Here is a 144179-nt window from a genome sequence, read left to right on the forward strand (position 1 = left end):
TAAAGCCTACATTCGTCGGTACAGGGGCATAGACGAGGAGAGGGTGGAGGCACACCAGGCTCGTCCCCCCACTTTTCTTGAAATTTATGTGTTGACCTTAATACAGGATTTCACGGAAACATCAACACAGAGAGAATCGGAAGCGTTTATGGGTGTTCAAATTGCTAATATCGAATATATCAAAAGGAAGGAAGGGAATTGTATTTTGGGTGTAGGGGATGTTGTAAATCTACTCGTATAATCGCACGTCTCTTATAAACGTTATCCATGTCTCCAAGGAACTTCAATGCATTTGTTTTATTCGCAGTGGAGAATTGTAGTCCAGGCTTCAGTAGATCTTTCCATAGCTCACATATCAGGTTCTTTTTGGTTATCGTTGCTACGAATATTATTTGCGCAGTAAATGTTGGCACTTCAGGGAGAGTGGACCTCATGTAGTTCTGCTTGGAGATGGAATGGACTTGATCATGCGTAAATTTCTGCCACATTGTATAGCTCACTTTATGGATATTTTTCGCCTTTACGTGGGCAGTTTGTTATCACCTTCGCTGCCAAAGTGCTCCATCATTTTATTTCTGGGGGCGGCAGATGCTTCGTAGCGGTATGGAACGCTGATTTCAAGGCTTTCATCGCTGACTTCGAGCCGGTTCACTCGCGTTGGCATTCAACTACGTCAATGTGCTTCGTTGCAGAAGAACATCACTCTTCCATGCTAAGGTCAGCTATGCCCGTCAGCGGCACTTCTAGTTAAAAGCCGTCCTAACTCCGTCTATGAGTTCATCGCTCTATGCTAATACTCTTCAGACTAACGACATCCAGGGTGCCCTAGGGCAAACAAAAGGTGTTTGACAAGCCAACTGAGAAATCAAAGATCAGGTGCACTGCATGCACTCTTTCTTGGAACTCAACGACTTGAGCTCAATGACCTGCGCTTCTATACCTCAATATTATTATGGGCTCAATAAAAGGCATCCTTTTTGCGAATCGTGATCTGAGCACTTTTTGCTTCTGATGTTACACCGATATTTTCCCAATCTGGCCCCATGATGAACAAGACCTTCGTTTTTTATCTATTTCTTTCTTTCTTATCACTGTTACTCAGGCGTCACAATCAACTTTGTTTGAGTCACAGTAACTATGTGCAACAATAAATTAACCACGAAACTTTAAAGCGAACCAAACTTTAGATATTACCATTTTAAATTCCGGAACAAATCACACAAATATTAGCATTTTACAAAGTCATGGAGTTCGATTTAGGCGCGTGTGATTTCACCATGGCGAATTCATTCATATTGACACGTTTACTTGTCTTTATCGGGCGACAGGTATCACCGCATAACAAATGTTATAACACAGCGCAGGTCGCGCTTGCATGTGCCGGAAATTTCTGGAATGTTATCGATGGCTCTATCCGCTGTCTGTTGTCGCCAAACCTTGTGTAATCTAATTACATGTATGCGTGACGCGAATGGCGTAGAACTTTGTGGAAGGCATGAGGGTCCCAGCGATTACTCTGGAACATTCGACGACTGATCCATAAAAGCCGACGCGCTTAACCCGCTGGTCAGATTTCGACGACCACCGATGGTGTTCGCCGCTACCATTGTTCTCTGAGTGTAGCCTGTTTTTGAGGGCACAAGTTCGCCCAATAAAACGCTCGTTTCGTTACTCACAGTTTTGCGGCCTTCTTAACCGTCACTACCACGTGGCAATATCTAGGAAGAACTTCAAAGCTCGCTTATCAGACAGAGATGCCCGGCGCAATTTATCGGTAACGCAGTTAAGGAGGCATACACGACCGTCGGGTTGTAATCGAAAATGAAAAGTGCTCAGCGACGTTGTAGCGCTGCTCATTTTATTCTCATGAAGAGTTAGAAAGCCTCTGTTTCCTGCGGGAATGTTATTAGGATAAATATTGCAACATCGTCAATCAAAGCGATCACCTTAAATCCTTAACTGTCAGGGGTGGTTTATCTCGTCATGACAAAAGTGGCTCTAGCTTGTTAAATTCGCACATATAAATATGACATCATGTTTTCTGATATTTTACTTGATAATACCTTCACTTACGCTATAAGTAATCTTGATGTGGTATTTCTATACAATAAGTGCAGAAGATGCACTTTACATCATTTTCCCGAAATTGCTCATGGCAGTTAAGGTGTTTAAAATGTATCGATTCGACCGTTTCGTTTATTGCCGTTCACACAGCCTGTGCAATATCTCAACATTACCAAAATATTATTGCGCAAATGTAGACAATGGTTGCCGTTTCTGCAATAAATACCGTTGCAAAGTTTGAGCTCGGATAACCGGATCACATAGCGAAGGCTATCGCCACCTTATTTCTTTAAAACCATCAGAGACCGTACATGTGAAAGTCCCAATGTAATTTAAGTTGCTTCTGTGCTCAACTTGTCGTAATGTGGTGAAAATAAAACATTTAGTTTGCCCCTTATTAACAGCCGCAGTTTAAATGCTATTAGCTTTCCATAGTTACTGATACTGGTCTATAGGTCATAATTAAAAATTTTGGTCTGTGGGTAAAAACTTGCAGCGTTTCTAGTGGCAGCCATCTTTTCAAGGGTCTGCGGGAAGTGGCGGAACGAACGGCTCTCATAGAACTCAGTATGTTACCGCAAGCTGGCCGTCAGTGTCCACTTGTCATGGTTTTTGTTGCCAGCTGCCCCGTCACCAAGCCGGAGTCTCTGCATGTCCCTGCGTGAGCCCCGCTGACAGATGGTGACTAGGTTCGAGTTTAAGTACGCTTGCTATAAACCAATTAGATTTGCTTTAAACATGGCTGCTTGACTTTAAAAAAATGACTCGTCATCGCGGCCCTGCGGAAGTGGATGTCCAGTGAAGCTGAGGAAAACCGCCACTGCAACTGCTGCGTTGTTTATAAATACGAAGTCATAATATAACAAACGAAGCGGGTAATCTGGCGCTAACATCCGATGGTACCAAATACATGTGACCAAGTGGCGGCATCATTTTTGATATGATGACGAAACTTGATTACATCATCCCCTCAAATGTCGCATGATGACGTTCTCGGACCAAAGTTCTCGTGGTGACATCATTACGTGAAACTTTACGTTGTGTGATAACGGCATCGCCACGTCACGTTATCGCCTCATGAAGTCGTGTGATGTCTCTTGGAGAAGTAGCACACTTCTCCAAGAGGAATCATAGACATCATCGCGGATCGGCGCATGATGACGTAACGTGATTGCATGGTCTCGTCAAACGACACGTGAAGTTATCATACCAAACGTCACGTGATGGCATGATCATGCCTAACGTTACGTTACCTGCAACGGCATTGTCACGTGAAGATATCGACTGATGAAGCGATCACGTCAAACGCTACGTCACATGGTTTAAGTCTTTGTCAAGTCATGTCACTTGAGTACTTCAGTGATGCCCCTTAGAGGAGGAGGCCACTGTGCGTATTCAGTTTCTTTTACTGTCATCGGGATCGGCTTACATTTTTATGTGAGCAAGGGTCGCGATTAAGCATTCGAATACTCGAATATATATTCTTACTGGATTTAATTAGGCAATTTCACTATTCCAAAACCCTATCCTCCCTAAATCTCCACAGCAAACAAGTGTAATTCAAAGTTTCAATGTTTATTTGTCAATACACATACACGTACATAAATTCTGACCTGCCGAAGCATGTTGTGCTTGTTGGCTGGCCCGGCAGCAGGCGGAAAATTTTCCAAAAGAAAAAATACCATCACATGCATGCATTTCATGTTATAGACGACATTGCCGATAAATATGACAGCACAAAACACATATAAAACAAGTAAAGCTATACACAAGGCAATAAATTTACGAACCAATCTCTGAAACCACTCATCATCTTTCTCTTGTTGCTTGCAATACATCGATCATCAGGAATTTTACTAAACATCGCTGGTACATAGTAATTGCACATCTTTGTACCATAGCATTATAGACTCGTGGTGTAGCAAAACATTCTGTTTTCCTCAACGTAACATCTTTTTTACAGGAGCTTTATATTCATTTGAACAATAATGCCACTTCAACAGAACAAAACATAGCAGCTCACGAATCTGAAGCATGCCTAACTGATCGTATTTCTCTTTCATGTCAATCGGTGCAATTTGCTACCGTAAGATATACTGTTCACGATTCGTTTCGGTATGACATTTAATGCTTGCTTCTTATATTCCGAGTAGTTTCCATATAATATAATACCGTACATTAAAACGGGTTCCACTAATGCTGTGTAGATTACTCGTCTAAGGTGGAGCGGAGATTTCCCCCGAAGGTGATACAACATGGCCGCAATGGGCGTAATTTTTATAGAGGCAAACGATGTGCTCGTTCCAAGTGAGATGTTGGTCGAAGTAGATAACCAGATATTGAACTGCTCGCTCTATTTCCGTAGCTTCGCAATCACCTGGGTAACAAGGGATGAGTTTAGGTAAAGTGCTTGGATTAAACCAATTATATTATGCGGGTTTTTAAAATATGTCAATTTTGTTTTGCGAAGGCATAAAAAAATAAATTTTGAGAACCAGTCAATTACTTCATTTATATCAGCCTGAAACGTTTTAACATCAGTGCAATATTCAGTTACTTCAAGTACGTGCGCTGTAACGTGAGCGTATTGAAAGATATTTTACTTAATCTGCAATAAACCCAAATCAGAGACATAAACGTTAAAAACCAGTGGGACGAGTGTACTTCCTTGAGGTACACCGAAAGTAACATTCTTCATATGTCCGTACGTATTATCAAGCTTTACACACTGCAACCTGTTTTTAAGATAACTGTCAGAAAGCTTTTTGTAATGATCGCGGAAACCAAGTGAGCTTAATTTTTTTAGTAGTAATGCATGGTTTATCGTGCCAAATGCCTTTGTTAAATCCAGGAATAGGGCTAACACAAAGTGGTTATCTTCTATTTCATTGTAAACATAATCATAAAATTCTTCAAGAAGTGTTGTCGTATTTGTATTCTTTGTAAAGCCAAATTGCGCATCATTATTCAAAGAGTATTTCTCACAGAATGATTTTATAACGTATGCAACATGCTTTCACATAATGTGTGCTATCGACGACAGTATTGCAATGGGCCTATTATTTATTAAGTCTTCTTTCTTGCCATGTTTGTCCAAAGGCCTGAGAATAGACATTTTAAGTTCGTCAGGTATATCACCAGTTTCCAATATAATGTTCAGTACGTTTAGAACACCGTCTTTTAAAACGCCAATGTTCCTATGCAAATCTCTAAGACGAATGCCATCATATCCTGGTGGCTTGAACAGTGTCATTCTGCAAATAATGCACCATAGATCATCTGCTGGTATGAGGAGCAGGTACGCTGTATGTGCACATGCTCATTTCGGTTGATGGGGTACAGGACTACTGACTATTACGGTTCGCAACTTTTATATTGTATTTAAGAACACATCATTAAATTTAGCACAGAGCACTTTCACGTTTTCCTTTGAAGAATTCTTCTTTACTGTTTCATCAAAGAAAGCCTTTTTCTGTGTACCCGTTAGCTCATTCGCTATATCCCACGTTTTCTTTCGGTCACATTTGTTCAGTGAAAACTGTCGCATGAAGAAGGATCTTTTCGCCATTTGCATTTTAATCGTTACTTGATTCCGCAATGCGCAATATTCATCTGCTAGCGCTTTATCTTTGTTTCCGACATTTCTCCCAGCCCTTATCTTTCGCGCCTCACAACACTGCTATTTCATAAGTTATCCATTTCTTATGCGGGCTTCTTATTTTCATATTAACAGATTTATTTGACTGTTCATAGACATTGCGAATGATTTCAACAGTTTTCTTGTATAAGCTTATATGATCCAACTGTGAAAGGGAACTCCAGTTAACATTATAAGTTAACTGGTCTACTTTTTTGTTATCTAAAACAGAACCTCTAATCATGCCTCCCGCAGTTCTATGATCGGTAGACATAATTGCAACCTTTACAAAGTAATGATCAGCTAGTTTTTGCTTGATAACTCCGAAAACGTATTGCTGGTTTTGCAAAATAACTATTATGGGGTCAATGCATGACTTCGTTATATTAGCACCTAAGTGTTCTTCTCTTGTACTTTCATTAATTATGCTAATAAGTCAAAATTCTGCCAGCAAATGGAGGTAATCAGCGGTAATACTTTTTGTCTCTTCCATAATGTCTAGGTTAAGATTCCCCCAAAAATGAAGTGCTTCTCATTCATGTACTTATAGAAAAATGCATACAGCTCTCTAGAAATGCATTGGCATTCATATTCGGTGGCCAATATATTGCGCATAAAGTGTGCTCTGTATTTTCCTTCGAAACAGACAGAGTGACCGACCCTGCATGAATAAAACTGACATGTATTCTATTTGTCATGCACACATTTTTTATGAACACCGTAACACCGCTTCCTATGAAATAAAATTAAAGGACTTACTCGCGAAGAGTCACCCTACCTGATCATGTTAGGAATAGCTTTGCCTACATTTTGGTTTCGTCGTTTAATACTGGATGAGTCGCTTTTAGCGCTTTGTGCCCTTTGTTGTTGATGTGAAGCACTTGGTCTGTTTATGCGTGGAGTTTGACGTGAAAAATAAGGCATTGCTTTACGACTGATAGGGCAAAGAACTTGCACATGCAAGTTTTCAAGACGTAGTGTTTCTCGATGGACTGCAAATAAGCAGTAAAGGAGCTCTGTCCCTGTTGGTTACCTTCGTTCGAGACACAGAACTGATCCACGTTTATTTGCACTCACTTTTCAAGAATGCATGAGATGATCAGCTTGAACAAATATCCCCTCAAGCATGACAGCCTGATTTCGTCTACTGCAACAATACCACTAAACCACCATCACCCAAGAAAGACGACTCAAAAAGTTGAACATGAATTTAACTGCCTTCGCCTCGAAATAGCCAGTTCCATTTGCGGGCTAAATGATCATCTGCTATCAAACGTACTCGATAATATATTAGAAGAAAAGACTACCACAACAAGAGAGAAAAAAATTGTATCTTGGGTTCTTGCATGAAGGTTGACATTTACTGTGCCTAACAGGTTCGTCGCTTGCAAGCATGGAAAAATTACCGCTTGTGAGTGACTTGTGGGTGATCTCAGAAAATGGACCTGCTATGCGTCCACAACTAACCTTTCGGGTGAGCTTAGAGAAAGTCAAAGCTCATTACAATAGTCACTGGTGATCAACGCGAGTGAGAGCGTAGGCATCAAACGGATTCACGCTGAAGCGGGAGCCATGGGTGCCGCCATGTTCGACAACGCTATTTTTAGCGACCGTAAACATTACCGACGTTAAACTCGCCAAATAACGTAGGTTATCACAGCGCGCGTAAACCGCAGAAAGCCAATAATGTTCCGAGCATGCTCACTGAGGATCGCGCTATTTCTTTACATATGTAATGCTCTTACGTTCGGTTGCAAACGCTAAACTAAAACTGTCTATTCCTTACGTGTCTTGCAGAAGGGGGCGTCTTTATTAGTACCTTAAGCTAGTAAGCGTTACGCAATGCAAGCTTGCGCGAAGTGTGCTGATCGTGCCGTGGTGTTCTCGGCAGTACCGTCTGCCGTACATGTCAGCGATAAAATTGCCGCTTTGGGTAGCGCTCTTTGCTACCCTGTGTGACGCTACGCCGATGGCGTGCTATTCCTGTACCATATTGCATGAGTTTAGATTTCTGCGGGGTGACGTCAGTGATCTATAGAGTGTTGACAGCCTTGAGATTACACTTGCTATCATCTAAAAGCTCCTTTAGTGAGCCATTGCTTTAAGGAGGTAACAGATTGGTCACTCTGTAGTGTACTTAGCATGGAGTTTGCCAGCCATGGAGTCTTAATGCGCAATACTTCTTTCTGTCTTTTTTGGGGACGGGCAACACGATTAATATGAAGGAAATAATGGTGCGATCATCAGCCTCACAGTCGCTGCACCCAAGACCTCCAATTCTTTCAATTACTCAATCTTCCATGAGCGAACTTCGTGGTTTACTAGGGAATTTCCCCAGGGCCAAAGTAATTACTGGGAAGGAGGTTCTGCCTTTACCTACGCTATGCGAAATGTTATTGGTGTTAGTAACAATAAAGGGACATTGCGCAATTTCTTGCAATATTTTCTTTTCGTATCAAGGTGTGTTTTATGTCAATGTTGAACAATTGACATGAACAACCAGAGGTTTCCGTGATGCCCTCACCTCATCACTTGCATACACGTTGTAGCGATTATTCGCGCTGCAGATCTCTTTAAACTCGAACCGCATGGCATACTGGAAGTGCCACTCTGGACGATGGCAAAGCCAACGGCGAGACTGTCAATACACGGAATAACGAAGAAGTCGAAAATGCCGCTTGCGGGGCTCAAGCATTTCGCGTTTTCTTACATTGCTAACATGTATGGAAATACCAAACATGTTTTTGCAGATGGTTCTGTGACAGACCTTTTCCGCGGCAGCTTACACGGCACCTAAAATGGGCATCGCACAACCGTTCAACATAGGACACAGAACGTAGTCTACTGCAGCTCAGTTGACCGGAGTGCGAGAAGCTGTCCGCAGCATACTGCAACAAATCCTAGAGAAATAGACAGTGTTCTGTGACTCAAAGCCAGCAGTGCAACTCATCAGGAATTATATGAATAACTGAACCGCATATAGTTTTCTGGTTTATGATATCATGTCCCTGCTTGCTGATGCGTCTTAATCCGGGTATACCATCGTACTACAGTGGATTGGTAGCCATTGTGGAATAGCTGCCAATGAACAGGCCGATGCGGAGGCAAAAAAGGCACACACTGACGGGAAGATTACAAAACCTAATTTTTCCCAGTATGACACCAAAACCTTGCTCCATAACTCTATCAAAACCTCTATGGCACGACAGTGGGACCACCCCGTACGTCGGCCAGATCGCCTCCATAGACTTGAAGCTAATTTGTGATTGCGGCTTCCACTTCGGCTGCGGAGAGGCCCGGAAGCATTCATCGATTACGGCTTGGTGTGGCGCACACTCACCGATACCTTCACAAGATTACACAAGAACGGGAGCCTCACTAGCGTCTGTCACACTCCCGAGACAATAGCTCACGTACATTGTCTGTGCCCTCAATATGCGACCGAGCAAAGAACACTTACGTCTTGTACTGAGTGCTCGGACTCCCGCCCCTTGTCAGAAGAAAAGATTTTAGGCGCGTGGAGTATAGTTGACCGTGCCCAACGCACCGTAATGTCACTCGAACTTTCTACGTAAGACTGGCTTAGACGATCGCCTCTAGATTCTGTGAGACGTGCAGACAGTGCGGAATGTGTTTGCGCGATAATGTTTTGCGTGGGCAAGATTTCTCCTGCGTGTATTGTGTCCACAGTGCGCATCCGCGAATGGGGCAACGTGTATATAGCAGCTCATTATACCATGGCCTAATCACCAGCCACGTACCCCTTCCCTGTATTTCCCAGTTCCCCTTTTTCCAGTGAAGAGTAGCAGGCTAGAGTAAAGCTCTCCAGGCCGACCTCTCCTCCTTTCTCTTCAGTAAAATCTACTCCCTGCTTTTTGGGAAGTACCTCGACTATTTCTGGATTCACTGTGCCAAATCAACGCATTGAAAACGAAAAAAAAGACGCATTGAAGACGACAAAAAGACAAAGACACCGACATGGGGATGAAGACAAAAAGACCGCGACAATTATGACGATAATGTTGGTACGAGGACGACCCTTTGTTGAATAATGTTTAAGATGAAAAGCCGTTTTGCGAAAGGAATGCTGCGAATGACTGTTGCATCGCGCACCAATTTTTAGAGGTGAGTGCGTTGTCTGCTGAGCCCTTCGAAGTACATTCGAAGACCTTCGAAGTTTAAGGCAACGATCTGACAGTCCCTTGAGTTTCGACATTCTCTACATCAGCAGTTTTGAAATTTCCCTGGAGTATGACGTGTTGGTGACCGACGCTCTGCCTCTGCGTTGAAATGCTACTGGTGAATCCTACGGGTGAATAACACCAAGAACGAGAAGAATGCACATAGCTCTAACGGTCTAACAAAGTATGACACAAGTGTTTTTTATGTGTTATCGCCGTTTCATGAATGAATTAGGAATAAATTAATGCATCTTATCTGGCGTACTCATTAAGTTATTAAGTTATTTACGTTTAAGTTATTGTAAGCAACAAGTACCTCATTTGTATCGTTTTATTTCATGCATGATCACCTAGGTCCACGTTGCATGTTTGTCAACAGTAGGCTTCAACTGGATGACCATGTGTGCTCAACTGGTTAAAATGTAGGACACCTGTTTACTTGAACTGGTCCACCTGTTGCGTACCATTTAGCTTCAACTGGATGACCAGTTCGTTCTAATTGGATAACCACGAATGTTCAACTGGTAGACCAGTTTGGCACCAGTTAGCTTTAATTGTATGACCACATGTGTTCAACTGGTCAACAAGATGGATACCAATCTACTTCAGCTGGTTGACCAGTTGGCCACCAATTAGCTTCAATTGGATAACCGCATATGTTCAACTGGTTAAATTGTGGCACACCCGTTTACTTCTACTGGTTGGCCAGTTGTGCACCATTTTACCTCAGTTGCATGAAGTCCGTGTTCATTATGTTAACCAGTTAGATACCAGCCTACTTCAGCTGGTTGACCAGTTGGGCACCATGTAGCTTCAATTGGGCGACAAGTTGAGCACCAGATAACTTCAATTCGATGACCATACGCGTTCAACTGCTGGATAAGTTGGATGCCGGTCTGCTTCAAGTTGTTGACCAGCTTCAATAGGTTTATCAATTGGTTTACCAATTAGACGTAATTGGTGCCCTCCAACTGGTGGCGAAATTATAATTGGTTGAAAACCAATTGCGATCATTGATTTATTTTTGACTGGGCGGTCACGGCAGTCGCATTTTGAGGGGCGAAATGCGAAAACAACCAGTGTACTGAGATTTAGGTGCATTCAGGAGCTCGAAATTATTCCTGGGCCCGCTACTGCATGGTTCCTAAGCATATTGTGATTTTCACACGTAATACGCGACAATATAAATGAAATGTTTGCTTATGTGGTACATGAAAAGTCATAAGGATAAAGGCATAGCGAGAATAAAACATAGAACAAAGATTTTCAAAAACAAAGTAAACAATGAACACGAAAAAGCGGATAGAAGCAAAGCCTGGGCATTCTCTTTAATGCTCTTTTCGACACTTCATGTTGGAAACTATAGTGATTGCACACATCCCTAAAAGAGGCTCTTGATTATTAATTTGTTGCAGGAAGATAAAGCTTAATGTTAAACATATGGGGAACAACAAGAAAAAGCATATGTAATGTTAAGCTTTCATATTCTGACATTGACACGAAATTGTAATCACAACGTACAATATAAATCCTATAATCGAGCTGTCATGCGCCATGCTTTAGGCTATCCGGGATAGGTTTCCTCCTTTTTTATGAAATAAAGTTAGAAAATATGCTTAAAATAAGAGGTAGTGCCAAAAAACGATGCCAGAAGAGTAAGAATGGGCGAAGGCCAGCAAAAGACAAAAACCTACATGTTATTGTGCAAAAGCAGCCGGGTATCGAGGCCCTCCCGCTTCACGCAGGTCCTCCTATCTAGGAGTACGCACCCAGCAAGCACTACAATTGCGCTGGCTTCTTACCGATTGCACCAAATATTGCGCCGCCTCACCTTCTTGGGGTGCAATCAGCTGCAATGTATAAACTATACAAGACCGAAATCTTTGTTGCTCCCATGAGAACATCAGTAATCTGGCTCATTGCCAGTGCGGTTATTTTTGCGCTAGTGCGCATGCTTTTACCGTGATCGTACGGTGTGACCCTAGGAGGTCCGCTAAAGGTATATATATATATATATATATATATATATATATATATATATATATATATATATATATATATATATGCGCTCGATCATTCCGCTGGGGCGACGCTCTGGAGTGCCCTCTTCGGTTATTATGGGATGCTTTGCAACTGGTGTTTGTCGAATCCTCGATCACACCGAGAAGCAGCCTTTGCGTTGTCGAAGGAGACTTTTGAGCTGTTCCTGCTTACTCATGGGGACACTTGGATTTATGTCGAAGTCTGGTTCGCAAACTATGTTTGTCGAGGTAGATGCGGCATAGTCCGAGAGGACAAACGCTTTGCTGGTTTCCACAATTTCCTCGGTGTATACGATCGTCATGCCCTTGTTGATGCGCTTGAACTCCTGGCTCAAGTCTGTCAGCATCGCTTTCGTCTTTCCTCCATGCAGTCGAGCAGTCCCTCTTGCGACGCAAATTTGACGGTCGATCAGTAGACGTCTGTCACTCTCGACCTCGCCATCTACGTCTCTGGGTGCTTTGGTGCCGACGGAAATGATAATGGTGGAGTTGGCGTGTTGCTGACTTGATCTTCAAGCTTGATTTTCGGATAGCGTTATCGCCTTCAGGTCGATGAATGCGCCTTGTTGGTTCAGGAAGTCCATGCCGAGAATGACGTCACATGGACACTGTTGGAGGATAATGAAGGTGGCAGGGTAGGTCCGGTCATGAACGGTAATTCCGACCGCGCAGATTCATGTCGGTGTTATCAGGTCTCCTCCAGCTGTCCGAATTTCGGGTCCTTCCCATGCAGTCTTAACTCTCTTCAACTGGGCGGCCAATGGGTCCACTCATGACAGAGTAGCCGTATCTCGTGCTGACTAAAGTACTAACTCCTTCGCCATCGAGAAGCACGTCGAGGTCGGTGGTTCTTTGTCTTGCGTTGCACCGAGGTCTTGGCGTCAGATCACGGCTGCGTCGCGTTGACCACTGGCTGGTGCGGCGCGTCTTCAAGTCTTATTTCTTCGGCGTATTCTTGTCTGCGAGTCTTCCTCGGGATGGGGGAATGTCATTGCTAAATTGTCGAGATAAACCTTGGAGCGTCGTAGTCGTTGGCATAGGATCTTCTGAATTTCGACGTACACCAGCCGCACTTCCGTCGGTTTCTCCTTGAAGTTTTCCGGATATGGGTTTGCGGAGCGACCACGGGCTGTGCCGGTGTATGGTCGGCGCTGCGGTGACAGGTACCGTCCTGGTGACGGCGAACGGGATGATCGTCGAGGGCTACACTCTGTAGCCGCGAGGTAGTCGGCGATGTCGGAAAGTCATCCGCCATGTTGTGCTCGCAGCTCGTTAACGACGGATCCTCGTGGTCCTTTTCGCGGTATATAGGCGCCGGCGGTAAACGTGGCCTGCTTCTTCTTAGTGGTAGCAGGAGCGTGCCAGACATCTGTCTTCCTTGGTTAGTTGAGCTGGGCGTCGGGTGGCCGAGCTGGCAGCCAGGGCGTCGGCGACGGCGGATGACGGAACTATGGCGTTACTCGGCCCTGGCGCGAGCGCTGAGGGGTACTTTGAGGGCGCGCGACGGTGGCCTAGTTCATCGCTTCAGGCTGGGCCGGTGGCAATTCCGGCTGGCCTTCGTAACCTCCCGATGACGGGTGGATTTTTTCACGGACGCCATAATAGGTCGAGGCAACGTGAGGCTGCGATCTTGCGAACATCATCTGAAGCTTATCTCGCACGATCACTCTATTGGTCTCGCACAGGTCGTCGGCGCCCACTGGTTGAATTTCGGCGTAGTTCGTAGGGAGCGTGTGGCGGTTGAACTGCCTGTTACGAATTTCGAGTCTTTTCTTTTTGTTGGTTGCCTCGTGAAGAAACTCTTCTATGGTCTTCGGTGGGTGTCGTATCCCTCCAGCGAAAAGTTCTTGCTTCACGCCACGCGTGAGGAGAGAAACTTGCTTTTCCTCGGACATTTCCGCGTTGGCGTGGCGGTAAAGACGGGTCATTTGTTCCGTAAAAATGGCGATGTTCTCGTTAGGTAGTTGCGCTATGCTTCCAGGAGAACTTCGGCCATGTGCTAATCGTGGCCATGTGGTTCCTGCAAACTTCCTAATCTCATCCACACGCAACTTTCTGCCACCCCTGCTACGCTTCTCTTCTCTTGGAATCAAGTCCGTAACCCTTAATGACCATCGGTTGTCTGCCCTCCTCAATACATGCCTTGCCCATGTCCATTTATTTTTCTTGATTTCAACAAAGATGTCATTAACTCGCGTTTGTTCCCTTGCACAATGTGCTCTTTTCTTATCCCTTAACGTTGCACCCATCATTCTTCTTTCGATAGCTCGTTGCGTCCTCCTCAATTTAAGTAGAACCCTTTTCGTAAGTCTACAGGTTTCTGCCCCGTAGGTGAGTACTTGTAAGACCTAGGGATAATGGCAACCTGCTGTTCAAGATCTGAGAATGCCTGCAAAACGAACCTGACCACATTCTTATTCTTATTCTGATTATTTCAGTCTCACGATCGCATCCGCGGTCACTACTTGTCAATACAGAAATTTCGTCCCTATCTCTATGGTCACCATTTTGCAATTGTGACAGACCACCATGCTCTCTGTTCGTTGTGCGCGAAAAACTTGTCTTGACGCCTTGGCCGTTGGGTACTGCGCGTGCACGAATATGACTTCACTCTCACGTATAGGTCCGGCAATCAACAGCAAAATCTCAATGCTTTATCGCGCTACTCGCCGCCACCAAATGCCCATGCTTCTCCTTCGGTCTGCACGTCACCATATAGCCAAATGTCCAAGCACGCGCCCAATAGCCCGGCGCCGTCGGTTGCCTTAGCTGACTTTCTTCCGTCTGCTGCCTTCGTCTCGCTCCAACGTAGTGATTCCATGCTGCCATACGCTGATCGATTGACTCACTGCCTTAGCACGACCCCCCAATAGTTGCTTAAGACGACAACTTTCATGTTTTAAACCTCAAGGTGAAGCGTTATTTCAATTAATTTACTATTCTTCTAGTACCCAATGGGTCCTAGTCATACTTCGCTCACGTGGACTTCAAGTTTTAAAGTATTTGACGACGACGCGATAGCTACCCACTTGGCGTTTCATGAGACCTACGACCGCGTCAAAACGCGCTATTTCCGGCCGGGCCTTTCTACCTCTGTCGTCAGATACGTTGGCTCCTTCCCGTCATTCCAAAAGAGAAAACGCTCGCCGTCCCTTCCAGCCGATCCTCTGCAGCCTCTACAATGCCTGTCTACCTCTTCGAATTTGTGGGTGTAAAGTTATACGGATCCCTCCTGCTGACGTCCGTTGGTCTTCCTGAGTGACCGTGGCAAGATGTTTCCTTCGCATGTGCTTCGTGAAGTCCTTCATGCCTCTCACACCGCCCATAAAACCACATTAGCGTACCATCCACAGGCAAATGGTCTTACAGAGCGTTTTGATCAGACTTTGTCCGACATCATGCCTACGTATGTTCGACCCGACAACACAAACTGGGGCACGATGTTACTTTTCGTCACGTTTGCTTATAATACTCCCATGCTACGAACAACTAATTACAGTACCTTCTTCCTCGTCTACGGTCACACACCGTCTTTTGTCTTGGACACTAGATCCCTTTGGTCACCTGCTGCTCCATCCACGTTCCTACGAGAAGAATTTGGTGCTCACACAGCCCGCTGCCGTGAAATTGCCCACGACAACACCGCTACCATTCAGGACAAAAGGAAAGTTCACTTTGGTGCTACGCGTTGCTTCGTTCCACCTATGCGAAGCAGTGTGTTTGTACGACTCATCATCTTTTGGCTCGTGTGGCTTCGGGTCTGCTTCGATCGGGTGTGTTCCGATATATATATATATATATATATATATATATATATATATATATATATATATATATATATAAATAAATGTAAGCAACCGAATTCACGAGCATGCAGCGTAAAAGAAGTGCACAGGAAAAAACAGACACCCCTTGCGTTAGCGCGAGAACAATGTCATAATATCGAGTTATGTAATAGTAAAATCGCAAAAGCAACAACAGGGAAATGGTTTGAAGAGCGTTTTTTTTGTATAACAGATATTTTCTTACGTGGCAACAATGTTAGTTCACGTGAAACAAGTGGAGAACTTCATCTGGTGTCTTGTTTTCTTTGCTAAAGTATACTAAGAGCCAGCCCTTTCTTTGCACGTGTCATTTCAGCTTCTCGCCGAATGCCTTGGGCCATGCAATGCATAACGTTTGCGTGTGATTGAAGGCCCAACTTAGGCCCTTTTAATGAAAGAGCCCGAGTCTGGACCAAGCTCGTAGCTTCAAGTCCGAGTCTGGCCTGGGACTGCGGTTTCAAGCCTGGGCGCCATCCGGGCCCGCTGAAAAACGCTTCGGACAGCCCGGGTCCGTGTAATGCGCTATGCTGCGGTTCCTGCACAGGGGACATATCCTGGTATCAGTTTCTGGTGGCATGTTAGCATAACAGACGCATAAAAATTTAAGCTTGTTCAACCAGAAAAAAAAGAAAAAAGATAGTTGATGAATGCAATTATATATATATATATATATATATATATATATATATATATATATATATATATATATATATATATATATATATATATATATATATATATATATATATCCGAAAAAAGAGATTCAATGAAAATTTTATACTTTTTCTGTAGCACTACTTTAGAGTTCCAGCATCCACATGGGCGGACCTTGATTTTCGCTTGAACTAAAAGCAACTAAATATATTGTTTCATAAAGGATATAACTAAGCCCATCCGATGAATTTAAGAGCGTTAAATCAATATTACTAACCTAGGACTTTGTCGGAACTAACGAATTGTAAAAAGTGCAAAGAATGCCTGAAAGGGGCACTCCGATGATAACATCCCACCATCAAGCAAACTCGTAAACACTAAACAATGCTTTACTTTCGCGTTTGAATACACGAAGCAAAACACTGCGAATAACTGCAGTCTTTAGCCATGACATTCATAACATAGCTCTCACTCCGGATGAAGGGAGAGATTTCTCCGGGTGACGTGACAGATTTAGAATGCCACCAAAATTAGAAGCAGTCTCAGAAATTGACGCGAAAACGGGAAAGAACAAACACTAATAAAACTACACCCTTTCGCACGAACAGCCACAACGCGCAAGCAGTAGATATTGCAAAAGTAGAAGTACCAGACGAAGCTGAAATCTCTATAAATTAAAGCTGTGTAATGTTGTAGATAGTTCAAAAAAGCATTACGCCTTTAAAGCAAATAGACAGAACTGAAATAATAAAAGATATTGAGAAAATAAGCATTCTTAGCTATGGCTAAAGCGTTTTTTCCGCGAACAGCCCATCAAATAAGTTCTACCTTCGCAAGAGCCTTATCGAACATTTCTCACGAATGCGCATTCTACAGAGGGACGAAACCACACAAAGCACAGTCCTCTTGGACTCCTGAACCAGAACAAGTTGTATAGCTTCACCCATCGGTTTAAATTTTCTCTAAAATAGTGGTGTCCCCATATAAAAGAGCTAAGACACCTAAAAACAACTGTCTCAGAGAGTCATATAATTTCGACCCTTACGGCTCACGAGGGCATTCTTATTAAGAAGGCAGAAAAGGGTTGAAGTACGTAGGGCTATTTGTTTATTAGACAATTGTAAGCACTAGACTTGCAGACAACAATACAACGCTGAAGACTACTGTAAGCTAGACAACGATCCACCAGTACCATGCACCCTGATAATCATCAACTTACTGAAATCCGTCTCAGCCGAAGGCTTCGTAACATGTACTCTGGGATTAAAAAAATGTTTAAAAAGAAACATTCTTTTTAAAAAAAGCAGATAAGGGTGCGAGTATAGTTATTAGGTCATTATAGAAGTTTATGATCGAGGCTTACAGACAACTAAACAGCTCTAAACACTACTGTAAGCCAGGCAAGGTCTAAGAGCACCATACGCCCGACAATTACCAACAGAACGAAATTTCCATTAGCCGATGAACTGATAATATACACTTTCAAATTAAAAAAAGGACTAAGCAGCCGAACTACGGGCGAGTTTACTTCCTGCTGAAAATTCATAAAATAGTATCCGCTGAATTATACAGCACCAAAATCTCAGGACGCCCAATAGTCCCAGATAACCACACCCTGACCGAGAGCCGCTCGACATATTTCTCGACTACTTCCTTGACGAGTACTCAAAACAGTCTCGCCGTTTATACAAGACACTGCACACCTACTGGAAATAATAGGGGACGTTATAGTGATGCCACACTACCCCAAAACATTATTCTCGCCTACACTACATTTCACAATCTTTTCAAATAACATTCCAATCGCCCACGGCATATCTTGGATAAATGAAGCACTGACATACAATGCGCAACATTTTATTCGTATACTTATCTCTTCTTAATTTGCCACTTACATATAACTGCTTTGAATTTTAAGACAATTGATACCTACCTGTATGCGGCATTAGTATGCGCGCACATTTTGCGCTAACTTCACGATCATGTACGTGGGGACTTAAAAACAGATTTCTTACCTCGCTGCACAGACAAGGCGTACACGTACTTACGATACATAGACGACATATTATGAAGACATGGTGAAGACAGTATAGATCAATTTGTAACGTTTCTAAACTCTTACCACCGAACAATAAAATTCACGCCCGGGTCTCCAACTGAGCGCATAAACATCCTGGGCCCAGCAATATATGTTGAGTATAGAGGGTACACTAAAGCCAAATACGTATAATGTCTTCTTACAGTACAGACAATGCTTACAATATATAATTCACCACCTCAGATATTGCAAACCACGTATCTTCAAAGGTCAAAGCCACAAGACTACGTCACATATGCGTAGAAAACCAAGGTTACATAAACCAACTTGATAACTTTAAAAAAACTATCGAACAGAAACCACCCGAATTCTTTCCTTCAGAAGGCCTATACAGAATAAACAAGCTTGACCCTGTCGCGGACCTGAAACCATACCCTTAGAACAGAAAGCCATTACACCTGTTCTCAATATCGGATTCTCAAACGAAAAACCAAACGTGAGCAACATTCAACGAAAATACTACCCAGTGGTCGCTAGTACCCTGTCACTTAAAGATAGTTCCCGCCCCGTTCATAGTAGCCTACCAACGCGCCACCAAATTCAAGGGCATTCTTGTACATAGCAATCTCAAGACAAAAACGAAGCCACCATTCGGTTCATGTGACCATCTCAGGTGTTTGACACGGAAACATATAGAGTCAGGTATTAGAGTAAAAGAAAAGTACCAGCTTACATTGGTGAGGTAACTTAATGTTTCACCTTCACATTAATGTCTGAAGTGTGCCTCATGTAGCAAACTGTACGTGGACAAGATTGGACAACAAATTCATAGAACACTCGGCAGCCATCGCGTAGATAGAAAGCACAACTGAGTTAAAGCAGTAGCCAGTTACATTAATGAACACGGTCGCAAGTTCGGCAAAGGGAGACTCAGTATAGTAGCAACAAATTTACGTTCATCCCCTCGAGAAGAAATAAATGAGGCCATTCCTCGTACAGAACTTTAAATACCTACGCCCACTGGGTCTTTTGCCTCCTTTCCCATATATTTCTTGCGCGGCGTCATTACTAGCGTGGTCATTATGTTCCGCATGATTTTGTTTGACTCACCGGCCTGGATAATAATTTTCTTGCCACGCTTCATCTCACTTAAATGGTCTAAATTTGAGAGCAATCTACACTTTTTTAAAGGCAAAAGGCAATGAGACTTAACGAACAGGCATAATCGTTGCTAATCTGAGCGATTCCCCTTGGACATGCGTGCGTGGCGTATGGTTGGAATGCTGCCGTTCGAAAAATTTTATTATATTTAATTATTTCAAACAGCAGGTTCTTTAATATGATCCCTTTGTAATGTCGCGATGCCGTTTAAAGCCAGAAGGAATGTCCATGCTTTATGATTCACATGCTGGCTGTATCGCGCTGCTTACAGATCCCGTAGACTTTAATGCCAATGTTCAATCATGTTACTGTCACAAAATAATTGTCAACAGTGGGTTCGGCACTTCCTAATCTTTATTGTCTTGACTTCACGATGTTTCAGCCAGCATACGGTCTCTTTTTATCGGAAAAGCTCAGTGAAAACAATGGATGACGCTCACAAGAGCGCGAGTGCGTCAAAGAGGACAAATGCCCAGGCTTGGAATGCGTGAAAAATAATTGCCCTTTCGGCTTTTCGAACGCGTGTGCTCGTACCTTGAGAGACTTGAAATGCCACTGACACTTATGAGCCCATAAACGCGACAAATTCTTATAGGTATTTTTATCAACATATAATGCACCTACATACATCGACTGTCACAGAACATTTACCACAGACGACTACAAATATCGGAACCTACTATGAAATTTAGGCTGCCACCCAAGGTTCAATGCAGCTGTGGCAGTCGCCTACAGCGACTTAGGCTGGGCGTGGTCTTTACGCGCGGGTACCTGCACCCCATGTGTCGTACCGAGTCACCATACTGTGAGATGTGCAATGTGAATGAGAATATACATAATTTGCTTTGTGACTGCCCTGAGTTCGCGGAAGAGGGTCAGAAGTTGTCCGCTGTCCGTGGGACGCTACTTTAGGGCCTCGGCCAGACAGTAAATCGAGATTGAAGAGGAAGCTGTGGCTCGGGGCTCTCTATCTAAATGAACGGAAAAGTAGAAATTGCTTTTCTTGTCAATCAGTGCACAAATTTTGATAAGGTTTATTGCATTAAATGGGCAAAGTAAAATCTAGTGTCTGTTGGTTGCGCATTATTCGCTTTGGGACGTCAACATTTTAATAAAGATTGACAAAAATCCCAAAAAACAAAACCATCAACTTTACAACTCTGTAACTCTGGAATAGGACATGATTCTGTAAGTTGCACGTGATAGTACATCCGAATCGATCAAAATTGATATAAAGAAACCTATTATTTGTGAGAAGTTTTGGGAACTGTGTAAACAATGTAACAATTTTACGTATGACATAAATTGACATATCAAATTTCTCCCCTTTGGATGCTTTAATGGATGAATTTTGCAGAACAGGGATATCTATTCTAGGTGCGGAGCTACAAATTTGTAAACTTCGCGCTTCTATATTTTTCCAATCTTACCAATATTTGAAAATTCCACTAAATTCATTCAGACAATAAGTCGAAATTCCGCTTCCAACAGTCATTAAAATCTATTTTCTCTCCCAAATGCAACACATTCACCTAAATTGGCCCGGTGGTTGTCTCCGAAACGCGTTTCTGCATTTTCCATGCATTTGAATAGGCGGCATCGTAGCTGTGTCCGAGCTAAAGCTTCCTCTTAAGGTCATCCAGGCCTTACTTGACTTTCTAATAAGTACAGGCGAGGCCTGTGGGCTTTGATTAGACCAAATAGCTTCTAATTACGTCCTCCTTCTCTGTTCATCGTCAACCATCACATGCCTCTTTCTTTCCCTCTTCCATTTCTCCCATCGCTGAGTAGCTGGCTGGAGGTATGCATTTCATATCATGAAACTTTTCTGTCTCTCTTACTGGAAGCTAACATGGGACTAGTGCTGTATGCGCGCTAGCGGTACGACGTTTCATGCTATACGAGAATTGTTTACATAATCTTGGCCGCTTCGACTTCGGGAAACATTTTAGTTCCATGTTAACCTGTCATTGTTATCTTCGATTTGCTGCATAGCAATGCTTGTCTGCATTTACCCTCTAATTTCTACTATCGTGTTGCTTCAGAACCATGCCAATAAATACAAGCGATTAAATTATCTTAAATAGCCACCGATGGTGACTGCCACTACACGAAAGTCATGCAGATATAGTGATGCGCATACTCAGACGTATCGGAACTTAGTAATTTTTGGATATTACATGAGAGAACAGAGTTGCAGTCGGCGTAAACGACTTCAATATTTCTAACAAACATGTGACTGATAACTAGCACGCAACACACTCGTGGATGAATTCACTTAGCTGCGCATTTTGTTGGGATCTTCATAGTTAAGAAAACAAATATATTATGCAGACTCAACTCCACTTGATACCTACGTAAATTGACGCATTCTTAGTGTGTTTGGCTCATGAATCATGCGTATGTGCATAGGAAGTGTTGTTCTGGAGTCATGAATAAAAGGAATCAAGAGCAACACGTCTGCGTATTACGCTTTTTCTGCCTTAGTGGGTTTAAATTTCACAGTCGTCTGTACTTTTCTTAATTCAGATGGGTATAAGGCTTGATGAACAGGCCTAATGGATGCTAGCTACAGCTGGAGCGACTGTCGAGGTAGCCAAATCAATAGGCGCCAAAACGCGCTGGCTTGCTCGCCAGAAAGGCTGTTTGCCAGTTTTCGACGCATGCGTCCATGACATAATGGTTTCAATATCCGTTTTGCGCGCTTGAGGCTTGTGTCCAAATCGTGCTGTCAGAGAATTTATTACGGTTTATTTAATTACTTCATCATCATCATAAGCATCATCATCATCATCATCATCATCATCCTGTTTTATTTCCACTGCGGGACGAAGGCCTCTCCCTGCGATCTCCTATTGCCCCAGTCCTGCGCCAACCGATTCCAAATAGCGCACGCGAATTTCCCAAATTTATCGCTCCACCTCGTATTTTGTCGTCCTCGGTTGCGTTTTCCTTCTCTTGGTACCCATTCTGTAACCCTAGTGGTACAACGGCGATGTAACCGCTGCAACACATGACCTGATCAGCTTCATTTCTTCCCCTTGATGTCAATTAGAGAATCGTCTATACCCGTTTGCTCTCTGATCCAATCCGCCCTCTTTCTGTCTCTTAACGTTATGCCTAGCAACCTTCGTTAGATCGCACTTTGCACTATCCTGAAGTTGTTCTCAAGTTTTTTTTCAGTCTGCAAGCCTCTGCCCCACATGTCAGCACTGGTAAAATGCACTGATTGTACACCTTCCTTTCCAATGATAATGGTAAGCCTCCAGTCAGAAGCCGGCAATGCGATCCAACCCATTTTAATTCTTTTGTGAATTTCCTTCGCATGGAGAGGGTTCCCTGTGACCAATTGACCTAGATAAACGTACTCCTTCACTGGCTTCAGAGGCCGACTGGCGATCCTGAACTCTTGTTCCTTTGCCCGGCTATTTATCATTATCTTTGTCTTCTGCATATCAATCTTCAACCCCACTCTTACACTCTCTCTCTGTTAAGGTCTTCAATCATTTGTTGTAACCCGTCTGCATTTTTGCTGAAAAGAACCATGTCATCGGCAAACCGAAGGTTGCTGAGATATTCGCCGTGGACCTTTACTCGTAAGCCTTCTCAGTTTAATAGCTTCAATAATTCTGAGAACGCAGTGAATAGCATTAGAGAGATTGTGTCTCTATGTTTGACCCCGTTCTTTATAGGTATCTTCCGGGCTTTCTTGTGTAGAATTAAGGTAGCTGTAGAACATCTGTAGATATTTTCCCAAGGTATTTACGTAAGTGTTCTGTACTCTTTGATTACCTAATGCCTCTATGGCTGCTGATATCTCTACTGAATCAAATATCTTTTTGTAATCTATGAAAGACATATAAAGAAGCTTATTGCATTCTGCGGATTTCTCAATTACCTGATTGATGACAAGGATGGGATCCATTGTAGAGTATCCCTTCCCGAAGCCAGCCAGTTCCCTTGGTAAACTAAAGTCCAGTGTTGCCCTTATTCTATTAGAGATTATTTTGGTAAATATTTTTTAAATACTGGAAGTAAGCTAATAGGCCCATAATTTTTCAATTTTTTTAATGTCTCCCTTTTTGTGGATTAGTATAATTTTGACATTCTTTCAATCTTCTGGGACCCCTGCAGTCGATAGACACTTCGTATAAAGAGCCGCTAGTTTTCCAAGCATTGTGTCTCTTCAATCTTTGATTAAATGAACTATTATTCCATCTTCTGCGGCCGCTTTTCCTCGTTTCATGTCTTGCAAGGCCCTTCTGACCTCATCGCTAGTTATAAAAGGTGTTCCTGTATCCTGTTCATTAATGTTTCTAATTGAGGTATCCTGACTCCTCGGGGTGCTGTACAGGTCAGTATAGAAATCTACCGCTGCTTTTACTATATCTTCGAGATTGCTGATGATATTACCATGCTTATCTTTCAGTGCATACATCTTGGTTTGTCCTATGCCTAGTTTCTTTCGCACCGATTTCAGGCAGCGTCCATTCTTTACAGCTTCTTCTGTCTTTCTCATGTTATAGTTTCCAATATCCCGTATTTTCGCCTTGTTTATCAGTTTTGACAGTTCCGTGAATTCTATGCTATCTCTTGAGTTGGGCACTTTCATTTTTTGTCGTTTCTTTACTCGGTCCTTTGTTATTTGAGAGAGCTTGCGTACTGGTTGCCTTGGTGCCTTGCCTCGCACTTCAATTATTTATAAGGCCGTAATGTTGCGTCTGCAAAGTAAACGAAGTCGTTCCAAGTCAGAAGCACTGGTTTAGCTAAATACATGTGCGTCTACGAAGCAACGATAATGCCTACATTCGTCGGTACAGGGGCTTCGTCGAGGAGAGGGTGGAGGCACACCATGCTCGTCCCCCCCCCCTTTTCTTGAAATTTGTGTGTTGACCTTATTACGGGATTTCACCGAAGCATCACAACAGAGAGAATCGGGAGCGTTTATGGGTGTTCACATTGCTAATATCGGATATATCAAAAGGGACGGGCCGGTTTTGAGAACAACAGTGATCGAGTGCTTTATAAAATGCATGAAGGGAACAGTATTTTCGGTGTAGGAGATGCTGCAAATCTACTCGTACAATCACACGTTTGTTATAAACGTTATTCATGTCTCCAAGGAACTTCAATGCGTTTGTTTTATTCGCAGTGCAGAATTGTAGTCCTGGCTTCAGTAGATCTTTCCATAGCTCACTTATTAGGTTCTTTTTGGTTATCTTGGCCATGAATATTATTTGCGCAGTAAATGTTGGCACTTCAGGGAGAGTGGACCTCATGTAGTTCTGCTTGGAGATGGTATGGACTTGATCATGCGTAAATTTATGCCACATTGTATAGCTGACTTCATGGATATTTTTCGCCTATACGTGGGCAGTTTGTTATCACTTTCGCAGCCAAAGTCCTCCATCATTTTATTTCTGGTGGCGACAGATGCTTCGTAGTGGTATACAACGCTGACTTTCAGGCTTTCATCGCCGACTTCGAGCCAGTCCACTCGCGTTGGCATTCAACTACGTCAGTGTGCTTCGTTGAAGTAGAATATCACTCTTCCACGCTAACGTCATCTATGCCCGTCAGCGGCCCTTGTAATTAAAATCTATCCCAACTACGTCAATGAGTTCATCGTTGTATGCTAACACTCTTCACGCTGACGACATCCAGGCTGTTCCAGAGAAAAGAGAATGCGTTTGAGGAATCAACTGACTGGTTCAGATCACGTGCACTGCATGCACTCTTTTGTGGAACTCAACGACTTCAGCTCAATGACCTGCAATTCTATACCTCAATATTAATGTGGGCGCAATGAAAGACACCCTTTTTTGCGAATCGTGATCTGAGGACCTTTGCTTCAGATGTTTCATCGGTATTTTTCCTATCTGGCACCACGATGAACAAGACCTTCTTTTCTTTATCTTTTTCTTTCTTCCTTATCACTGTTATTCAGGCGTCACTATCAACTTTCTTTGAGTCACAATAACTATGTGCAACAATAAATTAACCACAAAACTTTAATGCGAACCAAACTATAGATATTAGCATTTTAAATTCCGGAACAAATCACACAAATTTTAGCATTTTACAAAGTCGTGGAGTTCGATTTAGACGCGTGTGATTTGCCCATAGCGAATTCATTCATATTGACACGTTTAATTGTCTTTATCGGGCGACAGGTATCACCGCCTAACAAATGTTATTACACAGCGCAGGACGAACTTGCATGTGCATGAAGTTTCTGGAATGTTATCGATGGCTCCATCCGCTGTCTGTTGTCGCCGCACCTTGTGTAATCTTATTGCATGTATGCGTGACGCGAATGGCGTAGAACTTTGTGGAAGGCATGAGGGTCCAAGCGATTACTCTGGAACATTCGACGACTGATCTATAAAAGCCTACGCGCTTGACCCTCTGATCAGATTTCGATGACCGCCGATCGTGTTCACCGCTACCTTTGTTCTCTGAGTGCAGCCTGTTTTTGAGGGCCCAAGTTCGCCCAAAAAAACGCTCGTTTCGTTAATCACAGTTTTGTTGCCTTCTTAACCGTCACTACCACGTGGCAGTATCTAGGAAGAACTTCAAAGCGCGCTTATCAGACAGAAATACCCCGCGCAAATTCTCGGTAACGCAGTGAACGAGGCATACAGGACCGCCGGGTTGTAATCGAAAATGAAAAGTGCTCAGCGACGTTGTAGCGCTGCTCATTTTATTCTTATGAAGAGGTAGAAAGCCTCTGTTTCCTGCGAGAGTGTTATTAGGAAAAATATTGCAACATCTTTAATCAAAGCGATCACCTTAAATCCTTAACTGTCAAGGGTGGTTTAACTCGTCATGACAAAAGTGACACTACCTTGTAAAATTCGCACATATAGATATGACATCATGTTTTCTGGTATTTTATTTGATAATACATTCACTTACGCTATAAGTAATCCTGATGTGGTATTTCTATACAATAAGTGCGGACGATGCACTTTACATCACTTTTCCGAAATTTCTCATGGCAGTTAAGGTGTTTAAAATGTATCGATTGGACCGTTTCGTTTATTGCCGTTGACGCAGCCTGTGCAATATCTCAACGTTATCAAAAAAAATATTGCTCAAATGTACACAGTGGTTGCCGTTTCTGCAATAAATATCATTTCAAAGTTTGAGCTCGGGTAACCGGATCACATAGCGAAAGCTATCGCCACCTTATTTCTTTAAAACTATCAGAGACCGTACATGTGAAAGTCCCAATGTAATTTAACACGCTTCTGTGCTGAACTTGCCGTAAGATGGTGAAAACAAAACATTTCGTCTGCCGCGTTTTAACAGCCACAGTTCAAATGCTGTTAGCTTTCCATAGTTACTGATTCTGGTCTATAGGTCATAATCAAAAAATTCTGGTGTATGGGTAAAAACTTGGGCAGTGGCAGCCATCTTTTCAAGGGTCTGCGGGAAGAGGCTGAACGAACGGCTCTCATAGAACTCAGTATGTTACCGCGAGCTGGCCGTCAGTGTCCACTTGTCATGGTTTTTGTCGCCAGCTGTCCTGTCACCAAGCCGGAGTCTCTGCATGTCCATGCGTGAGCCGCGCTTACAGATGGTGACTATGTTTGAGTTTAAGTATGCTTGCTATAAACGAATTAGATTTGCTTTAAACATGGGTGCTTCACTTAAATAATGACTGGTCACCGCGGCCCTGAGGAAGTGCATGTCCAGTGAAGCTGAGGAAAACCGCCACTACAAGTGCTGCGTTGTTTATAAATACAAAGTCATAATATAACAAACGAAGCGGATAATCCAGCGCTAACAACCGATGGTACTTAAATACATTTGACCAAGTAGCGGCGCCATTTTTGATATAATGACGAAACCTGATTACATCATCCCCTCAAATGTCGCATGATGACGGTTTCAGACCAAAGTTCCCGTGGTGACATCATTAAGTGAAACTTTACGTTGTGTAATAACGGCATCGCCACGTCACGTTATCGCCTCGTGAAGTGGTGTGATGTCTCTTGGAGAAGTAGCACACTTCTCTAAGAGGCATCATGGACGTCTTCATGGATCGGAGCATCATGACGTAAGGTGATTGCATCACCACGTCAAACGACATGTGGTGAAGTTATCATACTAAACATCGCATGATGGCATGATCATGCCTAACGTTACGTTACCTGCAACGGCATTGTCACGTGAAGATATCGACTGATGAAGCGATCACGTCAAACGCTACGTCACATGGTTTAAGTCTTTGTCAAGTCATGTCACTTGAGTACTTCAGTGATGCCCCTTAGAGGAGGAGGCCACTGTGCGTATTGAGTTTCGTTCTACTGTTACCGGGATCGGCTTACATTTTTATGTGAGCAAGGGTCGCGATTAAGCATTCGAGTACTCGAATATGTATTCTTACTGGATTTAATTAGGAAGTTTCACTATTCCAACAACCTACCCTCCCTAAATTTCCGCAGCAAACTTGTGTGATTCAAAGTTTCAAAGTTTATTTGTCAATACACATACACTTACATAAATTCTGACCTGCCCAAGCATGTTGTGCTTGTTGGCTAGTCAGGTAACAGGCAGAGAATTTTCAAAAAAAAAATAACTTCACATGAATGCATTTCATGTTATACATGACACTGCCGATAAATATGACAACACAAAACACATATAAAACAAGTAAAGCTATACACAAGGCAATAAATTTACGCAACAATCTCTTAAACCACCCATCATCTTTTGCTTGTTGCTTGCAATACATAGATCATCAGGAATTTTGTTAAACATAGCTGGCACATAGTAATTGCGCATCTTTGTACCATAATACTATAGACCCGTGGTTTAACAAAACATCCTGTTTTCCTCAACGTAACATCTTTTTTTACAGGAGTTTTATATTCATTTGAACAATAATGCCACTTCAACAGAACAAAACATAGCAGCTCACGAATCTGAAGCATGCCTAACTGATCGTATTTCTCTTTCATGCCAACCGGTGTAATTTGCTACCGTAAGATATACTGTTCACGATTCATTTCAGTATGACATTTAATGCTTGCTTCTTATATTCCGAGCAGTTTCCATATAATGTAATACCGTATTTTAAAACAGGTTCCACTAATGCTGTGTAGATTACTCGTCTAAGGTGGAGCGGAGATTTCCCCCGAAGGTGATACAACATGGCCGCAATGGGCCACATTTTTCTAGAGAGGCAAACGATGTGCTCGTTCCAAGTGAGATGTTGGTCGAACTAGATAACCAGATATTGAACTGTTCGCTCTATTTCCGTAGCTTCGCAATCACATTGGTAACAAAGGATGAGTGTAAGTACAGCGCTTGGGTTAAACCAACTGTATTGTGCGGGTTTTTAAGACGTTAATTTTGTTTTGTGAAGGCATAAAAAATAAAATTTTGAGAGAACCAGTCAATTACTTCATTTATATCTGCCTGAAGCGTTTTAACATCAGTACAATAGTCAGTGACTTCAAGTGCGTGCGGTGTATCGTCAGCGTATTGCAAGATTTTTTACTTAATCTGCAATCAACCCAAATCAGAAACGTAAACGTTAAAACGCACTGGGACGAGTGTACTTTCTTGAGGTACACCGAAAGTAACATTCTTCAAATGTCCGTACGTATTATGAAGCTTTACACACTCCAATCTCTTTGCAAAAATAACTGTCAAAAAGCTTTTTGAAATGACCACGTAAACCAAGTGACCTTAATTTTTTTAACAGTAATGCATGTTCTATCGTGTCAAATGTCTTCGTTAAATCCAGGAATAGGGCTAACACAACGTGGTTATCTTCTATTTCATTGTAAACATAATCATAAAATTCTTCAAGAAGTGTTGTCATATCTCCATTCTTTGTAAAGCCAAATTGCGCATCATTATTCAAAGAGTATTTTTCACTGAATGATTTCATAACATATACAACATGCTTTCACACAATATGTGCTATCAACGACAGTATTGCAATGGGCCGGTAATATATTAAGTCTTCTGTCTTGCCATATTTGTAAACAGGGCTGACAACAGACATATTAAGTTCGTCAGGCATATCGCCAGTTTCTAATATACCGTTCAGTATGTTCGGAAGAACGTCTTTTAAAACGCCAAAGTCCCTCTGGAAATCTCTGAGACGAATGCCATCATATCCTGGTGGCTTCAGCTGTTTCATTCTGCAAATAATTCACCATAGATCATCTGCTGATATGAGGAGCAGATACGCTGTATGTGCACATGCTCGTTTCGGTTGATGGGGTACAAGACTAGTTACTGTTATGGTTCGCAACTTTTATGTTGTATTTAAGAACACATCATTAAATTTATCACATAGCACCTTTATGTTTTCCTTTGGAAAATTCTTCTTTACAGTTTCATCAAAGGAAGCATATTTCTGTGTACCCGTTAGTTCATTCGCAATCTCCCACGTTTTCTTTCTGTCACATTCTTGCAGTGAAAACTGTCGCATGAAGAAGGATCTTTTCGCCTGTCGCATTTTAATTGTTACTTGATTCGGCAATGCGCAGTATTCATCTCTTAGCGCTTTATCTTTGGTTCCTACATTTCTTCCATGCCTCATCTTTCGCGCGGCACAACTCTGCTATTTCATGAGTTATCCATTTCTTATGTGGGCTTCTTATGTTGATATTAACAGATTTAGTTGACTGTTTATAGACATTGCGAAGGATTTCAACAGTTTTCTAGTATAAGCTGATATGATCGAACTGTAGAAGGGAACTCCAGTTAACATTATACATTAACTGGTCTACTTTTTGTTATCTAAAATAGATCCTCTAATAAAGCCTCCATCAGTTCTATGATCGGTAGACATAATTGCAACCATTACAAAGTATCGATCAGCTAGTTTTGGCTTGATAACTCCGAAAACATATTGCTGGTTTTGCAAACGAATTACTATGTGGTCAATGCATGACTTTGTCATATTATCACCTAAGTGGTCTTCTCTTGCACTTTCATTAATTATGCTAACAAGTCCAAATTCTGCCAGCCAATTGAGGTAATCAGCGGTAATACTTCTTGTCTCCTTCGTAATGTCTAGGTTCAGATCCCCCCCAAAATGAAGTGCTTCTCATTCATGTACTTATAGTAAAAATATACAGCTCATCTGGAAATGCACTGGCATTCATATTCGGTGGCCAATATATTGCACATAAAGTGTACTCTGTATTTTCTTTCGAAACAGACAGAGTGACCGTCCCTGCATGAATGAAACTAACATCAATTCTATTTGTCATGCACACATTTTTATGAACACCATAACACCGCCTCCTTTGAAATAAAATTAAAGGACTTACTCGCGAAGAGTCACCCGACCTGATCGTGTTAGGAATAGCTTTGCCTACACTCTGGTTTCGTCATTTAATACTGGATGAATCGCTTTTAGCGCTTTGTGCCCTTTGTTATTGATGTCACTTGGTCTGTGTATGCGTGGAGTTTGACGTGAAAAATAAGGCATTGCTTTACGACTGAAAGGGCAAAGAACTTACACATGCAAGTCTTCAAGACGTAGTGTTTCTCGATGGAGTGCAAATAAGCAGCAGAGAAGCTCTGTCCCTGTTGGTTACCTTCCTTCGAGACACAGAACTGATCCACGTTTATTGACACTCACTTTTCAACAATGTATAGGATGATCAGCCAGAACAAATATCCCCTCAAGCATGACAGCCTGATCACGTCTACATCAACAATAGCACTAAACCACCATCGCCCAAGAAAGACGACCCAAAAAGCTGAACATGAATTTAACTGCCTTCACCTCGAAATAGCCAGTTCCATTTGTGCGCTAAATGATCATCTGCTATCAAACGGGCTCGATAATACATTAGAGGAAAAGACTACCACCACAAGAGAGTAAAATAATTGTATCTTGGGGTCATGCATGAAGGTCGACATTTACTGTGCCTAACAGGTTTGTCGCTTGCAAGCGTGGAAAAATTACCGATTTTGAATGACTTCTGAGTGAACTCAGAAAATGGACATGCTATGCGTCCACAACTAACCTTTCAGGTGAGTTTAGAGAAAGCGAAAGCTCATTACAATAGTCCCTGGCGATCAACGCGAGTGAGAGCGTAGCCATCAAACGGATTCACGCTGAAGCGGGAGCCATGGGTGCTGTCCCCCCCCCCCCCCCCTGTTCGAGAACGCTATTTCTTAGCCTCCGTAAACATTACGGAAGTTAAACTTGCCAAATAACGTACGTTATCATAGCGCGCGTATACCGCAGAAACCCAATAGCGTTCGGAGCATGCTCACTGAGGACGGCGCTATTTCTTTACGTACGTAATGCTTTTACGTTCGGTTGCAAACGCTAAACTAAATCTGTCTATTCTTTCCGTGTGTTGCAGAAGGGGGCGTCTTTATTAGTACCTTAAGCTAGTAAGCGTTACCTAACGCAAACTTGCGCGAAGTGTGCTGTTCGTGCCGTGCTGTTCTCGGCAGTACCTTCTGCTTTACATGTCAGCGATAACATTGCCGCCTTGGGTAGCGCTCTTCGCTACCCTGTGTGAAGCCACGCCGATGGTGCGCTATTACTGCACCATATTGCATGGGTTTAGATTCCTTCGGAAGGACATCAATGATCTATAGAGTGTTGACAGTCTTCAGATGCCACTTGCTATCATCCAAAAGCTCCTTTAGCGAGCCATTGCTTTACGGAGGTAACAGATTGGTCACTCTGTACAGGGTACTTAGCATGGGGTTTGCCAGCCATGCAGTTTTCATGCGCAATACTTTCTTTTGGTGGGGGGTACACGATTATTATGAAGGAAATAATGGTGCGATCATCAGCCTCACATTCGCTGCACCCAAGACCTCCAATTCTTTCAATTACTCTGTCTTCCTTGAGCGAACTTCGTGGTTAACTAGAAGATTTCCCCAGGGTCAAAGTAATTACTGGGGAGGAGGTTCTGGCTTTATCTACGCTATGCGATATGTTATTGGTGTTAGTAACAATAAAGGGAAATTGCGCAATTTCTTGCAATATTTTTTTTTCGTATTAAGGTGTGTTTTATGTTAATGTTGAACTATTGACATCAGCAACCAGAGGTTTCCATGATGCCCTCACCTCGTCACTTACACACACGTTGTAGCGATTATTCGCGCTACAGATCTCTTTAAATTCGAACCGCATGGCATACCGGAAGTTCCACTCTGGACGATGGCAAAGGCAGCGGTGAGACTCTCAATCCACGGAATAACGAAAAAGTAAAAAATGCCGCTTGCGGGACTCAAGCATTTCGCGTATCTTACATTGCTTACATCTATGGAAATACCGAACGTGTTTTTGCAGATGGTTCTGTGACACAGACCTTTTCCGCGGTAGCTTACACGGCACCTGAAATGGGCATCGCAAAACCATTCAAGATAGGACAAAGAACGTAGTCTACAGCAGTTCAGTTGACCGGAGTGCGAGAAGCAATCCGCTGCATACTGTAATAAAGCCTCGACAAATGGACAGTGTTCTGTGACTCAAAAGTCAGCACTGCAACTCATCAGGAATTATATGAATAACTGAGCCACATATAGTTTTCTGGTTTATGTGTGCCTGCTTGCTGAGGCGTCTTAATCCGGGTATACCATTGCGCTACAGTGGATTGCTAGTCATTGTGGAATAGCTGCCAATGAACAGGCGGATGCGGAGGCAAGAAAGGCACACGTTGACGGGAACATTAGAAAGCCTAATTTTCCCCAGTATGACATCAACACCTTGCTCCATTACTCCATCAAAACCTCTATGGCACGAGAATGGGACAACCCCGAACGTCGGGAAGAACGCCTCCATAGACTTGAATCTAGTTTGCGATTCCGGCTTCCTCTTCGGTTGCGGAGAGGCCCGGAAACATTCATCGACTTCGGCTTGGTTTTCCGCACGCTCACCGATACCTTCACAAGATTGCACAAGAACGGGAGTCTGACTAGCGTCTGTCACACTCCCGAGACAATAGCTCACGTACATTGTGTGTGCCCTCAATATGCGACCGAGCGAAGAACACTTACACCTTGTACTGAGTGCTCGGACTCCCGCCCCTTCTCAGAAGAAAAGATTTTAGGCGCGTGGAGTATAGTTGACCATGCCCAACGCACCGTAATGTCAATCTTGAACTTTCTACCTAAGAATGGCTTAGACGATCGCTTTAGAAGCTGTGAGACGTGCAGACAGTGCGAAATGTGTTTGTGCCCTAATGTTTTGCGTGGAGAAGATAACTTCTGCGTGTATTGTGTACACAGCGCACATCCGCGTATTGTACAACGTGTATATACTCATTTTACAACAACATAATCACCAGTCACCTACCCTTCCCTGTATCCCGCTTACCCCAGTGAGGCGTAGCAGGCTAGAGCCACGCTCTTCAGGCCGACGTCTCCTCTTTTCTCGTCAATAAAATCTACTCCTAGCTTCATGTTAAGTACCTGTAATTTTTCTGGGTTCCCCAAATCCCCGCAGGGAAAACGATAATAAGACAACGACACCGACATGGGGGGATGAGAACAAAAAGACCACGACAGTTATGACGATAATGGTGGTACGAGCACGACCCTTTCTTGACTAATGTTCAAGACGAAAAGCCGTCTTGCGAAAGGAATGCTGCGAACGACTGTTGCATCGCGCACCAGTTGTTACAGGTGAGTGCATTGTCTGCAGAGACCTCCGAAGTTCATGCATAGACGTCACCACTTGCACTCTGTCACTGACGTTAGTTTAGGCCAACGATCTGACCGTCCCTTGAGTTTTGATATTCTCGACATCAGCAGTTTGAATTTTCCCTGGAGTGTGACGTATTGGTGACCACCGCGCTACCTCTGCGCCGAAACGCTACACGTGAATTCTACAGGTGAATAACACCCAGAACCAGAACAATGCGCATAGCTCCAACTCTCTAACAAAATATGACACAAATGCTTTTTATGTGTTATAGCCGTTGCATGAATAAATTAGGAATAAATTAATGCATCTTATCTGGCGTACTTATTTGCCTTAGACTCTGAGTATAAAAGCAGTAGCGCATTTTCCCGATGCATACAAGCTCCCTACAAGCAGCACGCTACCTAGTGTACCGAAACGTACATCTAAATTGGTGAGTTATCCAGGTGTCTTAAATACAGATCTCGTAAATTTATTATCGCATCTTTGTACTTATAATTTTTCCTCATGTATGCATTTTTAATTATGACTATGCTAAATTGTGCTTCGTTGCATAGTATCCGCCTTTTAAGCCAACTAGTTGGCCGGCACTGTAAGCTGATTTACACTCTTAAAAGTGGTTTAGGTTTAAAACTGACGCCTTTCGCACCTTTATTGGTGCAAGGGCGTGAGTGATAGATTAATTCGCACTCTAAAACGTTTAGAGGCGTAAAACGACTTACGGTACGTGAGGTTGAGGAACAGTTTAGCGTTTTCTTTTTTGTCAAGTCTGCCGGATAAAACAAGCCCAATAATGCAAATACGAGCTTTTCCGAATGGCTCATTGATTTTAAAACTAAGGTAAAACCGACCGCGTCAGTATGGACTCAGCATATCTGTGCCTGCTTATTGGTAATGGTAAGTGCCAAGAGGCACAGATATTCCATTGCATAAAATTCACATCCTATCATTCTTCAAACAAATTGGTATAGGGAGGCACCACATTTGCGAGGTGCGAAGCACGATTGTTGCACTGGGCGTATCTCAACATGCCTTATTTGAAGAAGCTGAGGCGTCTTATTCGCTGATATAAGAACTGCCGTTCGTGACCCGTTTGTGGAACCCTCCACAATTGTGGCCGAATTTATTAGGAAGGCCATAGCCTTTAAGCAGACAGTCCAGCTACGTTTCCAGCCGTAAAACCACCTGGCTAGCGATACGCCTGCAGGAGAAGGAGTACTGGGCGGGACCAGGAAGAATTCGCTGTGCCAATTGAGCAGAGGCATATCACACGAGAGGATTGCGAAGAAAATGGTCATAAGCCATAACATGAGGCCACCACCATCATCGTCATCATCATCACCATCATCATCGTCTCCGCCCGCCACCTCCTCCTCGAGTCACACAAGTCGGCAGGATAAAGACCTGGCAGCCACCTCATCGGCCTCACATCATCATGCAAGTACTCAACACCATGGCGTGAACCCAGAGCGCACAGCTCCATTACCGACACCAACCAGCATCATGACCGTATCACCGCAAGCCTTGGACATACCCAAGTAAGTACACCGGATCTGCGGATAATGCGCCCGTGGAAGACTGGTTTCGCCTCCTCGAGCGTGACGCATCCGCTGAATCATGATTGGAAGAGGATATGGACGCCAACTTCTATGACTACCTCACCAGTGAGACATTTCGTTTCTGCCTAACGGACATATTTTATAACGACGAATAGTGGGAGAAAATCAAGGAAGAGATGATCAGTTCATTTAAAGTATACGCTGAAGACCCCCTCATTATCCAACTGAGACACTGCAACTGGGTCGCCGTAGTGACTCACAGTCTCCATGTAGCAATCATCATCAGTACGAAGCAAAGCCACGCATGACTAGATCGCCGACATTTCCATGTAGTGTTAGTTCCGAAAAGACGAAGCAGAAGCCCACACCTAACATGATTCCACCGCGCGCAGCGGACAAAATAATGTCTTCGTTCGCTGAGCGATATCCAAGTCGTTCTTGGTAGTCGCTCGTGGTAATAACCGGTAGAAGCAAACCTTCTACCAGGTTTTTTCACCATGCAGAAATACCCGTTATGCGCGTCTTCATCACGCCATCAGACAGCTGTCATCGTTGAAGCATCGAATGCATTCAGTACTTCTAGTACGTGCCGGCCGCCGCCTAATTTCAAGTCTCGCGATTCTTCTATGAAGCTCATTACTTCGTACTCGCATGAAAACTCGAACTTTGCTGAAATAGAACCATTACTGGGAGCATGTAATGAAGCTGCATCCGCTACGGCATTGTCTAGTGATCGATAATCTAGGATTCCAAGCCACATCAACTCATATTACGGTACCATTCACACCAGTCAAGGAAAGAACGCAGCTATTACTTCCAGCGCTGACATGAAGCGGACTGCCTTCCCGCGAAGACAACAGATTGAAACCACGAACAGTATGCGCTCTTCTTGCAAGGAAGACAATGCACTTTCAGCGGCTACGGATGAGCCATGTACATTTTGGAGACCAAACTGCTTCGCAACACACAAGCTTTCTTCCACGCACAGCACCATTAAGAACCGCTGCCATTGCAGAAACGTCGCAAGTCCTAAACGTAGCGCCCTGTCAAATGATAGTAGCACCGATTCGTTATGTCGCTGTAACAGACTCGGAAAAGTCTTCTCTGAAGCCTCGTGCAATACTTTTGTCACTAAACAAGCCTCCCAAAAGCGCGCAGTGTAGCTACCCACAGATCACCATGTCAAATTGCGAAACAATCAAACAGATATTCCGATGGAAATGCTACCTCAGCGGCTCTCGCAGCGACATCAGAAATATCAACAGAAACTCAATCAGCAGCTTCGCTTATCACGACGGCAACTTCAGCGCACGCGACGACGAAGAGCATCGCCAAAAACACGGATGCGACAAGGAACACGTGAAATCACTAGTCAAGCACCAGAAACGAGACGATTCACGCGCCAGCGGTACATCTCATGTCAGCGCAGTATCTTGAAGAAAACTCTCAACATACATCCTTTCGTCAGGGCTAGCTTCAAGAGTAACCACCGCTCCTGCTACTTCAAGCCGCTTGAACTGTACTCAATTGAGTTAAGAGCTGAACGTGTAGGACAGTCGGTGCTCGCGAGTTACGTCGCATCAAGACGTCGTCTGGATCGCAAAAGTCAGGCTCGTCCACTAGAGTTATGCTGGACATCACCGGACTGCGATAGCTTATTCTGAACTTTAATTAGTATACAGAGGTAAATCGCGACATTGCACCAGCGGCACCTTCGGATATTTTGTTATTTTGGGGTCTCCATCTGCTCCCTCTCGTGTTGCTTGATGCGCGTGCTCTTTTGGGGTCAGGGGGAATGTGTAATAGAGGACAGAAGGACGCTGCCCGAAAGGAGAGGAAGACGAAGAATAAAAGCAGGTTCGGCCGACCATGTTTGTCTCTGTCCGCAATCTCCTGCTCGCGGCACACCATCCCACCCACCCACACACCTACCCTCGCCCCCCATATATGCATACATACATACACATATTATACATATATATATATATATATATATATATATATATATATATATATATATATATATATATATATATATATATATATATATATATATATATATATATATATATATATATATATTGTGAAATTACTTCTACAATCAGTTAAATAGCCGGGGGATGCTTCTGTAAGTTTATATTAGTGAGACAGGGACCTGTTTATCAATCGCACATGGTGAAACATGGGAGCACACAAAATGATCTGCATTCCCATTTATCTCTATATATAAAATATCAAGATAATACCAGGACAGAAGGCAATGAGTTCCCCACAATGGTCCGCAATACCACCGCGTACCATCAGCACAGCGTCCATAATAAATTCGCGTTTGTTACGCAGAATTTCAATAATTCAACAAAGAATTGTATTTTCTGTTTAAGTCTACAGCATAAATGTATCAGGTTATTGTTAACAAGAAAATTGTGCGAGGCTTCCACAGCTTCTCTGTATATTAAAAAATAAGACCAAGGATAGAGCAAATTTTTGACATGTAAGGGACGCCTAATTAAAGACGTGAACACCTTCGCGAACTGTTTCCTGATGTTGATTAAATTGTGGGCACTCAGTGACGATGTGTTCTACAGAAGCTTCCGGTGGTGCCCCACTGTGCGCACTCTGAATAGAGTCTTTTCTGTACACGACATAGAAAATGCAGTATGGACGTTACTTCGACACGTAGACGATGTAAAAGTCTGTGAAAAGTCCATTCTGTCTTGAGGTCTGGCGAGAGGCGTGACAAATGGCCTATGCCGCACAAGCGACCATTTCTTTATCGCTCATCGAACTGCATGGCATTTGATAGCGTAAATCTGTCTCTGAATTGTTGTTTTAGCGTCGGATACAGCAGATGAAATTGCTATGACTTCATTCAAATATATGACGCAGCGATGATGTCCTGTATTCTATTTCCCTTGATTCCAACGTGACATGTAATCCGATGCAAATAAATTTGATGACCGGAACAAAAGAGAGGGGTCGATACTTTCATACTTATGTATCATAACGAAGAGTCGTGTTCATTAAAGCAGCAATGTATTACTGTGTCCAAAGGATCATTGAACTAAGAGTTGGTCAGCCGATTACGCGTTCAAGTACTTCACGCCATAAATGTCACCGCTTTTGAATGCCAAGCATTTCTGCCGACGAAGATGTGTCGTTAGACAGATGGGAACTTGCGCTTCTCATAACAGGACGTAAAACGCAGCCGTCGCACTGACAACTCGCGATGCACGTGTAAACAAAGACTCATTGTGCGTCGCTAGTGGGTGCAAATGGAAGAGCGTCAAATTATTTTTTTTGATGAAATGGATGAATTCAAGGAATGCTCAGCATCACTGAAGGCGTCGTTAGCTGCCGAGGAAGCTGATTGTTGTACGGCCGCATGTTATGGTATTCTCGTGCAAATGATCTCTGTGGTACTCTTTAAGCTCCATAGATACAGTCGCAGCTCTACATGAGCTTGTTCATTTGGGGATGGTTTTTGCGGGATTTTACTCCCACTTTCTTCATATGAACGATAACCGTCTGAGAGAACCGGGATAAATTATTTGTTCGCAAAATGCAGTCATAGAGCTCCGGATAGCTTACGTCCGTAATTTACTACAAATGTCATAATTAGTGTTTTTGAAGTTTACCTACATATTGCCCATAAGGAGCTCTTTATTTTCGCCAAATATAAAATAAAATGTCTTGTTTAGTTGTCCGAGAACATCGCTGAAACTAAGACGGAACGTGTTATGACGCCTGAAAAATGGGAAAAGGAAAACGACGGCTCATTAATTATTTTGCAACGCTTCTAACCGGAACAGGAACGCAAGAAATTTTGTCGCACATTGCAGATACCATGTCTCGTCTCCCCTTTCCACAAAACATAAACCTGTTGTAAATTTCAGCTATGTCGGGACACCGGGAAGCATAGCTGATAGCGGCCATGTCACATGCTCTAACACTTGAACAAGAAATGTTTTACAAAGGCTGTGTTTGATCCAACTGCATTTAACTTCGCACGAAGAATTTACATGGTGTAAAATCAATTTTCGCTAAATTTGGTCTTGGAGGCTTTCATATTTCTGCCAAGGTGGCGGGATCAATTCTTACCGCTAGTTAGACACGCTCAAACACTCTGGAGTGCTTGCATACGTAATTTATTGCGAACGCGCCGATCACCTGTCTCTTTTGAACTTCCCCTCCATATCACCCATTAACTTGTCCTCACAGTCACAAAACATAACGAAGCTGCCTCCTTTAGTTCAGGGAGGACACCAGGCAAAACTAATATATTACGCACGAAAAATTAAAAAGAAGACTTAGTGGTAACGCTTTTAAATAAGCCAGGAAAGGTAAAACTACGCGACACATTGTAGTTAAAATGCTGGCTACTCCTTGAAACTATAAAACATCTGAAATGCAAAGTTCTCTTGGGACATTCAGAAACCTGGCTAATAGCAGTTGCGGGATATTTTCGAACACTTGCTTCCAATTTTTAATGCTCTATTTGGTCAACACGTATTTACCATCGCTCATAATCTTGGCGTATTGTTCGCCTTATGTTCGCAAAATTTGACCTCAGTTGTAATTATGCAATTGCGGCTGTATAATTTTTCCCCCGCTCGTAAAATTGACTAACAACTCAATGGGCTACTTGCATACGTATTGTAAAATATGCATTTAACCCAACCACATGGAACATTGCCTACTCCATACTCATACCATGCTCTTACGTTTTCCTAGATATAAACAAGATGCATTGTTTAGCTCACCGAGGAAACCAGAGAAACAAACTAAGAATCTCATATCACCTTCATTCACGGCATATGCGTTTGCGAACGCGATTTATTTTTGCCATTACTGTACAGTGCTTGCAAGGAGTAGATAATGAACATTAAGCTTTGAGTAAATTGAACACTCCGCTTTCAGATAGTACACGCATTTCAATTCTGAGTGAAATGTATCGCTTCACACAATCGCTTTCATGAAGGCACTATCGTCTTTGACAGGGCGTTTGAAGTGGGTCGTTTCGGCAGTAATCGCGAAAGATTATTTCTTCGCTTGTTGTGATGCTTGCACCCAATAATTAACCTGTGCATGTAATTCGGGCGGATGTTTCGATATATTTAATGAAGGAACGTGGCATGACTGACTGTTCAATGAATGAATATTTAATTAGGATGTAATTATGATGCGCTTCTATAAATTGCACAGATTCATCTTCCCACCTTGACTTGCTTCCTATATTGTGTCTCCCGCACGTTCCGATAAAATTGTGTGTTTCACACATTTATCGACCTCGATCGTAACTCGTGACTGAAGGTATTTCACGAAAATACACGAGAAAACGAAGGTTTAGCAATTATCTGTGAAACTTGAATTTAAAACAGGAAAGGGAAATTTTCACAACGCATTGTGCCTAAAATATTCCCATTTTCATGGAAATTCACACCCGTATCTCGTGCGCTAGCTGTTTAGGAATCTACGAAATATCTAGATTACCGACAGTATCAGACCCTGGAAATCTTCAATGAGTAAATTTCTACAAAGGCTGTAATGAACCTAGACAGAGTAAAAGCCCGTAATTCGGAACATTGTTTCGTACGTCGAATAAATACAAACACCGTGCCCCGCATATTTTACCGAGGTTACCGGGGAGAACTACCAAATGCCATGTATAACGCATAAAAATTGGAATAAAGCGACCAGTCAGTTACTGTTTCCAGACTACATAAGCAACCTACACCATGCAAATTTTCGGTAGATGTTACCCAAGAGTGGCCCTCTTTTCTTTCAAAATACGATATATTTGTTGCGTTTGTTCGTTTCGGGAAAGAAGTAACAGTGTAGCTCTTATTTAGAAACAGCCTGAAAATGAAATCGTCAGTCAGAAGTGACACGTGTCTTTAGAAAAAATTCAAGTGTTTGTTCCATTGGTATTGAAATGGCTTTGCGGGTTCTACCAAGGTCATTTTCTCGACCATATCTACGACAACTCATGATTACACAATGAAGTTCAACAGTTATACCGGTAAAAGGTTTGATTAGATTTCTGATGGTGACAATATACTGAGACTGTAATGCTGCAGCGCACAGAGATTTAATGGTTTCAGCATCTGATAATCCAACGATTTCAGGCCGTAAGGTACACAAGTCGTTGAGCGCGCCAGACTATGATACTTTAGCCTTGACCATCAAAATCAAGAAAAAGAAATGGGCATGGGCAGGACATGTAATGAGGAGGGTAGATAACCGATGGTCATTAAGGGTTACGGACTGGATCCCAAGGGAAGGGAAGCGTAGCAGGGGGCGGCAGAAAGTTAGGTGGGCGGATGAGATTAAGAAGTTTGCACGGACGGCATGGCCACAATTAGTACATGACCGGGGTGGTTGGAGAAGTATGGGAGAGGCCTTTGCCCTGCAGTGGGCGTAACCAGGCTGATGGTGATGATGATGATGATCCCCTCAACAGAAGATGAAATGTAAGAAGCGGATTGTGTTGTAGAATACGCATATAGTGGTCCCGAAAACTGGTTGTGGTGCAATTTGCGCTAGCTGAACTATGTTAGGACGGGAACGGCCCAGTACCAAGCTTATGTCCGCAACATAAGCTTGTATGGTGAATCCCGTGGGTCGTCAACTACAGGGCGTCCCGAGAAAGCACCAAAGACAATCGTCGTTGTCCAAGCAGGCATATGCGTAGTACAGAAAAGCACCACTCTACTAAGGTCGCTCTACTAAGGAAGAAAATTTAGCTTCAGCGGTAGTTTTTTGGGACTTTCCAGCATGCAGCCAAAAGTGCCAGTGCCCGCTTTCAAAGGTTGAAGGGGGGGGGAAGTGCGCTCATTCCGGTAGATACGTCTATGATGCAAAGGCGTTAGCGTCAGATGTATCATTCTATATATATATATATATATATATATATATATATATATATATATATATATATATATATATATATATATATATATATATATCTGTGGGCGCAAGAGAGATAGAGCAACGCCTCTTGTGGCAGACAAAGTGCTTGCCAATATTACTCCGAATCGTTTTGCCCTAGAAGCAGTTACTGGCCAGGGCTCCCGCACGTTTACGGTGTAAGGTTGCCACGCGAATATAGTAATGGCCGGACATGGCGGCGTCCCGTCTCCTGGCTTCACAGCATATGCACGCGCTACCGCCTCTTGCCACCTTGAGAAAAAAGCGAATGTCGTAGTAGACTATCGCTTCCTTTCATCTCAGCTCGGCAGCAAAATTTGAACAGCTTCCAAGCGGCGTTGATATTTGTTTTCAATATCGAGTAACGAAAGTGTACAGGCACCAACGTGTATTCGTCGTTCGCGTAACCCCCCCCCCCCCCCGTGGTTCGCCACTTTTTTTTTTTTTGCTCGAGATGACGTGACTTCTGACTGCTAGCTTACGCATTTGCGCGAGCTAACCTTTCTTTCTAACCTTTCAGGCTTCTCATTCACGCGACCTTGCACCATGATAAAAATGAAATATTATTAATTGTCGCAAGCGTACATCCGCCGTATAACGCTTCTAGTCATTTTTCTTGACTTATAAAGCATCTTCACATGTAGGGTTTTGCAGGAAATTTATTAAGACGGTAATTGCGTACTTGTGAGTGTAAGCACTCCGCCAGTACGACGCTTCATCTTTGCGCACGCGTCGACACGCGCAAATCTCGGAGGCCAAGGTCGCTCTGTGAATGGTAGAAACGTTCGAAAAGGAGGCTGTGTTTGAGTTTCCTTCTAACAGAACTATGTTTTCTCGTATTTCGAAATTACAATAACACGATGTCATGTCTGTAGGTTGTGTGTAAGTCGTACTTCATGCTTTTTCTGGAGTATTTTACCTTGAGAAATTGAAATAGTTCAGTGACTTCCTTTGTCTACATTGAGGGACTGCGTGGTTGGGTACGCGTGGTTCTAAATGATTTTTACCGAAATGGCGGTCCATGCCGGACGCGGTACGACGAATTTTCTGCGACACGGTGCGCTTAATGCTATCCCGTTAACGAAGTGCTGCACGAGCGCAGTTTTGTCCGCGGCGGCTACTCTGAACTGTGCTCGCGCGTCTCCCGTGCGCTGTCTCTCATGTTCTCCGCATTAGCGATGCAGTCGCGCCACACTTCGCTAGTCTGGGACGTGCCGCACGAGGCAGATTGTCCGCGACAGCCAGTATATCGCGAAATGATAACACGTATACAGCTGAGCTGAAATTTCCAATTACGAAGTATCGTCATCGTCGGGGAATTTCTTATGCTTTTCGCGAACGTTGTCACGCTTGTCGCCTTTGTAGGACACGCCCGGAAACGGAAGACGAAAGGGGAGAACAGTGCCCGGTGGTCATAGCGTATACTCGGCTACAGGCGCCTGATGCGCTATCATGACAAATGGTGGTTTCGCAGCTAGGCTTCTTTCTTGTCGTTTAATTAGAGCGTTGGTTCGTTTCTTGCCCTCACACGACGCTTCAAACTAACTGTATCGCCTTTTATTTTAGCATAAGAATATCTACATATTAAATTGCGTGCTAAAGGCACAGCTTAGCAGATTCCGCCCCTGTTGTGTTGAGTACTTGACAATGACCCGTCTGCTCAAAACAATGGAGTGGTTAAGTTAAAAGCCACTTTATTCTCTTGAATAATATTGAATATAAACGAGATAGGCGACGTCCTAGTGTGTATATTGCGATACCTGCACAAGGCTGAGGCCGGTAAAGTCGCCATATGTGTCTATTTTACATATCGCCGTAGACTGTTATTTGTATAGCTCTGATATTTGTATAGATTACTACAGCATGTTAGAACAAGAAACCAAGGTATTGCTCTACACCGTACAGGGAAATATTAAGCAAATAATAATCGTGAAAGATGAAACCTTGTTGTGGCAGCGTCAATCAGAAGAAAGACAGCGCATCTTCTCTCTAAATTCCTTTCATGGCTGTATGAGTTGCTGCACCATGGGTCATTCTCTTCGCTCATCTGAACACTCGTGGTGATTTTCTAAATACCTCATTCACAGATTTCCACGCATCGTCATCATCAGTGGTCGGCGGCTGGTCTCCTGATGCCCTAGGCGTGTCATGCTTGGACACCTACCATTTAGTAATGGCGAATGGCAAGCTACCGTGAACGAGAATTCGTGTCGGTAACAGCGGCGTGTGTGCCATGCAGAGATTGTAATGCGGCGTTGGCTAGCCATATCACCGGAAGGACTGCATTGCGCCAACTCCATCTCTCAAATTCCGTGCAATCCAGTGTGCAGGAAAAGGTATTAGTCGCTGCAGCTAACTAATAAAGATAATCAAAAGATGGACTCCTGCGTCGGCCCTCCGCGATCGCCCTCTTCGTGATGGCGACAGAACAAAACTGTTATAGAAGATGTCAAAGCAAATAATGGGTGAGCCTTCCTGCTGTCTGAGAAACGCACAGCCTCCTTTCTCGCTGACTGACTGATACGAGAAACAGTCTTCGATGCACTGCGTCCATTTATTCAGATTGTTGTTCATTACCTGTGACAGTATAAGAAGTTTAGCTACTCAAGAATTAGCTGTTCAAAAATCATAGCTACACACATAGACATATTAAAGACAATATCGGAAGCGAATGTGTAAATGAAAGAGAAATATTTTTTTTAAAATTATGGTGTTTTACGTGCCAAAACCGCTTTCTGATTATTAGGCACGTCGTAGTGGGGGACTCCGGAAATTTCGACCACCTGGGCTTCTTTAACGTGCACCTAAATCTAACTACACGGGTGTTTTCACATTTCGCCCCCATCAATGAAAGAGAAATAAATTCGAGGTTTAACAAGCGCTTAAAGTGACAAGTTTTCCTCATACAGTGTTCAAATGTACAGAGCAATCGATGGCGCGTTGCTAGTTTTTACAAATCATGCGTAATGCACAGAAAAATAGCGTGAATTGCTTAAAAGAAAGCTGCATAAGAAGTTACTAAAGCAGGAAAGTTATCATGACAATAATTTGAAACGGGAAAACAGACCAGAACAAAAAATGGCGATGGCCTAGACAAGGTCTAAATGACCGTTAGTGCAAGACAAGAAATACTTCATTCAAAAAGCACCTTTCGCACGAAACTAATCAGGTAATTTTAACAAGAAAATCCTAAGCGGCTTTCACAGCTTCTCTGAATATAAAAATACCAAGAACGGAGCAATATATTTACAGATAAAGGACGCCTGTTCATCATGCCGATATTCATCATGCCGATGTTCATCATGCCGATGTTCATCAAATTGTGGACACTCAGTGATGATGTGTTCTACGGAAGCTTCCGTGGTGCCACAATGCGGGCACTCGGAAGGGGGTCTTTTCTGTACACAACATAGAAAATGGGATTTGTACGTCACTTCGACACGTAGACGATATAAGAGTGTGTGAAAAATCCAATCTGTCTTCAGGTTTGGCGAGAAGCGTAAAAATGGCCTATGCTGCACAAGAGACGATTTTTTTCGTTCATCGGACTGCATCTGTTGGACAGTTTGAATCTCAGTCTCTGAATTGTTGCTTTAGTGTCGGATGCAGCAAATTACACTGCTATGAGTTCATTCAAAGTATGTGACGCAGCAGTCCCCATGTCGAGTATTTTATTTCTCTTGATTCCAAAGTGACTTGTAATCCAATGTAAATGAATCTGATGACCGGAACAAAGGAGAAGACTCAGTATTTCTGTAAGTGTCTAGCATAACGAAGAAATGTCTTCGTTAAACAGCATTGTATTACTGTGTCCAAAGGATCATTGGACTAAAAGTAGATTACTCGATTCAGAGTTCAAGCTCTTCAGGCCATAAGTGTTGACGCTTTCGATTACCAAGCAGTTCTGCCGATGAAGATGTTTTGTTAGACAGATGGTAACCTTTGCTTATTTCTCACACCAGGACGTAAAACGCAAGCGTTAAACTGTCAACTGTCGATGCACCTGCAAAGAAAACGCATTGGGCTTCAGTAGCCTGCTCCCATGCAAGTGTCAATTTTTTTTTATTTTCGCAATGGATTAGTTGAAGACATTTTGTTTATGCCAGGCAATGTTCCACATTATTGAAGGAGTCGTTAGCTGTAAAGGAAGATGATTTATATGTGAACGTATGTTATGGTATTCTCGTGCTAATGAACTCTTTGATGCTGGTTAAGCATCACAGACGCTCTGCCGCATCCACGTGAGCTTGTTGTTTAGCGGATGATTTGGTTGGCCCGATGACAAATGGAGAAAATGGCGATCCTTTCCTTGTGCTTGATGAGCCTGGATAGATTGCTTGCCTACTTCAGCTATAACGAGAGCACGAAGTGTTGAACTAGGCACTCTAAGTAATATAGTCAGACTTCTCGTTAATATATCTGTTAATCGACACCCATTATATAAAATAGATCATGCGATAACAGGTAAGATGTAGGCAATAGTTAGATAAATGAGCGCAACATGTAGTCTCATTGGAGATTAAGACATACCTTACTATTTGATGTCGATGCCGCATCTAAGCACATTCAAGCTGTGGTTAACACGCTCCTTGAGTAAGGATATCTGAGCATTCCGAAAAAGTGCTCTATCCTGTATTATTTCCAAAAAAATGATAGTTTCTGCCAACCGATATGCAACATAGAGGCGCCTTCGATGACCGTCGTGCAATTTACTAGATAACTTTCCTGGATTTCGCCGCGCTTGATGTCGCACGATGTCGGGTAACAAGAATCGATGCCCGTCATGGTGGTATCTTGACGCAAGGCGAACGTCGAAAGAAAGAATGGGCAAAAACACTCGTTCCTCCTTTCGGCATATCATTGCCTACCCTTACCGATTCTTCCTAGCATAGAAATCACCTACAAAGTTTTCATCACGTTTTGCTTATTTGAGTATGACGTCTGCATTCATTTCTTCTGTAATTACCTGTGTGACGATAACGAAACTTTTCTGTGCCCCTCTCACAAATTTCACAGCTGCTGTGACTTTTCGAAGTGTCTGTCTTTGCCATCCTTGCTCATGTGCCACTGTAAGCCTGTCATGTCTAATATGAATTGCAAAAGTGTTAAGTCACTGCTAAGTAATATATAAAGTGCAATACTCGTGCAGGTTAAATATTTTTGTTCCCTTGCAGAAAAATATTTACATGTGGGTACTAGAACAAGCAGCTGTTTCCACCTGTGAATTACGAAGAAAACGGGAATCACTGCCGAGTGATTCCCATGCAAATTTTAGCAATACATAACGACAGACATGGTAGCAACGAGGGATATTGAATAAAGCTGCTTTTCATCTTATCTAGGGCATGCATTGAACTTAGTGTAGAAACGTGACACCTACACGAAGAATTCTCGGTAACATTTTCTTGAAATGACAACAACAGCAGAAAGGCAAGTGTGTGGTTCAAGCTTAGCATGAAATGAGCTCATCTGGGCATTGGCTCTGTTAGGTCCACAGAATATGAAAGGTGATCCACTTTCTACCGAATCCTTTGGCGCTAGTCATTATGATAGTCAGCATATACTTAAAAAGCCTCAGAACAGGCAAACGGGGTCTGCGCTACGCAAATAAACCCAAGTGAGTTTTCTCGCCCACCGTCTTCAGCCAGCTCAACATATATTTTATTAATAGCATAAGTTATGATTTATAACAAATAACTTAGGAACACTTAAAATACTGATTTAGACACTAAACTTCCAGCAGAAAGCTAAAGAGCGTATTCTGTAGAATCCAACTTCATTGTTTTCATGAAGATAGCTGTTGCAGCTTTATTTTTTCGTGCATCGAAATTCAGGACGCGAAATTTGAAAATTTATCATATGGCTAGGCGCTCACGTGGAGGGACATGATTGCTCTTAGAAATAATATTAACTAATTGTCCATGCCCCCGCTGCTCGAACAGAACACGCGTGCCTTAGTTACATTTTTGCCGGTGATTGTATTTTTTTTCACCGTCGAACAAGAATTAGGAAATTATCGCAAAAGGTGCAGGACGTGCTGTCATGCATCGAAATGTTCTCGAATGCTATTGTTTATTCCATATCGGAGTAATCGTGTCTATTATGATTGCTTGTTGGACTCAAAAGAAGTGTACATGTAATATGCGCACGAGCAATTACGTGGGAATTTACGATGAGTCCTGTGTAAACAGGTGCCGCTTTTAACTCGTAGACTTCGATGACTGACGAGTTTGCTCGTTGCTATCGCTGTGCTATGAGTGTTTGCATTGCAGGGCACCAATACTGGCAATAAAGAGTTTGCTCTTGAGTTAACGCTTTGTTAGTTTACTTTTTCACCATCCCTTCAACGTGGCAATAATGCATAGGCCGGAAACAAAAATGATGGCTGAGAGGCGACGACTACGAACATAATCTCAGATGCAAAACTATCAACTGCCGTAAGTTCGTCGCCGAAACAGTCTGCCAACAGCAAAATAAGGCAGGCAGAACTGCAAGGCATGTAAAATTTCTATCCATGCAGTATTTATCGCTATATCCCATCGTTCCATTCGGTCTATCGCTTTAGATCAATAATTACCTTTGCAAAACTTAAACCAACGTACGTTGTCTTTCAACCGTCATGTTTGGTTACGGCCTTTTTATACGGTTTCTCTGTGGGCAGCATTGATGATTTATTTGAAGTATATATACGAGTATTAACGTCCTGTGCACAACCACATAATCACAATGTACTTTTTGAAATTTTACGCACTGCCCCGTTAAGCTAAAACTACAAACATCTTCGTAGAAAGAACTCAATAAGAAATTTTTAGTGTATTTTGCAAATTCCATGGCAGTAAATTGGACGTTATAACAGACTATCATGACCCCTGCGGGCTGTCGTCCTTGAAAGATCGGTCTGATCGGCTCTTTCGATGGGCCCCACGCTTCCAGCTGTACAATATTGGAGTTCTCTATCGCTTCGGCGGGAACTTTCGGACATGCATGTAAGGCTCCAATATCTTTGTTTTCTTCGCAGTCATTGACATAAAAAACATAACCCTTTGCAGTTTGCCGCTATGTGACCCGGCTGCTAGAATTTGTAGCAAATGATCGTCTTCCTAGTCTGAAAAGCGTTCATTGTTTTTCGTGCGTTGGTCTCTCTTTCAATCGGTTCGATGTAGTCCTTTGTTTCACGTTTACCTGGAAGGACCTCAACTCGATGGCCCGCAGGGTGCTTCCCACAATGGCTATTCGCACTTGTTTTAAAATTGTAGGCCTTATCATCTCCTAAGCTGTTGCTAAGCTGTCGGTGCGATGCGTACTCCTCGACGAACTCGGTTGCTTTCGTCGCAGAAGGTACGTCGCCTCGGTCCTGTATCCAATAATTCCTTGCTCTGGGAGACATTTGTAGAACTGTTCTAGCAGAATCCTCTTCATAACAGCTTCCCTGTAAATGTAGGAGTAAGTGCCTTTTAACCATTCGTTAAGTTTACTGTCAAATTGTACATAAGCTCGGGATAGCTCTAGTCCCTCGACTTCTTGGCGCCCCGTAATCTTTGTCTATACGCTTCTGCACTAAATCTGTACTTTCTGACAAGGCAAACGCTGACCTTCTCGTAGTTGTCCGCCTTCTCCTTGCTGAGTCTGTGCAGCAACCTCTGCCGCTTTGCAGGACAGAACCGTCAGTAGCCTCCATGACCATGTGTCTGACTAAAATGACAGTTCCTCGCACGTTCTTTCAAATTTTGCGAGATACAGACCGTTATCCCCTGGCACCACATATGACTAGACATATACCTAGACAAGTTGAGCTCTGTCTCCTTGTTGAGAAGAGGTACCACTTGCCGGGGACAATTTCTAAACCTATTACTCAACTCAATCTCGCGCTCTAGCTTTTTGCCCCGTGCTCCTCTATTTTTTATTTATTTATTTGAACCTCAAGGGTCCCTGGCGGGACATTACATGAGGGGTGGGCGCAAGAACGGCGGTTGACAATGAATGCTACATGAGAATCATGACGATGACATGGCTTCCTCGATGGCAGTCTTGAAATGGGCTGGATCAGGGATTAGTGCTAAGTCGAAGCGAAGGTCATTCCACTCGCGAGCTGTGTGGGCAAAAAATGAGTTCTGAAATGTAGTTGTTCGGAAACGATGCGGGATGACGCTGTTAGGATGGCCTGTGCGGGGTGTTCGACGTACTGGTAGGATGAGCTTGCTGTCATGGGGCGAACAATGGAAAAACCTGTGATAAAGGCAGAGACGTGAAATTCGGCGACGGGAAGCGAGAGAAGGAAGTTTTAGTTGCAACTTCAGGGCGGATATGCTAGAGTATCGCGAGTAGTTTGAAAGAATAAAGTGAGTGGCACGATTCTGAACAGATTCAAAGGCTGAGATAAGGTTAGACTGATGGGGGTCAAGTATTGCGCAAGCGTATTCAAGTTTAGGTCGCACAAATGTTTTATAAGCAAGTAATTTTAAGGAAGAATGTGTCATGCGCAGGTTACGACGAAGATACCCAACTGCTCAATTAGATGAATTTATTATGTGGATAATGTGGCAAGACCATGATAAGTCACTAGCAAGGTTAATGCCAAGATACTTAAAAGAGTTAGCAGAAATAATGGCAGTATCGTTAATGTTATAAGTAGGCGGAGTATAATTTCAACTGCGGTGAAAAGAAATTTGTGCGGTCATTGTAGTATTTAGGCACATTAGCCACCTAGTGAACCACTGCTGTATGTTATCCAGGTCATTTTGGAGGATGTAAGCATCCTCGGCGTTAGTTATGGGGCGGTATACTACGCAATCACCCGCGAAAAGGCGGATACTAGATTTTACTGTGGAAGGCAAGTCGTTAATGTATATTAGAAAGAGCAAGGGGCCAAGAACTGTGCCTTGAGGTACTCCTTAAAGAATGTGTGAGTAGGATGATGAGAAGCCATTAGTGGAAACAAATTGCATGCGGTCAGTTAAAAAGCTTCGAATCCAGTTCAAGACACTAGGATGAATGTTTAACAGAGACATGTGAAGTAAAAGGCGTGAATGGGGTACTTTATTGAAAGCTTTCTCGAAATCTAGAAATAGTGCATCAGTTAGGATATTGCGGTCAAGATAGGAATGAATGTCATGCAGGAACAAAGCTAATTGGGTTTCGCATGAGTGGTTCTTCCGGAATCCGTGTTGGTTTTGATGAAAAAAGTTGGCCGATGTTAGAAATGTGGCAAAATTAGAGTAAATGACGTGTTCCATGATCTTAGAGCATGCACTGGTTATCGAAATGGGTCGGTAATTACCTGGGGATGATCTGTCACTTTTCTTGAAAACTGGAATGACCTTCCCAATTCGCCAGTCATGTCGAACGGAGCCTGTATCAAGCGACTGTTGAAAAATGAGGCAAAGAATAAGACTGCAAACATGTTTAGTATTCTTCAAGACTTTGGCATTAATTCCATCGATACCGCAGGAAGATGAAAATTTCAGCGAGTCGACAATATTAACAATACCATGTGCGTCGAAGGTGATGCCGTCCATTGGTGGATGCGGCAAAGGCGCAGGATCAGTGAAATAACGAGTTGTTTCATTAGTAAAAACTGAAGAGAATGCGTGGTTGAAGACATGGGGTACGTCGGATATGCCTAATGGTGAGCCAGTGCTGTCAATGAGAGAAATAGTAGTTTGAACGTGAGGGATGATTGTTTTCCAGAAGCACTTAGGGTTGCTTTGTAGCATTTCAGGGAAGGTAGTGGAAAAAACCGTAGCTTAGTTTGGGTAGCGAGATCGGAATATTGCTTGGCAGTGGTGTGGTACTTGTTCCAGGCGCATTTGGTGTTAGATAACTTGGCAGAACGGAAGAGGCGCTTTTTCTTATTATTTAAACGCTTTAGTGTAACATTAAACCACGGAGAACGTTTTCGCTCTGTTATGCTGGTGGTAGGGATTTAAAGTCGAGTCGAACGAAGCATTTCTGCCTTGAAGAAAGACCAATTCGACTCGGCAGAACGTAAGCGGTAGGTAGAAGCGAAATGGTTATGGAAAACAAGAAGGTCACGATTCATGCTAATGTAGTTTCCTTTGTCGTACATCGTTAGTACTTTCTTGGATTTAGGACTTTTGGTAACGCTGGTAGAAAAGGTAGTGTGAAGTACAACGTGGTCACTAAGGCCCGTAATGTACGAAGGAGCACAGAATTCGTCAGGGTGAGTGCTAGAAATAAGGTCAAGAATGTGATGTATGGTCAGTCGTCTGGGTGGGCTCAGAAACAATTTGAGACAGGCCGATAGTTACGCATGTGTTTAGGAATTCACTAGATGCCTGATTTTGGTTAAGGTGCGGGACATATCATTCCAATATATGGACGGAAAGTTGAAATCGCCGAAAAGCAAAATGGGGGTGCGTGGGTAAGATGAGATTAGCGAATCGAGCGTGTCATGAAAGAGCGTTATGAAGGAACTGTCCGTATCAGGTGGTCAATAGCATATACCGATGACTACGCGAGGGGATGAAGCGTGACAGCACACCCAAATCATTTCCAACGAGGTTACTACGTTAACAACTGAACAATTTAGAAGGCGCTTGGCAGCGATAAGAACACCACCGCCACGGCAGCCGTCAGGTCTGTTTTTTCGGAATATATCGAAGTCAGGAAGTTCGGGCAGGATTTCGGAATCTAAGATTGATGAATTTAGCCATGTTTCAGTCAGCAGAACGACGTTACTGGATGATGAGCCGATAAGACTACATAAGGAATCACTCTTGGGTATTATACTGTGAATGTTAGTGTAAAAAAGGGACAGATGATCGTTTCTGGACCGTACATTACTGCTGGGGAGAATTCGTGGCTGCTATGATTTACGTTCGAGCACTTGCTCAGCGGTGTGATCAAAGATGTACGTTTTACCATTAGAGATTAGCCTGTTGTGACGGAACTTGTAGAGGATGTGATTAGTTTTCGCAAATTCAATGAGGCGTTTACGGGTGAGTCGGGTGTTAGGGGAGAAGTCTTCACTGATTGCGTAATTAGTCGATTTATGCTTATAAGCTGATGATAAAACGCGTTCTTTGTCCTTGAACTGCAGAAACTTAACTATGATTGGGCGGTGCTTTTCTCTTTTGAATGTGCCTAGACGATGTACTCGATCGATGTTATTGCTTTCGATGGTTATATTCAGGTTCTCCTGGCAGTGATCAATTATTAGTTTTTCAGAATCACTCCTGCTTTCGCTTTCCGCATCTTTGAGCCCATAGAACACCAAATTGCTTCGGCGAGACATGTTTTCAAGGTCATCCATTCGGGCAGTCAAAGTAGATACTTGAGCTGAGCAGTTGGCGGTAATGCTTTGTATACTGTCAATTTGAGATCTTACATTTGAAATAGACTGGAAATCTGTCTCAATCTTCGCAAGCCTAGTGTTTAGATGCGCAAATGCTTTCTCATGCTCCTCAAGGGTGGACTTGATAGAGCCTAGCTGCTCAAGGATTGTTGACTGCCCGGGTTGTAAAACTGTTAGCGCGGCAAGTATATCATTGGAATTGTCAGCAGCAGAGGAGGGGGGAGGACCGGGATTAGCTTCCACATCCCCGGCCAGCAATAGCAGTTTCAACAACATGTGGGAACACTCGTAATACGTAGCTATATATCGCCGTGGGCCCGGCAGCACAAACAGACAACGGTTACTGGAGCGCTTGGCGTAAAGGCTGTGATAATAATTTCCTGCGTAACGAAGAAGCGAAGGCAGTTAGGGCGATCCATTTCTGTAGCGCCACCGAGCCCACTAAGCGCTACGATGGTTTGGTCTGGCCATATGTAGTCGAATCCAGGGGAGGGCACGGCGATTGTCGCAGATAGCCATGACGGTGTCCAGAGGTTGTGAAGATAATGCAGCGGAAGCTAAGTATCCGTAGTTGCAGGTGGAGGCTCGCACTTGGCTGTCCAAGCATGATCTTGCAGCGGTTGTTCCATGTCGGTATGGGCATGCGCAGAGGGAAGCACAGGCAACGGGACGACTGTCGATGATGTGCAGGTGGACAGCACTCCGAGAACAGCGAGCAGATGGGGCCAGGAAAGTGGGGTGAACTGCGTAACGAAGAAGCGAAGGCAGTTAGGGCGATCCATTTCTGTAGCGCCGCCGAGCCCACTCTTTCGTTCCCGCCCTTACTGCTGTCTTTTGGGCTGCTCTTCCTTTTTTTTTTGTTCGATGCGGCTCCATGCTTCACTGATCTCCGCATAACCGGCCTCCAAATCGACGATTGCCTGTGTGATCAAGGGTTTCCGTGCCTAGCCCTTTGTATCAATCCCCAATTCCTCACACAAGGGCGATAGGTCGGCCTTTTGCAGCCTCTGCAAGTCCATGATACTTTCGAATACCGGCTGCTTCCGAAAGAACTATACCAAAGTACCTAATGTGTGGGCTTTCAGAAAAGTTATCTATAAGTTCTGAAATCTAACTCCCTTTTAGAACCTGGTTCACGGCAAAGGAAATGCCAAGCACTCAACCATACGTAGTGAATGTCTCGAGACAGCGACCGTCTCACTGGCCGACCGTTGTTGCCGCTTGTAGCTTCGGATGTTACCGCTGAGCAGCAGTTGTTGTCCCGCTAAATTGCGTCTCGAACCTAGCTTGATATCATAGCGTGGCGGAGGCTTCGGGTTGAAGAAATCAGAAGTTTGGAAGTTCGGAAAACGATAAGCAACAGATTTACTGGCACTAGAACCAAACTTATTTACATCGTTAAATGGGAAAAATAGAAAAAGGTCAAGTGTTAAGCAACGAACATCTGCATGAGCCCCGTTTACATGGCCTAGAGCAGCTTCTTTTCTCTCTGCAACGGCATTATAACAGCTCTGTTTAAACGCTCCTTCCTGGCGGTAGCCAATAAAACACAGGTCACAACAGCCAATCAAGAAGTACAGGCAGCACTGTTGCAAGCGGAATATTGAACCGGTAACCGCTCCCCCCCCCCCTCAGTTCCAGTGGTTGCAAAGGCGGAGAGAGGGTCTGGCTGTGGGAATGGAAGAGGAGATCTTTTACTTCCAACTGGCCTTCTCCACTGCTTCTCAGTAGAAGACAGGCACCAGTTCGTTGCGCCTTTCTTCCGGGAAACGTCCACGAGTCCTTCACGTTGTCTCGGCCTAACCAGGAGGGGCAACTCTTTCTTTCCTCTTTTCCTTGTGATGTTTCTTCTCTGACGATGGGAGCTCGTCATGGGAAAATACCAGCGCCCAGTATCGCATGAGAACTGTCCTCCGGCTATCTACCCAGCGTGGCTCTCGTATGCCAATCCTGCCCATGACAAGTAGCATGTTGTGTACTGCAGTCATAACATTCCCAAGAAGCAGCGATACATGACGGATTGTGCCGATTTTGCTTAGCTCAGATGCTCTATCTCGCTTTGATTTTTTTATTGATGCTGTCGACGCCCACCTTCTTTTTGTCCGCACTTGACGGTTGTTACAAAAAAGAGCGTACATATTCCGAAGAGAGAGAGAATCCACTTTTATTGAGCCCTTAGCAAATCTGGGTGCGCGCTGGCACCGAACGGGGTGGAACCTTCTTCTCATGTGTCCAGCAGTTCCTGGCCCCTAGCCGCCAGCGCTGGGTCTGTAGGTCGGGGCTGGACAACAAGGTCTCCCATCGCTCAGGGGTGTTGGGGCTGGGGAGGGTGGGCGGTAGGGATGGTGGGGGCTCCTGAGCTTACTGCACTCTGCAAGGATGTGTGCTAGAGTGCATTTTGATCTTCTGCAAAACGGACATGAAGTGTCATGCGCTGTTGGGAAGATCTTGTGCAAAAGCGCGGGATGCGCTAACGACCTCGCTTGCGTGCGTCTCACGATTGTTTGCTGCATTCGGCTGAGTTGCGGATGCGGACGGGGAAGCCTACATCTGCCGCTTCTGTACATTTGGGTGATTTCTTTGTAATTTGTCACGGGGTGCGGTAGCTCTGGCTCGTCCTCAGCCCGGATTGACAGTTCTCGGGCAAAGTGGTCGGCGAGTGCGTTGCCTTCCACTTGCGAGTGAGCCTGGACCCACACGAGCTCAACGGCCCGTCCCGGTGATTTGCATTTGGTGAGGATCGCTAGTGCCGCGGGAGCGATGTTCTTGTTGCGGTAGCTTGAGTAGGCGGTCTTGGAGTCTGTGACCACGGTCCTCACTCCCGGTTGTGCGAGTGCGAGGGCCACGGCCATTTCTTATGCTTCGGCTGTATTCATCGTCTGTATCGACGCGCCTGTGACCAGTTTATCGATGGTGGGGACAACCATCGCTCCTCTAGTGCCGTGCTTGGGAAGCGAGGGGTCCGCGTCGAGGACCTCGGGGTCCTCTTCCCACTGTCGAGCCAGTGCCTTGGCCCGCGCAGAGCGTCTCTCGTCGTTCCTCTCCGGCTGCATGTTCCGGGGGAGGGGCTTGGTCTTAATAATGTCTCTCCACGTTGTGGGGAGCGGCTCCGTTGTCGGTTGCTGTTCAATTTGCCATCCTATCTTGCGTAGGACGGCCAGACCATGCTCTGTCCGGCTCAGCCTTACTCTCTGGTGGGATAAGTGTGCTTCCACCAGCTCTTCCCCCGTGTTGTGGGCAGCCATTTCCAGTAGCTTCTGTGTTGACGAGTAGACTGGGATGCCCATGGCGAGTTTGACTGCTTTCCTTATCGTCGTGTTCAGCGACTCGCGGTTCACCTTCGAAAGCTGGAGGTACGGGGTGGAGTACGTTACGCGTGACACGACGAATGCCTGCACCAGGCGCAGTGCATCTTCTTTGATTCCTCTGTTCCGGTTGGTGACTCTCCGGATCATGCTCAGGACTTGCTCGGATGTGGTCTTAATTTTGTTCACGGCTGCGTGCCCCTTGCCGTTGCGCAGCAGGCCCAGTATCCGGAACTGCTGCGTTGGCTTGACTCTGTGCTGTCGATGGTGATAATTATGTGCGGCGGCGGCTCTTTCTTTGGTCTTCCGGGCCGTACCATGAGCAGCTCCGATTTCCGTGGAGCGCAGCTCAGGCAGCAGGTAGTGGCATACTCGTGGGCTGTCGTTGCCGCTCTCTCCAGGGCTTCCTCCGCCCAGGCATCGGACCCCGCGCGGTTTTTCCACACCGTTATATTGTCTGCATAGAACGCATGGTCCACGCTTTCGATCTGATTGAGTAGTTCGGGCAGGGGCAGGAGGGCCAGGTTGAAAAGCAGAGGCGACAGGACCGACCCCTGTGAGGTACCCTAGTCTCCGAGCTCCAGAGGCTGTGACCGTTCCTTTCCTATCCAGACAGTTGCCGTTCTATTGGTTAGGAAATCTTTATTATTACCCTGGCATTGAAGTCGCCCATCAGTATAGTGTGTTTTTGTTTTGACTTTATCCATCCCAGATTTCACGTCTTCATAAAAGCTTTCGACTTCCTGGCCTCTTTGTACCTCTTATTAAGTTTCACAACAAGACCTGCCACCCTCTCGTTAATGCTATAGAATTCCTCTATGTTACCAGCTATATCCTTATGAATCAGGAATCCGACTCCTAGTTCTCGTCTCTCCGCTAAGCCCCGGTAGCACAGTTCGTGCCCGCTTTTTAGCACTGTATATGCTTCTTTCGTCCTCCTAACCTCACTGAGCACTATTATATCCCATTTACTACCCTCTAATTCCTCCAATAACACTGATAGACTCGCCTCACTAGATAACGTTCTAACGTTAAACTTTGCCGGGTTCAGATTCCAATGGCGGCATGTTTACGTGGAACAAAATAAAAAAAAGTTCAGCCCCTTTAGCATACGTTAAGGAGGATGAAGGCGAAAGCCTGCGCGCTCCCCAGGCGTTCAATAAATGACTTGACATTCATATTCGAATCCGTTGTTGCTTGCTATTGTTTTATCCTACAAATGGTCGCAGGCTCGAGTGCCTCAATTACCTCTATCTTAATTACCGGCGACTTAATTAACACCAGACGTCGAGGGTCCGGCTCCCACCAAAGGTCGTTTGTTCGAGTGTCTTATTAACTTTGCATTAATTAAAATCAAAGGTCGAGTTCGACTGCCTTACTTAAGTTTGTTTAACACCAAAGGTTGTGGGTTCGAGTCCCGCGAATGGTCGTGATTGGCACCATCAATTTTCTTGCCGTTGAATTTTGGTGCGGTAACGTCAGACGGCCAATTTTTTGTTGACGCCGGGCAACGGATTTTTCGACCCATGAAGCACTGAAGGCTTTCACTTTAACCAATATTTTATATGATAAGTCTTTCTTGCCATTAGCCCTCCTATTTCAGTCAAACGCTTTCGGGCAGTGCCAACTTAGCCTTTCTCTTACGCGACGTCGCAGAAAGCATGAATGCTTACCACGTCAGAGCGACTTATTTGCATTCAAGATGCCATAATATGCCGACAAAACGCTATTTTTTCACCGTAGCCGAAGACTGCCCTATTCTGAAAAGAACACAAGACGGCTGCCCACTGATCACTTTGGCGCTAGAGGCAAATTAATTTATTTCCGTATAATGACAACTTTCGCGCGGCTGCATAACGTTGCGCAGCCCTTTCGATGAGCATGCGACATAGCTAAGCTAACATTCCTTCGCTGATGATCTATTTTAGCGGCATTTATAGCCTTTGGTTGCCAGCCGCAACAATTTTCGACCAGCCACTGCAAGCTAAGTAAAGAGGAACCGGGCAATCGCAGACGCTGGTACCACCTCCTCATCTTGTTACCTAGTTTCATTATGCTAGCTCGGTCCCACCGACACCCTCTCCACTTCTGGCCTCTCGTCAGTCAGTTATACAAGAATACCTTGTCATGGTAAGCAATGCCATTTCCTTTGAAAGCGAAAAAAAGTGACCTCTTATGAACGAGCAAAGCATTTGATTGGGCTGTTCAAACAGCGCTAGGAGTCAATGCCCGGTGCTTGTTTCTATGGCAACGTGAGTGTAACATCGGGAGGTTGAAATAAAAACTAATTGGAATAGTTTTACGTTATGGAGCTCCATTTGAATTGAACCATAATGGTTTGCATAAACTATCAAATAATTATACTCACTATAAAAACTATGCTCACGCACTTTCTAGAGAGCGCGCGAGCCTATCGATCTTACCCAGTTGACAAATCGCAAAAGCTTGTTCTGTAAGAACCATACGTAGGCATAAGCAATGGATGCATTACTATTGTTTCTTTTATTGAAGGGCTGTGCTCTTAGTATAAATGCGACTGCTGATTTTCCGGGAGTACTCGAGCCCCCTCAACGAAGTGCACTGCCTACTGCACTGGAAAGTGACACTTCAAATTTCTTTCGCAAAAGGTATAGATCTTTCCATACAAGCTTTACATATTTGCTATGTTAGTCTTCTATTAGTAATTTTTCCGAACGTGGACATCTGGAATATCAATTCCAACTGCGTTTAATTGCGCTATTTAGGCACTTGAAATGCCAGTAGAATAATTATTGGTGCTACGGTCGATATGTTGAGCAATATGTTTGTTAGGTGGGCATGATTAGGCAGCCAGAAGATTTCACAGTGCTGCCCAAAGGGTGATACCCTAAAAGTGATGGCAATGTTAGGCGGTGCTCCGATGTTCCTCGGATAGGGCAGTAATAAAAATTTGGAAGACGCTTGAGCTTCGCCTTTAATAGTGCAACTCTATAGCATTCAAAGATCCCTGACTGCTTCTCGCGCGACCCGGTAACTGTAGCTTATGTAAGCGTAATGTTTAGCAGTAAGCGCTGGCAGCAAACGCAGGCAAGCTTTCCGGTAGAAATGCGGCCTCTTGCGTGGGCGGCGGATGCGCGGAGTTGAGGGTCATTTGGCTGGTGTTTCAAGGTACCGGGTGCGCCACTCTATGAATGGTATAAACGTTTAAAAAAAGGTGATTGTGTTTGAGTTTACGCGTAACAGAATTACGTTTTCTTGTATATTCATATTACAATCCGACCATATCATGTCTGTAGGTTATGTGAAAGTGGTACTTTACGATTTTTCTGATGCATTTTACTTTGAGAAACTCAATTAGTTGAGTAACGTCTTTGCATTACACGGAAGGCCTGCGTGGTTAAGAATTGTTTATCCCTCAGAAGGCTGTTGGCACTGGACGCGGGGTGCCGAGGCCGGCCGGTTCGCATCTTCGCTTCTTTCTGCCTACATGCACTACTTCGGGTAAGTGGTTTTGGCGCCGCGACCAACTAGCACATCTGGAATAACATTTTAGTTCATGTCAATTTGGCGTCGGAATAGTATGTATGGCCCAAAATATCACCTTAGCAGCTTTCAAAAAGTCCCCGACGCTGCATTCCTATCCACTTTCACACTATCTAGCTGGGTGTTTAGGCAACCAGTTTGTTATGACGATTGTACCACGTTGTATTCTTGCGTTTCTGGTGGTGGATGCGTGCACGTGCAAGCTGTCTGGCTTCTACAGCACGTTGAGTAAATCCTTCAGCATCTCCATGAATGTTGACGCACTCGGGCCGATGCACCACTTCCAACATTGTCACACCTTCGTGATATTGTATCAAGCTGATTGGTGTCATACGAGTCCTTTCTTGTCGAGCGGCGTTATTTGCAAAGGTTACGTAAGGCAATATCTCGTCGCATTTCTCAAGTGCAGCGTCGACGTACATGTATAGAGTGTATACGAGTATCTTGTTTGAACGCTCTGCTGTTCCATTGGTGTGAGCATGATGGGTTGTCGTTTTCGGCTGGGCTGCGTCGCTGAGCATCAGAACCTTACCCAGAAGTTAGGACGTGAACTCAGTCCGTAACTATACTACCGCTGGGGCATCATTCTTGGAGGACGGGTTTGACAAAAAATCCAGCGGCTTCAGCTACAGCGCGCCGCTCGGTAGCTTTCGCCTACGCATATTGGGTGAAATAATCAGTGGCGGTGATAGTCGATGTGCCTTGTAGTAGAAGTTGGAAAAGGTCGAAGAAAACCCCGTAGTGACTGATGACCTTACAGTCTGTATTTCCCTCGTTTACACTTGTTCACTACGTATGCAGAAGCCAAAAATTGCCATGTAACTTTGCATCGAATGGCCGTCGCAGAAATTATGCCGATGCCGCCATACGATCGTCTTCAACAGGATATTAATAGTGCGGCTGTCGTCACAAGAACGTTTGCTCACGACCCACACACAGAACTACTCAATTTGCGCGAACACGTTGGTCAACCTGGCATCACTTTGCGGTACCTGAAACGAGGTTAGAGCAGGATACCTGCAAAATTCTTCGTTAATGTCAATCCCCACGCAATTTTTTTGACAGTATTTCCATTTCATGTTCATTATAGCTACCTAAATGAGGCTTGTTAAATCCATTTATGATTCAGAAATCTAAAATTACAGCTGACTTACTTTTTTTTTTCTTGCTGGTGATAGAGGGCCCGTATCACCTAGATGCATTTGCGGGTTGGAACTCAACTAAAATGGGAATTGAAAAGTAACTTTTTACATTTCGTAGGTGAACTAGGAAGCATAACATCACTTTGAAAGAAACAATTAGGTGACCAATTTTGAGAACAGGCTGCGTTGTTGTATCCAGGCTCACTGGCCTGGCTTTCACTCGATCTTCAGCCAAGAATTACAGGTTGAAGGAAGACCTTGAGGCGCTGTGGTCGTTATTAATGTGAAAGATTTAGATGGGCTCATGAGCCGGAAAATTCAATGTCCGGCTTTATGGCACCAAAACTCAGGCGAACCCACTTGTAGATATGAGCTCGCCCATATCTCCAACCTGGAGTCAATCTGACATCCTAAAGGTTGACAGTCGAAACCGCGACTTTTGGTGGGAGTCCATCCCACGACAGTTGGTGTTAATTAAAGCCCAGTTAATTAAGGCAGTTCAACCCACGACCCAACTTGGAAATATTAGTGAACCGGCCATATATTCAGGTTGGATTCCAATTGACATCGTGAAGGACTAGAGTCGAACGCGCTACCTTTGGTGTTAATTCATTTGACGATGAAATATCGGGTCTACGCGACATACACAGTGTTAAAAAAAGATTCATTTACTGAACCTGCGTATGTCTCTTTCTGGTCCTCATAGACTTCACACGACTGTTCTAACGTGCCATTAACCACGCTTAACCAGTGGCGATTTCTAGGCGACAGAACAAGAAAACAAGTAAAGAGAAAAGCAAGTTAACAGAAAACAAGTAATTCAAAGTAAGAACGCGTTCAAGTGAGAATGTCAAAGTAATGTAATGAATGTCTCATGAGCGCGCCGGCTTTCGCCTTCATCCTCTTTAGCGCATGCTAAAGTTACTGCCAACTTTGTTTCTTCTGTCTTTGTATAGGTCAGGGTACGTTAATAATTAGGAAGGGAAGGAATTTCGTAGCTTTGTACTGTTGCTATGTGACGAGTCAAACCTATTTCGTAAAGCGCAGTAGAATTATGAAGCAATTATTGCCGCCACCAGCATCGCAAACGACTGCCTCCACCTACGCCAAATGTTGCGAACAGCGCCGCTGATGGCAGAGTTTCCAAACCTGGAATTCTGTGTTATAGTAGACGATGAGAATGACCAAAGCTGACATGCGTTTGCGTTGAAGATATCCCACGGCGTGCTTCTTTCGCGAGCACAGATGGCTAAAGGGTGCAACTGGGATAATGGACGCCAGAGCTGTTTAAATGCTATGAACTGCTAATGCTATAGCAAATTTCAGAGCCACAGAAGAAATTTTGGCTCTACTAGATACAGCGAAGAGGAACCGTCCTTACTTGAATAAGGTGTTCCGTCCTGTGAAGTCTACAATCATAATTTGAAGCGCCAAATTTGGAATATGAAGTCTTTCTAAGGGTCATGCGCGTTTCTGGTAGCACGTATAATTTCTCCATGCAGAAGGCAATAAAGAAATACAAGAATCAAGCTTTAATAACAGTAATTGGAAAAGCTTAGCGTATCAACAGCCACCGCCCGATTGACAGCACTACCAAGTAACTTTTTGGATGCTCACTACAATTATACGAATAATCTATTTTTGCTGGAGAAGAACTGCAGCCGCAAGAACCTTACCGAACCGTGTGATTAGTGATTTCTTAAGTAGTGTTTCTTTAAGATGCTCGAACACTTACTTCAGCGACATGGTTCCACCTTTTGTTCAGGCCTCTGTGATTTTGTTTTTATTGTAGATATGAAATTTAACATTCTCAGTAATATATTTGCACTGATTTAACACAAGCCTAAACCAGAATATTATTTGTGTTTTTACCAGGTGTTGACAGCAAGCCCTGTATTTCGTACGAGTATGAAGACTTCGACGTTGGCAATATTTATGACAGTCCACATCATGCTTGTTGCATGTACTCAGTGCCCTTTAAGAAGACGTGGGAGTAAGTATAATCAATCACTATAGCACAATATTATTAAACTCTTTTTATAACATGTGCAATGTCCTGTAAACATATCCTATATCCCGGGTTACCACGTTTAGTGCAGTCCGCGCCAGCTAGCTTCTTGTTGTACCGTCAGCGCTGCGTCCAGAAGTACTGCACGCCTTACACGACGATCCAACCGCTGGGCACCTCGGATTCTCCCGGACGCTGTCGAGGATACAGGAAAGGTATTACTGGCCGCGTCTGACCACCGACGTCGCCCGTTACGTGAAGACATGCCGAGACTGTCAACGACGCAAGACACCACCGACAAGGCCAGCAGGGTTACTACAGCCGATCGAACCTCCTCGTCGACCATTCCAGCAGATTGGGGTCGATTTGTTCGGACCGTTTCTGACGTCAACATCCGTGAATAAGTGGATCGTCGTGGCGACGGACTATCTCACCCGCTTCGCTGAAATCAAAGCTCTACCAAAAGGCAGCGCAGCCGAAGTTGCGGAATTTTTCGTCGAGAACACCCTGCGTCGACATGGTGCCCCGGAAGTCCTCATCAACGACAGAGGAACGGCTTTTACAGCAGATCTCACCCAAGCCATTCTGCAATATAGCCAGACAAGCCAAGGGAGAACAACTGCCTACCATCCGCAAACGAATGGTCTCACGGAGTGCCTGAACAAGACCCTCGCCGACATGCTAGCAATGTGCGTCGACGTTGAGCACAAGACGTGGGACGCGGTCCTGCCGTATGTAACATTCGCTTACAGCACGGCGGTGCAAAAAACAACACAAATCACGCTGTTTAAGCTGGTTTACGGCAGGAAACCGACGACGACGCTTGACGCTATGCTGCCGCACATCACTGACGAAGAGAATCTTGATGTCGCTACCTATCTCCAGCGCGCCGAAGAAGCTTCACAGCTCGCCCGCCTACGGATCAAGAACCAGCAGCGTACCGACAGCCGACACTACAACCTCCGACGACGCTTCGTCGAGTACCAGCCCGATTACCGTGTTTGGGTTTGGACCCCAATACGTCGACGAGGACTCAGTGAGAAACTATTGCGACGTTATTTCGAACCCTACAAGATCATTCGACGTGTTGGCGAACTGGACTATGAGGTCGTGCCAGACGGCATTTCGCAGTCATAGCGGCGCTGGACACGATCTGAAGTGGTCCACGTAGTGCGTCTGATGCCCTTTTACGCGCGCTGACGAACTTCCTTATTTTTGGTTTCTCTGCTACGAAGTACTTTTCTTTATTACTTTTGTTTGTTTGGAGCATCGGGTCGATGCTTTGTTTAAGAGGGAGTATTGACACGGTGTACTTATATTTATCGGGCGACCACGTTTCACCGCCTAACAAATGTTATCGCACAGCGCGGGACGCGCCTGCATGTATCCGAAGTTTCTGGAAAGTTATCGATGCTTCTATCCGCTGTCTGTTGTCAGCGAACCTTGTGTTATCTGATTTCATCGAGTGACGCGAATGGTGTAGAACTCTGTGGCACGCGGGTCCCAACGATTAGTCCGGAACGTTCGATGACTACTGTATAAAAGCCGACGCTGGAACCGGTGATCAGATTTTCGACGATCGCCGACTGTGTTCGCCGCTCTCGTTGTGCTTTGTGTAGCCTGTTTTTGTGGGCACAGGTTCGCCCACTAAAAGCTAGTTTTGCCTTTCACAGTATTGCTACTGTATTCTTTGACGTCATGACCATGTGACAATATCTATACAGTGCGCGCGCGTGGCGTTAGTCGTGCGAGCTGTGCGATTTGGTTGCCCACGTTGCCTCATCAATTATTTTTTGAAATTTACGTTGAACAAATATTGTCACGTAGCAGTGACGGTGAAGAAGGCACCAAACCTGATTAACGAAACTAGCGTTTTATTGGGCGAGCTTGTGCCCTCAAAAGCAGGCTACACTCAAAGAACAACGATAGCGGTGAACACACTCGGCGATAGTCGAAAATCTCATCAGCGGGTCAAGCGCGTCGGCTATTATACATCAGTGTTCGAATATTCAAGAGTTATCGCCGGGACCCACGTGTCTTCCACAAAGTTCTACACCATTCGGGGCGCGCATACATGGAATCAGATTACAAAAGGTTCAGTGACAGACGGCGGATAGAATCATCCATACCATTTCAGAAACTTCCGATACATGCAGGCGAGTCCTGCGCTGTGCGATAACATTTGTTAGGTGGGGAAACGTGGTCGCCATATAAAGATAAACATGTACACGTGTCAATAACCCCGTCTCAAAAAGTAGACCAGATGCTGCAAACAAATGAAAGTGATAAACAAAAACACCCGTAGAAAAGAAACAACAAATTAAGGAAGTTCATCAGCGTGCGTAAAAGGGCTTAAGACGCACCACGTGGACCACTTCAGATCGTGCGCGCCGCCACTGTGAATGCGAAATGCCGTCTGGCACGACCTCATAGTCCCATTCGCCAGCACGTCGGATGATCTTGTAGGGTCCGAAATAGCGTCGCAATGATTCCTCAATTAATCTTCGTCAACGTATTGGCGTCCAAACCCAAACACGGTCGCCAGCCTGGTACTGGACGTAGCATCATCGGAGGTTGTAGTGTCGGCTATCAGTACGCTGCTGGCCCTTGATACGTAAGCGGGAGAGCTGTCGGGCTTCTTCGGCACGCTGGAGATAAGTGGCGACGTGAAGATTCTCTTCGTCGGAGACGTGCGGCAACATGGCGACGAGCGTCGTCGTCAGATTTCTGTCGTAAACTATCTTGAACAGGGTGATCTGTGTTGTTTCTTGCACCGCCGTGTTGTAAGCGAAGGTTACGTACGGCATGACCGCATCCAACATCTTGTGCACGACGTCGACGTACATTGCTAGTATGTCGGCAGGGGTCTTGTTCACGCGCTCCGTGAGACAATTCGTCTGCGGGTGGTAGGCAGTTGTCCTCCTGTGGCTCGTCTGGCTGTATTGCAGAATACAGGCCGTTTCCCTGTCGGCGATGAGGACTTCTGGACACCATGTCACAGCAGGATGTTTGCGACGAAAAACTTCGCCACTTCGGTTGCGCTGCACTTTGGTAGAGCTTTCGTTTCAGCGAAGCGGGGGACATAGTCCGTGGCCACGACGATCCACTTATTTCCGGATGTTGACGTCGGAACGGTCCCAACAAATCCATCCCGATCTGATGAAATGATCAGCAAGGAGGCTCGATCGGCTGTAGTAATCTTGCTGACCTTGTTGGTGGTGTCTTGCGTAGCTGACAGTATCAGCCTGTCTTAACGTAACGGGTTACGTCACCGGCCAGACACGGCCAGTAATACCTTTCCTGTATCCTCTACAGCGTCCGGGAGAATCCAAGGTACCCAGTGGTTGGATCGTCATGTAGGGCATGCAGTACTTCTGGACGCAGCGCTGACAGTACAACAAGAAGGTAGTTGGCGCGGACTGATGAGAAGTTGTTCTTCAAGACTGGTTGTTTTGTAGCCTGAACGTAGGAAATCCGCGCTTAAATGCCCTAGGGACACTGTCGGTGTTCCCTTCCAAATACTCGATGAGGCCTTTTAGCTCCGGTTCTGCTCGTTGCTGTTTAGTGAGTGAAGTCTTGCGCGCTTATTATTACAAGAAAGGTGTCGTCGTCCTCGTCGTCTTGCGGTGGGGGATCGATGGGGGCGCGTGATAGGCAGTCGGAGTCAGAGTGTTCTCGTCTCGATTTGTAGATTACTGTGATGTCATATTCTTGCAGTCTGAGGCTCCACCGCGCCAGCCGTTTTGAGGGTCTTTACATTAGCTGTCCAAGAAAACGCGTGATGGTAGCTGACGACTTTGAATGGCCTGCCATACAGGTAAGGGCGGAATTCAGCTGTAGTCCAAATGATGGCGAGGCATTCCTTTTCAGATGTAGAATGATTGCCTTCCGCTTTTCACAGCGACAAGCTAGCGTTAGCTATCACCCCTTCAAATCCGTCTTTCCTCTGGAGTAGGTTAGCGCCGAGGCCTAGGTTACTGGCGTCAGTGTGAATATCGTTATCGGTGTCCTCGTCTAAGTGTGCCAGTGGCGGCGTCGACTGCATGCGTCGTTTGAGTTCTTGAAATGCGTCAGCCTGCGGCGTTTCCCACTTGCAATCGACATCACATTTCGTTAAATAGGTTAGTGGCTCCGCGATGCGTGAAAAGTCCTTGAAAAGTGCCTATAGTAGGCAACCCTGCCAAGGAATCTACGCACTGCCTTCTTATCGATGGGCTGAGGTAAATTTGCGATGGCAGCTGCCTTCGGCTGGTAGGGGCGGACTCCAGATTTGCTGATGACGTGACCTAGGAACAAAAGCTCATCGTAAGCGAAGCGGGGGTTTTCCGGCTTCAGAGGGAGCCCTACTCACTTGATGGCCTCTAATACTGTCGCAAGCCGCCTAAGCTGATGGTCGAAATTTCCGGCGAAGACAACGACGTCATGCAAGTAAACAAGACACGTCTGCCCCTTCAATCTTGCTAACACCGTGTCCACGACGCGCTGAAACGTTGCAGGCGCCGAGCACAGTCCGAATGGCATGACCTTGAACTCGTAGAGGCCGTCTGGCGTAATGAAGGTGGTCTTTTCGCCATCTCTCTCATCGACCTCTATTTGCCAGTAGCAAGACTTGATGTCTATTGATGAGAAGTAGTTAGCGTTGCAAAGCCGATCCAATGCGCCGGCTGTCCGTGGGAGGGGGTATACGTCCGTCTTCGTGATCGGGTTAAGTCGACGATAATCGACGCAGAAACCTGGGGTTCCGTCCTTTTTATTCATCAAGACTACAGGAGACGCCCACGACCTTTTCGACGGCTGGATGATGTCGTCGCGCAGCATTTCGTCGACGTGCTGCCTAACAGCGTCACGCTTTCCCGTGGAAACTCGGTAAGGGCTCTGGCGGAGTGGTCGAACTCACTCTTCAGTTATTATGCGATGCTTTGCGACTGGTGTTTGTCGAATCCTCGATCACACCAAAAAGCGCTCTTTGTATCGTCGGAGAAGGCTTTGAGCTTTTGCTGCCTACTAACGGGGAGACTTCAATTTATATCGCAGTCTGGTTCGGAAACTATGGTCTTCAGGGTAGATGCGGCAGAATTCGAGAGGACAAACGCATTGCTAGTTTCCACATTTTCCTCGATGTACGCGACTGTCATGCCTTTGTTGACGTGCTTGAACTCCTGGCTGAAGTTTGTCAACAACACCTTCGTTTTTCCTCCGTGCAGTCCTGCGATCTCTCTTGTGACACAAATTTCACGATCGAGTAGTAGACTTTGGTCACACTCTATGGCGCCTTCTACGCTAGCGGTGTTTCGGTGTCGACGAAAATGATAATGCTGGAGAACGGTGGGATGCTCACTTGATCTTCGAGCACACTCAAGGCGTGTTGACCACGAGAGCTTTCAGGCGGTAACGCTTTACCTTCCGACAGCGTTATAGATTTCGACTTCAGGTCGATGACTGCGCCGTGTTGGCTTAGGAAGTCCCTGCCGAGAATGACGTCTCGTGAACACTGTTGGAGGATACCGAAAGTGGCAGGGTAAGTCCGGTCATGAGCGGTAATTCTCTCCTTGCAGATTCCAGTCGGCGTTATAAGGTGTCCTCCAGCTTTCCGAATTTGAGAGCCTTCCCATGCAGTCTTAACTTTCTTCAAGTGGGCCGCGATGGGTCCACTCATGACCGAGTAATCGGCTCCTGCGTATACTAAGGCGGTGACTGCGCGGCCGTCTAGAAGCACGTCGAAGTCACTAGTTCTTTGTCTCGCATTGCAGTTAGGTCTTGGCGTCAGATCTCGGCTGCATTGCGTTGACCTGTGGCTGGTATGCGGCTTCGTCAGGTCTTCTTTTGTCGGTGTATTCTTTGCTTCCAGATTTCGTCGGGACCGCGGCGTTTCGTTGTTATGTCATCGAGATAGTCTCTTCGGCGTCTTTGTCGGTGGCGGAGGATCTTCGTCAGCTCGACGAACGGCAACCGCACCTCCATCGGTTGCTGCTTTTAGTTTTCCGGATATGGACTGACTGACCGGCCCCGGGCTGGGCCAGTGTGCAGTCGTCGTTGCGGCGGCAGGTAGAGGCCTGGTGACGACGAACGAGACAGTCGTCGAGAGTTCTACTGAGTGGTGGCTAGGTAATCGGCGATGTCATGTGGGCGCTCCCCAAGCTGTGAACACGGTGCTTTGACGGCGAACCCTCTCAGCCCCAAGTCGCGGTATGGGCATCGGCGGTAAACATGGCCGGGTTCTCCGCAGTGATAGCAGAGCGGGCGGTGGTCGGGGGCTCGCCAAATGTCCGTCTTTCTCGCGTAGCTGCGCTGGGCGACGGGTGGGCGTGCTGGCGGCGGCGGCGGTGGAAGACGGAATTGCGGCGTTAGAGGGCCCTGACGCGGTCGCGGAGGGGGACCTTGAAGGCGTGCGACGGCGGCGTACGTCATCGCTTCCGGCTTGTGCTACGGTAATTCTGGTTGCACCTCAGGAACTCCAAGCGATCGCTGAACCTCATCTTTACGATGTCGGCAATCGAGGCAACTTGAGGCTGCGACGAAGGCAAGACCTTGCGCAGTTCTTCACGCACAATGACCCTGATGGTCACTTGATTGTCGTCGGAACCCAGTCCTCGGATGGCGCACTGCGGTGTGAGACCCTGGCGGTTATATTGCAGGGTGCGCAATTCCGGATTTTTCTCGATCGTCGATGCCTCCTCTGCAGAAAACTCAGCTACGGTCTTCGGCGGGTTGCGAATCAGTCCGGCGAAAAGTTGTTGCATGACGCCCACCATTAGGAAGCGGACTCTCCTCCGACATTTCCGGGTCGGCGTGCGGGAAAAGACGGTCGTCTCCTCCGTGAAGATCGCTATGGTCTCATTGGGAAGCTGTACTCAGTTTTCCAGTAGCGCTCGGGCGCGCTCTTTACGCACGACGCTTGTGAATGCTTGCGGGAAGTCAGTTCGGAACAGGTCCCACATCGTTAAGGTGGCTTCTCGCTGCTCGAACCACGTCATGATGGCGTCTTGAAATGCAAAAAAAGACATGTCGCAGCTGTCGTCGCTGTTCCAGCTGTTAAACGTAGCGATCCTCTCACACGTCTCCAGCCAGCCTTCCGGGTCCTGAAATTTCGAACCGCGGAACGCCGGTGGCTCCCTGGGCTGCTGCAGAACTACTAAAGCAAGAGGCGAGTGATGTTGCAGTGCATCGGGCTGTCCATGTTAGCCGGTGTTGCGTCATCGGTATTCAGGTAAATGCAGGCGGTCTGGTCGATTTGCCTGATAGGTGCAGGCCCAAACCTGACTGGCCTGCAGGGAGGGTCAAGCTGGTGGCGCACATGCCAACGACGCAAACATAGAGCCATATATAGGTGGATATTAGCTTTTTATAGCTGTGGGTGTAAATTAGCGACAGCGGCGCAATCGTTAACACGTTGTCTTTGTAGTTTTTAAGATGTTTTACACTTGGTTACAGCATTGTGAAGCTCTTTGTTGGGCTCGTTTGATTTTGCGCCACCACGTGGCTGCACCGTGCAAGCCGCTAAAGTTTATGCCTCCGCCCATCCGTCAGAACGACAAGATCGCCTGTTTGTAACGTAATTCCAGACACGCTCGACGCTGCAGCACAACGCTCGCAACGCACGCTGCTGGGATTGCTCTCGCGGGGTCGACAGCCAAGCGGCCAGCGGAGTTGTTGGAGTGGCTTCGCGCGCTGGCTCAAAGACACCTAAAGTAGACGGCACGGTGTCACGTCATGACGCAGGCCAATGAAGACGTGGTTGAGCTCCGATCACGCGGGGAACGAGTTGAGGAAGAAAAACACATTTAGGGAGGAGGGTAGCGTGTAATCGTCCAAAGTTCCCTCAGTATAAGACGCTTTACGCATATTGTGGCGTGATAATCTTACTGTAACTGTACCGTACGCGTTATCAAAATTAGCCCAAATCGTATGAGGGATCCTTTACGAGCTATAGCTGATAAACTTCTGCATGTAAAGTGTTTTTGTGCCATTTGAAGTGTCAGCATTATTTGGACGCGTGGTGCACTCAATCTAACATGCAAAATGGCTCTCCAAGATCCTTCTGTTAGGACAACAAATATGTATGCTGTACGACTGATTACACATGGTATGCTTCATGCTAAGCGAATGTCGGGTTACCGAGGAGACAAATAACTTCCTGAAAAAAAACATTATACTTGACAACTCCCAACTTTTATGATCTAATTGATCATATGTGTGTAAAATAACCCTCTTTCAGTTTCTGTTTTCCTTATCGCTCTTTCTACCGTGTCTGCTGTTGAAGTTATGGTATTGGTACTTTGTATTGATCCGTCTGTGTAGTACGTATACTAGTTGAATGTATTACTATCCACTCCGGCTAGGGCCTCCTGGTGGGCTGCAGTATTCTCTATGTAAACAAATAAAATAAATATGACCAAGTGAGAGCATGATACAACGCAAAATTTTACAGTGGAGCTGTATATGGCTCAGATACGGGGTTTCGAGGCGTCCGCAAGCAGAAATTATCATCAACCTGAACGGCTTGAGCGTTGTCGTCTTCTTCGTTGGCTACCCTTCGCGCAGCCGCGCGAACAAGCTCGCATGACTGCTCGCGCGTTCGTCGTCGTCATCTTCTTCCATAGCTAGCTCTGTTGTGCAAATAATCATCACCAATGGCTCTTTCGAGTGCGGCTTACGTCACTGATATATGGGTGAACGACGTAATTAATCTCAGTTTCATTCCGCTCGTGCAACGGGTGGCCGCGCTTCATCAGGAGTGCAGAAGAACAGCGCGCATATGAAGAGCGACGGAAGGAGCAGCGACGCGAGTGTGATCGTCGACGGCGTACGTACATTAACAAGGCGGCCGACGAGTGTGCCCGCCACACGGCGCGTAAGCGGCTAGTGACAACCGACGAAGCATACCATGAGTGCGAAAATGCCGCGAAGTGCCTTTGGCGTCAAGAGGTCCACGTGGATGAGTTCAAGGGTGTGAACGCAAAGTCCTAAAGAGACTTCCTTGATCTTCATTTCGGCTATACCTGCAACGTTTGTGACAGACTATGGTTCGATAACGACCATCATGGTAATGGGGAAGCCACGTTCACGGGGGCGTCAACTATTCATTGTCCGACATGAAAGAAGCATTTAATAACAGAGGTGATACGTGAATGCATGTCCGCACCTATATGGTCACGATGACCACAGATAAGGACAATAAATATGTTCGTATCTTTGACAGCTTCGCTGGTCCTCCTCCTTCACAGAGTGGAGTGACTCATGAATTTGTGTGATCTACATATGCCTGAAAAGGTTGTGGCGACGTGCCTGTTTCCGGCAGGATGCCTAATTGCGGCCCTAATGTAATCCTTAAGTTCTAGTCAAGCCAATATGCAGTGGTCTTTGGCGAAGAAATGCTTGTACTTTCGAAAGTTGAAAATGGAACGTGAAGGCGGTTCTATTGCTATTTGAAGCCCCCGGTGAATTAACTAAAGAAGAGGTACTGTCAAGTAGCATTGACGGTGAAGAAATCACGAAAACTGTGAATGCGAAGATATCGTTATATTGGGTGAATCTGTACCCTCAAAAACAGGCTACGCTCGAACAACAACGCTAGCGGCTAACATAGTTCGCAATCATCAAAAATCTGATCTGCAGGAGAATCGCGTTGGCTTTTATACATGAGTCATCGAAGTTCCCAGAGTAATCGCTGGCGCCCACGTGTCTTCCAGAGAGTACTACACTAATACCGTCACACATCCGTTCAGATTACACAAACTTCGGTGACAACAGACAACGCATACAACCATTGATAACATTCAATCAAGTTCCAATCATACAGGCGCGCGCTGCACTGAACTATATTTTAAGTTTTTAGGGGATGAAATGCAGTCCCCCATAAACGGATGAGTGAGCATACCGGTCAATGTCGGCACCTAAAAAGCATCTTGTGGATGCTACAAACACGAGCGCAAGAAACTAAAGCACATGCAGCGAAGAGAAACACAAACAAACAAGCAAACAAAGCCGCAGAGTTTGCTAGTGTTGGTAGAAAGGCTTAAGGCGCACAACATGGACTATTTCCGGCCGTGAGCTGCGCTGCTGTGTCTGCGAAATGCCGTCTGGCACGACCTCATGGTCCAGTGCGTCAATATGTCGGATAATCCTGTAGGGTCCGAAATAGCGGTGTAAAAGCTTCTCGCGACGTCATCATCGGCGTATTGGGGTCCAAACCCGAACACTGTCGCCGGGCTGGCACTCCATATTGCGACTTCGGAAACCTTAATGTCGGCTGTCGGTCCTCCGCTGGCTCTTGATTCGCAGGCAGGCGAGCTTTCGGCCTTCTTTGGCGCGCTGGAGATAGTGGGTGACGTCGATATTTTTTTCGTCGGTGAGCTACGGCAACATAGCGTCGAGAGTAGTCATTGGGTTCCTGCCATAAAGCAGCTTCAATGATGTGACCTACGTTGTTTCATGCACTGTCGTGTTGTAAGGGAACGTTACGTACGGCAGGACCGCATCCCACGTCTTGTGTTCGAAGTCGACATAGATCGCTAACATGTTGACGAGCGTCTTGTTGAGGCGTTCCGTTAGGCCATTTTTCTGCCGGCGGTGGGCAGTGGTCCTCCAGTGACCTGTCTGGCTATAATGCAGTATGGCTTGAGCAAGCTCAGCTATGGAAGCCATTACTTGGTCAGTAATGAGTATTTCTGGCGCACCACGTCCTGGCACGAGGCTCTCTAAGAAAAAGTTGGCTGCTTCCACTACACTACCTTTGGGCAGGGCTTTCGTTTCGGCATATTGGGTAAGGTAGTCGGTGGCCACTGCGATCTACTTGTTTCGAGATGTTGATATATGATATTTCTGATATCCGGTATCTGTTGACGGCATGTCTTGACATAGTGGGTGACATGGGTGGTAAGGCGCCACCAATAATGCTTCTTTTGTATCCTTGCAATTGCACGGGAAAAACGAAGGTGCCCGGCTCTCTGACAGTCGTACAACGCGGGCAAAATTCTGGCAGGAGTGTTGCAACGAAAAGGTAGGTTGCGCGGAGTGGGAAGAAGTTCTTTTTTTTTTACGAGGACATCGTTGCGCAAGCAAAATGAAGAGAGTCTACACCGAAATACCCACGGGACAACGCACGGTTGTCCCACGGTTGGTATTGCCTTCTAAGTACTCAACAAGGTTCCGTAACTCCGGGTCTACTCGTTGCTGCTCGACGAACTCCTCTGCAGTTATTGTTCCTAGGAAGGCATCGTCGTCCAGTTCCTCTTGCGGTGCTTGGTCAATTCCTGGTGCCTGAAACTCCACCAGGCTAGACGACCAGAACTATTCCTTGAGTTTGTCGAAAAACAGTCTTTAAATCGTCGGATAATTTGGAGCTGTTGTTGCGTCCTCATAAGGAGGCTTCGATTTATTTTGAACACAAATTTGGAAACTATGGTCGTCGAGGTCAATGCGGCACAATCAGGCAGGACGAACGCATCGCTGGTTTGCAGAATTTCCTCGAGGTATGCGATCGCCGTGCCCTTGTTGACGGGCTTGAACTCCTGGCTGAAGTTGGTCAGCATCAATTTCACTTTGCCCCATGCAGTAGAGCGATCCTTCTTGCGGCGCAAATTTCACAGTCGAGCAGTAGGCTTTGAGTGCCCTCGATGATGCTGTCTACGTCTGCGGCTGTGTCGGTGTCCACGGAAATGACAATGCTGGAGTGGGGCGGAATGCTCACTTGATCTTCGAGCAAACACACGGCATGGCGAATACGAGAACTCTCCAGCGGTATCGTGTAATTTTCTCACAGCGTCATCGACTTCGAGTTAAGGGGAAGACTGCGTCGTAGTGATCATCATGAGGTCTGTGCCGAGAATGACGTCTCGTGAACATTATTGTAAAATAAAGAAGGTGGTGGGTTAGGTTCGGTGACGAACGGTAATTCTTGAAGATTCCCGCCGGCGTTATTAGCTCGTCCAGCGGTCCGAATTTGAGGGCCTTCTCATGCAGTCTTAACTTTCTTCAACTGCGCGGCGATGGGTCTTCTCATGACGGAGTAGTCGATTCTTGTGTCAACTAAGGCGGTGACTGCGTGGCAGTCGGGAAGCACGTCGAGTTCAGTGGTTCTTTGTCTTGTGTTGCACTTAGGTCATGGCGTCGGCTGATGGCTGCGTCGTGTTGACCTGTGGCCGGAATGTCGGGTCCTCAGGGTTTTTTGCCAGCGTATTCTTTGCTTCTAGGCTTTGTCGGTATGGCGGTATCTCGTTGATATGCCATCTAGATAGCCTTTTTGGCTTCTTAGTAGGCGGAGGAGGATCTTATTCAGTTCAACGAACAGCAACCGCTCCTTCATCTGTTGCTACTTTCAGTTTTGCGGATATGGCCTGATGGACCGGCTCCGAGCTGGGTGAGTGTATGGTCGCTGTTGCACGGGCATGTAGCGGCCTGATGACGGCGAAGGGGATGGTCGTCGAGGGCTCTATTGGGTGGCGGCGAGGTAATCGGTGATATCAGGTGGCATTTTATGTTGCTGCGGGCGCGGCGCGTTATCGGCCATCCCTCACAGTCCCATTTCATGGTATGATCATCGGTGGTAGACGTGACCCGCTTCTCCTCTGTGGCGGCAGAGCGGGCGGTGGTCAGAAGCACACCACACGTCCGTCTTCCTTGGGCAGTTGCGCTGGGCGACGGGTGGACGAGCTGGTGCCAGCGGAGGTAGACGACGGAGCGGCAATGTTACGGTCGATGCCTGGTTTGTTTCTGTAGTTATGCCCATGGATCCGAATAAACTCAGATTTCTCCGGATTGCATTGCATACCGTTTTGTTTTGCGAAGCCTTTCACCGATTCGATATCTTCTTCGATTGTTCTTTTTGTCCTAACGAGCCATTGCAGGCTAATAAGGTGATGCCATTTGCATGAAATGCGTTACCAGAAAGGTGACCAGATTACCAGGAATATGGTTACAAAGCAACAAAAGAGCCACTCACACCATTACTACTCTCAAGTCAAGTATGAGGACCATCGCTAGACTAATAAGCAGAATTAAAAAGAAAGGCAGATGGCTCCGCGAAAACGAAACTATAACACTAGTGCAGGCTTTTATCCTTAGCAAATAACATACGGGCTACCACATCAAAAGCTAACCCCGTTGGAAATTAATGAAATCGACACACTAATACGTTGCGCGTATAAGGCAGCGCATGGCCTTCCTACGAATGTGGCAAACGAGAGGGTGCAAGCTCTGGGCATATACAACGAATTTGAAGAGTTAAGAACAGCCGTTTTAATGACACAAAGAGAACAAACACAAGCAAAGGTAGAAACTTTCTGTCGCGTTTATACTGCCACTTGCGACCGCAATACACCCAGGAACAAACAACCACAATGCCGGATCCAATACGCGAGCGCATAATGGCCTCCCCAATCCCACGCAACATGAACAAACATTATCATCCAGCGAGAAGACAAGCGAGAGCGAAACAGTTTTATAAAACCTTCGGAAGTAATCAAGACGTAATCTATACAGAAGCATATATTTAGAAAAGGACATGTAATAGTGGCAGTTCAAACTACATGCCACGGAACACTTCACACATCAGCCTCGATACGTACTTGATGCATTGCTACAGCGGAAACAGCGGCGATCCCACTCGCTATCGCATACAAGGAAGTTGAAGTTGAAGTCGAGGTTTATTTTCCTTCAAAAATGAAAGAGGGAACTGCGACAAAAGGCGGTAAAGCCTGACGTGGTCACAGTTCCCCAAAACAGTCGATACAGCAATGAGCAACACAGAAATAAATATTAACATAGTATGATAGTGAACAAAATACATTGCATCAAATACATTGCATCATAGTATGATAGTGAACAAAATACATTTCATCAAACGACAGTATTACCAATTATTCTGTTATTAACAGTAAAAGAGCTCGGCTTGAATAATGTCCGACTCACAAGTGGCATGTAAAATATATCTACAAGGCAACATACTACAAGTCGCCCTTAACATCATAGGGGACACATTGAATGAAGATCATGCAATTTTTTGGTGTCCTGCCCACGCGGGTAACGCGGGAAGCGAACAGGCACACACTCTAGCTTGAGGCTTTACTAACCGAGGGAGATGCACACAGCGATGAAAAAGACGATCCCCTACTGTCCCGCGATATAATGGGGCCCCAGCGAAGACCCAGACAACAGTACGTCCTACCACACAAACTACTCAAAGTGGAGGAGGCGCAGAAACATGCAGATGCGTACCTCCCCACATTTAGGTAGATACTGCAAACTAAACCCAGTACTGTACAATAAATCTTGCCCATGGTGCGGGCCCTGGCCTTCATTGCCTCACGTAACATGGGAGTGCACCAAAAGACCTCATACTATTAATTCACCTTTGGTACTCACCTTACTAAGGGAGCCCTGTGAGGTTATCCTGGCTCTTACTGGCCTAGAGGCCCAGAAGGGCTTCCTGAATCAAGCTGAGTGGGTCGCAGTGCCCATTGTAGTCTTGGAATATATACCCACCCTCCACCGCTCCCTTCCCCCATTTTTGTCTCATCAGTCAGTCAGTCAAGCACTTTATTGAAGTCCTGAGGAGTTTCAAGCCATTGGAGATCTCACGCGGGGAACTCCTCCGGCAGAAACCATAGGCGACGCCCAAGTCGGGACGGGAACGTGGTGACGCTCCGCCAGTTCTTGGGCCCTCTGGACGGCCTTGAGTTGGAGTTTGAGGTCCGGGCTTTTGAAGGCCTCTTCCCATTCGGCCTCACTGAAGAGAGGGCCCTTTGGTAACGCGGTACATTGCCATAGCATGTGCGAGAGTGAGCAATAAAGTTCTGGGCAGTCTGGGCAATTTGCCGGGATTTCTGAGTTATAGTGATTTAGTAGGCCTCGTGAGGGATACGAGTCCGTTTGTAGCATTCGAAACGCGGCCGCCTGCGCCCGTTCGAGTTTGGCGTGTGGGAGCGGGAATTTGGCTGTGCCTTTCCGATAGTGGGAGTTGATTTCTTGCTAAGTGAGCAGCGGGTCATTAAACTGAATGTCCAGCCTCTCGGAGGCCGTGGGACCGTCGCCGCGGGCAAGTTCTCGCGCACGGTCGTGGGCCGTTTAATTGAGGTTAGCTTTTTGCGGGTGAATGTCTTTCCCCATGTGAGCGGGGAACCAGGAGAGGCACCGTTTGCCCTCTTTCAAGCTCGCTAGTAGCATACGCGCTGCTTCTTTAGATACGTTGCCGCATTCGTAGGCCCGAATTGCGGCACGCGAGTCCGTGAAGACATAAGTAAATGTGGGGTCTGCCATGGCGATGGCTACGGCTATTTGTTCTGCTTTAGCGCTGGTGCTCGTTTTCACCGATGCGGATGATCGTAGCGTTCCCTTGCCCTCCACGACCGCTATTGCGAAAGTGGATGTGCTGCCGTACTGGGCCGCGTCCACAAATGCGGTGGCTTCACGATCAGCGTCGATGCGGTCGAGAATCGCGCGGGCGCGGGCCCGGCGCCAACCCACGTTGTGTTGTGGGTGGACGTTTCTGGGAAACGGTGAGACTTTTTATTTGTCGCTAATTTCGCTCGGTAGGGTAACCGCGTGCTCGAGATAGGGAGAAGGGGAAACATTGGCTTCATTTAGGATTAGCCTACCGGCTTTGGACGAGGATAGGCGGAGTATTTGCGCCATAGTCTGAGCCTCGATCACTTCGTCGAGGTTGTTGTGCATGCCTAGGTGGTCAACCTTTGCTGTACATTCTCTTTGTGGAATTCGCAAGACCTGTTTGATGCTCTTGCGCGTGAGTGTGTTTAGCTTGGTCTTTTCTATTTTCGTCCAGTTGCGGGCAGAGGCGACGCAGTTACTGTGAATCATAAGGAACGCGTGGTATGCGCGCAGAAGGTTATCTTCGCAAAGACCCTTCCTGCGCCCCGAGACTCTGTGGATGAGTCTGATCATGTTTCCGGTTTTGGCGGTTAAGTGTTTGATCGTGTGTCCGTGGCATCCGGTGGATTCGATTAGGAGCCCAAGAATGCGTATGTGGTTGACTCGCGGAAGCGGCTGTCCATCTCTTGTGTGTAGTGCGATCGGAAGTTCTTCTAGAGGTGTTAGGTTGCGGACTCCTTGGCAAGACTTGCGAAATAGTAAAAGTTCTGATTTCTTTGAGGATAGTTTCATTCCTGTGTTTAATAGGTACTCTTCCGTGGCATCTAGGGCACACTGTAATGCCAGCTCCATGTCACCCAGGGAGCCTCCCGGGCTCCAGATGGAAATGTCATCTGCTTATAGAGCGCAGTTTACGTTTGGGATGTTTCGTAGTTTGTCTGCGAGTCCCTTCCTCACTATGTTAAATAGTAATGGAGAGATGACTGAGCCTTGTGGTGTTCCGACGGAGCCCAGCGTGTAGGTGTCCGACTTAAGTTGCGGGACTCGCAGTCGGGCTTCTCTGTCTTTTAGGAAGGAGCGTACGTACTCCTGAAATCTCTGGCCGAGGCCGAGGCCTGCCACAGACTCCAGTACGAAGCGGTGCGAGACGCTATCGAATGCTTTCGTGACAATTCTTTTCCTTTCGGTATTTCTGTGCGTATGACGAAGTGATCGCTGCCCAGGTTCTCTTGCGTGTTCGTCCATGTGTAGTTTGCAACATTTCGGAGTAACGTGAGATCCGGCGTAGTATCGCGCTGCGTTGACGTACCCAATCTGGTGGGGAACCTGTGGTGCGTCACCAGGGTGAGGGACAGGTGGTCTATTGGGCGCGAGAGGTTGTTCCGCTAGGCTTGATTGTGGGGTAACCCCACGACGTGTGGGGGCGTTGAAGTCACCTGCGATAATGAACGGTTAGTTTCGTGCCAATGACGTGGCTTTAGTAAAGATCGCATGGAAGGATTGCTTGTAGTGCGCGGGGGAACTGTAGACGTTTAGTACAAAAACACTTTGTTTTAAGAATCGGTTAGATGCGAGCTCGATTAGGATCGCCTCGATGCGACTGTTTTTTGGTAGGACGTCGTGAACGATGTGGCCGAATTTTCTACTAACGAGCGTGGCGATGCCTCTCCTGGCATCCCCTCCTTTTTTTGAGACGGTGCACTACCCTGAGAGCATAAGGGTTTCGCATAGGGTTTCCTGTAATAGTATTACGTGCGGCCTTTGGGGTTGAATTTTGAGGTACTGTTGCAGCGAGGATTTGCGTTTCGCGTAGCTAGCGCAATTCCACTGCCAAATTTCTAAGGTATCCCGTGTCGTGTTAGCCATGATGGTTTTGGGAGGAATTTATTGGCGCCGAAGGGTGCGTAGTCGTGTCCATATGTTGTGGCTGGCTAGCTTTGTTTTTTAATTTTCATGGCGACTTTGTTTTCGACAACCTCTACACGATTTGCTAGGGTATGAATAAATATCCGCCGTGGTTGCTCAGTGGCTATGGTGTTGGGCTGCTGAGCACGAGGTCGCGGGATCGAATCCCGGCCACGGCGGCCGCATTTCGATGGGGGCGAAATGCGAAAACACCCGTGTGCTTAGATTTAGGTGCACGTTAAAGAACCCCAGGAGGTCAAATTTCCGGAGTCCTCCACTACGGCGTGCCTCATAATCAGAGAGTGGTTTTGGCACGTAAAACCCCAAATATTATTATTATATTAGGGTATGAATACTTTGTAGGTTATCTCGCGTGAGGCGCAGAATTTCGTTTAGGGTGTCTTGCGGTACATTACACTCTTCTTCCGTCTCTGGGAGCGGAGGTGGTTTGCGTTTCGCCGTGCTTACTTTTACATTTGTCTCCTGGGGTGGTACTTGCTTGGGAGCTTTAAGGTTTTGAATCTCTTGTTTCGCCTCATTAAGCTGCGCTGTAAGCACTTGTATGGTCGCTCAGAGACCCGCTAGTTCCTGTCGTAGGGCTATGACTATCTCGCTCTCAGGCTCGGGCAATGAAGACCGCGTTACCTGTTTAATAGATGAGGCGTCCTGTTGCTGCTGCTGGTGCTGTTTCTTTCGTACTCGGTCGGCCCACGTCAGTTCGGTGTGGCCGGATGTAGGACGCCCCCTAGAGCAGGAGCGGCTGTTGCGCCGTCCCCTGGAGCGGGAGCGGCTGCTGCGGAGGGCGCTGCGGCGCTCGGGTGTCGGCGTGGCTGAGCGACTCCTTGTGGTCGCTACAGGAATTCCCGAAGTGGCGCTCGAATCGCGGTGACTGGCGCCGCTCGGTCCTCGGAAGCGGTTGCGGCCGCGTTGGCTGCGTCTGCGGCGGCGTCTCTGTCGCACGATGTAAGGGACTTGAAACTTGCGTTTGCAGTCCTTGTGGGCGGTGGCGTGTGGCCCACCGCACAGGGTGCAGTGAGGAGTACACTGGTGATCTTCTGGTGGTGTTTTGAGGCCACACTTACGGCACCCCATGGTGCTCGGGTTAGGACAGACATCCGCGCGGTGACCGATGTTGCTACAGTTGTAGCAAATTTCCGTGTGTCTGCGAAAGAACGTGCATCGAACAATGCTTGCTCCGCAGTAGATGTAACTTGGTGCTTGCATTCCTTGGAAAAGGATTGTCACTGCTGTGGTGTTCTTGATTTGCTTCACCTCCAAGGCGTCGGGGGTCTCATCAATATATATTTATTCCTCCTCCAACGTTACGTAGCCCTGGTGTGGGTGCGGAGGGGCAAATTGACGGTGGGCTACGGCGGTATAGGTTATCACTTCAGGCTGAGGATGCAGTGATTTCGACTGTTCTTCGAAAACTCACAATGACTGCTGCTTTCCATCTAGAACTGCGTTAGCAATCGAATTAACTTGGCATGGGGACGCAAGGAACATCTTCCGGAGTTTTTAGCGTACTACGTTTGTGAAAGTCTTGTGGAACTCGGTGCAGAGCAGGTGCCACTTCGTTAACGAATACTATCGATTTACGAACCAAGTCTTGGCGGAGTCTTCGGATGAGAAATAGACGTGACGAAACTTGTCTTCAGGGTTCCACTTCTCATAGTCTCACACAACCTCGAATATGTCGAATGATGTTTCCGGGTCTTTCCATGAGGCACCGTGGAAGGTAGGTCTCTTCCTGGGTTACTGCTATTGTTGATGGTGACGCTGCTGTTGTCATCATTGCTGCTGACTTGACGTTGATCCCCCTGTGCTTCTGGGCAAGTTTTGTAGTCTGCGGCTTGCTGGATGGTCCGAGGTGACGGTGGTGCTGCCATCTGGTTTCGGGCTTGAATCACGGCTTTTGTGGTGTGTTCAGTACAAGTCCTCGAATAGATGTCTCGTAGTAGTGATGGTTAAGAAAGCAGCTGAGCTGGGAATGTGAAGCTAGCGTTTTATTGGGCGAATCTGTGCCCTCAAAAACGGGCTACGCTCAAAGAACAGCGATAGCGGCGAACACAGTCGGCGATCATCGAAAACCTGATCTGCCGGTCAAGCGTGTCGGCTTTTATACATGAGTCACGGAAGTTTTGAAAGTAATCGCTGCAGCCCGCGTGTCTTCTAAGAAGTACTACACAGTTCGCTTCGCACACACAATCAGATTACACAACCTTCGCTTACAAGAGACAACGCACTGAGCCATCGATAGCATTCCAGTAAGTTTCAATCATGCAGGTGCGTCTTGCGTTGAGCGATAACTTTAAGTTGTTAGTGGGTGAAATGCAGTCCCCGATAGAAGGATAAATAAGTGCACGTGTCGATATTCGCAGCAAGTTGAAGCATGTGTCTGGTGCAGCAAAATATATGGAGCACGTACTTATGAAGCGCGGAGGTATCCACGCAGCAAGATCCGTAGGAAACGTCAACCTCCAAGAAGCGCCGAAATTGAAAGCATTTGGAAGCATTAGCCAGTCAGCCATCCAGATAAGATGGAGACATTTACAATATTAGCAGAAGAAAGGGTAAACGAAATTGTTATGGTCGCATCCGTTACACGCATTAAAAACACATATACAAGGTAAATATATAGGATATATAGGCTATATCTCGAAGCCTTCAACGTATTCTCCAGCAATTACGTTTCAATCACTTAGAGTATGCTGTTAAGCAAAGCTCCTTCCTAGGCGTTATTTTATACTAAAAATTCATCTATTCTAAACGTATGTTGCACCTAAAACCAAAACTGGCCTATGGGATAAGAATCCTAATAAATGCGCGACAATACGTTATATGTCGCACTTTACTATAATTATACCATACCATCACTCGCAGCCATTTTACTTACTGCGTATCATCCTGGCGTAATACGTATCCCACACATTTATTACATTACGCCATTTCGAGAACCAAGCCATCCTGTTACTTATCTTAAGTCCTTAGAGTGCTAACGCCCTTGTACTCCTTCAGGAATATAAAACCTTTCTGCTCTACACTTATGGCTAATTATGACCTAATCATCACACTACTCAAGACTATAAAGAATCTCACTCCAATTAATGTATTTAACAAGGCACGCCTTTAGAATTCCAAAAGCACCAGGTTTGCTTTGAATAAATTTCTGCTATCGAAATTTTGCAATAACTGCGAAAAGCGCGCGGCCCAGTCAGCAGCTGTAACGTATTGGAATAACATTGCTAAGAATGGAAAACAATATGTAATATTTGTTACATTTAGGAAAATAGAGTCAATGACGTTTCTATTAGAAGGTTCATTACACGATTGTTGTGTTTACTAGTATTGTTTTGTTGTATGCGACTTATGTTTAATAGAAGTGCATACTAGTCGTTGCTAGTATTGCTTAATCAGTTATGTCCATGTACTTTAAAACAGGAAGTCGCCTTGCATTCTTGAGGTATGGGACCTCCTTTTGTATATTCAACCTAATATGTACCACCTTTGTAAAGAATAAAAGTTCTTCTGATTGATAAGGAATAAAGAAAGAACTGAGGAGACAGACGAAACGTTAGAGGGATCAATTTTTAGAAATTACTTGATTGGAAACTCCAATGGCAACTGACTCTGTAAAACTTTAGCACCCGAACTCTGTCGAGAGAGGCTAGCTTAGCAGGACTTTTTGAGGAACTATCAGTCATTGTTTGAGATATCAGCCTTAGCGTGATTAGAAGAGCTGTAGATGCTTATACAATGCTAACTAACGACCATGTCCTTTCCTATAGAGGTCTCCCAGATAAGAAGCAATACGGGGTAGAATTCTTAATTCATAAGGATATCCATTCTAATCCATTGACGAATTCTACATCATTAGGGAGAGGGTAACAGTTGGCTTAACCAAAGTTAAGAGGTATAGAATAAAGCGTGTACAGGCTTACTCTCGAACATGCACTCACGATGATTATGAAGTAGATCAGTTTTGTGAAGATGTTGAATTAGCGATGAGAAAAGTACAAACTCAGTGTACTGTAGTAATGGGGGGCTTCAGTGCAAAAGTGTGGAAAAAGCAGAGTGGGGAATAAGCAATTGGCAACTACGGCGTCGATTCTAGGAACGCTAGAGGAGAGATGCTGGCAGAATTCGCCGAAACGAATAAGCTGTGAATCATGAACACCCTTTTCAGGAAGCGTAGCAACAGAAAGTGTACCTGAAAAAATCCTAATGGTGAAAAAACAAATCAAATTGATTGCATACTTCCTTCAGATCCCAGCATAGCGCAGGATGTAGATGTGTTGGGTAGGGTAAAAGGTGTGCAGTGATCATAGGTTAGTGTGGGCTAGGATTCGCTTCAAGTTGAAGAGAGAAAGGCTAAAATTGGTCAAGAACATACAGGTCAACATAGATGCAGTAAGAGTATAAGCAGACAAATTTAGGCTTGTACTTGCAAACAAATATGCAGCCTTAGAACAGCGATGAAGATGACATGGAGGTGATGAGTGAAACTGGAACTAGGCTAGCTTCAGAGGCAGCAATTTAAGTGGGACGGAAGGCACCAAGGCAATCAATAAGAAAGCTCTCCCAAGTAATAAATGACATAAAAAGAACCGACACAGAATGAAAGTGTCCAACTCAAGAGATAAGATAGAATTGCGGAGCTGTCAAAACTGATAAACAAAGCGAAAATAAGGAATATTCGACATTATAACGAAATAAACACTGAGGAAGCCGTAAAAAATGGGTGCAGCCTGAAATATGTGAGAAAGAAACTTGGCATTGGACAAACCAAGATGTATTCACTGAAAGATAAGTAGGGTGATATCATCAGCGACCTCGTAAAAATAGGAAAAGCAGCGGGAGAATTCTGTACTGACCTGTACAGTACCCAGCGAAACCACGATACCTCCATTCGAAGCAGTGATGAACAGGACACAGAAACTCCTCCTATAAGTAGCGAGCAGGTCAGAAGGGTCTTGCAAAACATGAAACGAGGAAGAGCGGCAGGATAAGATGGAATAACAGTCTATTTAATCAAAGATGGAGAAGACATAATGATTGAAAACTGTCGGCTATCTATACGAAGTGTCTATAGAATTCAAGGGTCCCAGAAAACTGAAAGAATGTCAACAATATACTAATCTACAAAAAGGGAGACAATAAAGAATTCAAAAATGATAGTACCATTACCTTACTTAAAGTATTATATAAAATATTCACCAAGACAATCTCCAATACAATAAGGGCATCACTGGCGTTTAGTGAACCAAGGCAACAGGCAGGTTTTAGGAACCGATACTCTTCAATGGATCATATCCGTGTCATCAGTCGGGTAATCGAGAAATCCGCCGAGTACAATCAGCCTGTCTATATGGCTCTCATAGATTACGAAAATGCATTTGATTCAGTAGAGATACCAGCAGTCATATAGGCATGACATAATTAGGGTGTAGAGGCCGCTTACGTAAATCTACAGAGATACCACAGTTACCTTCATTCGACACAACAAAAGTAAGGAAGATACCTACAAATAAAACGGTCAGACAAGGAGACACAACCTCTCCAGTGCTAGTCACTGCGCGCTTCGAAGAAGTATCAGGTTGTTAAACTCGGAAGGCTTAGCATTAAGAATCGACGGCTAATATCTCCGCAACCTTCAGTTTGCGGATGACATGGTTCCATTCAGCAACACTGGAGACAAGCTACAATAAATGATTAAAAACGTGAACAGCAAGAGTGTAAAAGTGGGGTTGAAGGTTAATATACAGAAGACTAAGATCATGATGGGTAGCCGGTAAAGGGAACAAGAGTTCAAGACCACCAGTCAGCCACTAGAGTCTGTGAAAGAGCACGTTTAGCTAGGTCAATTACTCACACCGAACCCTGACCTTGAGAAGGACATTCACTGAAGAATAAAAATAGGTTGGAGCGCATACAGCAGACATCGTGAGCTCCTGACTGGGAGCTTACCATTATCATTGAAAAGGAAGGTGTACAATCAGTGCATTTTACCGGTGCTTACATATGGGTAGAGACTTGCAGACTGACAAAGAAGCTTGAGAACAAGTTAAGGAGCGCGCAAAGAGCAATGAAACAAGAATGCATAGCCTAACGTTACGAGACCGAAAGAGAGTGGTTTGGATCATAAAGCAAATGGGTATAGCCGATATTCTAATTGATATTAAGACAACAAAAATGGAGCTGGGAACGTCATGTAATGCGCAGGCTAGATAACCGGTGGACGATTAGGTATACAGAACGGGTGCCAAGCGAAGAGAAGCGCAGTCAAAGACTGCAGAAGACTAGGTGGGGCGATGAAATTAGTAAATTCGCGGGCGATAGCTGGAATTGGTTGGAGCAGTACAGCGGCAATCGTAGATCGCAGGAAGAAGCATTCGTCCTGCAGCAGTGGACATAAAATAGGCTGATGATGATAATGCTTAGCCAATGCGGGTAACGGGTGCGTTTATCACCGCATATTTTGAAAGGGACGCCAATAAACTATCAGCGTCAACATCGGTAAGGTGCATCGATGCACGTACGCCACCGCGCACGGAAGAAGGAAGGACGCGTACATCAATGTACCCTATAGTTCGGAAGAAAGTAGAGCTTGCTCATACCTCTACAGACGCGCGTGTGAGTTGGCATGCCGGCTGTTGTCCTAGAGCGCACATGGATGCTAAAGCGGTGCACCGGCTTGATGAAGCCCTAGAGAAATCAAAGGGTTTGTGGTGTTCATAATCAGAACCAGCCCACGCGTCGAAACACTAGTGTCGACGCTGAAAAGAAGGAACGCAAGCGCGCCAAGGCTGTGGGTGCTTGCGTCTATATGAGAGTGCCGAAGGGTGTTAGGTCATTTTCCCAATGCACGTGCCAACCAGTCCATGATGACGGCCGATTGTCGTGAGGTCCGCCTCGCCCAACTGCGTTTATTGGTATTTTGCCCGCCTAGAGTGGCAGGATACGAACAAACGCATCAGAACAGTCACCGAAAGTAGACGCGTGGTTGGCGAAACTGAAGAGTAGAACGAGCGGCTCCTACGTTGCAGGGCAGCCAAGAAGTTCCGGTGTGCATAAGCGCAATTGTCTGAGGGATACAATACAATTAGACATGAAAACGTAACTATTAAACATAAAAAAGCAGATAATGATAAAGAGACACACTACGTTTCGTCATTGAATCGTTCAAGCAATCATGCACGTCGACATTGTCCTTATAGCGTCGACACCTGTTTGAGGTTTTTTTTTGTCGCGCTTCAAGCTCATGCCGCCCAAACTTTCATGGGCTGTAAGTCTGCTGATAGTTTGTCTTCGAGGAAAGGTCTTCCGCAAGGCAGCAACAGCTTTCCACAGCCGCTTTTATGCAGACTTAGCTCTATCTCCCGCAATCCTAATAAGAAAAGAGAAGGATAACTCTGCGTACAGAGTGTAGCAAGGAAACTATAAATGATGAAAAAGGGAAGAGGGAAGAAGAAGGGGAAAAGTCGTAAAAGAAACTAAATTACATCAAGAGGTGCGCTGGTAGGACCAAAATTTTGAATACGTGTTTTGTCTGAAGCAGAGGGAGAAATATGCAAGCAGTATAAAACTTTTATTAAAAAAACAACAATCTTACGTTTTGCAAGACAGTACATTGTAAATCAAGGCTACTGAGAAGAAATGAGTCTAGTTGTGCAACATTATGAAACGCACCATATGATCAGCTCCGGTGATCATATGCTGTGATGACTTTAAATTTACGCTTGGCCCACTACCTGATTTCAAGCTGACCCACTGCCAAATTTAAGTTGACCCACCTGCTATTTTCAGTGGGCCCGTGTCGAAATTTCAATTTGGCATACGTTTAAATTTCAAGCTAATCCAAGCCCCATATTTAATTTAAACCATGTCCGAATTTCAAGTTGGCCCATCCTCTAATTTATGTTGGCCCACACCACCTTTCAAGTTGGCCCACCCAGAAGCTTTAGCGAGGCCTACTTGCAAATTTCAGGCAGGCCCACCTCCAAATTTCAGTTGGCCCATCCATACTATTGCCATTACCTTGTAAGACTGCTCTCGCAGTGCTCATCCCCAAACCTGGCAAAATACCTAACGTTGACAACTTGAGGCACATCTTGCTTACATCCTGTGTGGGTAAGGTAGCGGAGCACGCGGTCCTGAATCGACTCTCCCGGTTCCTGGAGAATAACGACATTTACCCCCATAGTATGATAGGAATCAGACCAGGCCTATCCACACAGGATATCATGAAACCGATTAAACATCAAATCATAGACAACGACTCAAGCGACACTCGAGCCGTTTTGGGACTTGATCTTGAGAAGTCCTTCGATGGCGTTCTACGTTCGCATATCCTAGCCTCAATATCTCGGCGCAATCTGGGTGACAGATTTTATAACTATGTTAGATCGTTCTCGGATAGGAAGGCGACACTCCGGGTGGTCGCTCTCGAACCACAACTGCTGGAACTTGGCGAGAGGGGCACCGCACAGGGGTCCGTCATTTCCCCCTGTTTATTCAATATAGCCATGGTCGACCTAAGCAGAAAGCTTCTCGAGATTGAAGGCATCAAACGCACTATGTATGCTGACGATATAACTATATGGTGCACAGGAGGCAATGACGGTCAAGTTGAGGAAGCCTTACAGGAGGTCATAGATACTATCGAAACCTATCTCGAACCCACCGGTCTCAGATGCTCCCCCTTGAAGTCGGAACTTTTGCTGTATAGCCCCAAGAAACGTGGTCCAAGGACCAAGGGGTGGACATTGTTAGAAGACAGAGACATTAACCTATATACAAGAAATGGTTGCCGTATACCCAAAGCCGATTCAATCAAGGTCTTGGGCATGATCATTGAGTCAGGGGGTACAATGGCAAGACTATACGCAAGCTAATTGCTAAAACTGAAAGTGCTGTTCGTTTAGTTCGGAGGGTATCCAATCGGCATCATGGGCTCAAGGAGGATAACCTCATTCGACTAATGCATGTCTTCGTTCTGTGCCACTTTAGATACGTGGCAGCCATGCATCGATGGAAACGGGCAGAGCAGGATAAATTTAATGCACAGCTGAGGGAGATTACCAAGCGGGTTCTCGGGTTACCCGTATACACTTGTACAGAGCGCCTAACGCAGCTTGGCATTCATAACACTCTCGAGGAGATTGCAGAGGCCCAGGAGCGCGCACAGCTAACTCGCGTCACAACAACGAAGGCAGGGAGATCCATCTTGCTGGAACTTGGATATCACCCCAATAGAGTAGCGGAGGAGTCCTCTGACGTGCCTCTGTCGATTCGCGAGAACATTACGGCCGCGCCAATACCTAGGAACATGCACCCAGATCATAATCCGGTAGAAGGAGGGCAAGGGCGGCCAACCTCTTCAGGCAAATGCACAGTGATCAGCGAGAGGTCAGCTTTGTGGATGCCGCTTCTTGTAACGGACGTCGGGCGTTCACCATCGTCACTGTTGATGGTCGGCAAGGAATCACCAAGGCTGCCTCGGTTCGGAAGAGCGACTCCGAAATAGCTGAACAAATGGCTATTGCACTAGCCCTGCTGGATAGCTCACAGGATGTCATCTATAGTGATTCAAGAACTGCAGTCAGAGCATTTGAAAAAGTCACCGTATCCAAACAGGCCCTCACGCTTTTTGGGGGAAAGGAAATCATGCACCACTTCATTTATTGGTTTCCCACACATCAGGATCAGATAAACGGTGCTCCTCCCAACCTGAACGAGTCGGCTCACGGGCTGCGCGTGAACTTGCCCACCGCGCTACCCTCGACCGATCGGGAGCCGACTCCCCAGAGAACAGAGACACGCCCTCCACCTAGAACGAGATTACTAAACACTACTATCTCAGCCGTAGAACCTACTTTGTTCCTCATCCGCGCCTCAATAGAGCTCAAGCATTAACGCTCCGTCTACTACAAACGAATGTCTAACCCAATCTGTCGCTCTTACATAAAATCTATCTAGTTACTTATACCAATGCTACCTGCCACGATTGTGGTGAAATAGCCACGTTAGACCACATGCCCTGGCGGTGTGCCCAGTCACGCTCTATCATCGCTAACAGGTCGGCCAGATGGGAGGCAGTTCTCCGCAGCCCTCTTCTGGCTGACCAACTCTGGGCTGTCCAGCAGGCCCACGATGCGGCCGAGAGGCTCGGCCTTCCGGTTTCCACGTGGGAGCGGCCCGCTTCGTGAAGACTCACGATCTGCAGGACTTCATTAAAGTTTTACCATACCATACCATCTCTACTATAAGCATCCCCAAGCATTTTCTAAGGAGCTCAATATATCGCTATGGATATTCTTCTTTCATTTTATTTTTTCCTTTAAATTGTTCCTTATCGCTTAAACGCTACAAACCATCAACATTTACACTGTCGTAACGATTAAGTGTCTTAGCTTTACAAATTCTGCACTTCTGTGCAAATGCAAGGCATCACAATTATAGCGTGACAGGGCTGTGGCGTTTGCCGAAGAATGCTTACGCAATAAAACTAGGTTCTAACCCAATATCTTAACTCAGCAGAATCAAAGCGCACAAAGAGCACAATTCGGAGGCAGCAAATTATTAAGGCATTCCAAATGTCACTTCATCAAGCCCATAAAAAAATTTCAGCCGTTTATAGCTTCCCTAAGTTTATAGGATTTCGATACAAGAATCGTTTACTCCACAAAGCCCAGACAAGCCTATAGTAGACAACAAAATACGCCAATGAAGCCACTATTGAATTCCTAAATTATCATCTGTCAGGCAAGCCCTCTACCTTTCCATTTTTTATACTAAATGAAACATGCTTCCTTCGAATTATAGATTTCGTTACCGCAACAAAAACTCTGTGGCAAAGCCATCTTTGTAGCATTAGAAGTTTTGGCACTGTGCACAAATATGCTTATTACTAAAATAATTGAAGCATCGAAATGATATAATATCCTTATCCCGGTCGGCATCGGTTTACGCAAAGCGTTTATGGGTATTTCCGCGGAACGCTGTTCCAGTTTATTCAGCATAAAGAAGTATAGAGGATGCGACGAATTTGGACAGCAGATGTGCACTAGAAAACACCTGGCTCAACCTAAACTGTGGTGCTCGAAGACGCATGACAATACAATGACGACTGCGTTGTGATAATGACGGAGTGATGACGACGACAGCACGACGGCACTGAAATTACGTCGACACAATGAAGGTGATGGGCGAAAGCGATAGCATAGCAAATAATCTATAACGACTATACTTTGGTGACAATTGATCGACGAAGAATGAATGACAGATGAAATGAAGACAGTGTGACGACGATAGAATGACCACAGTGGCATGACAACACTAGATGACGCCACTGAGGCACGGTGCTGGGAAAGAGAACAGGCAAAGTTTGTTTTGCTCGTTCAAAGTTATGTTACGTTCGAAATTTAATTAAGCTTAGGCCAGAAGGGGTTTTTTTATTTCTTGATAGGGTCAATTATGTGAACCATCAAAGCTATTATCTGGGCAAGAAATGTAGGCCTATAACGCAAGATTGTTCTTGCTTTTTTCTGGCACTGCAGCCCTGAAAGAATACAATACGCTCATCAGTTCCATCTCTTTGTGGACGCTGTGCGAAAAATTATGCACAACGAAAAGTAATTAGCTTTAAGTGATGAACATGTCATTTCATTGATCCTGCATATATGAATAATCTTCTACTGTGTTATCACGAACAAGAAGTAATAGACAAGTGAATAAATATGCACTCACCTTCTTTAAAATATTTATAAGCACCTAGTTGCCAAAATGACCTGGCTTTTGGCATAAAAGCTGGCTGATACATTTCATGTGCATGATGTGATTATATGGACAGCCTTACCTTTAAAACACTCTGCCGGGTGTTTCCAGCACCTTCTTGATACCACACAGCATTATAGTGAAGAAGAAAAAGAATTCGAGAGAACACGTAAAACTGTAGCGGTCTCAACTTTTATGTTCGCGAAGACAACTGTGCGCAATGTTTCTTTTTCGTTGGCTAAGCTGTAATATGTATCTCAATTATACTCACGAAAAAAATGGGATATATATTCTTTACAGTTTGTATTTGTAATTAGGTTTCATAATCTACAATTATTCATTTTTATCTCACTAAGAAAAGAAAGATGGCATTTGAGGACCGCTGGTAGAAAGATTTTGTTTTCTTTGTGATCAAAAGTATTTGTTTTCACAAACTCTAATACACTGCGGAATGACACAGTTTGGCAGAATTTGTCGTTTTTTCAACTGAATAATTGTATGGTGACGACATGAATATTTAAAAGCAGTGTGTGTTTTGTTAAATTAAAAATAATTATTTTATCATTCTGCCTGCATGAAGTATCAGAAAGCACATTATATTAGGATTTCATCGATATAATGATGCCGATGCCGCTGTAGAGAACTATGTGGCAAGTGAAATAGACCTATACTGAACCAATAAAAATTTTAAAAATGAGCTGCTGTTTCAGAAACAGCCTGAAGAATTGAAATTGGTTAATAAACTAGAGGTGGTGAGTGCATGAGCATTTGAAACTTTCATGTATAGAGATTTCTTCAGAGAAGTTACAAGGGCACACCAATGAGCGAAAAAAGAAATATTCGCAGACTTGATTGATTTTTATTATTTTGAATGAATTGTTGAAGGCATCAGTTATGGGACCCTAGATTCTAAATACCATTACGAGCTGATACGTGGGCTCTAGTATCGCGTACGTAAATACTCTGTCTATAGTCAGTTAGCGTAGTGTTCCCTGACGCTATTATTGCCGCGATATTGCTCTCACACACCATCTTCATGGCGCTCTTCGTTCTTTTCGTCATCACCTCATAGATATGATCGCATTTATTTTGATCGCAGGCTCTTTTCATGTCGTGAACACTTCTTAATGCTATGTTAATTTTAAGTGTCATTTCTGGGAAAAAGTACCGCCCCACGTCGAGTTCAAACGAAAGTATTATATTTTAGTATAGAAGGGTGGCATCAATCATTCGAAAACACAATACCAATCTTAAACTCAGGCCTCCTACCAGCCTCCTTTCGCAAATTTGTACATTGCACCAGAAATTATTCTTAATATTCGTTATGCGTTCAACATTACACTTTCCTGGTGTTTGTCTTTTTATTTTGTGCAGATCAATGCATCTTCATGGGTCGTAGCATTCCAAGCGGAAGTACAGTGAATTTAGGGGATCCTTGTGTAAGAGTTCATTGTCAAGATCGTGGACACCGTGTTTTGCTTACAGGGTAAGGACATGTTCAACAGTTCTGCAAATCAGTACACTCTTAATCATTTGCACTCACATATCCCAAATAGTTCAAACGTGCGTGGTGTTGGCCTGGCTTCCATTTTATGCAGAAATAGCCAGCGACCACTTTGTGCACGATATTGTCACGGTTATAGAACTATTTACACGATGTATTTACAAGACATATATAAACAGCAGCCGAGAATCCCGAGAGGCTGTTGCCACTTCATCGTCTTTTCCATGACGACCTTGTCCTCTTTTTCACTTTAACACGACCCCCGGCAGAAAAAACAGCCTCCCGGTGATTCAGACGGGGCCGACGGTAAGGGCATAGTATGGCTTAGGCCGAGAGACGTGTACGACGTCAGGTCATGTGGAACCGGGTGGCATGACGGAGGTCTCGGGGATTATCTCGTAAGTGACATAGGTCACTCGACATAGAACATGGTACGGGCCTTTGTGGCACGGAACGAGTTTCTCGGAGAGCCCCACTCGGCGGCAAGGGGGACAAAGTAGCACGGGAGAGCCTGGTGTAAAGTATGTGTCACGAAGGCGGCGATCGTAAGCGTGCCGTTGAGATTCCTGCGAGGCCAACAGACGAGTATGGGCAAGCTGGAGAGCATGGTCGGCGCGGCTGATGGCGTCGCGGGCATACTCGCTCCTCAAATTATGTATCAAGGGGAGGGAAGCGTCTAATGGTAATAGTGGGTCACAACGAAAGAGTAAGTAAAAGGGGGAATACCCAGCAGTATCGTGGCGTGATGAATTATAGGCGAACGTGACGTAGGGCAGCGCCACATCCCAGTCCCTGTGGTCGGGTAAAAGGTATTTCGATAACATCTCAGTAATAGTCCGATTAAGTCGCTTAGTAAGGCCGTTAGTCTGGGGATGATAGGAGGTGGCCAGTTTGCGCTTGGTAGAACATGAGCCTAGGATATCGGCGATGGCTTGGGAGATGAAAGTGCCGCCGCGGTCAGTAAGGAGCTGTCGTGGGGCGCCATGCACTAAAATGATACCCCGGAGTAGGAAATTTGCGACGTCGGTTGCGCAGCTCGTGGGAAGTGCCCGAGTGACGGCATAGTGCGTCGCGTAATCAGTAGCGACAGCAATCCACCTGTTGCCGGAGCTGGATTCGGGGAAAGGGCCAAGCAGATCTAAACCCACGCGAAAGAGCGGCTCAGGTGGAATGGCGATCGGCTGCAAGTACCCGGCAGGAAGCGTTGCTGGCTTTTAGCGATGTTGACAGGGCTTGCAAGCAGCTACATAGCACCGTACGGAGCGTGCGAGGCCGGGCCAGTAGAAGTGGTGGCACACGCGGTCGTAAGTGCGAGCAAAGCCAAGGTGTCTTGCAAGTGGGGCGTTACGAAGCTCCTGAAGCACGGTTGAGCAGAGGTGTTGAGGAACGACAAGGAGAAAGGGAGGACCGTCAGGATGTACAGTGCGTCGGTAGAATACCCTGTCGTTGTAAATGAACCACCCTAACGGATCAGTAGGAGCAGATTCCATTCGGTCAAAGAGGGTCCTCAAGGTAGTGTCATGGAGTTGCTTGTTGGCCATGTCCAAAAGCTGAGAAATGGAAAGAACACTTGCGGAAACGTCCATGTCGGCGTTGGTGGGCGTGTGCACAGGATAACGGGACAAACAGTCGGCGTCCTTGTGTAGGCGACCAGACCTATATGCGAATATTCTTGTTGCCGCAAAGCCCATCGTTGAAGCCTCCCTGTGGGATCTTTTAAGGAAGAAAGCCAACAGAGGGCGTGGTGGTCCGTTAGAATAGAAAAGAGCCCGCCGTATAAATAGTAGCGAAATTTCGCAACTGCCCACACAACGGCTAAACATGCGCGCTCGGTAGTAGAGTAGTTCCGCTCTGCAGGTGACAAAAGACGGCTAGCGTACGCGATGACACGTTCATGGCCGTGTTGACTTGTGCCAAGACGGCACCTATTCCGTGGCCGCTGGCATCGGTGCGCACTTCTGTAGGGGCTGAACTAGCCTAGTGTCCTAGAATCGGTGGGGTGGTGAGTATGGTGGTAAGGTGAGAAAAGGCGATGACCTGATAGGATCCCCATGAAAACGGCACACTTTTTTTCAGGAGATCTGTGAGAGGGCGTGCTATGGTGGCAAAATGTTTAACAAAACAGCGGAATTAAGAGCGAAGGCCCCCGAAACTTCGGACATCTTTTGCGGACCGTGGACAAGAGAACTCTTTCAGGGCGCAAATTTTCTCTGGGTCCGGTCGGATGCCAGTTGCATTGACGACCTGTCCAAGAGCAGTAATCTCACGATGGCCGAAGTTACATTTCTTGGAGTTGAGCTGTAGACCAGCCTTGCGAAAAACGGCAAGTACAGCTCAAAGGTGCTCAATGTGTGTGCTCAATGAGGGCGAGAACACAATAACATCATCTAGGTAGCAGAGACAAATCGACCACTTGAATCCTTGGAGTAATAAATCCATCATACGCTCAAAGGTAGCCGGAGCGTTGCATAGCCCAAAAGACATAACTTTCAAGTGGTAAAGACCATTAGGCGTTATAAAGGCGGTCTTCTCACGATTTATATCATCGACAGCGATTCGCCAATATCTGGATCGTAGGTCGATGGACGAAAAATACTGTGCACCGTATAGGCAATCGAGGGCGTCATCGATACGCTGTAGTGGGTAGAAGTCCTTTGTGATGTGGTTGAGGTGGCGGTAGTCGACGCAGAATCTCCACTTACGTTTTGATGACGTGACGCTCCGAAGCTGACACTCGGTAGGGTCTCCGATGGATGGGTGGATTATCGCCTGTATGTATACGATGTCTCACAAGTGCATGTGGCGTAAGGGGCGGTTGTTCAGGTCGAATATGAGAGACAAACGAGGGAGAGAGAAACGCCACACTGCGCTTTAAACCATCGACCACAGCATTGGAACTTTCAGATGCCACAAAGGTCTTGCGCGGCAACACGTGCGTCTAAAGGCCGAATTACACGTACGCTTGCCGGCGCGCCAACGCTCGCGTCCACGCGCCTACGCATGCAAAGATGGTGCGAGACGTTGTAAGAAAGTATTAGGCTGCACAGCTGTTCAGTCTCGGCAGGAGTGAGATTCGGGGCGATAATTTTCCTAATGTCGTCGTTAGTACATTTGGCAGACCGGAACGAGTCACAGAACGTGTCGACGGCAAAAGTCTCAACGCAACTAACTTCTAAAGCAGTGTTTGTAACCAGGGTGGTATCTTTAGGCAGAGTTTGCTTAGCGAGCCCGAAATTCACCATAGGGTATTCACCGTTCTCAGTATTGTATGCGAGACAGTAACGCTGTGGGTGAGAACGATGGAAGTTATGGCGGCGGAGATGTAATCACCATCGGGAACTATCGCAGAAGGCTACATTTCGATGTATGTCAAGACCTTTGGTGGAACGTGAACAAAATCGGTCGGTTTTAGGCGAATTTCGTGTGGTGTTGGAGTAACGTCCAGTAGAGGCATGTCAAGACACACAGTACTTGAGTAACAATCGATGAGCGCTGAATGGGTGGAGATGACGTCTAGGCCTAGGATGAGGTTCATGGGGGCATTGGTCAAGTACAGGGAAAAGGACGGCAGTATGACGTCCGGAAATGCTCACACGTGCAGTACCCATTCCAACATCGGTCACCGTGCTACCGTCGGCTATTCGTACGATCCGAGTAAGCGCAGGCGTAACAATTGTTTTTAGATGACGGCGTAGGCGGCTGGTCTATAATCGATCTGTGTGCTCCGGTATCTATGAGTGCTGTGACAGGTGTGCCATCAACTTGGACGTCAAGGAGGTTATTTCTCGTAAAAAGCGCCAAAGAAGGATTTTGCGGCAAATCCGACATTGCGGCACCACCTCGAGGTGCAGCATTGCCTAGTTTTCCTGTAGGGACGGTCCGAGGTAGGTCGCCAACAGCGACGGTGAAACTGGGGCGGACGTGGCTGGCGACGTTGAGGAGAGGGCGAGCGAGCATAGCGGCGAGTCGAGTTAGTGGCGTCGGAAGCGTCGTAGAAGCGACGAGGTGAGGAACTTCGGGCGAAGTTCCTCACCCCGTTGTTTTATCGACCTGATGTTCGCAAACTGCGCGCTAAACAGCGCTTGCGCTCCCGAGCACAACAGACTAAAACTTTCGAGTTACATTGAAGAAGTCGTTGACCCTTGTAAATGTGTCAACGCCACCATGCCCGAAGCTGATAATATTCAGCAAATTCTGAAATGCACCGATGAAGGCGTATTTCAGATAATCCTAGCCAGAAATCCGCGCACCGTTTCTGAATTCGCAAGAGCCACAAGGAGTAGAAGAAGCAACGCACCTAGACTCGGCAGCCTCAGTCGAGCGCTGACTCGCTATCGAGTCTCGTGGCTATCCCGAGCACCCTCCACTGCTTCAGCAGATGAAAGACTTCGTGCGCGAGGATGTTGCCCGTCAACTTTCCTTGGTCTCATTCACTCGTGAGCCGCCCCCTCGTCTGCCACCAACGCTCCGCACTGCCGTTGCCGAAGAGGTCACGCCAGCAGTCTGCGGTCGCGCCCCTCACCTATGCGTTGGCATTGCCGCCTGTAGTCGTGCCTCACACGTATGAGCAGGTAGTGCGTAAGCCTCCCCAGCCGCCTTTCTCGACATTGCAATGAGCTACACCACCCGCGGTTCCTACTGTATCTTTGTCCGGGCCGCATGCCAGCAACCATTGGAGGACGACTGGCAATCGTTCCATTAGTTACGCCTGCTGCCCTCCAGGAGATGCCTCTCGCTATTGCCTCCATCGCCTTCCAACAACGTTGCTTCCTGTTCCCTCATAGCGGTATGGTTGTACTGATTTCCCGTAGTTTCTTTCGTGCCACTCACCATCGCCTTGTCGACGATCGCTTTCCCCAATGAATCGCCGTCCTGCACACTCCAACGAGAAAAACTAAGCGCCGCAGTTCACGAGGCAAGAACTGCGCCATCTTCGAACTGCCACAATTCTCGCTCCTCTCCTGCTAAGATGGTCGCAACGTCTGTCGGAGGTGTTTCTACTTTTGCCTGTGTGGACACTAGCGCCAACGTTTTTGTTATAGCCACCAAACTCTGCCGTTCACTGCGCAACGTGTCCACGCCGCGCTCTGGGCTCTCGCTTCACAAGGAAAGCGCGCAGCACGTTACATCTTTCGGAGCGTGTACTTCCAGTGCACCTATATATGGTATAATGTACGTACATTATCAGCTTATTCTTTCTGCATGTTCGCATGGCGTCATCTTCAGGTCGGACATCCTATCCCGATCATAATTCCGTCATTGACTACGCACGCACTGAAGGTGAATTTTCGCCGCTGTGTGAGGCACCATGCCAGGAAACTCTTGATTGGTTGCCAAAACTGGTCGTGCGCGAGCGTACCGACATTCGGCCTCCTCGTTTGCCCTTGTTCCAGTCTTCAACGGTGCTGTCGTCAATGCTACGGACTTCTGCCACAACGTCGGACGATGAGTCACAAAGCCATCTACTGCCATTTGCAACGCTTGACATCACCGCCGGCCTAAGAAATATTTTTCTGTACAATCCCCTTTCTGCGTCTGTTACGTTTCCTGTCGATGAATGTCTCGGCTGCGTGAAATACCTTGGCTTTTTCTTTCTCATTTGTTTTTCATTTTTGTTTCTCATCGAACCACTTTTTCAATCTCACGACACACCCCGGCGTAGACGTGACTTCGTTCACGTAGCATGTCTCAAGCCCTACTACGGACCCTTGCTCCAACCTCTTAGGTCGCCAGGATGTCTCTTTTTCTTGCCGGGCTGATTGTGAAGAAGACGCGCCTCCGTCCAGTAGCATCGCCAATCCTTGGCTCGCTCGCTGCGCCTCCGTCCAGCAATATCGCCAATGATCAAATCGTTCTGCTGGCGCTGCTGCTCGCTGGCGTCTTTCGAGACGGTACCTCACGCTGCCTTGCCATTCCTACTAGTAGCGTCCTTGAAGGAACGCACCACCAAGAAACATCTTATTATGCTAAAAAAAGCCGCAGTTTCACCCGTAAAGGCGAAGCATCGACTGCGATGGAAATTCGTAGACCGCTATAGAAGTAAGTACAGTAGATTTATCGACTTTGTCAACTTGGAAACATTTGCTTAGTAAATTCATTACCAAGCACACAAGCGCTTGTGGTGCCCGCGCGCGCAAGCGAGCATGAACGCATCACACTCCATGAGCCCGAACACTCGCTGTCAAATAGCTGGTGTGAGTAAGGGGGCAGCGCAGCTAGCGAAGTGGCCTTCGCGCTCTCTATCGTGCTCTCTATCTAGCACAAACCCTCCTTCCAGGAAGCGAAAACGCGGTTGGTGACTGCAGTGTTGCTGATTCATCCGTTGCGCGACACGCCGACTCGCTTTAGGGTAGAAGCCTCGATCACGGCAATGAGTACAGTACTGCATCAGCACGATGGCATAAGCTGTAGGCCGCTGGGCCTCTTCTCAAAGTGCCTCAAACCTACAGAAGCTCGCTACAGCACCTTCGGGAGGGAGATGTTGGCCATCTACTGCGCTATCAAGCACTTGCGTTTTTCTTGAAGGCTGTAGGTTTTACGTTCTGATCGACAACGAGCCGGTAACTTTTGTTTTCAAGAACAACAGAACCTCGCACTCAGAACGTGAGCTTGGACATCTTTCCTTTATCTCCCAATTTTCTGCGGACATCCGCCATATCTCTGGGACCGAACATGGGACAGCTCACGCACTGCCGTAGATCGGTGCTGCGCCTGCTGGCCCTGTGGACTGTCGAACTCTAGCCTCGGCACGGAAAACGACCCCGAGGTGGTCCAATTGTGGCCGTCCAGCTTGCGGAGGTGTCGCTTCTCCACACAACATTGCTCACGTGCTACACATCGCAGGTAGCTCGACGACCGTTCATGCGCCATCGCTTTCGGAGGCCATATTTAATTCAGTGCACCGGCTAAGCTAAGAGTGACACTAAGGCTGATCACGGTCCGTTTCGCCTGGTCAGGGATCAACAAACGTGTTCGAAGTTGGGCAAGAAGCTGCCGAGCCTGTCAAGCCTTGAAAGTTACTCGGCACACGCGTTCAGCGGTGCAGCCGTTTCGACCACGAGGGACCCGATTCGATAACGTGAATTTATGCTTGGTTGGGCCTGTTCCGCCCTGCCAAGGTTTCAAATACCTCCTCACGTGTGTCGACCAGTACCCAAGGTGGCCTGAGGCAACACCTTTATAAGAAATACGGCCGAAACAATGGCGGACGCATTTGTTGCTAAGTGGGTGTCGCGGTATGGTTGCACTTTGCACACAACTACTGACCAAGGCCGACAATTCCAAATGTCGATTTTTTTCTGCCCTGGCGAGACTGCTCGACACGCGCCTTCGAAACCCCACAGTTTACCACCCACAAAGCAACGGCATGATAAAGCGTCTCAACTGATAACTGAAGGTGTGAATGATCACCACTACAGAAATGATCACCCTACAGAAAGCACTGGGTGGACAGGCTACTCTTAGTACTATTGGAGCTGCGAACAACAATCAGAGACGGTCTCAGAGTCAGCGCAGCTGAAATGAGGTAGAGGTCAGCAATCCGCGTACCAGGCCAGTTTTCCGGCACCCAGCTGAGCACTCCATCAGCGGCCACACAGCATTTAGAGAAGCTTCATTCCTGGCTCGACTAACTCCGACTAGCGCCACGTATCGTCCGTGGGCAGCCTGTTCTTAGTTTCCCGGAAATAGACAGAAGCACGCACGTCTTTCTGCGGCGCGACTCTATCAAGCAACCACTGACTTATTTATTATGAAAGCCCCTTTCGTGTGGTTTCGGGTTCAGAGAAAACCTTGACGATTGAAGTCCGCGGCAAACAAGAGACAGTGTCGGGCTACCACTTGAAACCAGTCAATATGAAACTCTTCATTCTTTCCGCCATACACACCTAAGCTTCCGGCATTCTAGGGGGCGGGGGTGACGTTGTCCTTGTAGCGACTTCCCGTCCCTGGTTGTCCCCGTCTGAGAGGTCATTGCCCCTTGCTCCGGAAATACAGCTTACCTCGTCTTGCCTCGGCGTGGGGGTCATTGCTCCACGCTCACTTTTGGAATCCGACTGGCGCACCACCATGGCCACTCGGCGAACCTGATTTTACTTTTGAATAAAGACAGTTGACTGTCCGTTCTAATCATGTGAAGACTGGTATTGCTTACCTCCGCTAGAAGGATCTACCAACAAACGTCTCTCACCCGAAGGCTTTAGCGAGCTGTGCCATGAATGCATTCGGTATGTGCCGCTCTATATTGAATATGTTCCACTGAGTCTGCGGCAAGCGAAGGAATAATTCCCAGCATTCGTAGGCACCAGCACCTCAAGCTTCTGCTCTGTGAGGCCACGCGTAGATTTATCGGCATTGCCATTAGAACGCGCAGCATGTCCAGAAAGAAACGCGAGAGAAGAGCCCAGTTGCCGCATTACGTGTTTCTCAGCGTTGGCACTCAGTGGAGTACCATGCATTTTGGAGTCCACGCCCTGGTTTGTGGCGGCGGCGCTAGATTGCACTGACTATTATTAGGGAAACGGGAAAGACGAATCCCACTGCAATACAACGTCCATACATTATTCGTTTCGACAGTGGCAATATGTTGTGTGGCCATAATGATGGAATGCTAAACACATTACCTTGGACAGTCATCGTGTGCAGGGTTCACCAAATTTTTTCGCCATTGTAGAGCTGAACATTCCTTGTTTCACATGCCTAGTTACACTATTTAGCGGCATAGATGTTCATTGAAAACCGGCACATGCCTACTAGCTCATACCCACTGACCTAAAATGGCATCAATCATGATTATTGAAGAGAAGCAAAAAGCAAGAGGCATACTCCCAGTGCTTCAAGTCGACAGGAAAGAGTTTCACTGAACACTGGCACCTTCCCTCTTCCACTTATACAGTAATTCATGTCAGCACGATAGAGGTTTGCTAAAAGAGCGACACATATTTACACTTTGCAACACACTCAGTGGCCCTATTTGGCGGATGGTTGGTATGGAATGCCAGTGACAGGGGTAGGCGGAAAAATGGTTCGATGCAAAAGCGCATGCATAGATAGCAAGCGCCCAGAAATTGCATGAGATATCCTAAGAATGTTAACGTATTATTATATTAAAACCAATATTTACCAAAACCAAACTATCTCGATGCTGCTTGCTGTCTTGTCTAGTTTAGTTCATGGTCAAATAACCTGTACATCTGGTTGCTGAGTTGAGCGAAGCGGGCTCGACAACCTGACGCCCTTATCAACGGGCTAAGATTGCTCGTATAATTTTGGTCGAGAGCCAGCAACAACAACAACAACAACAACACGAAATTAAACACGTAAATTTGATGTTTATGTTTTTAATTAATCACTGCACTCGCTACTTCGGAAAAGAAGAGCTGTAAGTGCAGTATTATTCCGAAAAGTAGAAACTAAAACTAGCAAACCCACGTCGCAATTAGAGATAATGTTCGCTATATCATTCAATTCATTATAAAATATAGTACAGCATGAATTATTCTATATCTAAATTCTTCCTTAAGGAGGAAACATAGAGAAGCCGTTATTCTGATTGTTTTAAACAGTGACGCAATTTCGTGGCACAGTTTGTGAACGGAATTTGATGTACTTGTCCGACTGCTTTACGCAGGTGCGCAGACAACCAAGGGACCGATCAACATCCTCCAGGAGCACCAACAGGACAAGCCCTTGTTCATCCCCAATGTTGTTCACGCTGTCCCCTTACCCCAAGAACCTAATTAAACAACTTCTACTTCCAGCTGGGGCGCTCTAACGTAAAGCTATTCCAAACTTTTCTATTCCAATTCTGCAATCAGCACTACGCGATGGGTCAAAAAGATTTTGGACCTCCCCACTACACCTCTCGGTCGACGTCACGAAAACCGCGATAGCTCCCCATGTGTTATGACGTGTATACATTGATTATGCATGATTTGACCGAACAAAAGAAAAATAGTGCTTTCTGATTCGACGCCTCCGCGCTATTTGACCTCGACTATTGGTCAAAAGTGTTTGGGCTGCACCCACTTCACCTGCCTGTCACGCAACGTCTCAAAACCGCAAAAGCTCACCGCGTCAGAGAGACGTGTACGCGGTAAAGATGCATTAATATGCTGAACAAAACTAATTTTTTTCTGAATAGGCGCAGGATGTCTCGTTCCGAAAGGAATAAAAGATGGCTGCCGCCAATAGCTTTGGCACTGGCTATTCGCCCTTGCCGGAGAGCATGGATTTGTTTACGTATAATAAAGCTTCTTGCGCGGCCGTGTGACGTTTTCGAGCACTTTCGGAACGTTTACCACCTCATTTTGCCAACTCTTCTTTGCTGAAGATCCGGTTTAGCGTCATTCTTAAGCCACCGTTGCATGCCGCCGTGATTTTCGACCAGCCACCACAAGATAAGTAGGAGAAAGTGGACCAGTCGCAGACGCCGGCACAACCCTGTTCATCCGGTTATCGATTTTCAGTGCAGTGGCTCGGTCCCATGGAATTCCTCCACTTGAGCGTGCTCCTCGCCTCTTGTCAGCGAATTAGATAAGACAAGCCGCTCAGTGTCGGTAATGTTATTCGTTTTCAAGCAAACAAAAGTTATTCCTATGAACGAGGAGAGCGTTTGATCGGTATGTTCAGACAACCCTGCGGGTCACCGCCTGATGCTTGCGTCGCGGTTACACAAATTTGATGTCAGGAGATTAGAATAAAACACATCGGAATAGTTTTACGTTAGAGGGCCTCTGTTTTTTGTTTTGACTAATGCAAGCTAACTTAGGTGACGGCTCGATGGTTATGTAAGTGATTATGGGAGCTAGTAGTTTATCTTAATGACTAGAGACGGAAAATTTAGACATAGTGCCTTTTTTTAGGTACTGATGGTGCTTATGTATTAAATAAGCAGATAACTAGTGAACTAGAAGGAATTCAGTGGCACCTTTATTGGGCCTACAGGTGGTAATTTCAACGTTGATGCTTATGTTTCCTGAAGTTTTCTGAAAATCCTTTTTTACGTATTTTGCCTTAGTCTAAATTTGTGTACACTGCTCTGACTCACTTCGAGGACTTCTTGCGCAGCACCAGTAGTGTTTTCGTCATTCGCCACTAGTTAGCCATCAACATATGTAGATCTTTAACTTTTTGAAAGCAGCTGTTATTACCTTGTCCACTCTGGCACAAAAAAAAAACAAGAAATGATAAAGAAAGGCCGCGAAATAAACGAAGTTTGAAGTATGTACTTGTCCTCGTTCTTTTCATCTTGTTCTTTTTTCTGCGCTAATGTTTTAAGATTTAGTTATACATGGGGTACATTTCAACGACATCAGTGTAAAACTGCTGAAAGCGGTTGCAAGGAGTGGTTGCGTTGTTAAGTCACAAATGTTTATGAAGGGAAAAGAGTTCATGCGGACAAAAAGAATATCGAGCCTATAAAGGCAGCCCAAGTCAAGGCAAAAAATATAGCTATGTTGTGGGAGAGTTCGCAAGTTCAAGTACTTTCCACAGAAGCTCGGGAAAACACATGATACACATGAGCAATATTTTTTAGCAGCACGCATCCAAGATGGAAATACGATACAGAACACGTATGAGTGAATGTATTTACAGACAACAAACTACAGTGACTTCTCGTTGAAGAACCTAAACGATGAAAAGATTATATTGTGGGGTTTTGCGGGCCAAAACCACGACCTTATTATGAGGCCTGCCGGATTAATTTTGAGCACCAGGGGATCTTACGTTTTGCTGAATGAACGGAAAACGGGCGTTCTTGCATTGCGCCCCCATAGAAATGCGGCCCCCGCGGTACGGTATTTATCCTGCGACTTCGTACTTAGCAGCGCAACTCCATGGCTGCTAAGCCACCATAGCAGGTAGGGCCTAAACGTGATATGACCTAACAGTTTTTCATAACAATGAATTTAGGTGAAGTCGCTCATTCTAACGCGCAGAGAATAGAATAATACACGCGGTCTTCCTTGATACTAAATATCATTTAGCCCGTAGAGCATTCCGCATTCCTTGTTGCCCTGAAGACTTGTATTCATAAACAAGTGATCGCTACTTTTAGAATTAATCACACATGTGAACTGACGATTTTCAAGGTTTTAGGGACGCTGATTTTAATTGAACGTTAAATTCATTTGACGAAGAGCTTTATCAACAAGGAATATGTTTGGATACTGTGTTGTTCGAACACATTGTGGCATTATGCATTTCAGTGCAGCACCCCAGATTGAAAAAAAAGCAATAGAAATGGCTTTTAAAGCAGACCGCGGGTGTTGGGTTTTAAGAATTTTCGTAAACTTCATAATGATAAAGCTCTTAGAGCAAAAAGATCTTTCACTTGAAAGAAACCATGCTGTAGGTAATGTAGATTTAACAGCCAGCCAGTAAATCGTAGATGACCGGAAGTCGAATCATATGCGTATGCATGATGCGATACTGCATTTACAGGAAGCGAGATTCGGGACCGCCGCGCTACGTGTACGCAGCGCGGCATATCGGGGACGAATACTCGGTGCTAGCGATGAATGAGAAAAAAAATGATAAGCCTCATGGAAGATATAAAGTTAACAGCACGGGCATAATTTGCGCCAATTAACTAAATATATCAACCATAAATTTGCATTATACCCCTGTAAAAGGTGTAGAGCCGCAGGTATAGGTATGCTGAGGCAAGCCGTCACACAGCAGTCTTGAAGAAATTGATCAAATTCGCTTTGATTAAGCAGAGCCTGCACGAAGCAATGGTGCCTGAAAGGCGCCTCCGGTTGCGACACCATGAAGCGACAGCTAATAGCAGAGTAGGGGAAATAACGATACATGTACAATAAACGCCGATATAGCCAAAAATTATCCACCTTGTATCTTAAATTTCCAAGTGTCCGAGCTCTATCAGCCTGGCTTATTTGATTAAAGAAGAAAGATCAACTAAATTTGGACGCTAAATAAGACAAGATCGACGATATTACCCGTCAAATACGATACAATAGGATGCTAAATGAGTGAATACTGAACATAAAAAGAGAGCATGGAAAATACTTCAGATTGAATGATCGAATAATTTTAATCACGTTGATATTGTCACCTTTAACGTCGGCACTTCGTTGGCCCTTTCGTTGTTACATGTCTTTCCTTGTCGCCCTGAATGCTGGAGTGTGCTTGTGGAATGTGAAACTAATGGCAACTTACTGAGTTTGTTTCAAGTCCTACTGACAACTGCCACCGTTCGACATGCACAAAAATTTTTGGACACATGCCAAAAATGGCGGAACATGATATATTCAGAACATTACAAGGGGCCACCAAGAGCCAGTGTTGCGATTGAGTCGGCACTGGCTAGGCCTACGAAAGGTCATTGTGTTCTCTGTAAAACTAGCGTTGGAATAAGCACTGTATCGATCCAGAGCTTACCCTGGTTGTCTGTAAATTGCTTTTGATGGCTTCGTCCAACGACATAAATGTCTATCTTTGTCCGTCATTACTGCTAGGATACCGTCATCGGCTATACTTTTTTAAAATTGCCTAACGATGCTCGTTCAATACCTCAGGTATTACCGGATTTTCTATCACTTCTAAAGCACATGCAATGTCAGCATGTCAGCCTGTTAAATGCAACGGCGCCTGAACATTGGTGTTTACGTAGCATACTATGGCCATTGCCTAGTACATATGTAGTCAGGAAGTACAGATGTATTGAGTAAGTATCCACTAATCTACATTTCCTTGAATTTCTTACCGTTCAAGCCAAATGCAACACGATCACGCCTGCCTTTGCTTCTATTTTAATATCAATGGCAAGCATATTTTTGGGATTCATTGAAAAGGTTGTTATAATTACCGCCATCTTTTGCTTGTTGAATCATTCGGTCACTGATTGTTGACAAGTGGCACAAGAGCACTGCGACACAAACACACTGATGCACGCTTGCCATGCGCATCCTCATTTCACGTAATAACAAAGTCATGCGGGTATACACTTACAAGACATTTGCGTTCAGAAGTGCGTCGTGTAATGTTCTGTGACAGGTAGTGAACTTGAATATGCTTCATAACTTTGCTGCGGATTCATCTGCACCACTTACCAGCAATTCCGTAGCTGGCTTAACTTCGGCAGTAGCTGCAAGTTTTACCGCTAATACAATGCAAGCCATTTTGGATAGTAGAGTAGCCTGTTAAATAGCTTCCGTCATAAGAAGCATCTGGCGCCGCGCGATAGTGTCTCATCTGCCAGCTTTGCTACAATCTTAGGTAACTTGCCCGATGCATCTGCTTTCCTTTATTCATTTTTCATCGCATGCTACATTATTTATCAGAACCAAATAGAACACTGGTGTAAATACCTTCCCGCGAAACTAAGCGCGAAAGAAAGATGAGGCCGGGCTTGCGGAACACGCTGCTCGAACCTCACGTCCGCAGTATTTTGTAAATATAGCTATCATATTTCTAAAACGAAATAAAGATTTCGAATAATTCAACAAAGTAAGAAAAACAAAACCCGCCCTTACAGTTTAAGGTTTATATTGCGCTACGCAAGATATATACACCGTAGGGAAAGGGGAAGATTTCGCGATCTTAAGAGGAGCCAACTCAATGCGGAAATTAAAGATAATCACATCGAAATAGGTGGCAACTATGGTAAAAGCAATCATGTCAGGCGCTAAGAAGTGGTTTTTTCAGGAGGCCAAAGTTTTTCTGGTGTTTTATTAAAAGTTCAGCACGCCAGCGGCCATTTGACGGCCTTGGTCACAGGAAAGGCGTCTTCTATCTATGTTCAAGTTTGTGCGCGGCATTGCACATATATTGCAGTGAAGGGCAGTAATGAATAGTAATGAATATCATGAAGTAATTTCGGCTGCGTCTTCAACTTAGTTTAGCGGTTTTATTGCATATGACTGATAACAGTTCCGACTCATTTGTACGGAAGCCTTGTTTGCGAACAGTAACTATTAGAAATCCGACCTAGTCGTCTTGCGTATGCAGACGGAGTACATGCCATTCCTGCGATGCAGCTTTTTGTATTCTGATAGGAAGAAGCCCAGATACTGCCGTGAAATGCAGATTCTTTCTGAACGACGATGAAAACCTTATCCAAGAAGGCCAATGTCCTCGTTAGAGGCTGCCACGTCCACGGCAGGTGTGTCGGAAGCGACTTTTTTGTTTTCATATCATACTCAAGCTGCTTCAAGCACTTTTAGAAATTGCCTCTTTTGTTGATGTAAACACAGTCGCAATTCGCACATAGTATACCTAAACCACGCCGAAAAACCATTATACAGCATGTCGTTTGCATGTACCAGTTCACGCTGCAACGTGCAGGAAGGAGCATTTACGCACCACGTTGACTTCATAGGTTTCCAGAACACTTGTCAAGGCCTTACTTTCGGGACATAGTGAGTGGAACCGTTAACTCAAGGACGAGTGGCCAAGTGAAGTACGGGGACAGCCTGAACGATATCTTAGGCAACGAATGAAACTTTTGGAGTAACCTCACGTACTCTTAATTTTCCAGGCTCGCTGTATGATTTTTGCTTTAATCCTGATGACCAGATCGTTGACAGTGAACTGCACAGATTGAGACCGAGTGAGCATAACGACCAATTTATATTCGTTCCATGGAATATTGTTGAGACGTGCGACATTGCAGGCCATAGGCCCTTAAGCTCACGCCACTCTTCTCTATGTCCCTTGAGTGAGCGCGGCCTTGGCACACGTTCTGAAAGCCATGAAGTCAGTGTAGCCCACGCTTCCGTCCAGTCGTTGCAGCATGAACTTTTAGATTTCAAGATGCAGAAGAGATGTTTCCTAGCGTTGTATACATAATACCCTGCGAGAATCGTGACAAACTTTACATCGGCGAAAGCAGTAATATTGAAAGTACTTAAAACAAGAAATGTACGATATCAAAGAGAAGAATTAGAAATGAATGATAAGCGAAAAAGAACGTTGTTGCCAATGCACTAGCAGAGCACGTGGCAGTCTAGATGTGCTATTGACCAAGACAAGGTTTCCATAATTGCGAAGGAACCTGTATTTGAAGGCAGTATCTGCCTCCCTTGCTAAAGACTACAGCAAAAACACTGAATCGCAACGCAGCAGTCTTCCGCCTCCATACACAGAATGCCATCGTTTCGAGCTGTTCGTGTTGTGAACAAGGCTTCCGTACGCAAGCTTAAACATCTAACTCTTATCAACAACTTTCATCAGCGTCCTTTCTATTTTTCTTGTTACATGAACTTCAGACTCAAGACAAAGTGTAAGTCCGATGCTGCACTGAATGTGAATTTTAATTATGCCGCTGCAAAGTATGCCAGTTAATGTGAGTAAAAAGTTGAAAACGGCAAAATCTACTTATTAATAATTCTTGGTGTTTAAACTAGTAGGACAGGTTGATTTGTTAGTGACCAAGTGCGCAGCGAAAAAAATATATTGCTACCTGAACAAACGATTTTTGAAGTACAACACTAATTCGGTCCAAAACTTGCAGTTAATATTGGCACAAAAATACACTTGCCGGACATAAAGGAAGCACTTTGAATTCATTTATTTAAATACGCAAACAAATACGCACAATAGGACATTACGTCCGTGTGTTTTCTAAAGTCCAACTTGTTCTATGAATATGTAGGCCGCAATGACGTTATCACCCTCTCCTCAATGGCAAGCTCAAGCTACTAAGCGGTAGATTACGCTCACCACAGCACGCTCAGTTAAATGGTGACTTAACATGGAAACACGAAATGGGCCAGTCATATCACTGCTACAAACCATTGCATTATTAAGCTGCTTCCGATGCGCAGTGGGGTGCGAATGACCAAGAGCTTTGTAGCTGATTTTGTAGCAGTCAAGAATAATTTTGAATGGTTATCGGCCAGACACTATTCCTGCGCATCAGAAATGATTCCAGAGTACCAGCGCGCACCATTCCTATTATTCTCTATAATTTGTGCCCACGCTCAGTCAACCAGCGCACTAAGCGCTTGAGCGGTAAAGCGAGCCACATAAAGGCACAAGAAACTCACGTCGATACAGTCATGTGAAGTGCTAATAGCCAATTCCGCAACTTTACTTTCGTCCTAAAGTCGTTCAGCTAGTAAAGTGCTGGAGGTACAATTCCGCTGCGTTTTGTGCACACACGGATAAATGTAACACAGCAAAGCAGCTGATAACAAGTCAGGGAGTAAATTGCAGTTTGCTGAGTGCACCACGACACAGCTGCAGTGCCGAAGGCGCGTAGTGCGCGCCGTCGGTTAAGGAACGAACAGCTCTTCCACCAAGAACACCTCGGCCGTCAAAGTGCGGGCATGTGCGTGGTTTCAGTGTTCCCGCTCTGCAAGCTGAGGCACAGCAGCGAGACGTTTTCATAACTCACCCGTCTAGTGCCGGGCTTCTGCGCTGCCACGTTCAACGACGTCAGACGTCAAGTGCGCGGCAGTCAATTTTTTTTATTTATTCTTTGTGTGTGTTCTAGGTGGCGCTGTTCAAAGCCCCTCGATTTTCCGCTAGATGCCCGCGGCTCTCCGTCTGTGCGTCAGGCGCGTCGGGAACAGACAAGCATTTTTTTTTACTCACCATCACATTACTCGAAGCACCATGCAACGCTGCGATGCACGAAACAGGCGCCCATTCCTAAAAGGTGCTTGCATAATGGTCCTTTGAAGCAGAACGATCGCAATGCCTTTGTTTTATTCTCCTTGTGCCTGGCCGCTAAACAGCTTCGGTCTGTATTCGGTATGTAGTGCTCAAATTTTATTAATTTGTTCGTTGCAAGGCGTACTCGATGTGCCATGCAACGCTCGATTGGTTCATTGTGCATGCGGAGTCGGCAGATCTTTGTTCCAGTAATTGATTTATGAAAGTTAGCCCACCAGCAGCGTTACAATATAAAAGTTGATTGGATGATTTAACCGCAAAGACAGAAGCGTGCATTTTCTTTGGATAAAAATTGGAAGTCCCTTCGTTCCTGTCGCAAGACAAAAGTGATAAACGAACAAACTTACGCCACTCTACACGGTATCATTAATATTACCTGTGCCCAAATTATTTATGTCGTCCACGCAAGCAAGCGCAGCGAGTCACGTACAACTAGTGCGAGCATTGAACCTCTCAAACACTAATGTTCAGGGCCTTCAGGCGTCTACGCTTTCATTTGTGATTGGGGTCAATCCGAATCAGATGTTTAGATCATATTTGGCAGAAAAACGTTCATAATCAAATATTCAATTGAAAAGAACTGTGTAGCGACACTCGGTCTCAATTTTGTTCTATCTGAACCGAGGTAGTGCGCGCTCGACAGCGCCCCCTTGACAGCGGTATGGGTCACCTTCACCAATTAGTGCAATCGCCCGACTTTTTTTCGTGACTAAAAAACCGTGAATTGCACGTTGACAGCAACCAATGATTTCTCTAGCTGTTACAGCTCGTCGTCCGATTTTAGGCAGCCAGACCGTATGTTATCGCCATGTGTCTTGTCAAAATAGGTTGCTAAACATAGACAGTATCGCTCATTGTAAACACGCTAGTGGAATTTGCACTAAGTTAATGAACAAACAGATCCCATGTGGAGCAATGCAAGCGAGCCTGCGGGCCACTTGCCGCAAGCCATGCAAACGATTAAAAAAAAAACTGGCACGCACGTGACATGTGACTCGCTGAAGGCGGTGGCACAGAAGCCCTGCCCTAGACGAGATAGTTGTGAGAACAACGTCTCCCGCCACCGAACAGTAGGCGAACAAGCACGCATTGAATAAAAACTACTCGCAATCGCTACTAAGCTACTGGGTGGAACGCGTGAGTGGAATCAACAGATGGGACTCTACGCTTATGCTAGCTAGTGGGGTACGAAAGGTGGGGTACGAAAACCATGAAGAGGTGCTAACCAGCGGGGACTAATGCAAAGAGAAGTTGGCACAGCTGTCTGGCAAACCAGCCGGCCGTAAAATTGCCGCAGGACAGGACCTGGCCTCACGTGCCCAATCCCCTACAGATACCTATGTCTCATGCATCCAGTACGTGCTGGCGCTTTGTCGTAAAGCCGATCACGACATGACAGGAACTGGGAAGGTCGGGCACGTGATGAAGGGAATTGCTGATGACGCCTTTAATCTCCTCATGTGCAGAAGCTGCTCTACAGTTGATGCTATTATCAAAGAGTGCCGACAACTCGAGCAGGCCAAAAAGCCGACGCGTCTTGCAACCATTTTCCAGACTTCCCAATACTGCCGCGACGTTGACGTGAGAAGGTCAACCCGCTCGGCAGCATGCGTCGCCATCAGAGGACGTGGTGCGAATCGTTCGAAGTGAACTGGATGCGATGGCGCCAGCAGATTTCTGTTCGCGCAGGCCTGTAGCCCTTCTTCAGTTCCCATCGTACAAGCTATCGTTCACCAGGAACTTCAAAACATTGGTTTACATGCTGTCTGTGCTGTCGCCAGTCCTAGAGCAAACGAACGCCCTTCTACTATTTTCGCTTCACCCCGACGCTTCTCTCCACGTTATCGCAACCCGACTGAGTGGAGAACTGCGGATGACCAGCCGATATGTTTCACCTGTCGCAGCATTGGTCATGTCGCCCGATACTGTGGCAGCTTGTGGCCTTCAACACCTCGCACGCCGACCAACCTGAGCCGTTTCGATGGAAATGCCCGTAATGTTTCGCCCGCCGCCAAGTCTCACAGTGCCGTAAACTCTGCTGCGAAGACGTGGTACAGTCGCTCACCATCGCCGCGTGGACACCAGTCTCCTTCACCACAAACAAGTCGCCCATCTTCCCAATCGCCGCAGCCACGTCGCCTTTCGCCCCCTGGGGCTTTTGGCCGCACCGTTTCCGAAAACTAAGAAATGCAGCCCTCGGAGGTGGTTCGGCATTGCCTACTACCATAGCAAATCCTCTGTCTGCGCGCACAAGGAGAAATGTAAGAACTATTAAAGTTGACGGCGTAACTGTCCAAGCACTCGCCGACACTGGAGCCTCATCGACTGCGCGACTGGCATTATATACTTAGAACTGCCTAACCTCGCCGATGCTTCGAGCACCGCCCCACCGCAAGTGTGCTCACTTCGCGATGTGCGTCTGTCACCCGGCGCAGTTACTTACGTCACTTTGACCGCCCAGCCCCAGGTGCGTGACGGTGAATATATGCTTCGCCGTATCATCGACGTGCTTTTCAACCGGAAAGTTACTGTTCTGCATACGCTGGTGACGGTTACTAGTAACGGCTTCGTTCTACCGCTTCTGAATTTCAGCCTTTGCAGTGAGACAGCCACTCCATAGGAGCAATGAAAATTACCTGTGGAAGTAAAAGTAATGGGATGAGTTTTTGTTGTGATTGCCATTATGTAGCACATGCACGGGAATGCAATCTTTCCACCCTGTGTGCGTGTTTAGACAAACGGTTTACCTTCAGAAAATATAAACCGTGACCGGGCGCACCGTCAGAGCATGTGCTATGATGTGAATATCTTTCCGCAGTCGCGGCAAGCACCCTGGGTTTTAATATCCGGGTAGATTGTATGTAAAAGTGATGGATAGGCATACGCACTTTTTTGTGGTAGACGGAGCGTTAGTACTTGAGCTCTATTGAACCGCGGATGAGGGACGAAGTAAGTTCTACGGCTGACAGAGTAATGTTTAGATCCTTATTGTTGGCGGAGGGCGTGTCCCTGTTCTCTGGGGAATCGTCTTCCGATTGGTGGGAGGTAGCACAGTGGGCAAGTTCGCACGCAGCTCCGTGAGTCAACTCGTCGACATTGGAAGGAGCACCCTCTATCTGACCCTGATGTTCTGGAAACCAATAAAGCAAGTGGTGCGTGATTTCCTTGCCCCGAGAAGTCTGAGAAGTCTGAGGACCTGTTTCAAGACAATGCCTTTTTCAAATGCTCTCACTGCCGCCCTTGTATCTTTATAGGTAACATCCCGTGAGCTATCCAACAGGGCTGGTGCGGTAGCCATTTGTTCAGGAACTTCCGAGCCCCTTGTCCGACCCAAGGCACACATTGCTGATTCCTTGCCGACCATTGACAGCAGTGTTGGGGCATGGGCGTCACTATTTCTTACAATTTTATTCCGGCGAATTATAACTTGCCACCTTTACATTCCTTTGAAGTGAAAAAATTATCCCATTCACATTCCGGGAATGACCGGGCAGTTCAATTCTATTTATATAATTCCTTAACGTAGGGAAGGCATCATAGTAGCTTTATTGAGTTACCGATGAACGCACCATCAAGATGATGTCATCAGACGCGTTAGAAGCTGCAAAATACGCAAAACACGTTACCAAGGTCAAGCTATATTAGCTTGGTGACATACCTCGTGCAGTACAACCACCCTACTAATTCCCCTAGAGGCAGTTCTCCCGCTACTTTTGTTATTTGCATGATCACCATGCTTTAATGGCTTGTGGCATGTTAAAACTCTTTAAGCCTAAGTGTGTCAATACTAAAATGACGACGTACGTATTTTTGCTTAGGTGTCCTCGTGATTTTTAAATGCGGTAATAAAGGTCGCAAGCTGTACAAGTGTACAAGGTGCCAAAAGTCTTTATTTTGGTTTTATTCAACGAAATTTTGCAACAAGATGTCATGAGCTAAATGGGCGCTTCGCCGTTTACGTATGAAAACCCGAAGTCTAAATGACAGCTGCTTCAATGGTTAGTTCTAAAAATAAAAAAGTGAGGTAAAACAATTGCGTTTTACCTAACTATGTGTTCCGCTTCCCAAACATGAGCTGCTCGAAAGAGGTGCTTGACAGCCTATTTCCCTTCGCTGTTATTATCAGGGATGCCGTAGAAAACACGCCTTCCACGTCAGCTGCCGTCGTATTCACAGCGAAAACTGCGCTTGCGGGGGCGGGAAAGCAAGGGAAAGCGGCTAGCGTTCGCTTTCCGATAGGTCAGGGGCTTAACCGTGCCTGTAGAAAATTTCCCCTGCAATGGATCCAGGCATATTTTTCTGGTGGGCATTTTCCTTTTGTCTGATGGTTTTAAAGATCAGTCTGTTTGGTACTGCTTTAGAGTCTACATTCGCGACGGTGCTCGCGCTTTCCTGCCCAAACAAAAGCGACCCCCTCCCCAGTACAGCAGAACGCACGTGCTCGGCTGTTGCAGCTTAGCACCGAGAAGACTTAAAACGTCGGTCTAGGAGGGCAACCATACAAAAAGAACAGAGTAGTTCGCGAGCTTGAGAGCCGCTTCTCCAAGCTACGGTGTAGGCCTTTAGCCGCCTCTCTGCAAAAAAGTGTACCTCTGCTAAAGATTTGCGCAAGGGAAACTACGATACATCGCAACGTGGGAAGCAATAGCCCGGCTCTCTCATGCCTTTTCTATAGCAACTCCGTGGCTTCCTCTACAGGGCAGAGAAGCTCAGTCAAGTCTGTTGCCAGCCTCAGTTCATATTTACAGTTTAGCCTTCTTGCACGCGTGCAGAGATTCTGTAAGGCCTGGATGACTCGAAAAAGTGGCAACTTATCATTCGCAGCTGCGAGTTCCACCTTGTCGTGTTGTGAGATTCCAAATGGAGACCAGCCACATTGAACACTTCTCCCGTGTGGACAGTGCTCTTGCTTGTAGATGCAACGATGAAGCCACATTTTGGTACGACTTCCTCGGCATTTGGGTCCTAAAGTAAAGCAAGGACGATAATAAGTGAATATTTCCAATGCAAATATAGGTAGCGCAAACGGCGAACACGCAATGAAATAGACTTTCAGAAAGAGAATGACGAGAAGAAAGGGAGTTAACCGAACGGCCCGATTTTTATTAATCACATCATGAGAAGCCAACAAACGAACGCACCAAGGACAACATAGGGGAAATTCCTTGTACTTACTAATTGAATTAAAGAAGTGATAAATTATTGGCAATGAAAGTGGATCAAAAAACAACTTGCCGCATGTGCGGAACGACGCCACGTCTTCGCATTACGCATATGACGCACAAGGAATAAACCAAATCCAGATCTTTCAAATGTAACTTCGGGACACCGTGGGCGTCCTTTACATGATGGGCCTGTTTTGTTTTGTTTGTCTTTAGAATTATTTGAGAACGGTTGATCGAAGTGATCAGAGCCGACCTCAATGTCACGTAAGCTTGGTGCCAGGCCTGCGGCAGAAAAATGATCCGCAGCCACTGTTACAAGGGAAAGAGAGTTCGTGACCTCAGGCATGGCAGTAAATGCACCACTAATCCCCAAGATAAAAAATCGAAGCACGCTCGAAAATTCGGTTAAACATGAGCTCGGGATAATTGCATAATAAAGCTTTAAAGCACCGAATCTGTAATAAGAACAGTTTCTGCCCTTATTTTCAAAGTACAATTATTAGATTCATGCATTCTATGTCCGTGCATTCATGGCAAATTATTGAACAAAGCTTGGCCCAAAGACCTGCTCATGAAAATAGTAAGAAATGAACGACATATCACTGCACATAAGATGAAACCAATATGTTATTTATTAGCACATACCTGCCGAATGGCATCTTCTACGGCAAGCTGAAGAATGTGGGCGGCGCGGCTAAATCGAAATTGCTCCAACTGATGGAACTCGCTGAAAAGCTCCTTGCTTAAGCGTTCGGGCAACCGCTGAAATTTTCATCATCATCGCCCTCTTCACTGTCCCATCTGGTAAATGCGAATGCCTTTATCATTGATTAAGCGTCATCTGTCGCCACGCGAATTACTTGAAGAACGACATGAGAAAACTTAAAGAAGCCGCAATTGCATGAAAATACATTCATAACCATGTCAGCGATGTTCCAGTGCCACAACGCTGCGTTAAACTCAGAGCGCATCCGACCAACTGTGTGGCTCCCTGTCAGGCGAGTGAAACTGAGGTGGCAAGTGTGAGCCGTGAAGTCGCTGTCCACGAATGTTGCTTCGACAGCAGAACTGATAGTTGGGCGAGTAAACACCCGTCTAAACGAACATGAACGTTCTCTCCGTAAAGAAAGGTATTCGCACTTGTCGAACCACTGTAATCTATGTCATTGTGATCCGGTATCTTTGACACTGAGATTTTGTTTGCAGATAAAAACAAAGTAACACGTGAAATCACAGAAGCGTTTCATATCAAAAAGTATGCTGAAAAATGCATAAGCCAGCAATCGGCTGCAATCACTGAAAATCAATTTGCTTTTTTAAATACTGGCTGAACCTTTTTAATCTGTTTTACTGACGACACTTGTTGCACATGCTCAGCGCTGATCGCTGGGGCATATATGTTCTGTATCTTTCTGAAAATAAAACAGTTGTAAAGCGCTCGTGTGTCCCCACTCTCTGTGTCCTTGTCAATTGTGCGCGCTAAATATTTCACTGTTAATGAGTTGCTTCGACAGCCAGGAAGCCCTCCATATACCGCGACGTCCAGACGTTTAGTACGATACAGTCTTACGCCGCTCCCACCTAAGTCGATGATATTTTGGTCAGCAGTGCTGTTACTTTCCCCTGCAGGAACTTCTCTGTAAGATCATCCTGCGATGTCAACTTGCAGCCCGGGACGGCGACCTGAAATTGAAGAAATTCAAAGCAGCTACTTTTGTGAAAGGCGGCCTATAATATTCTCAAACCTACCGTTACGAATTCAGTTAATCCCTCCCTCTCGACAACACGAAAGGGCTCGATGTCATGCAAATTATGTTGATAATGGCGTCGCCAAGAGCAGCTTTTAGGTGAACAGGCACAGAGCTGCAGCCAGCGGTGAAGGCCGACGTTATCTTCGGCTGACTTGCCAGCTCTTTCTCTTGTTTCGTGCACTCACGCTCGTGCTCTCTTTTTAGGCACCGACTCAGATCAGATGACACTCTTACTACAGCATGTACAGTTTCCGAGCAAAGCTTGCAGCTTGCAGCTGGTTTTCTTCGCGGGTAATTTCAAAAAATTGTTTGTAATGTGCCATGTTGGCGAATTTACTGCGTGCGTGAACCGCTGGGCGCGGAACCAGTGTTGCAGTGCGTTATGAGCGCTTTTTTGCAACAGAAGGCAGGAAAGGAGGGTGGAGGTGGTAGCACAGAAACCCGACGGGGATCCTTTCAAGCATTCTCTTGTATTCACAGCATGCACGAGCTACTAAATGAACCGCTGGGCTTCTCTAGCCGCCAACAGGCACCAGCGCGGCTGCGACGCCACCCGAACCTCCCCCCTCCCACCCTCCCCCCATCCTAGGACCGAGCTCCCTAGAAACAGAACGTAAGTGGGCGTGACTCGTCGCCTCGGGGCTCAGGGAGGCTCCGCCGTGGGCGAAATTACCGGGGCTCTTCTGCTTTGGATAGCTTCCCGAATCAATGATTTCAAGATTTTATTCTCTCTCTCATTGTATATAGGGAAAGGGCACACAGCTCACTGTGTACGACTCTACGATGCGTGGATCTGCGGACTTTCGTTGAAAGAGCTTCAGTCAAAGGCGTCCGTGTGTCTCGACAGGGGAAACAGCATTACAAAATGGTTGGGAGGGGGAGGAGTATGAGGTGAGACGGCGCTCAAGCTTGTATGCGAAATCTTGCAGTGAACACAAGCATCGCGCCAGCGTCAATACGCATCACAGCTTAGAAAGCACTTTTTCGAATATGCATCTGAGGCACCGACGGCGAGAGAAGCAAACAGAACAAAGGGAAGGGTGGGGAGACAGCAGGCGGCCTGGGCAAAGGCGCTTTCTAGGTAAAAAAAGAATCAGAAGGCGTTAAATTGTTAAAGTCGAGCTCTGAATGCCTTTCTATATGAAGTAATAGTTCTGCAGAAACCCGCAAGGCGAAGAGCAGTATTCAGCAAAGGGAAAATGAGACATCCATCCGATCCAGGGGCGTAAACAAGGGGGGGGGGGGGGGTCTTATGGGGCTTCAGCCCTCCCGTTACCCCGTTTAGCACATTCGCATTGGCGAACTTTCATTTGCGTAGCCCTCGTATATGTTGCAGAACTGGTTTTTATGTATTCTATCTGTTGGGACTAAAATTTCGGTGCAATTACTCACAATAGGCGACCGCTAACAGCTGCTCCTGCGCAATACATTGGAAGAAAGGAAACAGTCATTGAGATTTTTCCTTGGAAATTTTATATGTACAAAAATGTAAGCAAAAGTTCTTGAATGACAAAGTTTCATCAAAATATTTGTCCTCAACTTGTTCATTTCATGGCCCTTAAAATTTTAATATCAGCAACGTACAATGCTTTGCTGATTTCGAACTGATATATTTAGTAAGTTCGTGTGATATTTGCTTTGCTTATTAAATAGACAAAAAATATGAAAGCATTGATGTGAGTTAGTTTGGGCGCAATGTTTGTGACCATACGCGTATAATCTTTTATAAAAAATGTACATTTTACTTGTCTTGACAGCGCATCGCGTTCGAGAATTCGTTTGCAGCGTCTTTGGCAATGGCAATGCAGTTATTGGTGTATTTGATCCCTCGACAAATTCAATTCGAGAAGGCCGAGCTGCAACGTGAGCCACCCCCCCCCCCCCCCATACAAAATTTCCGGCTACGCCGCTTATCCATTCGTAGCAACTGCTGCAAAGAAAACTGATACGGGTTTCCCGAAAGAAAAACCTCGTAGTTGAAAATTTCGCCGTGGTCCGGTACTCAAACCCGAGACCGCCGCCTTTCCGGGGCACCCGCTCTAACATCTGAACTAACCAGGAGACTAGCAGATGGCAGGGCCAAGTCGAACTCCTCAACAACTCGAAGCAAAGGCAAGAGTTTGACGCAATAATTATACGGAAGCAAGTAATTATTGAAAGGAAATGAGACATCCGTCCAATCGTAGCAATTGCTAAAAAGGAAACGCTTAAAAGTTCCTCGAAAGAAAAGACCCGAAGTTGAAGAAAAATTTGTCCTTGTCCGGGACTCGAGCCCGGGACCACCGCCTTTCCGGGGCAGCCGCTCTTCCATCTGAGCTAATGAGATAGCTAGCCTTTCGAGGAGCCCGTATGAGTTTCCTTTGTAGCAATTGCTACGATTGGATCGATGTCTCATTTTCCCTTTATTAGTTTTTTATATGGTACAACGAAGTCATCCGCCGTCGGAATGTGATGTACGGATCAAGGCATCGGTTCATGAGACGAATTCTCGTACATTGCAGCAATAATTGCTTGCGTTCTCGTGTGATCAAGATTATGTTCCATTGTTTGTTTCGCGCACGCAATCTGATTAGATAACACTCCTTCGCAATGAAATATGTGACACCATAATGGAAATCTTAAATACATGCAGGGTCGTCTTTAGGTAAGCGATAACCTTGTAACAGTGCTTAGCAGCTAAATAAAGCTAATCCAAAAAAGGACGAAAATGTAGAACATACTAGCTGAGACATGGTGCGCTGAGTTCAAGAGTACCCCCCCCCCGCCCCTCCCCCTCCCAAGATTGAACAGCGGCGCCAACATGCAAGAAATGAAGAAGTTAAAATTTTACATTCTTGGTATTTATTAAATCAGTATTTCATGTGTCAATGTAGCTGTGCAGTAAAGGACAATTTCACCGCGGACACTGTTTCGGAGCTCATAATTAACGTTACTGCACGTGTATCAGCAATAATTTTGAGAAAATCGCGGTATTCTTTTTTAAGTCTTAACATTAGACAGGAAAAATTTATATGCCGTAAAGCACTCATCTTAAGGTTTCAGTATTTTCGTTCTAACGCACATGTCCACGCTTCTCCATCTATTACAAATTACTGGAAAAAATATGCAGTGACTTCCCCTAGGCAGCGACTTTTATTCTTGATGACATCAGGAAACCAAATCTGATGCCACCAGCGCTCAGAAATGTAAGCGGGTGTGCAGAGAAAGCTCTCGCACACCTTGTGTGATGTCCGGTAACGCTGAGGCGTTTCTTGTATAATGTAGGAGAGTGCATTGTAAAGGAAGAAGTGCATTGTTGGACAGATGTGTTTAAGTTGATGAACTTGTTCTTGCGTCAAGGGAACATGTCCAATCCTTATCACCTGCTTTACCAGAAGCGTAGTTCACTTGAATATTCGGCTCTATTTTTTAACCGCACCAAATTTTTAAACATAGAACAAAATAAATCTTGGTGACATTTTATGATTCGAGTGTTCAGGTTGGTAAGTTCTAAATGCGGAGTGAGTAGAGGAGTTTGGCTTATTAAACGAAGCTACGTTAATAAACTTTCAATATTTGATCTTAGATGGCTAAAGCAAAAGAGTACTTTGGAGCCAGTCCTCGAATTTATCTATCTGAAGGAGAAATTTCTAATTAGGCATAAATATGTAAGAGCTGTGCGAACAAATGTTTTGCAATCAAACGCTATCTGAAAGCGTAACTGACTCAGAAAAAGTCGGTCTGTGAGGTACACATAACTGTGTCCAGCCTTTTCAGCAATTACCATTAAGGGTATTGGCTGCGCGAGCATGTTTCTTGCATTCAGTCCTCTGCTGATAACTATTCGCGTTGCTTCTTGGAGAGTAAAGCAGTTTATTGACGCTATAGCAGCGATGGTGTGCCGCCGAAAGCTTGCTCGGCCGCAGAAGCGATGCACGACGGAAGGATGGTCCCGACTTATGGCGTTACTGGCATCAAGACGTTGCACTGCTACTTTGGGAAGGAAGATAACCAAGGCTAGCTGCACAGCACCTTCACACGGGCCCGTGTCGTGTTGATGGTGGCATCGTGACAAATTCCAGGGCGGCGACACTGGGGTCAAAGGCGCTCTTTCATTGCGTCGGCTTCGCTTGCAGAAAGTGATGATGCTATAGATGCAGTGTCATTCGTTGTTTTTTCTTGTGGCTTTATCTATGGGTAAATATAGAGCACACACAACTGTCTCTCTCTCTCTCACACACACACACACACACACACTACGCACAATTAAGAGACATGTTTGCCCGCTTACAGATTTTAGCCTGCCCAATTATGTACACACACGCACAAATGTACGCAAGCACGCACACAGGCGCATGGAAATGCACGCTATAGAAACGCGCACATGCTCGCGCGTGCATACGCGCGAGCATGTGAGCATTTTGAGCCCAACAAACGATACTTCATTAAAAATAAAATAAAATAAAGGGACTCGGATCGCCGAAGAGGCGAACTTCACATGCGCTGCCGACCTCGCTCGCTTGGGTGGCGTGCGTGGCGCACGACGCATCCATCTGGTGCCTCTGGTGTGCCATTATCTTGTTGCTACATAACACAACACAAATAACTCTCAAAGTGCAGATATATACGCATAACATTTTTGTTTTAGTGGGAAAGAATGAAAGAAATATATATATATATATATATATATATATCCATTGTCTGTAAATTCATTTCAGATTTTTTCTTTCCGATGTTCGCTTCACCTAACAGAAGGGGCGAACACTAGGCGTCATGTGTATCCTGTTGCCGGTTTTCACCGACTGTGGCCCGCGTCCTGTCTTGTTGAATTTATTTCTCTGCGGCGGTACGCTGTCCCGGCTCAACGGCTGAGCCGCTTGAACGGAGTCCAAATATGGGTCAGCTTGGCCATGCCGTTTTTCGAGCAAAACGCACTGAACCTCTCTCAAAGCCTCCTCATTCTACGCGCACGAGTTGCGCTGGCGGCGTCATTGTTGTGAGAGCGCGACAACGGCGCCGACGCTGCGAACGCACCAAAGTCCTCTCTACAGTAGCTGCCGCAATAATGGAGGAACGCGCTCACTGTTAAGTGGCGCGCAAAGAGCACACAACTGGCTTGGCTTCGCAGCCAGAGAGACAAAGGCTGTAGACAGGCAACAGCCGCTGTTTGTGCTTCTCTGCAGGCAGCACTGATCAGCCTCCATGACGCAGGAATAAAATACCTTTTTTCTTGGAAACTTGAATACATATTGGCCTTTCGATTGTCTCGGCTTCGTTGGCTCTCGCGTTCCTTGACGCCATTTCCTGTCTTGAATGTACAACACTGGAATCATGTACGCTATGTATATTTATCGAAGGCATTGAAAGGCGAGTATAGCACACGCAACTGCGCATTTACGTCTGTGCCATACGTTGTGAAATTAATGTGACCGCGCCATTGAAGCCAACATTTTATTTCTGTAAAAAAGATCACAGCCGTTACAGAGAATATGTTCCGTTCTTTTTCTAGAAAATATTTGTTTTTGTCAGGACGTCGTATAATTCCAAGCCTCATATTCCGAATATACGATGTACGTACTCAACTTTGCTTATTGTCTTAGCGCTTTCCTGCAAGAAGGCATAAGAGAAAGATAGCATTTGCCACGACGGATTAGTAATGACGGAATTATCACTGTGGCTACAAGGTTCACAACGAAAAAGGAAGAATCACATTTTGTACAAAAACATCGATGGTCGCTCAGGTGCATTTACGAGGTAATTCTTGTGCGTTACGGAAAGGCGGGTATTTCGGCGTACTGACAGAGTATTTTAGACACGTTTCTTGCTTTTATTGAAGGTGTGGTACCGCTAAGCAGCAGAAGAAAAATGCTTTCATGCGAAACAACACGCTACTTAATTTTTTTATGTTGCATTTTCTGCTGCCACTTTCTGTTTTAGTTGCTTTTACTTGCAGGGCTCGGGCCTCCCTTTCCTGTGCGTGGTGCACTGGGTGCATGTTGCGAGGTAGAGGACGTACAATGATGTTGCTCCGGATGGCATGGGTTAAGCTCACACTCTGAGGCGGCGGATGGCTGAGAGGGGCAGAGAGCACCAGGCGTAAGAGGATGGACTTCCTCGCTTCCGTAACCGCCAGCCTCGTTCGCTGACTGGATAAATGTGCCTCGATCAGCTCCTCGGCCGTGTTGTGCACATCTAGTCGCAGTAGACGTTCTGTGGACGTACTGATCGGCAGGCTCATCGCCTGCTTATATGCATTTCTGATTATTGTGTTGATTTTCTTGAATTCCGTCGCGTTGAGTAGTGCGTATGAAATAGCGTAAGTTATTCAAGACACGACGAAGGCTTGGACACGTCGAAGCGTGTCCGCCTCCCCCATGCCTCTTGCCTTGGCTGTTATTCGCCGGATCATGTGGGTAACTTCGGCGGTTGTATACGCAAGCAATGCGGGACTTTACCTTCTACAGCCTACATGGATGTGGCGTCTTACCCCAGACGCGCAGCCACAACAGCCACCGTATTAGCCAACAAAGAACATCGGAGCAGCATTTCGCTCACCCGAAACAATCCCCTCCAAGCCAAGGAAGCGGCCATACCCTCGCGCTCTCCCAAGCTGAGGTTGAAGTCATAGTGACCGACTGCCACCAAGCATGCCACAACTTTCCTAGCGGCAGAATTTGTACCACTATGCTACAGATCATCAATAAAAAGCCGCCAAGGAAATCACTCATGATCTTCTGGGCGCCAGCTCATCACAGCATTCCTGACAACGAGGTTGCCAACCACGTGGCTTGAGATCTGACCCACCGAATCGACGCCGAGGAATCTGAACCCGAGCGCATGCACCCTCTAGTCTCGTACTAAGACATCACACAACACTACAAGCTAACCCGCAGAACATAGGCACCCCCACAAAAGTCACTACCTAGAGAGCAGGAGCGATTCCTCCGAGCTCTACAGGTTGATGCATTCCCCCACACAACCAGAAATCACCTCATAGCCCCTACACAATTCTTTCCGCAATGCCGCTATTGCGCAGAGCCCGAGTTCCTCAGGCATATAGCAGGGAGTTGCAGAGCGGTACCATTAAATCATCCGAACCCTTACCACACCAACGAGCTTTGGGAGAGAGCCTTAGCCAGCTCCGGCCTAGAGGATTAGCAACGGCTGATTGTGAGAACCCAGGACGCGGCCAGAGCTCAAGGCAATCTGGAATGAGGGCGCCTCTCCAAAGCCGCATTTACCTAATAAAAATGTTTATTCTCTATGTCTCTTTTTTAGTTTGTCGTGACATCATGACACATTATCTGCGCACGCGAATGCACTACAGTGCAACATTTCGACATTCGCTCCAACTAAATCGGTCATCTATTGTGCTGCGACATCAGCCCTCACAAGTAGCTGCATACGTTATGACCGAGCTAGCCGGATCGAGTGTCAAAATGTCGCAATGTCCTGCTGCCACGTAACAAGATACTGTTTCATGACGTCGAAACACAGTATTCTCCTGGGGAATGAGCCCAAGTATGTCTAAGAAGGTTCTCTTATACGAAATTATTTCTGGCTTTAAGAAGCTCGTACTATTATTCTAGGGGTTTAAAGTTCTTCCACCACTGCCGCAAAAATAAATGAATAGTCCAAAATATCATGTCAGTTTCCTTGCAAAAGCAATTTAACGCCTTTGACTCAAATTGAGCATTACATTCCGGTGGTTCGCTATAACAGAAGCAGTGTATTTATGAACTCAGAAAAAATACTGTATCTAGAAAAGGAAAGATAAGACGGAAAGTGAAATGTAAGCAAAAGGAATAGGGTACCATAGAAACTGACTCGAGAATTATCTTAAATGACTTGCTTTCACTTATGCATCAAAATTTCAGATGAGTTTTGGTTACATCTCCTAGAGGACCCTTACAAGGTGTTATCTATATTATCACTCGCTGCGAGACATGTCTGCTGTATGCGAAATTTTATTAACATTCCTTCCATTTAGTAGTACTAAAAGGCGTTTGAATCACACTCCATACATGACGCGTCGACTGGGTTGTACTTCATCTGCTGGAACACGATTAATTACTGCTTACGTTAACGACCACAAACCATAACGGTCACCGGTATTGTTCATATTCAAATTCCTTTATTTCTGCTTTGCCCAAAAAGATACAGAGGAACTACGAAAAAAAGTCGTAGTGGACGGCCTGACAACGCCATGGCCTCTTTTAGCTGGGCAGCAGGTAAGCAGCACAGTTTTACATAATACAGGTACATAACAATCAAACAGTATACAAGTTCACTATAACACATGTGCATAGCAGCCAAAAATTATGAAAGTTATGTAGCGATTTCAAACAAGCACAACAAAAGAATGAAACGTTATACAAGCTCTGTAGGCTCAATAAAAGGGCGTTCGCAGTCGGTATCACTAAAGCCACGCAGATGACTGCTTGATCAAGTATACAGGTTAAACTTATTACGCTCGTATCTGTTTAATGGAGCATCAGGAATGTAATTCAAAACATTCCCTACCTGACTTCCAGCGAGGTGTAGGTGCAGTCCAGACTTGGACATTTCTTGTTGAGTGAACTGATTCCCGAGGATGTAATTGTCCAAGATTGCGCAAGTTGTTTGTATTTCTACGATTTTCACGTTTCAAGCGTACACTCAAACGGTATCTGTAAAGTTATGTATTTTTATTACATGCCTCTTAAGAAAGAGATTAGCGCTTCGCGCGCCCCATGGTTCATTTTTCACAAGCAGATACGAAAGCCACAATCTCTGGCTGGGGCACCTAACCACGTCAGACACACAGCACTGCCGTAAACATGGTTGAGCAGTCATGTGGCGAATTTGCTGCCGAATGTTTAGCGTATGTTGTTTACGTTGTCTAGATCGAAATTATTCGTTCAACGCGTTTCACACAATGCAGAGTGTAATGTGCGTGTGCTACTTGAAAATCAGGTAATAATGTCTGAAAATTTTTTTTCTATATCACCAGCGATAGAAAGTTGTGACGACTTTGTAACTTGCCCTTTTTTTTCTCTTACTTCAGCTGCTGTGCACACAAATATGGACATAAAGTATCCATATTTTGTCCGACCTACCTTTTGAATACGGCACACTTGAAGTGGCGTGCCCCGAAATAGTACCGCAATACTTTTCCCGCTCGGCAGACTTATGTCGTGGTGGTAAAGAGTAACTTCCTCTGTCTTCCTAGAACATTTCTTTCTGACCTCAAGGTACCTGCACATAATTTTATGGCGACAGCAGCTAGAAACATAATTGTGGGTTTCCTGTGTCAGTACGTCCGCCTGTGCTTCCATTGCTCGTTTTTCTAAAATGACGGTGGTGTCGGCTGTAGGTATCACGATGAAACACACGTCATTGTCGCGTTGTTGCCAAGCCATGCGTAATCCGCTGCTTCACGCCGCCAAAGGGCTAGGACAAAGAAAACTGCCCTCAGGAACTGCTGCACGTGCGGCAGACAATTTCAGCCCCAGCTAATCTGTTCGTAAAGCATTGCGAGCGTCAGTGAGTTTGTTTCCTTTGCGCATACTAAACAATAGAGAACAGTTCGCGTAAACGTGTAACGTGCCACGCAGCAGCCTCCTGAAGCAATGGTGACGTCAGTAGCTCTTGGGGCACTGAATACAATGCCTTCTTAAATCATCACCGCAAAGAAAGAAAATTTCTACGGGCCTGTGGCAAGGGAATGACCCCCTCGCGAGAAAAGGCGGGAGCTTGCCCCACTGTCTAGACGGCCAATCTAAAGATATTTGTGAATACTACGTGACCGGCGATATGTGAAGGGGAACACCAGGCCTCTTTCCGTCAAGTCCCTCACATGACCGAGATCACCTGATGACATGCATTGTTACGTCGGGGCGACTGAAGGAGCACACCATGTGTCTCTTGAATTATTAACACGAAAGCCTTAGATTGCTGCTTGGTCTAGGAATTGGATTTCCGGCGTTATGGCACCGATACTCATGGCACCAAAATTCATAGGGAGTCGAACACTAGGCCTCTGTTGAGAGTCGAACCAATTGCCTGGTGTATTCATGAAAGAGGAGGTAATTATGATCCACGACCTTTGGTGGGAGTCGAACCCTCGACATTTGGTGTTATTCGGTGAATTATGCCATCAATTTTGTACAACGAAATGTGAGGCTAAAGATAAGAGGCCTCAGCAAGACCTTTGGTGTTAATCAGGGAAACTAGAGCTAATTAAGGCACTAAAACGGCCGACCTTTGGTGGGAGTCGAACCCACTTGAGATATGGTCGAACCAGCCGTATTTGCAAGTTGTATTCCAATCGCATCGTGAAGGTAGAGAATCCAACTCACTTCCATTAGCCGTAACGCGAAGTGAAATAAGACATACTTAAGCTAGAATTAGTTAAGGCTTCGGAGTTTTTACAACGATTGCTTATCATATCTCGCCCATCACCTGGTCTCCTGATGCTCATGGCTCGTTTAGCTCGAAGCTTTTAAGCAATGTTACCACTTAGTACTTCCGGACGCCAAGGCATGATGAACGAGAATCCGGCGTCAGAACAATAAGCTTTGTGCGCCTTCGTTTTTTTCAGGTCACCTGAATGCATTCATTGTGACGTCGGCGTAACCTAAGAAGCCCATCATGTATATCTGTAATTCTCTCTCTCTCCATCTCAGTCTTTCGCCATCTTATAATAAATCGTTGAAGTTAATACAACGATTCTTTATTTTTCTCCCATTGCCTGGTCTCCTAAGACCCATGGCGACAGTCTAGCTTGAAGCACTTAAGCAACGTTACCTTTTAAAACACCGGACGGCAAGCCACAAGAAACAAGGATCCGGCATCGAAAGACTAAGGTCTGTGCGCTTTCGTCATTTTAAAATTTTCTTCGGCACGAATCTAGGTGCATATGATATGAAAATATTTTGCGTTTTAGGTGGACCCTCTATTGCTCACTAACTGAATCTGTAGCTACACTTTCTGTTGAATGCAAATAAGCCGAAGCGAAAAACTAATATGACATGGCAGCGCGGTTGCTTTGTTCTCTTCCAAATAGTTACTCCGCAGTTATCAAATCTCTTTTTTCTAACAGGTGCCGAGACAAACGATTGGTATTCTGGCGGTTATGAACGTTCAGGTCTTGGGAATTTTGTTAGCAGCGCACATTGCACTTGTGGCAACCAATCTTCAGGAGTACTGCCCCTTGAGAAGAAGCAGTAGTAAGTAATCCTGGCTATCAGAAAGTTTTTTTTCTACCTCCGTGAAGCAGTGCGTTCTATGATATTTCGTGCGTGACATTGGTCAGTCATCTCCAGCACGATTACGTGGCAGGAAGAGCATGGGGCCTATAAAGTATTCCACACTCTGCGCCACTGTCCCGAGTGCAGCCTGCGAGCGTTGTAAATACTAGGCTACGCATACGTGCACAACCAACACATTTTTTTTTGCACAGCGTAGACATGCGTCTTCGAACTGACACCATAGACTCAATCGATTTTGGCTAGCAAATTAAATGATTTATACATAGTAACTTTGACAGCCTGTTTCACTTAGAGGTCAACTTAAGTATCCGTCAGATCCAGTAGGCGTGCAACTAATGACGCAATATATCCTTAATATTTGCTCAGCCATTACTCTCCTGTAAAGGAACCAAAACAACAAATTATTCAAAGGATCTCTGACAATGAGATATGTACGTACACATGCGCTATAATAATCGGCGACACCATAAACGCAGTCTCCTGTGTCAAGCAAAATTAAGCTACTATACTATATGTGACAAGAATATACTACCTTGCCATTTACACGAACTCCATTTCTTTCTAGAAACATCTTCTAATACTACAAGCCATCGACATTCTTTGTGACCTCGCTGTATATACCTTGTGTTTTACTGTGTGTGAAATTAGAATCCAACAAAGAGTATGAGAACGCATGTGAAAATGCTTTGTCACACTCATAAAATTGTCACTACAAAAACGACGCACAATTGTTCGACATTGCAGAACCACAATTCCGTTTCGAAGCAACAAGAAATTCCGTTGACAGCAAATAAATAACCTACTTTAATATGTCGCTCGAAAGTTACTCATGATTGGTCCGTGCGAAGCCTTCACCGCATATAAGGTTTTCGAGCAACTGTTAAGGGGATTTACAAATGGAGTAAGTTATCCACACACATTATAACTCCGCCTGTCCCCTCCCTTACTTCTGCTAAATTTTATTCTGATTGCATTCTCGCCTCTGGACGGGCGAATAACTCGAAGGCGGGCGAACAATTTTTAGTTGCAAGAAAATGCTCGAATTCATTGCGCACAATACGAAGTTTATCAGGACGGAGTCGGTGGGGGTGGCAATGAACAGGCGTGTGGTAACAACACAATGGGTTACAGTGTATTTAGAGGTTTGATTCATCGGAGACTGTATGGTAATCTCCCGAAACTCGTTGAGTAGAGCTGCATACCGCGGGGTAGGCACTTTGATGAAAATATTGTTCAGAGCAGTAGCGTCCGACAGAAAACCATTGACTGACAGACCCGTGATGTTAGCCACCATGGGAAGCGACTCATATCCACGAGCAGATGAAAATACCTCGAGAAATCAGCCCTTAAGATGGCATAGCGGACGTCTGCTATCCAAAATAGCCATGGCAACCTTCTCTTAAGAGCGGGATCGAGGGTAAGAGACTTCTGTCCGTAAGTGGCGATGTGCAAGAGTTGATAGCTTGTAGGGAGTTGGCTTTGCGCGGAGACGCCGGTCAGCTTTGGCCGCAGGAATTATGCTGACCTCGGCATCAGTGTCTGCCAATAAACGTAGTCCTATCGTTCTGCCGGTTATATGGAAAAGGCGGCCTGACGCAACCCAATGGTCGCCCGCCTCTGTTATTGACGACCGGTTTGAGCGTTTCGCATTTGCCAAACAGGGTGACACACACCGACGAGCTACGGCACGAAAATGTCATCGGTAGTAGCACAGGCACTGCGATGAAAAACTGCACTCAAGATGTTGAAATGGCCGTTGCATAGAATGTAGTTTGAAAGGCTGATGAGTTAGATAGGGTCGATCACTGAAGTTGCGAGTCATGCGCAATTCCTTACACAAGTGGGCAACTTGAGGCGAGAGCTATTTTACTGTTTCGCAAAGGGAATACACTTCAGGAAGGGGAGATCTACGGACAGCATTTATGACTACCGGAGCGATGTCAATCATGTCGTCGTCGGAGGCTTATGCTTAGCTGTGACGAAAGTCATGCGTACGTTGACTGGAAGACATTGTAGACACAATTGACGCAATACGGTCGCGCCCAAGGAGTCTAGTTGGTCATCAATGAGGTGTTGCAGCGGACGTGGAAACTGAGTTGGACCTCGATCACCGAGCTCTTCGTTGTGCAGGAGCTGCTGAGTATGCCGATGCGCAGGCGGGACGAGACGGCGAAGAAGAGCCTCTTTGATTGTCGTATATGGCGCTTCCTCATGTGGCTGCACGAGGATGTCACATGTCTCGGTCATGGCCTGAAGCAGCAAAGCTTCAAGGTCGAGTTCATATTTGCGAAACTCCGACGTGACGCGATGACTTCGGAACCTGTTCACAGCTTGCATGAACCTTAACGTTTGATCAGCGCGCCACAGCTGTGGTAGCGTAATGGTAGCTGTAGCTCCTATAACACCCGTAGAAGGTATCTGACCGGTTGCAGATGTAGTAGGAACGGAGTTGAGGTCCTCTGAGTTCTGGGGTTGGTAAATTTCAGGCCGCTCACGTAGTCCGGGTCACTAGCAACTGTGTAACCCCCAAGCACAGTTAAAAGCATAGGGGATTTATTGGTACGTCCCTTCACTTGATCTGATGGCGACGATGACGACAACGACGATGACGACAACGACGACGACGACGATGATGATGATGATGTGTTTGGCGCAGACCCACCCACGGGGACTGGCCCAACGTCGGGCAGACTTTACATATGTGTACAGGTAATAAATTTTTAAATCTATAGTTTTGATGAATAAATTAAAGCGAGGAAAGTTCAAAACAATTCAATAGAAAGTCATTCAATGAAAAAGAAAATAGTGTATAAAATATAAATGAGGCAATAAGGGAGGAATGAAATGAATAATACGGTCAACAATGAAATCGGTTTGATGCAATATTGAATTTTTCTAAGGCGATGCATGCATTCCTGTGTGATGCTCAAGCACGGCTGATCCGAAAGACAGCAATACCGGAGTGTTTAGTGACGGGTCGAGCTTTGGCACTGTAATTTCCAATGTCATTTTTCTCACGGAAGAGAAACCTCTACTCAATCGCGCCAACTCCTCTTTCTTATTTCTTATGCCGCACCCCGCTACTCGCTCGTGTAAAACCAGCGACGCGCCGAAGCAAAAAAGTTTGACACTCATTTAAGAGAGACTGGTTTGATGGACATGTGCTGAAAGACCGCAGTGACACTTAAGATATGCTCGAGCGGCACAATTGCCAGTGTTAATGGTGAGGCTAAACTCGACTGCTGGTAAAACCCACCACCACCAACACAATCGCAGGTATCCAAAGGTGGGCCAACCTGCTGGCGTGGCAGGTTCGTGGTTGTGCTGTGGTTGTGCTGATGGCTTTGCTGATTCGCGGGGGAGCAGTGAAGTTCGCCCTTCGCTATTTCTGAACAATGAAGGCTACTGATTCATTTTACAGTCTTGATTAACTACTCCACGACTCGGTGATGATGGCGGACGCCGTCAATGTAGCCAGATTTCTGTATTTCAAACACCGCCTATTCGCAGGTAGGTAGGCAAAGAAATCATTGCTAAATGAAACAGCCGTCTTGCGTATTATACATATCGAATATACAAATACCCGGCATCATTTAGAACAAAAGACACTTTGCATTAGCTGTTTCTATCTTTATTTCTTCAATGCCATATGGTAGTGGAATCATTAATTTTTGTGATTTTCCTTTTTCGCTAACAGGAGGATGCATATATAGGGGTCATGTTATTCCTCCGGCACAAAGCAGGAACTTGCGTCATCCCTGTGTACACGCTCAATGCAGCAGCAATGGGCACAGACTTACACTGACAGGGTGAGTTGAATATTGAGTAGTTTTGCCATCATAAAAATAAGTCCTCTCATTGTAAGGTTCGTAACAGCGCAACACAAGACGTGGACAAAAGCAAGGTAAAAACGATGACTGGCGCTGACTCTCATATGATATTTTATTGAAGATATGTCTAGCATACATGTAGGTGGCAGTTCAAAAACTATGACATGCTTGAGACACAGAGCTAGATACGTGAAGGCAACTGTGATTAACTGACGCATAATCAAAAGTGACAAAGGTAATTACACAGTTCCTTGTCATGAAGCCCAATAGGCAGTTCGTTGATACATGCCGTGTTCCTGGTCTTTATACTGTAAGCCTTAGCGATTTCTCCTCTCCATTGCCTAGCGTGCTTATAAATGATATTAGCTGTTTTTAATAGGGGCGACAACCGCACCATTTGCAATGCTCTGGGAGATTAAGTGGCGCAACACCTTGAAGAGATAGCACATACTCCTTAAGTCGACACAGCGCTTCGTTTGTCCTACGTACTCTCCACCACAAGATAATGGAACGGCACATGCAACATGCTTAACACAAGTGATGTACGCGTTCCCATGGTTGACAGCACTTTTCCCTTTATTTGCTTATCCTTCAGCATATTGTGAACTAATGGGCATATGCGGCCTATATTATGTTTCACAGAAAAAACGAACATCGACGCTGTACCTTAAACCGAAGTTCTCAAGCCCATGCCCCAAATTGTGCATACGATACTAATGCATCTTTCCTTTTTTCTTCTGCGGCATGCGACACGAACTTGTCCCAGTAAGATTCAGTACAGGAGAATTAACTGCAGCACAGGGCCGAGCTCCTTCTTTTTTAACTGCGTCACAAAGCCGGGTGCGGCGAGCGTGCCGAAAAACTACCGAAATAAGTTATAATAATATTGTGACTCTGTGACAGTGTCGCACACACGTCCCAGTACGAGTCATTAACTGAAATTAACTACGCCAGGATCACCTAGCTGTTTTTCTCTAACTGCGTCATAAGTCTCGGTTCCGTGCCGTAAAAGCCAAAATTGCTCGAAATGCAGTCGCAGACTGTCAAACAAAACTTCCTGCCTTGCCATAGTCCAACAGTGAAGTGGTGCCGTGTCTAAGTGCAGAAAGAACGTTAGAATACACTGGGAACCCAGCAAACACGCTATATCAAAAACAGACGGGTCGCCGAATAGCCGAACTTCACATACGCAACCGGCCTCGCTGGCTCCGGCTGCGTTTCTGGCGCATGACGAATGCAATTGGCCTGTCTGGCGTGCCGCTCGCCTGTTGCTAGGTAACTCAACAAAAATAAGTCGCAAAGTCTAAGTGCATTTATACGCAAAACATCTTACTTTTAGTGAGAAATAATAAAAAAGAATAAAACGTTGTCTGTTAGTTCGTTTCACATTCTTTCTTTTTTCTGATGCTTGCGTCAACTAACAGATGGGATTCACACTGGGTGTGACGTGGTTCCGGTTGCCAGTTTTGACCGAGTGTCCCCTGTTGTTGAATTTCTTTCTCTATGGTACCGCTATGACGACCGAACCTCTTCATGTATTTCTTGATTCGGGTTATCAGCGTGATAGAGACAGCACTCAAACAGGAGACGCAGACACCACATTGCTGGCCTACAACTGGAATTTCCGGAACAGAAGGCTGCACAAGCAAGAACTATAAAGCGTGGAAAATTTTACCGCGCACCCATGCCGCCCGTACCCTGACTAGGTTAGTCCATTTCTTACTGTGTGATACCAACAGAAGTTGTGCTAATGCAGTTATCACCTTCTTTTTTGTCTCAGTGCGTCGAAGGAAATGCTTGAAAAATTAATCTGTTAGGTTGTAACCTAAACTTACGTAAGACATGTCTGCGATAAAAAAAAAGGCTACAATTACATATTCGCCAGCAATTACCAAGACGTGCTGATCCTGCTGCTAGTTCTGTATGCGCGGTGGAGATCAATAATCTTATGCTGACGCTGCAGTCTATTCTTGTACGCAGAGCGGCATTTGTACCTCCGAACGAAGACTGGCCGACCCGGGGTATGCAGATACTCAAGCCAATGCCTCCTTTACTAGATGCCCGCCGCGTTGCTCGCTTTCCCTTTGTAGCGGCGGTTCCCTTAGTTGAAGTTAGTTCAGCATAAATTCTGTGCGGCGGCGCTCGTTGCCTTTTCAACTTCCGGCGGATGTGCCAGCGGCGGCTGAATGCATCCGCCGGCGCGTTATATGCGCGGGCGTCTGTTGGCGGGTGTTATCGCGGGCCTCCGAGACGGTGACAGATGCCACGTTAATCTCACAAGCCGCCGCACGTGGTTGCAAGTTGCAGGCATTCGCCATGAGAGGCGCTCGTTGCCTTTTCGCGGAGGAGAGAAAAGGGAGAGGGCCCGGAACCGAGCTACCGGACAACGCGGCAGGCATCAAGTAAAGAAGGCATTGCTCAAGCCGTGGGGAGAGCGTCGCCTGATCGCAGCATATCTGGGCAGTGTGGCGAAAAAGCCATAACGCCACTCAGTCACCAAGCACTAAGCTGGTGGTGCACGTCACTTAGTAGTATTTTAGAGATAAAGCGGCTCTAGCTTTTGCTCCTAAATAGCTTGCCAAGCTCCCATGCTAAGGCGCTCTTGTATGGCTCGCTGTTCCTTGCCAAACTCCTGGGCTTTCCTCAAAACACGTCCCAAAATACGAAAAAAGGCTTTACGGCGTCTTGGAGCGAACGTCTCCTGTGAATTTTCTCATTGCGATAGTTTTTACATTTGACGACATGTGCCGGCGGGGTCGTGACTTCGTCCACGTGGCTTGTCCGAAGCCCTACCATATCACTCCACTTCCAATCCCTTAGGTCGCCAACATGGCTCTTTTTTGGCAGGGGCGATAATGAAGGGAAGGCGCCTCCGTCCAGCAGTATCGCCAACGCTCGGCTCGCTCTGCTGGTCGCTGGTGTCTTTCAAGACGGTGCCTCGCGCTGCTTCACCGCTAATATTCGTAGCGTCTTTCAGGGAACGCCCCGTCGATAAAGCTCTTAGCAATGGTACAATACGTAGAAAATATCTTATTTCATATACCTGCTTTTTTTCTTGAACCAATTAAGAAAAGCAAAATTGTCCCTGTCTTCAGTAAGCATTACAACACCTAATGCAATATGTATAGGCCTATCACTGCCATCCTCTGTCGTAGTAAAGTTGTAGAAAGCCTATTGCATCCCGTCTTTTCCATTATTTGGAAAATGCATTCTGTTAAGATATACGCAAAATCATTTTTACCAGTGGATGTTGCACTAACGTCACCGCGACTGCTCTTCATGATAGAGTTAAGACGAATATTCACGCTGGAAAATTGGTGAGATAAGTTTTCACAGATTTCATTGAAGCATGTGGCTTAATTAACCATGACATTCTTACCCTTAAGGGGCGCTTTAACGGAATTACTCACAGCCTTTTAAAATTAGCACTCAGTTACTTCCACAACAGCGAACAAACAGTGCCCATGTCGGGAGTAATGTCTTGTACGAAAACAGTTAATATCGGTGTTGTCCCTGGTTCAATTCCTGACCAGCTCGTGTAATTATATACAATTACGACTTAGCTAACGGACTTGCTTGTCATAGCGATTGCTTACTATTGCAAGCAACACCACTATATTTTGTCAATGACATCCTTGTACTAACAAGCTGGTATTGTCACATTACCAAACTTCTTTTCAGTTTGCGAAACAAATGAACTAAGAATAAATCACGCTAAAACAAAGCAAAGTTTTCTTCAAGCAACAGAAACGTTACTAACAACCCCAATATATATTAGGTCGTTCCCTATTATGCCTATGGGACGTGTGTTCGTTTCTTGCAGCCAGGTTATATAGTAGTCTAAAATATAAATAACGTAATCTCCGAAAGAAAAAACTGCTTATGATTCAAATATGTTTAAAATATACTGTTAGAAGCTCACTAATATTTTAGTCATTCCACTACGGTTACGCTTTACCCTCCTTTCTTATATGGCCACGTCAGTTATTACATATCCTCATGAACTCCGACTCATTCTTATTGTCATGTGTTCGTGACGTCAAAGAACGCAGTAGCAATACTGTGAAAGGCAAAACTAGCTTTTATTGGGCGAACCTGTGCCCACAAAACAGGCTACACTTAAAGCACAACGAGAGCGGCGAACACAGTCAGCGATCGTCGAAAATCTGATCAGCGCGTCAAGCGCGTCGGCTTTTATACAGCAGTCGTCGAAGGTTCCAGACTAATCGTTCGGACCCGCGTGCCTTCCACAAAGTTCTACACCATTCGCGTCACGCGATGAAATCAGATAACACAAGGTTCGGCGACAACAGACAGCGGATAGAAGCATCGATAATTTTCCAGAAACTTCGGATACATGCAGGCGCGTTCCACACTGTGCGATTACATTTGTTATGTGGCGAAACGTGGTCGCCCGATAAAGATAAGGACACGTGTCAATACCCTCCTCTTAAAAAGCATCGACCCGATGCTGCATACAAATGAAAGTAATAAAGAAAAAGACCCGTAGCAAAAAAAAAAAGAAAGAAAGTTCGTCAGCGTCCGTAAAAGGGTTTCAGACGCACCACGTGGACCACTTCAGACCTGCTAACACCGAGTCCATGACGCGCTGAAACGTTGCAGGCGCCGAGCACAGTCCGAATTGCATGACCTTGAACTTGTACAGGCCGTCTGGCGTGATGAAGGCAGTCTTTGTATCGTCGGAGAAGACTTCTGATCTGTTGCTGCTTACGCATAGGAAGACTTGGATTCACGTCGAAGTCTGGTTCGGGGACTATGCTCCTCGGGGTAGATGCGGCTGTATCCGAGAGGACACAGGCATTGCTGGTTTCCACAATTTCCTTGATGTATGCGATTGTCGTGCCCTTGTTGATGTGCTTGAACTGTTGGCTGAAGTTGGTTAGCATAATTTCCACTTGCCCTCCGTGGAGTCGAGCGACGCAAATTTCACGGTCGAGCAGTAGATGTTGGTCGCCCTCGATGACGCCTTCTACGTCACCGGGTGTTTCGATGCCGACAGAAATAATAATGCTGGAGCGCGGCGGGATGCTCACTTGATCTTCGAGCACACTCAAGGCGTAGTGACTACGACAGCTCTCCGGCGGTATCGCTTGATCTTGCGACAGCGTTATCGATTTCGACTTCAGGTCGATGACTGCGCCATGTTGATTCAGGAAGTCCATGCCGTGAATGACGTCTCGTGAACACTGTTGGAGGATAACGAAGGTGGCAGGGTAAGTCCGGATATGAACGGTAATTCTTGCCGTGCAGATCCCAGTTTGCGTAATCAGGTGTGCTCCAGCGGCTCGAATTTGAGGGCCTTCCCATGCAGTCTTTACTTTCCTAAACTGGGCGGCGATGGGTCCACTCATGACGGAGTAACCGGCTCCTGTGTCTACTAAGGCGGTGACTGCGTGGCCGTCGAGAAGCACGTCGAGGTCGGTGGTTCTTTGTCTTGCGTTACAGTTAGGTCTTGGCGTCGGATCACGGCTCCGTCGTGTTGAACTGAAGCTGGAACGTCGCGTCGTCAGGTCGTCTTTCGTCGTCGTATTCTTTGCTTCCAGACTTCGTCGGGACGGCGGTGTGTCGTTATGTCGTCGAGGTAGTTTCTTCGGTGTCTTCGTCGGCGGAGGAGGATCTTCGTCAGTTCGACGAACAGCAACCGCACCTCCATCGCTTGCTGCTTTTAGATCTCCGGATATGGGCTCGCTGACCGGCCCCGGGCTGGGCCAGTGTATGGTCAGCGCTGCGGCGGCAGGTAGCAGTCTGGTGATGGCGAACGCGACGGTCGTCGAGAGCTCTACTAAGTAGCGGCGAGGTAGTCGGCGATATCGCGGGGGCGTTCACCTTGTTGCGGGCGCGGAGCGTTCACGGCGAAACCTCGCAGTCCCATCTCCCGGTATGGACATCGTCGGTAGACGTGACCCGCTTCTCCGTAGTGGTAGCAGAGCGGGCGCGCCAAATGACCGTCTTCCTCGCGTAGGTGCGCTGGGCGACGGGTGGTCGTGCTGGCGGCGACGGTGGCGGACGACGGAACTGCGGCGTGACAGGGCCCCGGCGTGGTCGCGAAGGGGGACCTTGACGGCGTGCGACGGCGGCGTAGGTCATCGCTTGCGGCTCAGGCTGCGGCGATTCAGGGGCTACTCCAAGTTGTTGTTGGAGCTCCTCACGCACGGCGTCGGCAATCGAAGCCACTTGAAGCTGTGATGATGGGAACAGCTTTTGTAGCTCCTGCCGCACGACTGGTCGGATAGTCTCGCGTAGGTCGTCGGTGGCCAGTGACTGAACTCCGGCGTAGTTTGTCGAGTTCGTGCGGCGGTCGAATTGCCGGTTTCGCATATCGAGTGTCTTCTCGATGCTGGTTGCCTCGCGAAGGAACTCGTTGACGGTCTTCAGTGGGCTTCGTACCATTCCGTCAAAAAGTTCCTCTTTCACACCATGCGTGAGTAGGCGGACTTTCTTCTCCTCGGGCATTTCAGGGTCGGCGTGGCCGAACAGACGGTCCATTTCCTTCGTGAAGATCGCGGTTGTCTCATTAGTAGCTGCACCCGGGTTTCTAATAGCGCTTGGGCTCGTTCTCGCCTCACGACGCTTGCGAATGTCTGCAGGAAACCACTACGGAAAAGTTCCCAGGTCGTTAAGGTGGCTTCTCGGTTCTCGAACCACGTCCTGGCCGTGTCCTCCATTGCGAAGAAGACATATCGCAGTTTGTCGTCGCTGTTCCAGTTGTTATACGTAGTGACTCTCTCATACGCCTCAAGCCAGCTTTCCGGGTCTTCGAAAGTTGAACCGCGAAACGTCGGAGGCTCCCTGGGCTGCTGCAGCACGACGGGGGACGCTGGGGCTGCCATTGGGGTGGACTTGGTGGCCATCTTCCTAGTCGTCTCAGGCAAAAGTCCGTGCTCAGGGGGCAGTCCTTGCAGCCTGCTGGCCAAGAACCTCGCTAGTCCTTGGCGACGTTGGTGTCTTCCGCTTGAGGGCTTCGGTCACGGCTTTGTTGGGCCGTCCGGTACATGAAAGCAAAGCACCTCCACTAGATGTCACGTGGTCGTGACGTCAAAGAACACAGTAGCAATACTGTGAAAGGCAAAACTAGCTGTTATTGAGCGAACCTGTGCCCACAAAACAGGCTACACTTAAAGCACAACGAGAGCGGCGAACACAGTCGGCGATCGTCGAAAATCTCGTCAGCGGGTCAAGCGCGTCGGGTTTTATACAGCAGTCGTCGAATCTTCCAGACTAATCGTTCGGACCCGCGTGCTTTCCACAAAGTTCTACACCATTCGCGACACGCGATGAAATGAGATAACACAAAGTTCGGCGACAACAGACAGCCGGGTAGAAGCATCGATAACTGCCCAGAAACTTCGGATACATGCAGGCGCGTCCCGCGCTATGCGATTACATTTGTTAGGCGGCGAAACGTGGTCGTCCGATAAAGATAAGTACACGTGTCGTTATCATTTAATGCATCTACAGCACAAACCGAACCAGGCACTTCCTGCAACTATATTTTCTGATTATAATCATGCATGTGATAAGCCAAATTCTGAACTTGCCATAATATCGAATAAAGATCACATATATTATCGTACCGCTCCAATGTTCTACAAAATATCTAACTTTAAACAATCATTCATAATTGCTCAAAATCACCCGTATTACGTATTACCTAAACGAGATGAAAGGGGGTTAATCGAGGGGCCCGATTTTTATTGGTCATATCATAAGAAGCCACCGAACACTGACACCAAGGACAACGTAGGTGAAATTACGTGTGCTTAATAAATGAATTAAATAAACTAAAAATAATGGAAATTAAAGCGGATGAAAAAACAACTTCCCGCAGCCGGGAACCGAACCCACAACCTTCGCATTTCGCGTGCGATGCTCTACCAATTGAGCTACCACGTCGCCGTTTCCCAGACAGTTTCTTGGGTATTTATGTATCCTAGTAGAACCCTGGGAGGGTTAGCCAGTGCCACCACTCACAGATCATGGAACGTCCTTTTTGCCACAGGCGTCACGAGAACATGATCTTTTTGGGTGAAGGCAACTGGTCAATAAACCCACACATGCTACCTGAAGGCATCAATGTTGCCGGATTCGAGACCCTCGTTATGTAATAAACGAGAAGAAAGGGCGTTAACCGAGGGGCCCGATCTTGATTAGTCCTATCATAAGAAGCGAAATGCGAAGGTTGTTGGTTGGATTCCCACCTGCGGCAAGTTCTTTTTTTCGTCTACTTTACTTTCCATTAATTTATCGTTTCTTTATTTCATTTATTAAGCACACGTCATTCCCCCTATGCTGTCCTTGGTGTCAGTGTTTGTTGGCTTCTTATGATATGACCAATAAAAATCGGGCCCCTCGTTTAACCCCCTTTCTCCTCGTTTATTACATAACGAGGGTCTCGAATCCGGCAACGTTGATGCCTTCAGGTGGCATATGTGGGTTTATTGACCACTTGCCTTCCCCCAAAAAAGATCACGTTCTCGTGACGCCTGCGGCAAAAAGGACGTTCCACGGTCTGTGAGTGGTGGCACTGGCTAGCACTCCCATGGTTCTACTAGGACGCATTATTACCCAAGAAAGTGGATGGGGAAACGGCGCCGCGGTCACTCAGTTGGTAGAGCACCGCACGCGAAATGCGAAGGTTGTGGGTTTGGTTCCCACCTGCGGCAAGTTGTTTTTTCATCCACTTTAATTTCGAATAATTTAGCGTTTCTTCATTTCATTTATTAAGCACACGTAATTTCCCCTATGTTGTGCTTGGTGTCAGTGTTTGTTGGCTTCTTATGATATGACTGTATTACCTAAGTAATACAAGATGTACTTTAAATCATAACTTGGTGCTGCCTGTACTTCATAGCAACTATAGATAACAGACTGTTCGGCATGCTGGTTTAAAACTGTGTAATTCGCGTCCTGTTGATGGCAAAGGCGTTGCATCTGTTTTTCTAATGTTTTCTACGTGATAAAACATAAGGCTAATATATCCTTATGCATTACTTATTTCTATTTCATTCTCCTCATCGCCTAGTATTTCACTCATTTCACTATAAATGCTCTTAATGCTCATAGTAGTGCGTGGATGCAAGGGTCAATATATAATGTAAATTAAAGTTACTTTCATGTACTGCAATAACTTAAAATCAAATATCATTCCTTTTTTGCTTGCGTAACACCTCACTGATTGTTGTGTATGAAAGTGGTATTTTATAAGAAGCTATTATATACACCTGCAATGTCATTTACTTTTTAACTCTCGTGTAGAAAACTGTTTCGAATTAGTAAAAGTAATGTGTAGAATGTGATGCTAGTACATCAAATCTTTCGTACAAGCTTTGTTACACATATTTAGATGTCCCGTCTACTACCTGGTTGGCCGACAAGCGTAATGGGTTTAGAGCGGTCAACTGAATGCTGTCATTATCAAATATACTGTTTAAATTAGATTGACATGTATTACGTATTGAAGAAGAAGAGGCCCAATTTAAAACGTATGCTATGGGCGATCTGTTTGTGTACTACTCTGCAGTGTAAATATGTTACAAAGGCAAATAAAGGTGTGTTCCAACACTACGACTACTACAAATGAGTGTCGCAAGTGAGGTAAACATAACTTCGTTAGTAAGAAACAAAGAGAAACACAAACGAAAATGTATTGCAACGCATACGAGACCGTTATTATGCACTACAATGCAGGAATCACAGGAAAGCCTGTCCAATAAACCTGTCCACTAAATGGCCATACATTGCTAGAAGACATCAAAGCTGCAGTAGTCAAGACCCAAGCTATATAACGAGCGATAGGACGAACTAAAGGGCTTGATCTTTTGCTGGACGAAACAACGTGAATTCAAGAGGCAGTTTAGTCACAGCAAGCGGAGGATACTTTGTTTTATATAAATGAAGGAATGATAACAGTATGGGGAAATGGAAGTGGACTAAAAGACAACTTCCCCCTGCTGGGAACCGAACCAACACCTTCGTCCTTACGCGTGCGATGCTCTGCCTTTT

General features: G+C 45.7%; 1 protein-coding gene and 2 long non-coding RNA genes across 5 annotated transcripts in view; 2 read left to right on the top strand and 1 right to left on the bottom strand.

Annotated features, from left to right (window-relative positions):
* The first annotated feature begins 31592 nt into the window (after nucleotides 1-31592).
* LOC142591437 (uncharacterized) lies at nucleotides 31593-105763 on the top strand. The gene is made up of 6 exons (XM_075703765.1): nucleotides 31593-31616; nucleotides 34589-34684; nucleotides 60755-60836; nucleotides 63896-64013; nucleotides 94407-94518; nucleotides 104165-105763. The coding sequence occupies exons 1-5, from the start codon at nucleotides 31593-31595 to the stop codon at nucleotides 94429-94431; spliced, it is 345 nt and encodes a 114-aa protein (XP_075559880.1). The 3' UTR covers nucleotides 94432-94518; nucleotides 104165-105763.
* An 18761-nt stretch (nucleotides 105764-124524) lies between these two features.
* Nucleotides 124525-144179, bottom strand: part of LOC142590324 (uncharacterized) — a 36119-nt gene continuing 16464 nt past the window's right edge. Inside the window, exons 1-3 of one of the 2 annotated variants that reach the window (XR_012830074.1) lie at nucleotides 128173-128405; nucleotides 127598-127743; nucleotides 124525-124681 (exon numbers count right to left, since the gene is read on the bottom strand). This is a non-coding gene — a long non-coding RNA (uncharacterized LOC142590324). Of the gene's footprint in view, nucleotides 124682-127597; nucleotides 127744-128172; nucleotides 128406-144179 lie in introns of those variants that run through there. The other variant, XR_012830075.1, reaches the window with a different exon arrangement.
* LOC142590323 (uncharacterized) overlaps nucleotides 129748-144179 on the top strand; it is a 246836-nt gene continuing 232404 nt past the window's right edge. Inside the window, exons 1-3 of one of the 2 annotated variants that reach the window (XR_012830073.1) lie at nucleotides 129748-129921; nucleotides 130158-130284; nucleotides 134024-134135. This is a non-coding gene — a long non-coding RNA (uncharacterized LOC142590323). The remainder of the gene's footprint in view (nucleotides 129922-130157; nucleotides 130285-134023; nucleotides 134136-144179) is intronic. The other variant, XR_012830072.1, reaches the window with a different exon arrangement.

This window comes from Dermacentor variabilis, chromosome 8 (genome assembly GCF_050947875.1).
Source record: "Dermacentor variabilis isolate Ectoservices chromosome 8, ASM5094787v1, whole genome shotgun sequence".
Taxonomy (NCBI): Eukaryota; Metazoa; Arthropoda; class Arachnida; order Ixodida; family Ixodidae; genus Dermacentor; species Dermacentor variabilis.

What these genes read in the sequence shown, in the direction of transcription:
- LOC142591437 (XM_075703765.1), top strand. Translation starts at nt 31,593, where the DNA reads ATGCGTCCACAACTAACCTTTCAG. An exon ending in GTCCACAACTAACCTTTCAG is followed by an intron (nt 31,617 to 34,588) that starts GTGAGTTTAGAG and finishes TATTTGCCTTAG; the next exon opens with ACTCTGAGTATAAAAGCAGT. An exon ending in CGAAACGTACATCTAAATTG is followed by an intron (nt 34,685 to 60,754) that starts GTGAGTTATCCA and finishes TTTATCCCTCAG; the next exon opens with AAGGCTGTTGGCACTGGACG.